At 52.7% G+C, this 124298-nt stretch overlaps 13 protein-coding genes across 13 annotated transcripts; 7 read left to right on the forward strand and 6 right to left on the reverse strand.

The window, feature by feature from the left end:
* Nucleotides 1–59003: 59003 nt before the first annotated feature.
* Nucleotides 59004–59663, reverse strand: KRP23_1564 (uncharacterized protein; the record flags this gene model as incomplete). The annotated part of the gene is made up of 1 exon (XM_067886224.1): nucleotides 59004–59663. The coding sequence occupies one exon, from the start codon at nucleotides 59661–59663 to the stop codon at nucleotides 59004–59006; it is 660 nt and encodes a 219-aa protein (XP_067752143.1).
* A 1258-nt stretch (nucleotides 59664–60921) lies between these two features.
* Nucleotides 60922–61450, reverse strand: KRP23_1565 (uncharacterized protein; the record flags this gene model as incomplete). Its single annotated transcript, XM_067886225.1, has 4 exons — nucleotides 60922–60949; nucleotides 61020–61148; nucleotides 61241–61335; nucleotides 61412–61450. The coding sequence occupies 4 exons, from the start codon at nucleotides 61448–61450 to the stop codon at nucleotides 60922–60924; spliced, it is 291 nt and encodes a 96-aa protein (XP_067752144.1).
* Nucleotides 61451–64396: 2946 nt separating this feature from the next.
* On the reverse strand, nucleotides 64397–65170 carry KRP23_1566 (putative sterigmatocystin biosynthesis peroxidase stcC; the record flags this gene model as incomplete). The annotated part of the gene is made up of 1 exon (XM_067886226.1): nucleotides 64397–65170. One exon carries the CDS (start codon nucleotides 65168–65170, stop codon nucleotides 64397–64399), a length of 774 nt encoding a protein of 257 aa, XP_067752145.1.
* A 1299-nt stretch (nucleotides 65171–66469) lies between these two features.
* On the reverse strand, nucleotides 66470–68784 carry KRP23_1567 (uncharacterized protein; the record flags this gene model as incomplete). Its single annotated transcript, XM_067886227.1, has 2 exons — nucleotides 66470–66519; nucleotides 66609–68784. 2 exons carry the CDS (start codon nucleotides 68782–68784, stop codon nucleotides 66470–66472), a joined length of 2226 nt encoding a protein of 741 aa, XP_067752146.1.
* Nucleotides 68785–78873: 10089 nt separating this feature from the next.
* On the forward strand, nucleotides 78874–81078 carry KRP23_1568 (uncharacterized protein; the record flags this gene model as incomplete). The annotated part of the gene is made up of 1 exon (XM_067886228.1): nucleotides 78874–81078. The coding sequence occupies one exon, from the start codon at nucleotides 78874–78876 to the stop codon at nucleotides 81076–81078; it is 2205 nt and encodes a 734-aa protein (XP_067752147.1).
* A 550-nt stretch (nucleotides 81079–81628) lies between these two features.
* Nucleotides 81629–82429, forward strand: KRP23_1569 (uncharacterized protein; the record flags this gene model as incomplete). Its single annotated transcript, XM_067886229.1, has 1 exon — nucleotides 81629–82429. One exon carries the CDS (start codon nucleotides 81629–81631, stop codon nucleotides 82427–82429), a length of 801 nt encoding a protein of 266 aa, XP_067752148.1.
* A 222-nt stretch (nucleotides 82430–82651) lies between these two features.
* Nucleotides 82652–83684, forward strand: KRP23_1570 (uncharacterized protein; the record flags this gene model as incomplete). The annotated part of the gene is made up of 3 exons (XM_067886230.1): nucleotides 82652–82938; nucleotides 83012–83203; nucleotides 83285–83684. The coding sequence occupies 3 exons, from the start codon at nucleotides 82652–82654 to the stop codon at nucleotides 83682–83684; spliced, it is 879 nt and encodes a 292-aa protein (XP_067752149.1).
* Nucleotides 83685–83797: 113 nt separating this feature from the next.
* KRP23_1571 (Dynein axonemal heavy chain 6) lies at nucleotides 83798–101631 on the forward strand (the record flags this gene model as incomplete). Its single annotated transcript, XM_067886231.1, has 15 exons — nucleotides 83798–83977; nucleotides 84055–84184; nucleotides 84244–84678; nucleotides 84747–84868; nucleotides 84930–85120; nucleotides 85186–85408; nucleotides 85478–87175; nucleotides 87239–87487; nucleotides 87548–87775; nucleotides 87844–88092; nucleotides 88157–89125; nucleotides 89195–89365; nucleotides 89428–89637; nucleotides 89709–94451; nucleotides 94516–101631. 15 exons carry the CDS (start codon nucleotides 83798–83800, stop codon nucleotides 101629–101631), a joined length of 16914 nt encoding a protein of 5637 aa, XP_067752150.1.
* Nucleotides 101632–106082: 4451 nt separating this feature from the next.
* Nucleotides 106083–106627, forward strand: KRP23_1572 (uncharacterized protein; the record flags this gene model as incomplete). Its single annotated transcript, XM_067886232.1, has 2 exons — nucleotides 106083–106121; nucleotides 106178–106627. 2 exons carry the CDS (start codon nucleotides 106083–106085, stop codon nucleotides 106625–106627), a joined length of 489 nt encoding a protein of 162 aa, XP_067752151.1.
* A 3222-nt stretch (nucleotides 106628–109849) lies between these two features.
* KRP23_1573 (Alpha carbonic anhydrase 3) lies at nucleotides 109850–110584 on the forward strand (the record flags this gene model as incomplete). Its single annotated transcript, XM_067886234.1, has 1 exon — nucleotides 109850–110584. One exon carries the CDS (start codon nucleotides 109850–109852, stop codon nucleotides 110582–110584), a length of 735 nt encoding a protein of 244 aa, XP_067752152.1.
* Nucleotides 110585–111490: 906 nt separating this feature from the next.
* On the forward strand, nucleotides 111491–112402 carry KRP23_1574 (uncharacterized protein; the record flags this gene model as incomplete). Its single annotated transcript, XM_067886235.1, has 3 exons — nucleotides 111491–111931; nucleotides 112003–112278; nucleotides 112337–112402. The coding sequence occupies 3 exons, from the start codon at nucleotides 111491–111493 to the stop codon at nucleotides 112400–112402; spliced, it is 783 nt and encodes a 260-aa protein (XP_067752153.1).
* A 192-nt stretch (nucleotides 112403–112594) lies between these two features.
* KRP23_1575 (Protein LSM14-like protein A) lies at nucleotides 112595–113578 on the reverse strand (the record flags this gene model as incomplete). The annotated part of the gene is made up of 1 exon (XM_067886236.1): nucleotides 112595–113578. One exon carries the CDS (start codon nucleotides 113576–113578, stop codon nucleotides 112595–112597), a length of 984 nt encoding a protein of 327 aa, XP_067752154.1.
* A 135-nt stretch (nucleotides 113579–113713) lies between these two features.
* On the reverse strand, nucleotides 113714–116685 carry KRP23_1576 (Cytochrome b5 domain-containing protein 1; the record flags this gene model as incomplete). The annotated part of the gene is made up of 8 exons (XM_067886237.1): nucleotides 113714–114970; nucleotides 115039–115358; nucleotides 115435–115460; nucleotides 115529–115597; nucleotides 115786–116243; nucleotides 116316–116389; nucleotides 116458–116521; nucleotides 116593–116685. 8 exons carry the CDS (start codon nucleotides 116683–116685, stop codon nucleotides 113714–113716), a joined length of 2361 nt encoding a protein of 786 aa, XP_067752155.1.
* Nucleotides 116686–124298: the final 7613 nt, after the last annotated feature.

Here is a 124298-nt window from a genome sequence, read left to right on the forward strand (position 1 = left end):
GTGACGGCTCCATGGGCTGCCCAAGCTTCTGTCGGTGGTGCTTCTGGTCGACCGAGCCAGGAGGGAGAAGATGAAGGCGTCTCAGAGTCTTCTCCAAGTCCTTCCTCGGTCCCAGCACCGGCCGACGAGCCGGCAACTGCTCAAGGGTCGGATCTGGATGTTTTGGCTAACATCGCGTCGACCACTGAGGTCTAGGCTTCGGTCTGGTCTCACTAATTTTCTCCGTTCGTTCCTCAAGCTGCTAGTGTGCCGTCCGAAGCCCGTAGTCATCCGTAGCGGCAGTTCTTGAGCTCCAAGTAATTCCATTTAATCCAATTCCATTCGAAAATCGTTCACGTCACATGTAAATATGCAAATTCGATGCAGTAGCAGTTTTCGTCTGTCACTGCGGGCTGCATCATCCCCGCAGGCAGTTCATTCGTCAACCGACGTCGCCACCAGGCCTCGTCAGAGGCTTGGTAGCAATCAATAGTCGGTCACTCGCAATTTTGATACAGTAGCAAATTTCATCTGTTGCTACGGGCTGTATCACCCCCGTAGACAGTTCAACTCTCGGTAGCTTTCCAGATTAGTTCTCGTCAGCGACTTGAACCATCTGCAATCGTCGTTCGCTGCGCCGAGTCCGCAGATAATCATAAAGTAGCCCGCCACATGATAAATTTGAGGCAGGCTCCCACGTGGGCTCATCATACCCAATCCACTTCACCTTGAACTCTCGGACAGCGCGGCTAGTGCCCGTCGACAGCGGGGATCGGTCATCGAGGATGGTTTCTACCTCATATTCGCCAGCGAGCTGGTCTGGCTCCCAGCTATCTTCAGGCAACAACTCCTCGTCGAAGTCCAGTCTCGTATCCTCGGTCACTTCAGGTGCTAACCGACTCTTCGGTCGGTCTCCAAATTCGTCGACGGCCTTGAGTCGGGACACGTGCACCACCGGGTAGAACCTATACCCACTTCGGTCTGGCAACTCCAACTCGTACGCAAACTCTTCGATCTTTTTCTTGATCCTGAATGGTCCATGCCATCGGTGGGCGAGTTTCTTGGTCAACCCTGGCTTGACTCGTTCCATATACAACCAAACTCTGCTTCCGGGTTGGAACAGAGACCTCGGTCCTTCGACAGTGGGATCCGATGTTGCCCCCGTCTCCACCTGTGACTCGTCAGAAGTCTCGTTTTCGTCGACATTCGGTACTGCAGCTCTCTCACGTCGCTCCAGCGACTCATTGTGTTCTCTCGCCCTCCGAGCTTTCTCGACACTTTGGTACTCCATTGCCATTTTCCACGAGATTTCCTGTTGCCGGTTCACTTCTCGGCGCCATGCCAATGCGTCAGTCTGGCCTCCGAATCCTCGTTTGAGTGACGACGACATCGCTCGCAGCGTGGATTGTGCGTCCCACCCATGAACTAGGTAAAACGGAGTGTCCTTCCGGGTGCCATCTTGAGAGTTGTTGATAGCGAAGATCAATCGCTCCGCGATCTCGTCCCAGTCTTGCTGCAGCGGGTCTTCTGCGTACACCCGCACCGATTGCATGACCGTCTTCACCGACCTCTCTTGCTGTCCGTTCGCCTGCGGCCGATAGCTCAGGGTCGCTCTTGACCGAGACTGCATCATTTCTGCAAAGGCCTGGAACACCTCGCTCATGAAGCGAGGGTCTCGGTCATGTCGGATCAGAGTTGGTGCTCCGAATCTTCGGTACACGCATTCCTCGAAAGCCTGTGCGACCCTCAGAGCGGTAGTGTCTGACATAGCTTTACCCATGACGAATCCTGTGAACGCGCACTGGAACAGTAGTAGGGCTGAGTTGCCCCGACGAGACTTCGGTAACGGTATGACGAAATCCATCGACACCATCTGGAACGGTCGCTCTGCTAAGACATTTCCTGGCGAATAGCCTCGGAACTGTGGTCGGCTTTTGCTCGAACTACAGTCGGGGCAGGACTTGACGTGTCGTTCGGCGTCTGCATATAGTCCAATCCAAAAATAGTCTGATTTGACTCGGTGGTACGTTCGACCGATACCTTGGTGGCCACCTTCCAACGAGTCGTGGCAACTCCGTAGTACTTCCTGAATCATCGTTGTGGGCACCACTAGACGCATCGTTGTCTCCTCTCGGCGTTCGTTGCCCCACCGACGGTTCGTTCCAAGAAAATACAGTACACCATCCTCGCTAAGCACGAACTTGTCGGCCATCTTCCAAGCGTCTCTGGCTGCTCTGTAGCTTAGGTCTGTTTCCTTGCCTCGGAGGACCGCTTTTAGGTTCGACCATCTCAGCTCTTCATCCTGGGCGGCGGAGATTCGTCTCCGGCGCTCTTCCTGTATAACCACAGGGTCAACGTCTTCTGCGTTTGGAGCGCCAGGGTCGCCCTCGTTGCTCGATTGCTCGGCTCTCAGCTCACTCTGAGCTTCGGTGGTCACACCATTCGCTTCGTCTCGCTCAGCCGTACCATTCGGCTCTATCACCGACGTTTCATCTGCAAACTGGACTCGTTTCTTCCTCACTTTTGCTTGGTTTCTGGTTGTTGCAGTTAGGTAGTCGGGTTCGTCCCGCACAAAGTCGAAAAAAGATCTGTCGCGGGAGATCCCACGGGCTACTTGGGCTCGGGCGAAGCTGACTGTCGGTTTCTCTTCGGCCGTGGTCTGTACTGAGGGTTCATAGATGACCTCTCCGATCCGGTTCAACTCGACCAATTCTAATTTCCTAGCCTCGGTCGAAGCTACGCTGGATTCTTTGCTGCTGAGAGCCTCGCTTGCCAACGAGTCTGCTGCAGCGTTGAATTCTCGGACCACGTGCAAGTACTTCACCGACCGCAGCTTGGTCGTGAGCTCCGGTGTCGATTCAGTTGAACCATCAGAGACTCCTTTCGACATGCCATCACCCTAGGGACTGCTGGATTGCGAGTCTCGAGTCTCCCACGATGACTAAATCCTCGGCTCCATGTTCGAGCGCAGCTGAGACGCCGTTGTTCATTCCAGCATACTCAGCGAGGTTTACCGTGGTGGTCTCGAGATAAGCACTCGCAGCCGTCACTACAGTCCATTCTGGTAATTTCCACAAAATCCACGAGCAACTGCCATATCCACCGTTCTTTTCGGTCTTGGCCGAACCATCGAACGACATCACAAATCCGGTATAGGACCTCGGTAGGCAGGCATAAAGCAAGTGGGGGTCCATACGAGCAGTAGGTGACCCTTTCGTCGGCGGTGTAACTGGGGCCAACGAGTCTTCCAACTCCACGAAGCTTGTGAGGCCAGCTTGGAGAAGCTGAGCAAACGTACAATCGCGTTCCTTGACTCGGTTGACCACCAGGTGCCACGGGGACAACATAACCGCAAAGTGGGTCGCTCGACCGAACAGTGTCTTGGATTTGTGCACCCATTCGAGCGTCGAAAAACGCGTATAGACGTGGATGGTCCGACCCACCAACTGGGAGTAGCACACTTTCAACACCAGCAGTAGCGCTAAGACCTCCTTCTCGGCCGGGTGGTAGTTCATCACAGCGTCCTTGAGGACTCGGCCACAAAATCGAACCGGGTGCAGCTTGTCATCATGGTATTGCATCAAAGTGGAGCTCAATGCCCACTCATTCGCGAATAACGTGATATGCACCTCCTTGTCTCGGTCAAAGTGCCGGAGGATCGGTGCCTCTGCAACCTTCTGTTGGAGCGCCGCGAAGCTTCGCTTGGCCGCCGAGAGGCTGCCACTAGGCGTGAAGTCTTCATCCTTCAACTGATACAAAGCTGCTCCATACACTGCGAAGTCCTGGATGAATCGACTGTAATAGTTCAGCGCACCGAGGAAAGACTGCATCCCCTTTTTTGAAGCAGGGAATGGCAGCTCGGTCACTGCTTTCATCTTCTTGGTGTCGGCTCGAATACCTTCTGCAGAGACTTCGTGTGACAGGAAATCCACCTTTGGCTGGACGAAGATACTCTTCGTAAAGCTCACACTAATGCGACATTCGGTGAACCGTTGGAGCAGTCGGTCTAGCGTCTCCAGGCACGCGTCGAAAGTCTCGGACCCAAAACAGATGTCATCGACAAACGACCGCCGGTCGAACACCGGCATCAACAAGGATTCATCCGGTTCTCCGGTTGAGAACATGTCGGCAACAGGGCTGTTCACTAACCCATTCACTGCGTCAAGCGTGACCGAGGATTCGCGGTCGGCCTCGAATTTGGTCACCCGAGTTGTTGACTCCTCGAGTCGTCGCGATGAAGGGTCGGTCACCCCTGTCCGCGCAACCTCGGCGTGGGCTTCGGCCGTTCGCATAAGCTCCGAGAAGTGGAGCCAGCCGCCTTTGGGTTGGACGAAACCCCACAGAGCATTGTCAATCATTCGTTGGTAAATCATCGGTGCATTCTTCAATCCGAACGGCATACGAAGCCATTCGAAATGTCCGAGTGCACAGACGAATGCCGAGACTTTGCGGGCCCGCATCGTCATCATAATAGCCCAGAATCCACTGGCCGCATCAAGCGAGCAGAACCATAGGTAGGCTTCCAGGTCGGTCAACAAGTCGTCGACTAACGGCATGGCGTACTCCATAATCGCCGTCACTGCATTCACCAGCTTGTAGTCGATGCACAACCGAATATCAACTCCATTCTTCTTGAGCACGATCACGATGGGCGACGCCCATGGACTGTCTGAAAACGCCACTAGACGAGCTTTCAGCAAGCCTTTCAGAAGCTCGTACAGCTTCCGAAGGTGTCGGAGCGGTGTCCTCCGAGCTCTCTGTTTGATGGGTGGATGCCCCTGTACGTCAATATCGCACACCACACCGTAGGCCGGTGGTGGCAGAGCATTCCCACTCGCAATCATGATCTTCTCGTGTCGTTTCAGCACCGCAACGAGACTTTCTTGTTGACGGGCTGTCGCGCTCGGGTTCAGAACATTCGGTCCTGAATAATCCAGTACCGTTTCCGAGGCTTCGGTCAGGTCCGGTAAGAACGCCAACTCGTGTGCATAGGCCGTCAACTCGATCTCATTCGCTAAATGTTCGGACGTATTGGTATCGGTGTTCCCACTACCTGAACCGTCCCCCGCGGTAATCTCATGCATCATTGCTACGAAGGCAGAGTCCAATCGGGTCTCCGGGTCATCACCGAGGACTGGGATGGAGATTTCTTCACTCGTATACGTGGTATCCGCGCCATCAGAGGTGTCGGTCGCCACCGAGTCGTCATCTTCGTCGACCCATCTATCTCCAACGGGTTCATCAGAGGGTTGCACCGAAGTCGTCAACGGCATTCGGTCTCGTTCTGTCGGTTCCTCAGTGCCCCTATTCGCGAACGTTATCTGGCCCTCGTCTAGGCCTTCCAAGTCGTCGGATGGTCGAGGTAGGATGCCGCTAGGTGTCGGATAGTCTCGTCGTTCTACAGCTGGTGGCTGATCTGCCAACCATCGTTCGTAGAGTTTGCGTTCCCGCGTGAACAAAGTCTCGTCTCGACACTCCGCGTAAGCCAGGACTTGCCACTCCTCATACTTAGCGGAGTTCAAACGAGTGTATCCATCTCCTTGCGGCAGGTCACCCTTTTTCACCCACAGCAGTACCGATTCGTGTCTCGCGCAGTGAGCAATCTTCGGTGACACGTTCGTTAGTCGCACCATCGTCGGCTGCCCTCGTCGAGACCTCGTTACAGTGGGCACCAGGTTTCCAATCCGGCGTGCCCACACATCATGAGTAGTCAGAGGCGGCCGTCGTCGTGGTAACCTAAATTCTCGCCACTCACGCCCTGGGACCGACAAATCTTCGGTCGGGCGTCCAGTCACTTGCATGCTGTACGGCTCGGCCTCTGCTGGGTTCTGCGACTTCACCAGGGGCACCATTACCTCATCCGGTAGTCTCGCAGTACCGTGGAACAGATCCAACCGGACTCCGGCTGGAATCATGAAGTCTGTTCCCAGGACCACGTCCACTCCTGCACTGTGATCCATAACCCATACTTCAAATTCGTACACACGCTCCCAGCCTAGCGTGATTTTAACGAGTGCTCGTCTGGGTCTCCATCACCCCTGGGTTAATTCCTCGCACTTCCAGACTCCTACCGTGATCTGGAACTTCGCGCAAGCGCAACCGTTTCGCGTATGACGCGGAGATCACACTGACATTCGCTCCAGTGTCCAGCAGAATCCTCGTACGCGAGTCGTTTACAGCCCCATTGACGAGGGCTCGCAATCGCTTCCTCTTGTCATAGCGCTGGGATGACCACCACCCCATTCTCTCGCCAGATAACAGTTTAATTGTCTGGCCGAGGTCTCGGGATGGATGGTCGATTTTGGCCATGCTGAGGATCGAAGCGTCGGTTAGCTCCACTTCGTCTCCGTCCACACGTCGTCCATTCACTTCACTCTCACCGAGGCTTACGCCTCTCTCCTTTACATTTTCCGTCGTTTTCACATATTCCATATTCAAGTCATCAGGCCGTTTGCTCACACCTGCGAATGCGAACATATAGTCCGCATCCAGCGCAGGTTTGGCTAACTGTGGCAGCCCGATTGGGACCAACCCAGTTTCAGTTGGCGGGCTGCCTAGTTTAAATGACTCCCATAGACGAGTTCCTGCAACTCCGGCGAGAGGTCCTTCTTCTCGACCTTAGCTCGGAGGAGATTCGTGAGTTCTTGGAAGGCTTCACACTTCCCGGCATCATGAACCTGTTTGCACATCTTGCATCGCTTAAAGCAGTAGTGAGCCGAATGGGTGAGTCCCCGCAGGCGGCGCATGGACCATATTGGCGTCGACTATCGCGTCCGGTGGAGTTTCGGCGCTGGTCGTCTCGGTCATACGGGCGTTGACCGTTACTTGCCCTCGGCCGACGGTTGTCGGCGCGAGCGAACGCTCCTTCGGCCGCATTGCGTCGTTCAGAGTCGTTTGCAGCAGCCACGTGGCCTCGGTCCTCGGTCGACGCGTATCCGTCGTCCGAGTACCCTTCGGAGTATCGGTCGTCATCGCCAGAGTGAGACTCCGGCCCATACTCCTTGGTGTCATCATATCCGTCGTTGTACGCTTCTGGGTATCCTCCACGCGCGTCCACCGAGCGTCCCGCATTCAGTGCTGTCACTATGTTGGTCAGTGCATCAGTGAGAGTGACCCTCGGTCGATATTGTTGGTCATCCCGGCGACGGTTATCGTCTCGGTAACGGTCTTCTCGACGACGGTCGTCCTCTCGGTGACGTCGGTCTCGGCGATAGCCGTCCCGCGGATCCTCGGAGCGTCCACCATCGCGTCGGCGTGCTACCTCTTGCCCTCGAGGGCGGCGGACCGAGGACTCGCGTCCAGATTTTCGCTCTCTGCGACGAAGGATATCATTGATCATATCCTCGAGGTCGTGAATGTTCTTAACTCGGACATGGCACAGACGCTCTTCTAGACCTCGGTCTTCGCACGAATCCAAGAAATGCTCGACGTGGTCCTTTGCATCACGACCGCCATGCTCGAACTGCACTCCGGCGTTGCGAGCATAGCCGTTAAGTCGGTTGAGGTAGTCGCAGACATGCTCCTTCTCCTCTCGCTTGGCCGAGTAGTACCGAGCCTTCGCAGACTGGTTGAACCTCGAACAGTAGTACTTAATGAACGCATCGCTCAACAATTTCCACGTGCGCCTCGTTTTGCGGGGCAGCTGTCGGTACCAATGCAGAGCACCATCTTGGAGGCTCAATTCAAACGCCATGCACCATTCGTTAGGCGGCGTGTGCGTCCCCTTCATCTCGTATATGAACGCTCGGAGCCACTGCATGGACTTCTCGCTCTTGTCGCGGAGTCCCAAGTACGGCTTGATATTTCCGAGTGGGAGATGCGTAGCGATCTCTAGCCTCGGTGTCGCACTGTCATTCTCCACAGCGCTCAGCTCACGAATTTGGCGTGCCCATTCTCCCGTCAAGTCACCCCCGGTGTCTCCGACGTCGAACGAATCTTCGTCAGATGAGTCATCGCGGAGGTCGTAACGTCGGCTGGGCGTCCGACTTGCACTTCGTCCAGCAGTCGGAGCGGTTCGATATCCCTCGGCCTCTCTCGCCAGTCGTTCTGTGCGACTGACCGACCTCGGCGTCACCATGTGAGAGTCTTGGAAATATGTCGACGTGGCACCTTGGGCTGAAAATATTCCGGCCTCGGTCGACCCTCTGGGGCGTCTCCCAGGGGTCACTGGCAACGGAATCATGGACGGGTCGACCGGATCCGATGCGTGGCGGACGTTCGGTGGACGGCTAACTCCCGCCTCGGCCACCCCGAAGGCCGACCGAAGCTTCTGCTTCCACTTGCGAAGCGCCGTAGCGGCGTCCTCGGGTGCCCATGCTCGGAGGTCTGCTTCCGACGGGAACACTTGGGGTTCGCATCCCATAGCGCGTAGGAGTTGCACCGTGTCCTCGGCCACCTGCCGAGTGTTCCACGCCTCCACGGGCACAGTTAACTCGCCACCGAGCTCCATCCAGATGGCTTGGCGAACAACCTCTGGAGCGAAGGATCGCATCCAATTGCTCTTCACCTTCATGAGTTCTAGGTATCGACCCAGAACTCGGTTGGCGGCCGGGGTGTCTCCGTTAAGAGGAGGCCGGCCGCCATTCGGCCGAGAATTCGCATCCTCGGCCATCGCCGACGATCGGTGATCGTCGGACTCATCTTCGTCGTAACCGTTGGCTGGTTCGGGACCAGCCACTTCGTTCAACTCTTCGGTGAGGTTTCGCGCAAGCGACCTCACCCCTCCGCTGCGTCCTGCAGATACTGCAGCGGCTTCCGAAAGCTCGGGCATAGCTGCCTTCTCTTCCAGGTCATCTTCTTCGTCATCTTCCTTGGCGTCAGAATAGTCCATCGGCTCATCAAAACTGTCCGAACGCTCGTTGATCGACGCCAACGTACTCGGCGTCGCGAACGACGAACCGGAACGCCCCGAACCCTCGGTACGCGTTCCACTTGACCTCGCCGGCGTTGCTGGTACCGCTGACTTCGCTTCTTTCGCCATCTTCTTCTTCTTCTCTTCTTTCTTCTCTCGACTGCTCGTTAAGGTAAGAACCTGTATGCAACCAAGACACACAGAAGGTCACACCAATCCCGGGTCGCGGCACCAGTTGTCGTGTAGGAACACGCAGAAAATCTCACTACCGAACGGTATGAGTCCCACCAACAACACACGCTTCCCTCGCGAAAGGTCAGCGAACGTTGGATCAACACCTGAAGACCAGGAACGATCCCTTACACCGGGTTGGTTGTAAGCGCCTCTGTATACCAAGGTTGAGTTCGGTCAACCTTAAAACCTGCACTACTAGCCACGAGCGAGGGCTAGAATGCAATATTGCGCTTTCGCGCGAACCCCCGCAGTCCCTCAGAAGTAAGGGTACCGGCAGTCACGCCTAATACGGGTTTGCCGAGGGTAACCTCGGCGGGTAGTGAAATACACTTGGGAACACTCGGGTTCCACCAATATAGGGACCGACACTCCTTGTCGCCCCTAACTCTCGGCCACTCCTATCTCTTGGACTGACCAGCAACAAACTCTCGGTTCAATGTACCTCAAGCTCGCTGACAGGCATCCCACGCAGCCGAGCGTATCCAGACCCTAAGACAAGCTAGCTAGACTTACCGAAGACGGACTTGACCCTTGGTGGCTTGTGGGGAAGACTGCTGATTTATTTCTCTTATCCTACAGCTCTGGGAGCCTCTGTAGGTCATCATTGGCTAGTCCTATATCTCTATACAAATATCAAGTGTAAACAGATCTCTGTGGGAAATCGTATAGCCGGCTCTACACAGCCGAGGGTACGACACGAAATGGGTACAAACGAGGCTTTTAACCTCGGCCGGGGTTTTATTAGACCCAGCCGAGACATCGGTCACTATTGTTCCTAGGTCACTATAGCGCGGGAAATGAGACCCGCCAATCAAGACGCTCTGTCGCCGTTCACTGAAAGGTGCAACGTCAGCCAAACCGTGACAGTTCGGCACCAAAACCCAACGCCACAGTTTCTACTGATGGCCAAACAAGCTGTCCGCGACGGCGTTTTCTGTTTTTCGCTGTCTCAGCAGGAAGCTCAACCGCGGATTTACACTGTTGGAAGACGGCCCCAGCCTCGGTTTGTTATCGAGAGATAGAGCGCTATCGCTGCTCGCTCAATTTTAGACATCAGAAATTTGAGATCGCTGAGTCTTTTGCGTAGATTTCCACTACTCAAGTCCATAGGGAGCATCATGCGGAATGGTGGCAGTTTTTGCACTGAATTGCCACAGCACCAGCCTGCTCAGGGGTCCCAGTTGGAAGCCGTACCCCCTCCGGGAAGAGGTGCATAGCGCCACCCCAATTATGAATTGGGTAGGCTGGAGATTGGTCAGCCACGATCTCCTCAACAGCACTATTGTTGGTTTCAGCATCTAGACTTTTATGACCATCAATCCCAGACCCATCGCGTGGGCGAAGGAGCTGTAGCACCCCCTCATCTTCTAGGCGCTTCATAATTGAAGCTGCCATTGAGTCACAAGTTGGAACCCGCTCTTTCCTCCATAATGGCTGTAACACCGGACATTAGTCGATCATACATCACATTTTGCGCCTCCGTAAGCTGTTGCATGTCTGCTCTCCGCAATTCTACTGCTTTCTTTAGCTCACTGCGTACAGATTGAAGCTCACCTAGAATTTTCACATGTGGTGGCACCCCAGTCGGCTGCAGTTCATCGTTGTTACAGTCACTTTGCACACGGGATCGTAGTCGGGCTATCAACTCGGCGTCGGTAAATAGTGGAGACTGGAACAGAGGATGAGCATCCGATAAATTTTGGCGGAGAAATTCAACGTGGTAAATCAGCGAGGCTAAAGCGAATTCAGCCACGAATTCAACGCTTTGAGGCAAACCGGGGAAGGAAATTTCTTTTGCTCTTTGCACTTCTTCATCGCTGGTAGGGAAGCGAGGAGGGAGAACTGCAAATTCAGGTTGTAGAATAGGAAGGCCGCTAACTGTACGATCCACGAACATATCACCAGCTGTATCGTGGCGGAGATAGCGGTCTTGAACGCCTCCCATCGACCACCCAGCGCGAAGATGGACTGCTACGGATGGGGGACAAGCCGTCGACCCCGATGAGCAGTACGTTGACGCTCCTTTGCGCATCGAATGCGCTCCAATGTCATCGGCTGTAATTCCACGACGCTCTAGCTCTGGACCGACTTCGGAACCTTTCAAGATTCTGCTAAGAATTTTTCTAAACCGCTCGTATTCATCATTGCCCGGGAAAAGGTGAACGTCATTGGTATCAAACCCATACGTAGCCCAATAGATTCCTGTTTTCAAAAAAATAAAAAGTTATTGCAAAGAAACAATACCATGAAAGGTGTATCACTTACCAAGAGCTAGAATAGGACAGATTTCAGGAGAAATCGGATTTGCGTACACGTGGCGTGGACCCGCGGTCGTGTTCCACGCTGGTCATTCTTCATATGTGCGAAATATACACACAGCGCATCATCACGTCACTCCAAGTGCCCATAGCAAATCGATACAGTATTCGCCGCCCTAGACATTAAATTCCACGATAGAATCATAAAGGTCCGTGCGAAGATCATATCGCGCGAAGTACTCTGTAGCATCGCCAAGGCAACTTGCTTGTATAGCCCAAACGACATCGGATCTTTGTGACTTCTGCTTCCAGTAGCAGCAAACCGTCGGGTTGGGTAGCCATTGTTGCTTAGGATCGTCGTCCTGTGAATCCTCTTGATTGACCACTGAAGCAGTTACATGTAGAAGATTGTATGGAGCACGAAAACCCACTATTGGGAATTCTCCGGACGCCCGTCCTAATCTAATTATTGTGTAACCACATGCATCCTGTAAATTCCGGACAATTGAGAGTAAATGTGCGGATTGGTGTTTTTTACTTCAGATTTTCGACTGACTATACAGAGAACCCTGGCCAACTTAATATCATCCGTTGAAGCACTGTATATTAAGTATAACAGGGCGATTAGATAATAGAGGGAGCACCACAGCTACCGATCATTTGCGAGCAAGCTGTCATCGACGCTTCATATATTGCATTGTTCCGAGTACTGGGCACGCGAACAATGCCTCGTTTGACACTTACATGCACCAACGACGGCACAGCATTGTTCTCCTGCTAGACAATGCATCCTGTCATATCGTGGGCAACCTGCAGCTTAAAGCCACCACCATCCTTTCCTACCGCCCAATTGCACTTCTCGTTTGCAGCCGCTCGACGCTGGAATCATAGCGGCATTTAAGCGGAGGTATCGGCATCGGCAGCTCGAGCGTGCACCGGACATGGAGGAGGCGGGTACGGCTACTGATATCTACAAGGTAGATCAACGCGCTGGTTGAAATCATGCTAGCGGGATATACCCTCTCGAATGGTTCTCAACTGCTTTCGCCACACAGAGCTCATCCCAGGCAAAACATCCATACGCAGATCTCAGCGAGAAGAAGATGAAATGCTGAGGGGTTCGTTGGCGAAACAAATGCAAAGGTTGCGAATTCGAGATCCCATGGACATCGATGAGTTCGTTTGCCACCCAGGAAAAGCTGTTACGACGATGGACGTGTTGTCAAACGAGGAGCTGCTCGGTGATGTGGTGACGCTGCATTTGTCTCGTCGGCACTCTGTGACAGTGATGACACCAACGAGGATTTAGAAACAGAGGTGCACGAAGACCCGTTGACAGCGCTCACGACAATCGACAAAACGGCTGCAATCCGATCGGTGATCTGCATGTTGACTGAGCACCCCGATGTGGAAATGAAGGTTTTGTCAGGCCTTCAGACGCTGCAGGAACGGCCGCGGAAACAGCAACGTGAAGAGCAGGAAGAGTCGTGGACGCAGACATCCCGATCCGAAGCTATTTCAGTTTGTGATGAACAAGAATGAAAGTGCATATTTGTCATAACAAACGTATTAAAAAGATCCCAATCCAGCATTAAGTTTGGCGTTTGACAGGTATTAATTAAGACCCATAGTTAAGCCTGACTACCGAGTCGGTGGATCGATAAGTGATTAAGTACACCAGGATATTAGACAACAGAGGTATTAAGTTGGCCAGGGTAGTCTGTAGTACTAATACGATCAGTACACTCCGCGACAAGATAAATCACCCACCCTCGTTTGAGGGCACAGCTCTGTCAATATTACGAGTTAGCTATTGCTGTTTAGATATGCTGCTTCTGTCACCAATAGACCAGCGTGGTTTGTGCTAACGATTGCAATTTCGCAGCGTGCGGGGGACCTCCAATACAAAATTCCATTTAAGCATAGCGACACATTAGATCACCCACTCGAAGCATACAAAAATCAAGTATAAAAGAATGACGGTAATTTCAATAGTGCGTCTTATTGCCTTTCTTATCTAAGACTTCGATGCATCTGCGTGGCATGGACTCAATGAGTGACATCAGCAGTGCAAGAGGAATGGATTCCCAAGCCTCAAATAATGCAGCCTTCAATTGAGGCACACTATCAAATTGTCTTCCATTTGCATACACTCGCCTACTCATAGTGGACCACAAATTCAAGAAGATAATGGAGTCCCAGATGACCCCGGTGTCCTTGCACAGCAGCATGGCGCTGGTCCACGCTTTGCGTTTCAGCATGTCCTCGGGCTTGAGGGGGAACGTGTTCACCATCTTGGTGTACACCAACCAGTCCACCCTTGCTAGGGTGCGCTGTAATGGGCCCCTCCCATTTACATATGTAGGTAGATCTATATAGGTAGATCTACAAAGTAGAGACAAAGGCACGCGGCTAGCGTGTGCCTCGTTGTCATCCTGCGATTGGTTGAAAGTGGGGAGCCAGACCCATTTCGACCAATCAGGTGTCAACCTGCATTTGAGTGGTTCACATGGATCCGAGGGCCACCCGCCCCGGTCCCAATAATAAACCAGAGTTGATTTTACCCTAGACTAAACGCTTGGTCTCAGTATACCTGAGCTTATTGGACGCTTCCTCACCGCTACGTGTAAGCTAGTGACGGGCACTCACCTGGCCCGTTACACCTGGTAGCACTTTGTAGTCCTTCCCATGACCAAGTTCGAGATGAGTGAAGACCAGCCCGCCGGACCCCCAGTGATGACCCTGGAACACGCGGCCTTCCCCCATCTCACGTCTATCGAGTGGCAAGCGTTGCACCGCCTCGCGGCGGTGTCCGGAGAAACCGTCGTCACGTCGCTGCTGAGCTCAGCGACCCCCGACCAACAGCGCCAAGCCATCCAAGAGTTCATGGACCGCGAGCTCGTCGAAGCAAAACGGCGAGTATCAACTCCCTCGCATGCGTCCAGGAACAATGCCGTCAAGATGGAGACATCCTCCTATTCTGGCGAGGGTCCTGATCGCCTACCTCTGAATCGCTGGTTCAGAGAGATCGACATCGCGATCGCCTCGAGGCTAATCGAGGCGCCATCAGCCAAGGTGAACTTCCTGCTATCCCGTTTATCCGGAAAGGCCAAAGAATGGGCTCTCGGCAAACTTGTCGTCGACCAGTACGCGTTCCCGACTCTGGAGGCACTCCAGAGCGACCTGCGTCTCGCCTTCGAACCACCGCAAGATGAGTCGCGCGTTCGAGCTACATTCTTCGCCCTAAAGCAAGGCAAGATGGCCATGCGCGACTACGTCCAGAGAACGCGACACCTTGCATCGTGTATCGTCACGAAGCCGATCGACATGGCTTCCCAAGTCCATGTCTTTGTGTTTGGTATGTGTGAAGGTATGACGCGGTACTGTCTCACGCGCGCCGAGCCTGCCACGTTGGAAGAAGCCTTCGCCCTCGCGCTACGCGAGGACTACCTGGTGACGTCGTCATACGCCAAGACGATGCCTGCGCAAACTCGGGTGTCGGTACCCGAGCCAATGGAGATCGATGCGATCGAGGCTTCGCAGAATCGACGGTGGTCGTCCTCTGGGAGAGGCCGCGGTGGTCAGAACGACCTCTCGCTGAATTGTTTCCGCTGCGGAAAGCCTGGTCATCGCGCGGCGGTGTGCCGCGCGCCAGCTCCGATCCTCGCCCACATGAAGCACGTCACGCCCGACGAGAGGATTCCGGCCGCACAGCCAAAAAACGGCCGGGGCCAGTAGGTGCGGGGCGACCTACTGGCTGGAACGGAGGTCCGGGTCCCCCGGCGGCAGCCCGACCTCCTAGCCCCCCTGTGCTCTATGCACACTTTAATGCCACCACTGCTAGTGGCGACTCGAGGCTGATTATTGTCAGCCTTTATGTCGCCGGTGCCCGACGACCACTCCGCGCGCTCCTGGATTCAGGAGCGACGAACAATTTCTTCCGCGCTTCATGCCTGTCGATCCTACCCGCGGGTGTTCCCGTGCGTGATGTGCCTGGTGATGTCGTTATCAAGCTTGCGGATGGAAAGCCGTTCCGTGTCGCGCGACGAGAAGTCTCGTTGCCGTATACGTTCGACGGCTTCCGCAGCAATGACAACTTCATTGTGCTTGAGATGAACTACGCGTTTGACTGTATCCTGGGTATACCATGGCTGTCCCGGTATCAGCCCCAGATCGACTGGTTAGCCCGGTCAGTCAAACGGCGACGCGACTTCGATGTGAGCGAAGTCTTCACGCACCTCTTGGTGGCACCAAGAGACTGGCCCCATGTCACAGTCGTGGACGGGACGTCCACGACGCACGTTGTGCGCAGAGCGAGCGATGGCCCTCTCTGCACGACTTGCGCAGTACTGCTGACTGATGACGACAGCGTCGAACACCCGTCCGGTTACGGGCGCGCGAGGCGAGCGGTTGAGCATCCGCCGCTCCCGCGGACGAGGAACAAGGCGGCGGAGCGCATGGCGCTCCCAGCGACAAGCCCGACGGTCGAGCAGGGGCTCCTGCGTGTTTACGAGACGGTCGAGCAGGGGCTCCCGTATGATGATGAAGCGGTCGAGCAGGGGCTCCCGCATGCCACCAAGACGGTCGAGCAGGGGCTCCCGCATGATGATGAAGCGGTCGAGCAGGGGCTCCCGCATGCCACCAAGACGGTCGAGCAGGGGCTCCCGCATGCCATCAAGACGGTCGAGCAGGGGCTCCCGCATGCCACCAAGACGGTCGAGCAGGGGCTCCCGCATGCCATCAAGACGGTCGAGCAGGGGCTCCCGCATGCCACCAAGACGGTCGAGCAGGGGCTCCCGTATGACTTTGAGGCGGTCGAGCAGGGGCTCCCGTATGACTTTGAGGCGGTCGAGCAGGGGCTCCCGTATGACTTTGAGGCGGTCGAGCAGGGGCTCCCGCATGACTTCGAGGCGGTCGAGCAGGGGCTCCCGTATGACGATACCGCGGTCGAGCAGGAGCTGCTCCCGCGTATGAGCGGCGCGGTCGAGCATGGCCTCTCGCGCCTAGAGGAGGGTGAAGTATCGTCCGGCGACAGCGAAACATCGGTCTTGAGCAGGGGCTCGAGACGCACGAAGACATCCCGACGGTCGCGGAGACGTTTGAAGCCGCGCCGCAGTCCAGTGGAACTCACGACGCCACCAATCGAGTCGGTCTGTGCAGTCGAATATGTGGGAGGTGTTCCCAACCACGCTCGAATGATCAAGGTCGCGAGTCCACCTCGCGACGCCAAGTCCATCACGGACCTGCCAGGTCTCTCCTGGAAGAGCTTCCTCCGGGATCTCAAGGCTGGTGACATCGAGCAAGTGTCGATGCCAACCCAGTGTCTGACGAGACGAACGCAATTGCCCATGATGACACGTCGTCGCGCCCGAAAAGCGCTGAACCAAAGTCAGCGCGCGAGGAGCGCTTCGCTGCGCAGTCGTGGGAATCGCTGAAGGCGTCCGGCAATCCGGTCTACGAGACAGCTCGCGAGTTCGCCGACGTCTTCCCAGACAAGATCCCTGCGGAGCTGCCAGCGGATCGCGGAGTGCGCCACGAGATTGACCTCGTGCCTGGATCGAAGTACTGCGTGACGCGGCAGTGGCCACTGCCGCGCGATCAAGTCAAGGCCATCGACGACTTCTTCGAAGGCCGCCGCCAAGCCGGTCACGTCCGTGAGAGCATCTCGCCTCACTCGAGCCCGACCTTCTGTGTGAAGAAGGCTACTGGCGGGTGGCGCATCGTACACGCCTTTAACAAGTTGAACGATGCCACCATCCCGGCGCAGACACCGATCCCGCGGAAGGACATGGTACTGGACTCCATGTCGGGCAGCGTCATTTACAGTGCCATCGACTTGACCGATGGCTTCTATCAGATCCTCATGAGAGAGAGCGATGTACCTCTCACGGCAGTCAGTACGCCCAGCGGTATGCTCTGGGAGTGGCTCGTGATGCCCCAAGGTCTGAAGAACGCACCAGCCACATTTAATCGCATGGTGTCCCATGTGCTACGCCCGCTTCGTGACTTCGCTCCGAGTTACTTCGATGACATTTTTGTGCACAGTCACGCTGAAGAGGGTCTCAGCGCGATCGACGTGCATCTGCGGCACTTGAGGCAGGTCTTTCAAGTGATGAGAGAGAACAAGCTCTACGCGAATCTCAAGAAGTGTGTCTTCTGCGCGCCGGAAATTCCGGTGCTTGGGTGCTACGTAAGCAAAAACGGAGTCCGTGCTGACCCGGAAAAAGTGTCGTCTATTTGCTCGTGGCCACCACCATCAAACCCCACTGAGCTGCGTCAGTGGTTGGGCCTCGCTAATGAGGCGAGGCGGGTGAACGCCTTTATCGTCCAGGGTGTATAGCGCACGCGCGCCAGAAGACTCGGCCGATCAGGAAGCTTAAACTTCGCCTTTCGGAAAGCCCAATGGGGTCAGACTACCTCCAAAAGTACGGGACCTCCGGAAGTAGCTTGGCGTGTGACCTTGTGTAATCCCTATAGGTGTCGTTTGTCTTCGGAAGACCGGACTCCACCTGATGAGTTGTTCCTACACAATCAAAATGAATACAAGAATACAGAGTGCGTACGTTCACTTCTCGACGCAATTAGTACAGCTGGGGTTAGACCACTAGCAAAGCCTTCCCAGATGACCAAATAATACAGAGAGTTATACACAATATACAGCTGCTACTTATTCTTTTGGACCTTGAGCAGTGGGTCCGTACACCAGTCTACTTGTGTTTCACCTGGAAGACTGGTCACTTCCAGATGCACCCTTGTTGCGCACCACTTCCGTAAGGAGGATTTATAACTCCTTCCAGAAGATAACTTTCAGATATATCCAAAAGGAAAACCACTTCCGGATCACTCAATATACAGTCCTATCACACAGCAGTCTATTCGATCAAATTCCGGGGGGTGACTACTAACAACCTCCTGAAACGGCAATTACTATGAAATGGGGGGTCTAGAGGACACACTCCCAACTGAAATATGAAATAGGACAGATCACGTACGAATGCGCGTCACTCGGTCACCGCCTAATTTGGTCTTGAGCCTTTCGGAGAGTTCCACGGCGGTCTTCGCGATCACGACGCGTCCAAACGCAGGCTGGGTGAACCCGGGTCCCCGGAAATACACGGCGGCTTGTCCGGCGTTATCCCAGCGTGCTTCCAGGCCAACTGATAAGGGCCCTGGAAAACACTTGCGCCCTTGGTGGCAAAACGAACTCTCTGTTATTTTTAGTCTCTGCTAGAAGTCTTCTGTAAAGGTCTCTGCTGGAAGTCTTCCACATGCACATTTGTCTTGGTTTCACTATAGGGTTCCTTTGGCGTAATCAGCATCCGGGAGGCTGACACATCCTGGTCGCAAGCCGGCTCTTCGTGCATAACATATCCGGCTGGTCGTCTTGGTCGGTCGCTAATATCTTGGGCTTTGTATACTGGAAAATTGGAAAGGTCTTGGTGGGTACAAATCAGGGGCGTCTGGTCAGCCTCCGCACCCACAACGTCTGGGTCATCTGCGAGTCACATCAGGAAGGAACTTTCGGAAGGCACACGTGACTTCCGGAAGTAACTCGACATTGGGAGGACTTCTGGAAGTCACTTGGTCTCAGTATGCTGTGGGAACTTGTACCAGTTCTCCGTTCGTCCTCGTTCTTCCCTGTCGCGCGCACTTCTGGACCAATCATCACCGCGAGTGCTTCCATGGGAAATGGAAACGACGCTCGGACATTTTACGTCCAGTCGCCACGTGTCAACCGTCCCTCTCGTCATAAGCTTTCATAGAGGAATTTGCTTTCCCCCCGAGCTGACAGGTTGTGATGAGATCACACGTGCCCAAATTGACCAGGGTATCCGGTCGGAAATCACATCCGGACGGCGGATTGGTCCTTCAACTGGCGGAGGTCGCTTCCTTCGCCCTGTCCCGGATCGTCCAATCACATCACTTCTTGGCGGTCGGAAATCAACGACGTCGAAGCGCGATCAAATCGCAATCTCCCGCCTGGTGAGCAACAGCATGGCTCCCACTGGCACTTCAGGTCCTCCTGCAAGCTCCGCGCGGACGCCTTCGGCGTCTCCTGGCGACGGCAGCCCCAGTGGGGGTGATGTCGCTGGCGAGTCTCCAAGCGTCCCTTCCCCAACTCCGCCGCCCGTCGATGACGAGGAGGAAGAGGTGGAAGAGGAACTTCCGGAAGAAGAGGAAGCTCCCGATGACGCGGCGGATGAGTCGGTGGATGCACCTTCGGGACGATCGTCGGCTCAGACCCCCTCTCGGTTACTGCTTTTGGATCGAGCACTTGCTCTCCAAGGCGAGAGCGCACTTCCTTCCGGACGCGACATCCCGCACGATCGTCAGTTGCCAGCTCCGGCGCGTTATGAAGTCCCTCCGGAGCACACTTCCGGTAGACAGGTCCGCCTCGTTGGGGTTCCAGCGACTGAAAGCCACAACGATGGGAAAACGTTCACCCAGAACGGCTACGGCGGTCTGGAGGCGCTAATGCAGATGAATGAGTTGACCATCGGTTCTCTGGCGCAGTTGTATGATTTCTTCGACGAAAATGTGGACATTCACGATTACGTCTTGACACCCCGCAAGAAACCACTTTCGGAAGATGACATGGAGCATCAGTTGGGTCACGTTGGTCTGAAGCGCGAGATCGCGAGCATTCTGACCGAATTTGGTCCGGAAAATTTGGCTCAGCGGGTCTTTGGGACAGTGGACGTCCTTCAGAAGGTGATGGCTCGTTATCGTCGGGTGCGAGAGCAGGTGGACGATTCCAGTTCGGCTGTCCACGACGCCGTCGAAGCTCGTGATGAACTTCTGGTGGTAAAGCAGGACTACCAGTTCCAGACGGACTATTGGAGTCGGAAGGTGGCCGAGGTTCTGGCGGAAAAGGACGAGGTCGTCCGAAGTTCCCGTGAAGACATCATCCAGCTCCTGAAAGAGCATGCTGATGACAAGCGTCACCTCAAGGAACAAGTGGCCACTCACCCGACGTCTGGACGACTCGGAAGCGCATCGCAAGATGCTGAGCGACCGTCTTCGACAGACGCGTCTGGAAGTGGCCGATGTGATGAACTTCTTGAGTGACCACTCGCAGCTCTACTTGAACTGGCCTCGCCTCCGAGATCTCTTGGTTCACTTCCGGAACGGCACGCGTGTTCCATCTGGGTGGAACACCATGATCACGGTCGTCGCAAATGACGACCCGAACTTCGCACCGACGCCTTACACTCGGATGAACCGTCCTCACGGCGACGATGACGGAGAGTTCAAGGACAGTGGCCCCCTTCAGACGCTCTGACCGTCGACCTGACGCAAGACTCGTCTTCAGGTGTGCCTGGTGGCAGTTCACCCAAGCGCAAGCGGTCTTCTGGAGGCAAGTCACGTGGTTCGTCCCGCAAGGTTCCAGACGCCATCCAAGATTTCCCGTCCGAATGGGACCGGACCTCCGATGAGCAGTGTCTTCAGGACACCAGCAACATCTCGTCGGAGCAAGATGCCCACAAGATGTTGGCTGATTTCCGGTGGTCTGGGACCAACTTCGTTGGACGTCCAGATGTTAATGCGGTCTGGCGTCGGTACTCGGGAGCGGTTGAGTTGCTCGACCAAGATCAGGTCCTCCACACCAAGTTCCCGCTCGACCCGCTTCTGGAAATGCTTGTCCGGATGATGTTCTGGAACAAGCTGGACGAGACACCGTGGACCAAGCACGTCCCGAGACGCTACTTCCGGGCGGCTCGTGCAAAGCTGGACGACCTTCTGGAAGATGATGTTCGGCCTCCCGTCTGGGACGCTCTGATGTCGCTGGACCAGAAGAGGATGACCTCATCCCGGAGGTCTTCGAGCCGGAGGTCGATGACAAGACCAAGGATGGTGACTTCGTCCCGGGTGAGGAATTTGAGCTTCCTGAAGATGAAGTCATCCCGGTCGACGAGTCTCCTCCCAAGCGTACCCGTCAGAAGTCCAAGCGTCGTCGCACAAGTTCGTCGACATCTGGATCTACTCCTTCAAGAAGCCAAGCGTTCCAAGCGCCGGAATGACCTGTCCGCTACTGACTTGGCCCGGAAGGATTTCGATCTCTGACGTCTTGGAAAGACAATCATCGAGACGCCTGGTCCAAGCATCACTTCTGGATGCACTTGGGCATCCGGGTGAAGAGGGGTGATCCGACCACGCTCTCTGCCCTCCAGACACCGGGCTTTCCAGACTACGCTCCAAATCGATTCGACTTGGACCTCCTGAAAGAGCGTTGACGGGCAAGAACTGGGTGCCTTTCTGAACACCATGCCTTGGCGCAAGATGTTCGATGAACGTCCGCGTGAATTGTACTTCCACAAGCGCGAAGATCTGGATGACGAAGTGCTGAATGCTCTTGACGACTGGATGGACTTCGTGTGTGGAAACTTCCGGGCGATCTGGGACATCCTGCATTGGCTCACGCTGGATCGCTCTTCAGATGCACCGCCGGGTATTCTCAAGATTCAGACCAAGCGCGCTCGTCGTCATGAAGGTTCCGAAAGAAGGCCTTGGCACTCCAGAAGAAGTTGTCCACCAAGTTGCCGTCTAGCATCTGGAACGAGCCTGGTGTTTGGAAGTTCCCGAACAAGATTTGCCACTGGATCCTGATGGACAAGCAGCATTTCAAACCAGGGACTTCCGATGTTACTCGTTGCAGGAGCAGATGGAACTTCTGGACCGCCGTGAGCCTGCTCGCGCGCAATGGAGCTTCTGTTCCACGGATGCAGAGCGCATCGCCCACCTCCCGGAAAACGTTCGTCGCGGTCTGATTCCTGCTGATGAGCGGGATCCAGTCACTGACATCTTCTCTTAGTCTTCCATTGGCAATCCATCCGGACGTCGTCACAATCTGCACGTTTTTCTCTTCCAGTAGTCTCAAAGTTAATCGTCCGAAATATACTCACTTGACTTTCCAAATGTTCCCAATCACAACTTCCCATAGTATCCACTTCTCGAAATTCGCCACTTACAATACACACTCGATACTCACTCCAATTTCACAGCAATATAATCACACATTTCCAAAAGTCCGTTCGTCTGATCCATCCAAAAGGATGATATCTCGAAGGCCTAAACTCTTGGATGGTCATCACCTGCTTGCATAGTTTGGAAGCGAGCTCTCGCACGTGCACCTTGGTTGAATTCATAGAGTAAGGCACCACAGCTCAGTTGTGTCACTGGTAACCACTCGGGTTCATCATAGCCTTTCCACTTGATGAGGTACTCTCGGCGCCGCCTGGAAGTACGAGTACGTTTGGACCAACGTAAGTCCAAAATCTTTTCAACTTCGTACTCGTCCCTTCCAGCATCCGGTTCCCAACTGTCTTCTGGAAGTAGTGCAGCATCAAAGTCGTCATCTTCGTTCACGTTCAACTCCATATTCGGGCGTTTTGGAAATAGAGCCCGGGGCTTCAAACGACTGATGTGCACCCAAGGGTTGACACGATATCCGGTGTCCTCGATCTTGAGCTTCACCCTGAAGTCATCATGCACTTCCTCAATTCGGAAGGGGCCATGCCACATGTGGGCCAACTTTCTGCTCAGTCCAGGTTGGACCTTCGGGATGTACAACCACACCAGGTCACCCACTTCGAACCCGGACTTCAGTCTGTCGGAAAGTTCTTTCCACTTCTGCGTTTGCGCATCCGAACGGTGACGCTTAGCTTTCTTCTGTAGGTCTTCTGCACATGCTTTCGCATAGCTGTAGTCCCGTTGAAGCTTTCGTCGCCACTCATAAGCGGTCCTCTCCTGAAGACTTGATGGCTTCGGACCCAACATTGCAGATAACGTCCCTTGGGCATCCCATCCGTGAACCAGATAAAATGGCGTGTCCAGGCGAGTTGCGTCGAATGACGTATTCAGAGCGAACATGAGTCTTTCTGAATGATCGTCCCAATCGCTCTGATCCGCTTCCGAAATGTACGCTCGGATGCTCCTGACCACCGTCTGGACGGATCGCTCCTGTTGGCCATTTGCCTGGGGACGATATGCCAGTGTGGCGCGCTGTCGACTTCCTAAAAGTTCTCGGAAACGGTGAACACCTCGCTCATAAACCTTGGGTCTTGATCGTGACGCAACATCGAACTTGCTCCAAACCTTCGGAAGACGCACTCTTCGTAAGCTTCCGCTACGTCCTGAGCTGTCGTCGAACTCATGGGTTTGCACATGACGAATCCGGAAAACGTATCTTGGAACAAAAGTAAAAAGGTGTTCCCACGCTCGGACTTCGGCATGTGCGTCACAAAGTCCATCGATACAACTTCGAAAGGTCTTCTAGGTTCGATGTTTCCAGGCGACGGACCAGCATTCGGAGGTCGTCCCTTGCCGCTGGCACAATCAACACATTCCTTCACATAGCGTTCCACATCCGCATACACCAGGCCAATAGAATTCCGAACGCAATTTTCGTGCGTCCGGTGATGCCTTGATGGCCGCCCTGATAATCTTCGTGCGCATAGTGCAGCATATCTGGACGGAGTGACTTCGGGACGACCAGCCTTGGCTCATCCACAAAGTCCCTCGGGCGTCTCGGGTAGATCGTGCAAGTCGGTACACAATCGCGAGTGTCGAGCGCAAACAAGTCAGCAACTTGGCAATCTTCGGATGAGAATCTGTCAACTTCACCCTTCAGGAAATCTTTGATCTCTGACAAGTACTCGTCTTCTTCCTGATGACTTGATGCGACGCCATCTTTCCGCTTGGAATTCCAGAGGTCCCATTGGTGGTCCATCCAGAGATTCGGTGGTTTGGAGGCCTGACCTCGTCATGACTGCCATCACTCTGGCGGCTGCCGACAACGGGGCAGAATCAGCATCAGGAAGCACTGTTCCTTCCTGAGCGTCCCTCGCATCAGAGCTTCCGGGTCCCACTGGACTGGAACTGTCATCGCCTCTGGAGTGTCAGTCTTCGTGACCTTTTCGGGTATTTTAGACACTACTTCCAGGTGTCGGAGCTCATTCTCATCTTGGACTTCCCATGACTCACCCAGTAGCAACGTCTTGGAAGTCAAGTAATCGGCGGCTTGGTTGTACTCCCTGAGGTGTGCCAGCCTTACTGTCCGGAACTTGGCCTTCAGAACATTAGCCTCCGCGAGATGCTTTTGCAGGTGAGGCTGTTGCAATTGATTAACCTTGCACTTGCTGAATAACAATCCGGGAGTCACCGACCACGAATAGATCTTCGACTTGACGTTCGGAAGCCATCGTCATACCTTTCAGAGTCCATAGTACTCAGCGTCATTCACAGTAACATCTTTCAGAATATAACCATGTGCTTCTAGAACGGTCCAACCGGGCACCTTCCAAAGGATGCACCCGCAGCTTCCTTGACGAGTCGATGTCTTGGCAGCTCCATCGAAGCTAAGGACGATCCCATCGTAATCTGCATCCAACATCTCAACACTCACCACAGGCGGCTGCCGGATCTCACCTTTCGCTGGAATCAATGATTCAGCAACTTTGTCTAAGTGTTCACGCGGAGTGATCCCAGCGCCCATGATAGCAGCCAGACCGTCCTCGTCCCGTTGAACCTTCCGGATTTCCATGTTCCACCCGGATAACGCAAGTCCCCATGGGACGCATCTTCCGTCGGCGGATTTGGAAGTGATGACCCACTTCAGAACGGAGTATCTCGTATAGACGATCAGTGGACAATGTTCAACAATCGTCCGGAACACCTGAAGCACCCTCATGATAGCGATCACCTCTTTCTCGGCGACATGATACCTCACTTCGGAGTCGTTCAGGACGCGGCCGGTATACCTGACCGGGTGTATCTTCCCATCATATTCCTGCCGAGGACTGCATGCGGCCCACTGATTGGCATGCGGGATGATGACGAACGGTCGGGAGCGATCCGGATGGCGTAGCAACGGAGTTGAGACAATCTTCCGCTTCAGGATTCCAAAGGCCTCCTTAGCTCTTGACAGATTACGTCCTGAGCGCACTTGGTCATCCGAGAGTTCATACAGCACCGCAGCTACCACTGGAAAGTCCTCAATAAACTTGTGATAATAATTGAGACTTCCGAGGAACGATTGTACCCCTTTCAGTGTGCGGGAACGGCAAGTCCTGAACGCCTTTCGCAATCTTAGGTGTCGCTCGGATGCCTTCAGCACTGATCGTGCGACAGATACGGGATCGACTTCTTTCCGAACTCACTTTTAGGGAGGCTCACGGAAATATTCCAGTACCTCAACCTGAAAAGGAGTGCGTTCAGATCATCACAAAGTTGGTCCCAGGTTTCAGCTCCATGTGCAATGTCGTCGATATAGGAACTACGTCCCAAGACAGGGCCCATCTGAGATGGCGCAGGGATATTCCTTTTGAACACCGTCATGTACTCAGTCAGCGTCGGGACTTCAGGATTAGTGTCCACATCCAGAAGATTGGCTGCCGGAGGGGGCAACTTCAGGAAATCCAAGACGTCTTGGTCGACTTCAGCTTCTTCCTCTGGAGGCAGCCGGACGAATCCCCACAGGCAGTTATTAATTACTGCCTGATACACCAAAGGCGCGTTTTTGAGTCCAAACGGCATTCGCACCCATTGGAAGTGTCCAAACGGACACACAAAAGCCGAAATCAACTTGGCACGCTCTGACATTCGAACCGCCCAGAATCCACTAGCCATATCCAAGCTCATGAACCACATTGCGTTCTCAAATCCGATCAGTAAGTCGTCAATCAGTGGTAACGGGTAGTTCGAAAGTTCGAAAACCATTGACGATCCGGTAATCAATACACATCCGGATGTCTACACCGTTTTTCTTCAGGACAATCACGATCGGAGAGGACCATGGTGATTCGGAAGGTTCGATCAATCCAGTTTCCAAGAGTTTCTTGAGTAACTCATAGACCTTGATAGCCAAATGAGGGCGATGGATCGGGCGCGTTGTGCGACCGGCTTGGCCGTCCCAACGTCCAAATCACAAATCACTCCTTTGGAGCAGGAGCGGCATTTCCATCACCCAGAAAAATAGAGCGGTGGTACTTCAGGATGGACCGAAGCTTCTGCTCTTCCAGAGGTGATGTCGTTTCCGAATCCCCACATCAGCCGCATCAATATCACATGTCGGGCTCACTCTTGGAGTTCCGGAAGCATCGCCAGCTGATCACGCAATTGGGCTAACAAGTCACTTCCTTCATGGATGTACACAGCGGGTTCCAAATCCAGCTCTTCTGCGTTCAGACGCATGCACCTCTCATACTCGACTTCCAACTTTTGGATTGGGGTAGAGAGCATGGCTTGGGTTTGCTGATCCGGAGTTCGTCCAATCCTGACAAGTCATCCAGACAATCGTTCACATCATCAGCACCTTCATCCGGAAACTCTTCATTCAGACTAATCGAATCAAAGAATTCATCTCCGTCCGAATCCACGTCGTCCGTCAGAAGTTCTGCGCCTTCCAAACGTTCTTCAACCCTTGGTATGACCTCCGACTCCCTTGATGACATCCGTCGCCAGTATCTTCCGGACGTGGCACTTCCTCAACCTCAGGGTCCTTTTTCAGCTTACCGTGTCTTCTGCGATGACTTCATCTGGAAGAGTCTCCTCCACTTTCGGACGTAAGACACGAGCTCCTGAAGTTGCACCATGTGAACTTGGTCGCTTCCAGGAAGCGGTCGAACCAATAGCTTAGCCGGCCATGAGTATTCGGACTTCTGGACGCAAGGAGGTTCGCGTCCCTCATCATCTGCTCAAATCGTTCAGACGTAAACGCATCTGATTGGATTCGGTATTCTCATAGATGAGAGTCTGCCACTCCTGATACCTTCGGAGACCCGGGCGGACAAAACGTCCTGCCCTCGGGAAGAAGCCAAACTCGATGATCCGAGCAACCGGCGTCCGAGTGTCAATGCTAAGACACCTTCCGGAAATGTTCACCACTTTGATGGCCACAGCCCACGATCTAGCAGCATAGATGATCTGGGTTACCCATCGGTCTCCCCGACCAGCCCATACCACATCACGTTGTGGATTGCTCTGTCCGTAATGTATCCGGACGATAGCATGTTCACCTGGACGCAGGAAAAGCTCTTCACGCGGTCTCACCGGAAGGTAAACCTCTGTGGTAATGATCCGCACCACGTCCTGATAGCAACACAGTTTCTTCATCCGGAAGTTGCACCAATCCTTCTCGTGCGCACAGTCGCACTCCAGCGGAATACATGAAATTCATTCCAAGCAACACGTCGACACCTTCCAATGTTCGCGACCCAAAGTTCCAAGACATACACAATTCTGGACCAAAGTGATTTCACTTCAGCACTCGCGGTGATGATGGTCGGAATGCCACCCAGTCCAGATACCCGGAGCTGTTTGCAGAAGCTTAACTTGAGTTTGAGTCTACGCGCAAGATCCAAACTCACCATGCTTACTGACGCTCCAGAATCCAAAAGGATGTCTGTCCGACAATTGTTCACCGCTCCGTGAACCATCGCAATCCGTTTCGTGTCATCCGAACAGTGATCTTCCCACCAGCCATTCGTTCGCCTGGTCCCAGTCGGAATTCAACAGGTACATCCGGATCTTGTACTTCCGGCCGTACACCTTCCGACAGAACTCGTTCAGGACGAAGTTCATCTGAAAGAGGGTCACCACTTTCCGGAGTCACGGTCATGCATTGATGTTTATCCTGTTTTTGGCGTCTCAACTCCGGACCAACATACACTAGAAGACACATATCGGGGGGTTTCTTCAGCCCGTCGCGTTCTGGATCCCCATCCAGCGGGCTTACTAGTTTAACGGCTGTTCCCCTGGATCCACTTTCCCTTCCAGAAGTTGCTTCCGGATAGGAGACGGCAGATCTTTCAGTGCTCCTTGACGTGCAAGATTCTTGATCGCTTGAAAAGCCTTCCATTCTTCACACTTGCCTTCGTGAAACTGGTTACAAATCGCACACGGACGAGTCCTGCAGAGGTGTGTCGGATGTCCCATCCGATGGCATCGATCACATTCGATGTCCGACCAACAATTCTCCGTCAGATGTCCAAACCTTGCACTTGTCACAGAACTTGGACGCGTTCGGACTTCCAAAACGTTGCTGCCGGCGATCCGAACGGAAATCAGAAGTCGGTGGCCGCCATCCAGGATTCTCCATCGCACGAAATACTGCTTCGGAAAGGTTATCCATGCTCGAACCGGACACGTTCGTGGCATCCGCAGTTGGAGTAGCACACACGGAACATGTTCTCGACTTGGCACTTCTTCCACATCTTCCAAAAAATGGACTTGTCTGCCGTGTTCGCCATCCCGGTTATCGTCATCGTGAAGGACATAGGCCCTTCCAGAACGTTTCGGTCGGAATCGATCACGAGGGACATTGTCCGCTCGGAAGTCTCTCTTCGGAGGTGGAGTATCGTAGTCGTCGTCTTGATTCATTTCTTCATGCTGTTTCAGGACATACTCCAGGTCCTTCAGACGACGCAGACGTTGTCCTTGCAAAGTCGTTCGGAGGCGGGAGTCCAGAAGCTTTTTCGTGAACACTTTCAGATGACGCTCACGTTGCTTACTCGATGCGTGAACTCGATCCCCGCTTTGTCGGCCACCTTGTTCAGGCGGTAGTAAAATTCCAGCGGAGTTTCTGCCTTCTTTTGGATCATCGTGTAATAACGTTCTGAATCCGAGGTCTTGGCCTTGCAATACATATCTCGGAACTCCTTCAGGAACTTCTTCCATTTCCGGCGCACGTTGGGATTCAAGTTCGAACGCCAGTTCCGAACGGCAGCAGGTAACTTCAGCTTCATCTCATAGATCTTGACCTTATCCGACCAACCGCCTTGAACAGCAAAACTCTGGAATCGTTCCAACCACCGGATACGGGTAGCTAGTGACGCTTTCTCATTGAAGTCTTCCAACGTGCTGGCATTCACATACGGTCTGAACGTGAACAGAGATCCGCCTGGACCGGTGTCGTATGGACATTCGGAACGACATCTTCGAAAGAGCTGCTATTTGAACTGTCCGAGTCGAGTCACTCTTACTGGAGTCAGAACTTGGGTCAGAATCCGAAGGATCACTTGACTTTCCAGATGACTTCTTCGTCCTCTTTCCTTTTCCAGATGTCGAACTTTTCTTGGACGAACCAGATTTTTCGGACATGTGCCGTTTGACGGACTTTCCAGGTGCAGTTGACTTGGTTCCAGAGGACGACTCGGCCTTTCCAGTTGCAGACGTTCTACTTCCAGACATGGGTTCCGCTTTCACGTTCACAACAGGCTCAGAAATCTTCACGGTTTTCCCATCGGGTTCTTCGAAACTCTGTCAGCACAAATGCCTGCAACGTAGCTTGCAATTGTGCCGCGAAGATCTCGTCAGAGCTTCTCACATCCGGCTTCTGACGTCGCATCGGCAGCATTTCCGGAAGCACTACTGCGATCTGAACGGTGGCTGTACGACCGGAATCCGGGCGTACCATCGGAGCCGAACCAACTTCTTGAGCCGAAACACTTCCAGAAGGCTGCTGGGCAGATGCCGTTCGGAGTTCCCGCACTTGGCCTGCTAGAAACTTCTGCAGGTTCTTCGCAGTTTCTCGCTCTTGCTCCCGGTCAACCCGTAGAGCTTGGAGTTCCTGCTGGAGCGTGGCAACCATGGCTGCAGTCCTCTGTGCTTCATCCGTCTGATATGCTTCCGCTTGAGTCTGATATTGCGTAAACCGTGCTTCCGCACGTTCGCGTTCCAGACGTACTGCTTCCAAATGTGCGCATCAGGATCATCTTCGGCGTCGTGACTTCGACGAACTTCCACCGGAGGTTGAACCGGTTCCTGTTTCGGAATGACGTCCCTGAACTTCTGTTCGACAATGTGATCCAACTTGGCTTCCAGACCGGCAGACATCTTCTCGTAGAGAGACCCCTGCTGAAGTTCCATTCGCGCCATCGCTTCCTGAACTTGGTTCATTGTGTTAAGCGCGACTTGTGTAGATCCGGAGGTTACCGACTGACGTGATCTTCCGGAATGACTCGAACGAGAGGATCTTTCCGAGGGTGACCGACGTTTGGATCGTGTCGAATGTCTGCTGTGGAACGTCCACGCCGACGACGGCATCTGCATCAGAGTCTTCTGACGACGACTCGTCTCGGTATCGGGAGGTCCTTCGGGAGGAAACCTTGGACTTCTGTCTTCGAGAACCCTTTGCTTTGTCTTCTGACATGACGATGTCTTCCTGAATCACTGGTACTGGGTTCCGTGGAATCACTTCGTGAGTGACGTACATACCTACACCAGTCTCGCCGCAACGGCTCCTCCCAGACTCTGAGCTGTCATTGCCCGTGGTTCAAACACTGAGAACGGCATATGTACTCCTGCACCTTGGCCAACACTCCATCCAGAAGATCCAGACGAACTATCTCTGGAAGTCCGTGAACTGGATGTAGCACTAGCCATCGACTCGCTTGACCCTCCGGAAGTTTCAAACATACTCGGCGTAGAATCTGAGCCAATTCGTTCGGATACATTCTGGGCAGAGGACAAACTGCTTCTGGAGGACAACACTTCCAGGTTCTGGACAACCGAAGATGGCACCGACTGGAGCGATGACGGCGACGGGATCGATGAAGGAGGCGGTCGGGCAGCCACACGTTGAACACGTTTAGACGCAGCTTCTTCGTCCGCAACCCCTCGTGGACTTCGCACCTTCCGGAAACCGGCAGCTTTCAAATGCCACACATACTCCGATCCCAACAGATTGATCTCGTGATCCGTCGCGACTACTATTCCAGGCGGAAAATGAGCGGCAACTTCAAGACGCAGTCGATCAGCATCTCCAGGGGCAGCTTGACTCAGCACTTTTAGAAACTCTTGAGCCTGATTCACCACCTGTCTCCACTCAATCAACTCCACCACAAGTAGTTGCAGCATTTCGCCCACCACGTCGGACAAGATCCGGATGCACTTTGTAGACTCGCGTCCGGAACCATCCAGGCACCAAATTGACAAACTCGAAACCAGCCTCGAAAAGGATGGTCTGCAAGACAGCAACGCAATCCCGGGGTGTGAACATTCCGGAGGAATCAGAGCGGCGGTCAGATCTCGGGCCATTCCAAACGTGCGACGTCGTAACTGCATCTCCGCAATCCAGGCGTCCGCTTGAGTCGGCATCGACATCCGTCGTCTCAGGTAATCCGAAGTAGTCAGACTAGCAACCATAAACGATTCGGAATCCAAACGCACTTGCGGCCAATCATACTTGACATCCGGAGGGACATTCTTTTCAGAAACATCACGTTCCCAACGTCGAACTTGATCTGCCACATCTGGGCCTCCGTCATTTGAACGTCGGCCGTCCCAGTCTCCACTTCTTGAACTTCAGGATGGTAATCCTTCTGCATAGCGGTTGGAGGGGGCTGCATCGACACGACATCTGGAAGCTCCATCTGCAATGGGACATCCGATCGCACAGGCAAAGACATCTCCACATCTTCTAGCACAGCATCTTCTTGAACGGTCGATAATGGCCGCTCTCTTTGATCGTTTGCGCTCGTTCGGATGTCTTGATGTCATCCAGAATTTCAACTTCTTCTTCCGGCTGAAGAGAGTCCGAAACTCGATCTTCTGCCGGGGGCTCAACCTTCACGACGTCTCCCTCAGACGCCTCATCAGACTCTTGCGAGCTGGAATCATTTTCGTCATCCGAACCAGATTCCGATCCAGACCACTCGGAGTCTTCTTCCCCATCCGAAAGCACCTCCACATCACCGTCCTGATTCGCTTGGTGCGCCTCCTGAACGGCGGATCCAGAAGTGTCTTCTTCTTGGGCCGTCGACTCCTTCGCTTCTTGGGCAGCCTTGCGCTTCGCAGCGTTCGCCTTCCGAGCATTCCTGACGACCTCATCCAAAGTCGCCTGCTCCTCCGGAGGCAGCCCTTGTACTCGACGTGATGACCGGGACGCATCGCCGCGTTCGGATCCCTCACGTCCACCTTCGCATGTGCTTTCAATTCCAGCCATAATAACCACGGTTAGAAGATTAGTTAGCACCCAGTCCCCTAGAACTCAATCAATAATATAAGAACAACTCGGTGAAATCACTAGACGTCCAAATCCGGGCACGCGCACCAGCTGAGGCGAGGCGGGTGAACGCCTTTATCGTCCAGGGTGTATAGCGCACGCGCGCCAGAAGACTCGGCCGATCAGGAAGCTTAAACTTCGCCTTTCGGAAAGCCCAATGGGGTCAGACTACCTCCAAAAGTACGGGACCTCCGGAAGTAGCTTGGCGTGTGACCTTGTGTAATCCCTATAGGTGTCGTTTGTCTTCGGAAGACCGGACTCCACCTGATGAGTTGTTCCTACACAATCAAAATGAATACAAGAATACAGAGTGCGTACGTTCACTTCTCGACGCAATTAGTACAGGGGTTAGACCACTAGCAAAGCCTTCCCAGATGACCAAATAATACAGAGAGTTATACACAATATACAGCTGCTACTTATTCTTTTGGACCCTTGAGCAGTGGGTCCGTACACCAGTCTACTTGTGTTTCACCTGGAAGACTGGTCACTTCCAGATGCACCCTTGTTGCGCACCACTTCCAGTAAGGAGGATTTATAACTCCTTCCAGAAGATAACTTTCAGATATATCCAAAAGGAAAACCACTTCCGGATCACTCAATATACAGTCCTATCACACAGCAGTCTATTCGATCAAATTCCGGGGGGTGACTACTAACAACCTCCTGAAACGGCAATTACTATGAAATGGGGGGTCTAGAGGACACACTCCCAACTGAAATATGAAATAGGACAGATCACGTACGAATGCGCGTCACTCGGTCACCGCCTAATTTGGTCTTGAGCCTTTCGGAGAGTTCCACGGCGGTCTTCGCGATCACGACGCGTCCAAACGCAGGCTGGGTGAACCCGGGTCCCCGGAAATACACGGCGGCTTGTCCGGCGTTATCCCAGCGTGCTTCCAGGCCAACTGATAAGGGCCCTGGAAAACACTTGCGCCCTTGGTGGCAAAACGAACTCTCTGTTATTTTTAGTCTCTGCTAGAAGTCTTCTGTAAAGGTCTCTGCTGGAAGTCTTCCACATGCACATTTGTCTTGGTTTCACTATAGGGTTCCTTTGGCGTAATCAGCATCCGGGAGGCTGACACATCCTGGTCGCAAGCCGGCTCTTCGTGCATAACATATCCGGCTGGTCGTCTTGGTCGGTCGCTAATATCTTGGGCTTTGTATACTGGAAAATTGGAAAGGTCTTGGTGGGTACAAATCAGGGCGTCTGGTCAGCCTCCGCACCCACAACGTCTGGGTCATCTGCGAGTCACATCAGGAAGGAACTTTCGGAAGGCACACGTGACTTCCGGAAGTAACTCGACATTGGGAGGACTTCTGGAAGTCACTTGGTCTCAGTATGCTGTGGGAACTTGTACCAGTTCTCCGTTCGTCCTCGTTCTTCCCTGTCGCGCGCACTTCTGGACCAATCATCACCGCGAGTGCTTCCATGGGAAATGGAAACGACGCTCGGACATTTTACGTCCAGTCGCCACGTGTCACTAACTACTTGCACAAGTATACGAAGGGATATGCCGGCTTGATACAGCCACTGTCGTCGCTGTTGAAGAAAGACGCCACGTGGTCGTGGCGCCCCGAGCATCAAGTAGCCTTCGTCTCGGTGAAGAAGAGCTTGGCCTCGGCGCCAATACTGATGCTCCCAGATGACGCGAAACCGTTTCACATCGTCTGCGACGCTAGCGACTGCTATTGCGCGCTCATGCAGTTTGACAACGAAGGCCGCGAACGAGTCGTGAGCTATCAATCACGACAGATGAAGCCGGCCGAACGCAACTATCCCGTCCACGACAAGGAACTTCTTGCGATGCGATACGCTCTGATCAAATTCAGAGTGTACCTGCTCGGAGAACAGACGTTCGCGGTGTACACGGATCACGCATCGCTGCGCACAGCGATGAAGTCTCCACATCTGTCTCAACGCATGGCACGATGGCTGTCGTTCTTCGCTGAGTACAACTTCGTCGTGCACTACAAGCCCGGCAAGAACAATATCCTCGCCGATGCTCTGTCTCGGCGTCCAGACTATGATCCACGAGCGACGCGGGGTCGTCAAGTGATTGACGAAGACGAGGATGACGAAGATCACTGCGCGATGTGCTTGACATCAGGTGTCAACCTGATGAACGTGACCCCAGAAATATCGCTACGCGAAGAAATCGCCGTTGCGTACAACGACGACGCGGTATATGCCGCCATCCTCGCACATCTTCTTTCCCCCAGTGATAAAACACTCCGCGCGCTGCCGAATAACACGCGCAATCAGATTAACCGATATCAACTCGACGGCGATCTGCTGACGTACAGCATCGATCGATTCGATGCTCCCCGCATCGCCATCCCGAACGACGATGATCTGCGCGCGGATCATCCACGAGTTCCACGACAGCCCTGTCGGTGGTCACTTGGGCCGCGAAAAGACGTTCGCGGCAGTATCCCGCGACTTCTACTGGCCCCACATGTACAAATGGGTGCGCAAGTGGGTCCGTACTTGTGAGATTTGCCAGCGCGTGAAGCCGTCAAAGTCGTCGCAGGCTCCCCTGCGACCCCTGCCGATTGCAACTGAGGCGTGGCGCTCAGTGTCGATGGACTTCATCTTCGGGCTTCCACCCGATGCCGACGGTCGGACTGGCGTCTTGGTGTTTGTGGATAGGTTCAGCAAGATGGTGCATCTCATTCCGGTGTCCGACACGATCACCGCGGCTGAGTCCGCGGTGCATTTCGTTGACGCGGTCTTTCGACACCACGGCTTACCTGAATCGATCGTCTCTGACCGCGATCCGCGGTTCACGTCGGCATTCTGGTCGAGTCTCTTCCAACTTCTGGGAACGAAGCTGCTCATGTCAACGGCGGCGCATCCGGAGACGGATGGTCAAACGGAGCGGGTCAACCGAGTCCTCGAAGATGTCCTTCGAAGTTACGCGACTTCGTTCACTAGTTGGAGCTCCTTTTTGCCGCTTGCCGAGTTTGCGCTAAACAACGCGGAACACGCATCGACGGTCTGACCCCCTTTTTTGTAAATAACGCGCGGCACCCGCGCGTTCCCGCTCTGCTCGCCGTGGGCCACCCCACGATGCCTCGTGGCTCCACTCTGGGTGGGGAAGGAAATGATGGTGCTGGTAGTACGAACCACACACCGATACCGATACCGGTATTACCAGTGGTGAGCACGGATGGCCACACCAGCTCCCTTGTCGAGTGCAGCCCACCAGTCCGTGACGCTGAATACAGTCACCCGCGCGAAGTCGAGACGGACCCTTGCGACGCCGAACAACGCGGTGTCTTCACTGACAGATTGGACTGCGCGCACGTTAATCAACCCTGGCCCGGCTACCGATCCCGTCGCAGCTAACTACGCGCCGAAGCCTCCGGCGCGTCCAGTCGATGATGCGGCCGTCTCTGAGTTCGTGCTGCAGCGACAATCGGTCACCCGATTTGTACGAGATGCACTGCAAGAAGCAGATAAGCAGAAGGAGAACGCCGACAAGCGTGGGCGCAAGAACGTGGCTACATTTACGACAGGAGATCGCGTGCTCCTGTCGACAGACGGCATACGCTCTTCGGCCGTAACGAATCTTGGCGCGAGCAAACTCGCGCCGCGCTTTATTGGTCCCTTCAGGGTTACGAAGGTAATCGGTGATGCCTACACACTGGACATACCATCTTCCCTACGACTACACCCGACGTTCTACGTCGGGCGACTCAAGAAATACCACGCAGCTACAATCCCGTCGGCCCCGGAGCATCCGCCGGCGCAGCATGAACAGGACGTCCCTCCCGACGTGCGCGCCTTGCCATCCGAGCCATCCGTCCGCTCGCGCGGACGTGCTGCCGTCTGCGGCGCCCGAACACGCGCCTTTCCAGCTCCCGCGTCCGTTGCAGCAGTTCCGCACTCGTTTGACGAGCAGCCGCTGCTGCACCCTCCGCCCGACGAGCCCGCTCCTCCGCCGCCTCAGCATCAAGCTGAGCGTCCCGCGCCCAATTCACTGCCTCGTCCACGTCATCCTGGGCGACCAGGACGCGAGCTCTATCGTCGCGAAGGTCCCCCGCGATTGTAGACTCGGCTGGTGATATCCGCTGGATCGTGGACCGTATTGTGGAGCACGAAGATCCACCTCGTACGTATGCCCATACCCGTACGAGTACGCGCTCCAAGCACGCGGTTCCGACCGCGCGACGTTACCGAGTACGCTGGCTCGGGTTCGCTCCGGACGAAGATACGTGGGAGCCTCGCGCCGCACTCCTCCGGGATGTCCCGGATGTTGTCCGCGAATACGAGAATACGATCGTGAACGAGAACGACGCCGCAGACGGTCCTGCGGCGAACGAGAACGCGAACGCTGGCGTGCACGTCCCCGTGGCGGCGGAGGACTCCGCTGAGTATCCCCGCGGCGTCCGACGCCGCGATTAGTAGACTGGGCCACCTCGGAGAGCGTGCGGCGATATTTGGCGATCCACGACTGTTCACTTTCGCTGAGCGGATGCTCAGTGACGCGACGCAGCCATTCTTCCTCGGACAAACGCTCGGAACTCTCGCACGACGTGCAGCCTTCGCGCACGTGGACGTAACAATCATGATCGGACTCCCAGGCGTTCTTGCAGACGCGTGCTCTCAGCTCGCTGAGAGAGTGTTCACCGACGACCTCCTCGCGACTGGTGAGCCAGGCGACGAAGTTGCTCCCCTCCTGATGCATCCGGTTCCACCGGACGATCATTGCACACCACGACCGCTGCAGCGCATCGTGCGAGACACCCGTCAGCGACTTCCCCCCAGCGCACGAAATCGGCGGAAGTAGCCCGTCATCTCCTCCAGGGATCCTGGAGACTTCGCTCCCGACAAATCGTACAACGCCCAAGGCTTGAGCTCCCGGTCCATAGCGCGTGTCCGCTGGGTGAGTTCCAGCGCGGGTCCTCCACGATCGCCGCCATAGGTGTTGCCCGCGCTATCTCCGCTGCCGAGTTGCTCGCGCGTGTTCCATCCGCAGGAGTCCCTGCGCTCGTGTCCGTCTGTCGCTCCATCTTGTCTCCGATCGCGCAATTCTGATTGTGCCTCTGCGGTTCGCAGAGGTTGCTGCTCGTCGCCGTTGAGACATCCCGTTGACGCCGCGTTCTCGCCGTTTCCCAGTTTTCTTTTCTTTCCGTTTTCTTTGCTCGCACTCACGGAAGCGTGAGTGCAACCTTAAGAGGGGGGTGATGTAATGGGCCCCTCCCATTTACATATGTAGGTAGATCTATATAGGTAGGTCTACAAAGTAGAGACAAAGGCACGCGGCTAGCGTGTGCCTCGTTGTCATCCTGCGATTGGTTGAAAGTGGGGAGCCAGACCCATTTCGACCAATCAGGTGTCAACCTGCATTTGAGTGGTTCACATGGATCCGAGGGCCACCCGCCCCGGTCCCAATAATAAACCAGAGTTGATTTACCCTAGACTAAACACTTGGTCTCAGTATACCTGAGCTTATTGGACGCTTCCTCACCGCTACGTGTAAGCTAGTGACGGGCACTCACCTGGCCCGTTACAGCCCGTCCGAACGCGCTGTAAAATGTTGGGGACCCAGACCAGCCAAACGGAGCAGCGAGATCAATTACCAGGGCATCTTCGTTCGGGAAAGTAGCACCAATCCATCGAACGGCTCGGCGTGTAGCATGAGATGACGAAAGGCAGACTTGACGTCGTCTTTTAGTATCTTGATCACGATCCCTGGATAGGTCTTTGCTAGCCACTCGATTCGCCTGGCGATGGCGACAACGTACATGAAAATACGCCGAAGAGGAATTTGGTCGAGAATCGCCCTTGCCGACCCAAGAAGCTCGCCCGTGTTGGTTGCATTATGGAGCTCGTGCTGAAGCCTGCTTCGCTGATGGCGGCTTGCTTGGTCGCTCATGTAACGGCCTTGAGGTCGAAGGTGGAGGACGCAGGCCTGGCGGAATCCATTTCAATCTGACATGGTCAGACGGGCGGTCTAAAGGCGAATGCATATTTTCCGCGAACACGTAGTGCACAAATGAGTGGATCAGAAAGTCCATTTTATGTTGGATTTAATTATACTGGAAGGCAAAGCTGTATTTTAAGGCGGCAGCTGTTATAAGCATAACATAATGTCTACTCCTGGCCAACGATATACTGGATATTATGCTCGGTGCTGTTATACTGACGCGTTGTCGACTGTATATTTCTGGTCAAAACAAAAACGTTTTTTAAAGACGATGTTGTCATTCTTGACTATTGTATTCTGTATATTGCAAGCCTATTTGTTCATTCCAATACAAAACACTCCGTTAAGACTCCACTGCAGTACAAAACTATTTGTAAACGATACATTCTTGGCATATCGACTCTCTCTAGTGCAAAATGTTATATTAAGAGCACTGCTGTTTTACTTGGGTTTTCTATACTGCGTATTCTTGGCTTATTAGTTCGCTCCAAAGCTATTTGTTCAGTACTGCGTCGATACGCACAAACGTTTGTTCATATTCAAACTGCACAGTACGAGTGCGAATCAACCTAGAAATGAGAGAGCACCAAGCACTCTGGAATTTTGCAGAGGGCAGCGGAATTGCCTTCGCTCAGCTGCACGCTCGGAAACGCCTGTCCCTGGTCAGACGACCTAGTCGTTAGCGACACTAAGTGGCTAAGCAGTCGAGGCGGCATGGCGCTGCGAAGATTGTGGCTTTCGATTCCAGAGCCCACTCGTAACAATTTGATGAAAGAAACCTGACACGTGGCGACTGGACGTAAAATGTCCGAGCGTCGTTTCCCATTTCCCATGGAAGCACTCGCGTGATGATTGGTCCAGAAGTGCGCGCGACAGGGAAGAACGAGGGAACGGAGAACTGTACAAGTTCCCACAGCATACTGAGACCAAGTGACTTCCAGAAGTCCTCCCAATGTCGAGTTACTTCCGGAAGTCACGTGTGCCTTCCGAAAGTTCCTTCCTGATGTGACTCGCAGATGACCCAGACGTTGTGGGTGCGGAGGCTGACCAGACGCCCTGATTTGTACCCACCAAGACCTTTCCAATTTTCCAGTATACAAAGCCCAAGATATTAGCGACCGACCAAGACGACCAGCCGGATATGTTATGCACGAAGAGCCGGCTTGCGACCAGGATGTGTCAGCCTCCCGGATGCTGATTACGCCAAAGAACCCTATAGTGAAACCAAGACAAATGTGCATGTGGAAGACTTCCAGCAGAGACCTTTACAGAAGACTTCTAGCAGAGACTAAAAAACAGAGAGTTCGTTTTGCCACCAAGGGCGCAAGTGTTTTCCAGGGCCCTTATCAGTTGGCCTGGAAGCACGCTGGGATAACGCCGGACAAGCCGCCGTGTATTTCCGGGGACCCGGGTTCACCCAGCCTGCGTTTGGACGCGTCGTGATCGCGAAGACCGCCGTGGAACTCTCCGAAAGGCTCAAGACCAAATTAGGCGGTGACCGAGTGACGCGCATTCGTACGTGATCTGTCCTATTTCATATTTCAGTTGGGAGTGTGTCCTCTAGACCCCCCATTTCATAGTAATTGCCGTTTCAGGAGGTTGTTAGTAGTCACCCCCCGGAATTTGATCGAATAGACTGCTGTGTGATAGGACTGTATATTGAGTGATCCGGAAGTGGTTTTCCTTTTGGATATATTGAAAGTTATCTTCTGGAAGGAGTTATAAATCCTCCTTACTGGAAGTGGTGCGCAACAAGGGTGCATCTGGAAGTGACCAGTCTTCCAGGTGAAACACAAGTAGACTGGTGTACGGACCCACTGCTCAAGGGTCCAAAAGAATAAGTAGCAGCTGTATATTGTGTATAACTCTCTGTATTATTTGGTCATCTGGGAAGGCTTTGCTAGTGGTCTAACCCCAGCTGTACTAATTGCGTCGGGAAGTGAACGTACGCACTCTGTATTCTTGTATTCATTTTGATTGTGTAGGAACAACTCATCAGGTGGAGTCCGGTCTTCCGAAGACAAACGACACCTATAGGGATTACACAAGGTCACACGCCAAGCTACTTCCGGTCCCGTACTTTTGGAGGTAGTCTGACCCCATTGGGCTTTCCGAAAGGCGAAGTTTAATCTTCCTGATCGGCCGAGTCTTCTGGCGCGCGTGCGCTATACACCCTGGACGATAAAGGCGTTCACCCGCCTCGCCTCAGCTGGTGCGCGTGCCCGGATTTGGACGTCTAGTGATTTCACCGAGTTGTTCTTATATTATTGATTGAGTTCTAGGGGACTGGGTGCTAACTAATCTTCTAACCGTGGTTATTATGGCTGGAATTGAAAGCACATGCGAAGGTGGACGTGAGGGATCCGAACGCGGCGATGCGTCCCGGTCATCACGTCGAGTACAAGGGCTGCCTCCGGAGGAGCAGGCGACTTTGGATGAGGTCGTCAGGAATGCTCGGAAGGCAACGCTGCGAAGCGCAAGGCTGCCCAGAAGCGAAGGAGTCGACGGCCCAAGAAAAGACACTTCTGGATCCGCCGTTCAGGAGGCGCACCAAGCGAATCAGGACGGTGATGTGGAGGTGCTTTCGGATGGGAAGAAGACTCCGAGTGGTCCGGATCGGAATCCGGTTCGGATGACGAAAATGATTCCAGCTCGCAAGAGTCTGATGAGGCGTCTGAGGGAGACGTCGTGAAGGTTGAGCCCCCGGCAGAAGATCGAGTTTCGGACTCTCTTCAGCCGGAAGAAGAAGTTGAAATTCTGGATGACATCAAGACATCCGAACGAGCGCAAACGATCAAAGATGAGCGGCCATTATCGACCGTTCAAGAAGATGCTGTGCTAGAAGATGTGGAGATGTCTTTGCCTGTGCGATCGGATGTCCCATTGCAGATGGAGCTTCCAGATGTCGTCCCCCTCCAACCGCTATGCAGAAGGATTACCATCCTGAAGTTCAAGAAGTGGAGACTGGGACGGCCGACGTTCAAATGACGGAGGCCCAGGCAAAAGCGTATGTGGCAGATCAAGTTCGACGTTGGGAACGTGATGTTTCTGAAAAGAATGTCCCTCCGGATGTCAAGTATGATTGGCCGCAAGTGCGTTTGGATTCCGAATCGTTTATGGTTGCTAGTCTGACTACTTCGGATTACCTGAGACGACGGATGTCGATGCCGACTCAAGCGGACGCCTGGATTGCGGAGATGCAGTTACGACGTCGCACGTTTGGAATGGCCCGAGATCTGACCGCCGCTCTGATTCCTCCCGGAATGTTCACACCCCGGGATTGTGTTGCTGTCTTGCAGACTATCCTTTTCGAGGCTGGTTTCGAGTTTGTCAATTTGGTGCCTGGATGGTTCCGGACGCGAGTCTACAAAGTGCATCCGGATCTTGTCCGACGAGTGGTAGGCGAAATGCTGCAACTACTTGTGGTGGAGTTGATTGAGTGGAGACAGGTGGTGAATCAGGCTCAAGAGTTTCTAAAAGTGCTGAGTCAAGCTGCCCCTGGAGATGCTGATCGACTGCGTCTGAAGTTGCCGCTCATTTTCCGCCTGGAATAGTAGTCGCGACGGATCACGAGATCAATCTGTTGGGATCGGAGTATGTGTGGCATTTGAAAGCTGCCGGTTTCCGGAAGGTGCGAAGTCCACGAGGGGTTGCGGATGAGAAGCTGCGTCTAAACGTGTTCAACGTGTGGCTGCCCGACCGCCTCCTTCATCGATCCCGTCGCCGTCATCGCTCCAGTCGGTGCCATCTTCGGTTGTCCAGAACCTGGAAGTGTTGTCCTCCAGAAGCAGTTTGTCCTCTGCCCAGAATGTATCCGAACGAATTGGCTCAGATTCTACGCCGAGTATGTTTGAAACTTCCGGAGGGTCAAGCGAGTCGATGGCTAGCTACATCCAGTTCACGGACTTCCAGAGATAGTTCGTCTGGATCTTCCGGATGGAGTGTTGGCCAAGGTGCAGGAGTGCATATGCCGTTCTCAGTGTTTGAACCACGGGCAATGACAGCTCAGAGTCTGGGAGGAGCCGTTCGGCGGAGACTGGTGTAGGTATGTACGTCACTCACGAAGTGATTCCACGGAACCCAGTACCAGTGATTCAGGAAGACATCGTCATGTGAGAAGACAAAGCAAAGGGTTCTCGAAGACATAAGCCCGAAGTTTCCTCCCGAAGGACCTCCAGATACCGAGACGAGTCGTCGTCAGAAGATTCTGATGCAGATGTCCGTCGTCGGCGTGGACGTTCCAACAGCAGACATTCGACACGACCCAAACGTCGGTCACCCTCCGAAAGATCCTCTCGTTCGAGTCATTCCGGAAGATCGCGTCAGTCAGTAACTTCCGGATCTAAACAAATCGCGCTTAACACAATGAACCAAGTTCAGGAAGCGATGGCGCGAATGGAACTTCAGCAGGGGTCTCTCTACGGGAAGATGTCTGCCGGTCTGGAAGCCAAGTTGGATCACATTGTCGAACAGAAGTTCAGGGACGTCATTCCGAAACAGGAACCGGTCCAACCTCCGGTGGAAGCTTGTCGAAGTCACGAAGTCGAACGTGATCCTGATGCAGCACATTTGGAAGCAGTACATCTGGAACGCGAACGTGCAGAAGCACTGTTTACGCAATATCAGACTCAAGCGGAAGCATGTCAGACGGATGAAGCACAGAGGACTGCAGCCATGGTTGCCACGCTCCAGCAGGAACTTCAAGCTCTGCGGGTTGACCGGGAGCCAGAGCGAGAAACTGCGAAGAACCTACAGAAGTTTCTAGCAGGCCAAGTGCGGGAACTCCGAACGGCATCTGCCTAGCAGCCTTATGGAAGTGTTTCGGCTCAAGAAGTTGGTTCGGCTCCGATGGTACTCCCGGATTCCGGTCGTACAGCCACTCGTTCCGATCGCAGTAGTGCTTCCAGAAATACTGCCGATGCGACACATCAGAAGCCGGATGTGAGAAGCTCTGACGAGATCTTCGCGGTAAAATTGCAAGCTACTTTGCAGGCATTTGCTGCTGACAGAGTTTCGAAGAACCCGATGGAAAAAACCGTGAAGATTTCTGAGCCTGTTGTGAACGTGAAAGCAGAACCCCTATCTGGAAGTAGAACGTCTGCAATTGGAAAGGCTAAGCCGTCCTCTGGAACCAAGTCAGCTGCACCCGGAAAGTCAGCCAAGCGGCACATGTCCGAAAAATCTGGTTCGTCCAAGAAAAGTTCGACATCTGGAAAAGGAAAGAGGACGAAGAAGTCATCTGGAAAGTCAAGTGATCCTTCGGATTCTGACCCAAGTTCTGACTCCAGTAAGAGTGACTCGGACTCGGACAGTTCAAATAGCAGTTCTTTCGAAGATGTCGTTCCGAATGTCCATACGGCACCAGGTCCAGGCGGATCTCTGTTCACGTTCAGACCGTACGTGAATGCCAGCACGTTGGAAGACTTCAATGAGAAAGCGTCACTAGCTACCCGTATCCGGTGGTTGGAACGATTCCAGAGTTTTGCTGTTCAAGGCGGTTGGTCGGATAAGGTCAAGATCTATGAGATGAAGCTGAAGTTACCTGCTGCCGTTCGGAACTGGCGTTCGAACTTGAATCCCAACATGCGCCGGAAATGGAAGAAGTTCCTGAAGGAGTTCCGAGATATGTATTGCAAGGCCAAGACCTCGGATTCAGAACGTTATTACACGATGATCCAAAAGAAGGCAGAAACTCCGCTGGAATTTTACTACCGCCTGAACAAGGTGGCCGACAAAGCTGGGATCGAGTTCGACGCATCGAGTAAGCAACGTTAGCGCCATCTGAAAGTGTTCACGAAGAAGCTTCTGGACTCCCGCCTCCGAACGACTTTGCAAGGACAACGTCTGCGTCGTCTGAAGGACTTGGAATATGTCCTGAAACAGCATGAAGAAATGAATCAAGACGACGACTACGATACTCCACCTCCGAAGAGAGACTTCCGAGCGGACAATGTCCCTCGTGATCGATTCCGACCGAAACGTTCTGGAAGGGCCTATGTCCTTCACGATGACGATAACCGGGATGGCGAACATGACAGACAAGTCCATTTTTTGGAAGATGTGGAAGAAGTGACAAGTCGAGAACATGCTCCTAGTGTGCTACCTACTTCAACTGCGGATGCCACGAACGTGTCCGGTTCGAGCATGGATAACCTTTCCGAAGCAGTATTTCGTGCGATAGAGAATCCTGGATGGCGGCCACCGACTTCTGATTTCCGTTCGGATCGCCGGCAGCAACGTTTTGGAAGTCCGAACGCGTCCAAGTTCTGTGACAAGTGCAAAGAGTTTGGACATCTGACGGAGAATTGTTGGTCGGACATTGAATGTGATCGATGCCGTCGGATGGGACATCCGACACACCTCAGCAGGACTCGTCCGTGTGTGATTTGTAACCAGTTTCACGAAGGCAAGTGTGAAGAATGGAAGGCTTTTCAAGCGATCAAGAATCTTGCACGTCAAGGAGCACTGAAAGATCTGCCGTCTCCTATCCGGAAGCAACTTCTGGAAGGGAACGTGGATCCAGGGGAACAGCCGTTAAACTAGTAAGCCCGCTGGATGGGGATCCAGAACGCGACGGGCTGAAGAACCCCCCCCCCCAATATGTGTCTTCTAGTGTATGTTGGTCCGGAGTTGAGACGCCAAAAACAGGATAAACATCAAGGCATGACCGTGATTCCGGAAAGTGGTGACCCTCTTTCTGATGAACTTCGTCCTGAACGAGTTCTGTCGGAAGGTGTACGGCCGGAAGTACAAGATCCGGATGTACCTGTTGAATTCCGACTGGGACCAGGTGAACGATATGGCTGGTGGGAAGATCACTGTTCGGATGACACGAAACGGATTGCGATGGTTCATGGAACGGTAAACAATTGCCGGACAGACATCCTTTTGGATTCCGGAGCGTCGGTAAGCATGGTGAGTTTGGATCTTGCGCGTAGACTCAAATTTAACTAAGCTTCTGCAAACAGCTCCGGGTATCTGGACTGGGTGGCGTTCCGACCATCATCACCGCGAGTGCTGAAGTGAAAATCACTTTGGGTCCGAGAATTGTGTATGTCTTGGAACTTTGGGTCGCGAACATTGGTGAAGGTGTCGACGTGTTGCTTGGAATGAATTTCATGTATTTCGCTGGAGTGCGACTGTGCGCACGAGAAGGATTGGTGCAACTTCCGGGTGAAGAAACCGTGTTGCTATCAGGACGTGGTACGGATCATTACCACAGAGGTTTGGACCTTCCGGTGAGACCGCGTGAAGAGATTTTCCTGCGCCCAGGTGAACATGCTATCGTCCGGATACATTACGGACAGAGCAATCCACAACGTGATGTGGTATGGGCTGGTCGGGGAGACCGATGGGTAACCCAGATCATCTATGCTGCTAGATCGTGGGCTGTGGCCATCAAAGTGGTGAACATTTCTGGAAGGTGTCTTAGCATTGACACTCGGACGCCGGTCGCTCGGATCATCGCGTTTGGCTTCTTCCCGAGGGCAGGACGTTTTGTCCGCCCGGGTCTCCGAAGGTATCAGAAGTGGCAGACTCTCATCTATGAGAATACCGAATCCAATCAGATGCGTTTACGGTCTGAAAGATTTGAGCAGATGATGAGGGACGCCGAACCTCCTTGCGTCCAGAAGTCCGAATACTCATGGCCGGCTAAGCTATTGGTTCGACCGCTTCCTGGAAGCGACCAAGTTCACATGGTGCAACTTCAGGAGCTGCCCCGAGTCTTACGTCCGAAAGTGGAGGAAACTCTTCCGGATGAAGTCATCGCAGAAGACACGGTAAAGCTGAAAAGGACCCGGAGGTTGAGGAAGTGCCACGTCCGGAAGATACTGGCGACGGATGTCATCCAATGGAGTCGGAAGTCATACCAAGGGTTGAAGAACGTTTGGAAGACGTAGAACTTCTGACAGACGACGTGGATTCGGACGGAGATGAATTCTTTGATTCGATTAGTCTGAATGAAGAGTTTCCGGATGAAGGTGCTGACGATGTGAACGATTGTCTGGATGACTTGTCAGGATTGGACGAACTCCGGGATCAGCAAACCCAAGCCATGCTCTCTACCCCAATCCAAAAGTTGGAAGTCGAGTATGAGAGGTGCATGCGTCTGAACGCAGAAGAGCTGGATTTGGAACCCGCTGTGTACATCCATGAAGGAAGTGACTTGTTAGCCCAATTGCGTGATCAGCTGGCGATGCTTCCGGAACTCCAAGAGTTGAGCCCGACATGTGATATTGATGTGGCTGATGTGGGAGATTCGGAAACGACATCACCTCTGGAAGAGCAGAAGCTTCGGTCCATCCTGAAGTACCACCGCTCTATTTTTCTGGGTGATGGAAATGCCGCTCCTGCTCCAGCAAGAGGAGTGATTTGTAATTTGGATGTTGGGAAGGCCAAGCCGGTCGCACAACGCGCCCGATCCATTGCACCTCATTTGGCTATCAAGGTCTATGAGTTACTCACGAAACTCTTAGAAACTGGATTGATCGAACCTTCCGAATCACCATGGTCCTCTCCGATCGTGATTGTCCTGAAGAAAAACGGTGTGGACATCCGGATGTGTATTGATTACCGGATCGTCAATGGTTTTATCGAACTTTCAAACTACCCGTTACCGCTGATTGACGACTTACTGATCGGATTTGAGAACACAATGTGGTTCATGAGCTTGGATATGGCTAGTGCATTCTGGGCGGTTCGGATGTCAGAGCGTGCCAAGTTGATTTCGGCTTTTGTGTGTCCGTTTGGACACTTCCAATGGGTGCGAATGCCGTTTGGACTCAAAAACGCGCCTTTGGTGTATCAGGCAGTAATTAATAACTGCCTGTGGGATTCGTTCGGCTGCCTCCAGAGGAAGAATCTGAAGTCGACCAAGACGTCTTGGATTTCCTGAAGTTGCCCCCTCCGGAAGCCAATCTTCTGGATGAGGACACTAATCCTGAAGTCCCGACGCTGACTGAGTACATGACTGTGTTCAAAAGGAATATCCCTGCACCATCTCAGATGGGCCCTGTCTTGGGACGTAGTTCCTATATCGACGACATTGCACATGGAGCTGAAACCTGGGACCAACTTTGTGATGATCTGAACGCACTCCTTTTCAGGTTGAGGTACTGGAATATTTCTGTGAGCCTCCCTAAAAGTGAGTTCGGAAAGAAGTCGATCCCGTATCTGTCACACGAGATTAGTGCTGAAGGCATCCGGGCGACACCTAAAATCGCGAAAGGCGTTCAGGACGTGCCGTTCCCAAGCACACTGAAAGGAGTACAATCGTTCCTCGGAAGTATCAATTACTATCACAAGTTTAGTGAGGACTTTCCAGTGGTAGCTGCGGTGCTGTATGAACTCTCGGATGACCAAGTGCGCTCAGGACGTAATCTATCAAGAGCTAAGGAAGCCTTTGGAATCCTGAAGCGGAAGATTGTCTCGACTCCGTTGCTACGCCATCCAGATCGCTCCTGACCGTTTGTCATCATCCCGCATGTCAATCAGTGGGCTGCATGCGCAGTCCTCGGGCAGGAATATGATGGGAAGATACACCCGGTCAGGTATACCGGCCGCGTCCTGAACGACTCCGAAGTGAGGTATCATGTCGCCGAGAAAGAGGTGATCGCTATCATGAGGGTACTTCAGGTGTTCCGGACGATCGTTGAACATTGTCCACTGATCGTCTATACGAGATACTCCGTTCTGAAGTGGGTCATCACTTCCAAATCCGCCGACGGAAGATGCGTCCCATGGGGACTTGCGTTATCCGGGTGGAACATGGAAATCCGGAAGGTTCAACGGGACGAGGACGGTCTGGCTGCTATCATGGGCGCTGGGATCACTCCGCGTGAACACTTAGACAAAGTTGCTGAATCATTGATTCCAGCGAAGGGGGAGATCCGGCAGCCGCCTGTGGTGAGTGTTGAGATGTTGGATGCAGATTACGATGGGATCGTCCTTAGCTTCGACGGAGCTGCCAAGACGTCGACTCGTCAAGGAAGCTGCGGGCGCATCCTTTTGAAGGTGCCCGGTTGGACCGTTCTAGAAGCACATGGTTATATTCTGAAAGATGTTACCGTGAATGATGCTGAGTCCTGTGGACTTCTGAAAGGTATGGCGATGGCTTCCGAACGTCAAGTCGAAGATCTATTCGTGGTCGGTGTCTCCCGGATTGTTATCCAGCAGGTGCAAGGACTGATCAATTGCAATCAGCCCCACCTGCAAAAGCATCTCGCAGAGGCTAATGTTCTGAAGGCCAAGTTCCGGACGGTAAGGCTGGCACACCTCAAGAGGGAGTACAATCAAGCCGCCGATTACTTGACTTCCAAGACGTTGCTGCTGGGTGAGTCATGGGAAGTCCAAGATGAGAATGAGCTCCGACACCTGGAAGTCGTGTCTAAAATACCTGAAAAGGTCACGAAGACTGACACTCCAGATGGCGATGACAGTTCCAGTACAGTGGAACCCGGAAGTTCTGATGTGAGGGACGCTCAAGAAGGAACAGTGCCTCCTGATGCTGATTCTGCCCCGTTGTCGGCAGCCGCTAGAGTGATGGCAGTCATGACGAGGTCAGGCCTTCAAACCACCGAATCTCTGGATGGACCACCAATGGGACTTCTGGAATTCCAAGCGGAAAGATGGCGTCGCATCAAAGTTCATCAGGAAGAAGACGAGTACTTGTCTGAAATCAAAGACTTCCTGAAGGGCGACGTTGGCCGATTCTCACCCAGACGCCTCCGCAAGATTGCTAAGGTTGCTGACTTGTTTGCGCTCGACACTCGCGATGTGTTGTACCGACGTGCACGATCTACCCGAGATCGCCCGAGGGACTTCGTGGATGAACCAAGACTGGTCGTCCCGAAGTCACTCCGCCCGGATATGTTGCACTATGCGCACGAAGATTATCAGGGCGGACATCAAGGCATCACCAGGACGCACGAAAAATTGCGTTCGGAATTCTATTGGCCTGGTATGTATGCGGACGCGGAACGCTATGTGAAGGAATGTGTTGATTGTGCCAGCGGCAAGGGACGACCTCCGAATGCCGGTCCGTCACCTGGAAACATCGAACCCAGAAGACCTTTCGAAGTTGTATCGATGGACTTTGTGACGCACATGCCGAAGTCCGAGCGTGGGAACACCTTTTTACTTTTGTTCCAAGATACGTTTTCCGGATTCGTCATGTGCAAACCCATGAGTTCGACGACAGCTCAGGACGTAGCGGAAGCTTACGAAGAGTGCGTTTTCCGAAGGTTTGGAGCGAGTTCGATGTTACGTCACGATCAAGACCCAAGGTTTATGAGCGAGATGTTCACTCGTTTCCGAGAACTTTTAGGAAGTCGACAGCGCGCCACACTGGCATATCGTCCCCAGGCAAATGGCCAACAGGAGCGATCCGTCCAAACGGTGGTCAGGAGCATCCGAGCGTATATTTCGGAAGCGGATCAGAGCGATTGGGACGATCATTCAGAAAGACTCATGTTAGCTCTAAATACGTCATTCGACGCAACCCGCCTGGACACGCCATTTTATCTGGTTCACGGATGGGACGCCCAAGGGACGTTATCCGCAATGTTGGGTCCGAAGCCATCAAGCCTTCAGGAGATAACCGCTTATGAGTGGCGACGAAAACTTCAACGGGACTACAGCTATGCGAAAGCATGTGCAGAAGATCTTCAGAAGAAAGCTAAGCGTCACCGTTCGGATGCGCAAACGCAGAAGTGGAAAGAACTTTCCGACAGACTGAAGTCCGGATTCGAAGTGGGTGACCTGGTGTGGTTGTACATTCCGAAGGTCCAACCTGGACTGAGCAGAAAGTTGGCCCACATGTGGCATGGCCCCTTCCGAATTGAGGAAGTGCATGATGACTTCAGGGTGAAGCTCAAGATCGAGGACACCGGATATCGTGTCAACCCTTGGGTGCACATCAGTCGTTTGAAGCCCCGGGCTCTATTTCCAAAACGCCCGAATATGGAGTTGAACGTGAATGAAGATGACGACTTTGATGCTGCACTACTTCCAGAAGACAGTTGGGAACCGGATGCTGTAAGGGACGAGTACGAAGTTGAAAAGATTTTGGACTTACGTTGGTCCAAACGTACTCGTACTTCCAGACGGCGCCGAGAGTACCTCATCAAGTGGAAAGGCTGTGATGAACCCGAGTGGTTACCAGTGACACAACTGAGCTGTGGTGCATTACTCTATGAATTCAACCAAGGTGCACGTGCGAGAGCTCGTTTCCAAGCAATGCAAGCAGGTGATGACCATCCAAGAGTTTAGGCCTTCGAGATATCATCCTTTTGGATGGATCAGACGAACGGACTTTTGGAAATGTGTGATTATATTGCTGTGAAATTAGAGTGAGTATCGAGTGTGTATTGTAAGTGGCGAATTTCGAGAAGTGGATACTATGGGAAGTTGTGATTGGGAGCATTTGGAAAGTCAAGTGAGTATATTTCGGACGATTAACTTTGAGACTACTGGAAGAGAAAAACGTGCAGATGTGTGACGACGTCCGGATGGATTGCCAATCGAAGACTAAGAGAAGATGTCAGTGACTTGATCCCGCTCATCAGCAGGAATCTGACCGCGACGAACGTTCTCCGGAAGGTGGGCGATGCGCTCTGCATCCGTCGAACAGAAGCTCCATTGAGCGCGAGCAGGATCACGGCGGTCCAGAAGTTCCATCTGCTCCTGCAGCGAGTAACATTCGGAAGTCCCTGGTTTGAAATGCTGCTTGTCCATCAGGATCCAGTGGCAAATCTTGTTCGGGAATTTCCAAACACCAGGCTCGTTCCAGATGGTAGACGGCAACTTGGTGGACAACTTCTTCTGGAGTGCCAAAGCCTTCTTTCGGAAACCTTCATGACGACGAGCACGCTTGGTCTGAATCTTGAAAATACCCAGCGGTGCATCTGAAGAGCGATCCAGCGTGAGCCAATGCAGGATGTCCCAGATCGCCCGGAAGTTTCCACACACGAAGTCCATCCAGTCGTCAAGAGCATTTAGCGCTTCGTCATCCAGGTTTTCACGCTTGTGGAAGTACAATTCACGCGGACGTTCATCGAACATCTTGCGCCAAGGCATGGTGTTCAGAAAGGCACCCAGTTCTTGCCCGTCACAACGCTCTTTCAGGAGGTCCAAGTCGAACCGGTTTGGAGCGTAGTCTGGAAAGCCCGGTGTCTGGAGGGCAGAGAGCGTGGTCGGATCACCCCTTTTTTACCCGGATGCCCAAGTGCATCCAAGAAGTGATGCTCGGACCAGGCGTCTCGATGATCGTCTTCTCCAAGGACGTCAGAGACTCGAAATCCTTCCGGGCCAAGACAGTGGCTAACAGGTCATTCCGACGCTTGGAACGCTTGGGCTTCTTGGAAGGAGTAGATCCAGATGTCGACGAACTTGTGCGACGACGCTTGGACTTCTGACGGGTACGCTTGGGAGGAGACTCGTCGACCGGGATGACCTCATCTTCCGGAAGTTCAAACTCCTCACCCGGGACGAAGTCACCATCCTTGGTCTTGTCATCAACTTCAGGTTCGAAGACCTCCGGGATGAGGTCCTCTTCTTCCTGGTCCAGCGCCATCAAAGCGTCCCAGACGGGAGGCCGAACATCATCTTCCAGAAGGTCGTCCAGCTTTGCACGAGCCGCCCGGAAGTAGCGTCTCGGGACGTGCTTGGTCCACGGTGTCTCGTCCAGCTTGTTCCAGAACATCATCCGGACCAGCATTTCCAGAAGCGGGTCGAGAGGAAACTTGGTGTGGAGGACCTGATCTTGGTCGAGCAACTCAACCGCTCCCGAGTACCCGACGCCAGATCGCATCAACATCTGGACGTCCAAACGAAGTTGGTCCCAGACCACCGGAAAAGCAGCCAACATCTTGTGGGCATCTTGCTCCGACGAGATGTTGCTGGTGTCCTGAAGACACTGCTCATCGGAGGTCCGGTCCCATTCGGACGGGAAATCTTGGATGGCGTCTGGAACCTTGCGGGATAAACCACATGACTTGCCTCCAGAAGACCGCTTGCGCTTAGGTGAACTGCCACCAGGCACACCTGAAGACGAGTCTTGAGTCAGGTCGACGGTCAGAGCGTCTGAAGGGGGACCACTGTCCTTGAACTCTCCGTCATCGTCGCCGTGAGGACGGTTCATCCGAGTGTAAGGCGTCGGTGCGAAGTTCGGGTCGTCATTTGCGACGACCGTGATCATGGTGTTCCACCCAGATGGAACACGCGTGCCGTTCCGGAAGTGAACCAAGAGATCTCGGAGACGAGGCCAGTTCAAGTAGAGTTGCGAGTGGTCACTCAAGAAGTTCATCACATCGGCCACTTCCAGACGCGTCTGTCGAAGACGGTCGCTCAGCATCTTGCGATGCTCTTCCGAGTCGTCCAGACGTCGGGTGAGCGTGGCCACTTGTTCCTTGAGGTGACGCTTGTCATCAGCATGCTCTTTCAGGAGCTGGATGATGTCTTCACGGGAACTCCGGACGACCTCGTCCTTTTCCGCCAGAACCTCGGCCACCTTCCGACTCCAATAGTCCGTCTGGAACTGGTAGTCCTGCTTTACCACCAGAAGTTCATCACGAGCGTCGACGGCGTCGTGGACAGCCGAACTGGAATCGTCCACTTGCTCTCGCATCCGATGATAACGAGCCATCACCTTCTGAAGGACATCCACTGTCCCAAAGACCCGCTGAGCCAAATTTTCCGGACCAAATTCGGTCAGAATGCTCGCGATCTCGCGCTTCAGACCAACGTGACTCAACTGGTGCTCCATGTCATCTTCCGAAAGTGGTTTCTTGCGGGGCGTCAAGACGTAATCGTGAATGTCCACATTTTCGTCGAAGAAATCATACAACTGCGCCAGAGAACCGATGATCAACTCATTCATCTGCATCAGCGTCTCCAGACCACCATAGCCGTTCTGGGTGAACGTTTTCCCATCGTTGTGGCTTTCGGTCGCTGGAACCCCAACGAGACGGACCTGTCTGCCAGAAGTGTGCTCCGGAGGGACTTCGTAACGCGCCGGTGCCGGCAACTGACGGTCGTGCGGGATGTCACGTCCGGAAGGAAATGTGCTCTCGCCTTGGAGAGCAAGTGCTCGATCCAAAAGCAGTAACCGAGAGGGGGTCTGAGCCGACGATCGTCCCGAAGGTGCATCCATCGACTCATCCGCCGCGTCATCGGGAGCTTCCTCTTCTTCCGGAAGTTCCTCTTCCACCTCTTCCTCCTCGTCATCGACGGGCGGCGGAGTTGGGGAAGGGACGCTTGGAGACTCGCCAGCGACATCACCCCCACTGGGGCTGCCGTCGCCAGGGGACGCCGAAGGCGTCTGCGCGGAGCTTGCAGGAGGACCTGAAGTGCCAGTGGGAGCCATGCTGTTGCTCACCAGGCGGGAGATTGCGATTTGATCGCGCTTCGACGACGTTGATTTCCGACCGCCAAGAAGTGATGTGATTGGACGATCCAGGACAGGGCGAAGAAAGGAAGCGACCTCCGCCAGTTGAAGGACCAATCCGCCGTCCGGATGTGATTTCCGACCGGATACCCTGGTCAATTTGGGCACGTGTGATCTCATCACAACCTGTCAGCTCGGGGGGAAAGCAAATTCCTCTATGAAAGCTTATGACGAGAGGGACGGTTGATACGTGGCGACTGGACGTAAAATGTCCGAGCGTCGTTTCCCATTTCCCATGGAAGCACTCGCAGTGATGATTGGTCCAGAAGTGCGCGCGACAGGGAAGAACGAGGGTGAACGGAGAACTAGTACAAGTTCCCACAGCATACTGAGACCAAGTGACTTCCAGAAGTCCCTCCAATGTCGAGTTACTTCCGGAAGTCACGTGTGCCTTCCGAAAGTTCCTTCCTGATGTGACTCGCAGATGACCCAGACGTTGTGGGTGCGGAGGCTGACCAGACGCTCCTGATTTGTACCCACCAAGACCTTTCCAATTTTCCAGTATACAAATCCCAAGATATTAGCGACCGACCAAAACGACCAGCCGGATATGTTATGCACGAAGAGCCGGCTTGCGACCAGGATGTGTCAGCCTCCCGGATGCTGATTACGCCAAAGAACCCTATAGTGAAATCAAGACAAATGTGCATGTGGAAGACTTCCAGCAGAGAACTTGACAGAAGACTTCTAGCAGAGACTAAAAATAACAGAGAGTTCGTTTTGCCACCAAGGGCGCAAGTGTTTTCCAGGGCCCTTATCAGTTGGCCTGGAAGCACGCTAGGATAACGCCGGACAAGCCGCCGTGTATTTCCGGGGACCCGGGTTCACCCAGCCTGCGTTTGGACGCGTCGTGATCGCGAAGACCGCCGTGGAACTCTCCGAAAGGCTCAAGACCAAATTAGGCGGTGACCGAGTGACGCGTATTCGTACGTGATCTGTCCTATTTCATATTTCAGTTGGGAGTGTGTCCTTTAGGCCCCCCATTTCATAGTAATTGCCGTTTCAGGAGGTTGTTAGTAGTCACCCCCCCCCCCCCCCCCCCCGGAATTTGATCGAATAGACTGCTGTGTGATAGGACTGTATATTGAGTGATCCGGAAGTGGTTTTCCTTTTGGATATATTTGAAAGTTATCTTCTGGAAGGAGTTATAAATCCTCCTTACTGGAAGTGGTGCGCAACAAGGGTGCATCTGGAAGTGACCAGTCTTCCAGGTGAAACACAAGTAGACTGGTGTACGGACCCACTGGTCAAGGGTCCAAAAGAATAAGTAGCAGCTGTATATTGTGTATAACTCTCTGTATTATTTGGTCATCTGGGAAGGCTTGCTAGTGGTCTAACCCCAGCTGTACTAATTGCGTCGGGAAGTGAACGTACGCACTCTGTATTCTTGTATTCATTTTGATTGTGTAGGAACAACTCATCAGGTGGAGTCCGGTCTTCCGAAGACAAACGACACCTATAGGGATTACACAAGGTCACACGCCAAGCTACTTCCGGAGGTCCCGTACTTTTGGAGGTAGTCTGACCCCATTGGGCTTTCCGAAAGGCGAAGTTTAATCTTCCTGATCGGCCGAGTCTTCTGGCGCGCGTGCGCTATACACCCTGGACGATAAAAGCGTTCACCCACCTCGCCTCAAACCCCTGACTCTACTTTTCCCTTAACGACTTCAGGGATTATCGATGAGAGGCGCCTGAACAGACATACATCCTTACGATCCATGAAGAATGTGAAAAGGAAGCCGAAGGCCAAGTTGAGCACAGAATCCTGTTCTGTAACTTCAAACTCCGTTCAGGTGCCTTCATCTGCAACGGTTGGAGATAATCTGAAGCATCAGTTTCGAACTGCGCGCACTCGCTACTACGAAATAGTAGCGAGTGAAGAGCTCGTGCGCATGCAGATCTCATACAACAACGAACGTTTCGCGGGAGTTATTAAGGCTCTACTCAGAAGCATCGAAGGAGCTGTTCATGTTGCAAAGTATAAAGATCGATCGACCAATTCTGATGAGGCGTTTAACACAATAGCTTCGAGATTATGTGATGTATTTGCCATCATCAGAGCGACAACGATGGTGGGACCAGATCCGATAAGCGATGGCCCGAGCGAGAAATTTCCGCTAGCCAGACTCAGCCAGGCTTACGCGCGTTGCCGAGAATCAGTAGCAGGAATGAATGCTTCAGTAGACTACAACGCGGATCGTGATGCTCCACTACTATAATATGGCTACCCGTGGTTTGGCCAAGATCAACCTGCGGGCAAAACCCCCCAATAGATAGTACAACGTAATAAGCGCGAAGACACACTAAAACTAAACACTTTGTATTGCTTTCCAATACATTCTTAGTAAATGGAGTCGGATTCGCTTCGGATTGCATCATCTTCGTTTTCGGAGCTATCGTACGGAATTCCAGCCTGCAATACCCAATAAAGGCTTTCAGGCGCTGATGAGTCCCGGCTCCGAACAACCAGTCTTCTAGAGTCACTTCGAATCGAATTCAGCTCATCATCATCACTGGAATCATCAACAACGCCGTCTTGAAGATTATTGGTTGCCATATCAGGGGCGATGTCAGGAAGCTCAACAGGCTGAGGGAGTCTGCTCGGCGGTCGTTGAGGTTGTCTAGCTCTTCCATACTCAATATCAGATTAAAGATTTGCGTATCGACGGGCTAATTTCTCGATGCTAGCAGCGAAATCGGGCAGGTTAGTATGTGACCCCGGAATGGCTGTGTTCAATTCGCGATTGAAACGCTCTAGCGGGTTGTTGGTCCTACTCACGATATTGCGCGTGTAAGGCTCCACATTCCAATTTTCGGCGGAAATTTGACAATCCACGTTCGCTGGAAATACCCCCAGAACTCGTTCCACTTGTCCATTGAATAGACTAAGCCTGCTGCGGTACACTTGTCTGCAATCTTGGACTTCACCAAGGTCACGCCTTGCTTCTCCACTTTCATCTGAGGTACAACGGTTAACATGTCCAATACCCCGCTCCTCATTGCAATTCTAGATTCAGCTTTAGGAATTCTGTACTTCTTCATTTTCCTCTAGCACGCCTGTTTAAAATGGAACAGACACCCAATTGGTGCTGCATTCGGATAGTGTTCTCGAACAGCCTTGATCAATCCTGCCTCAAAATCACAGCAAACGAACTCGGGATCCATTCATTAGTCGGTGAAACCGAATATGAATCGCATTGCGTGGAAATACACAGCATATGTTTTAGAAGTACAGAGAACGAAAGCACAAGGATAGTATATCTTGGTCGCTGGATCGTACGTGGTGAACGTACAAGGCACTGCTTGAACCGTGACGGAACACAACGGAAAGTACCATCAATGAATACGGACGTCTTCTTTTGCTTCAACATATTGAGAAGAACCGGGTGACCCCAGCCGAGTAGACGCTCGCGAGTCTTGCTGGCTTTACCGTAGTAGGAAAAGTGAAAGAGGTGGAAATATGTGTCTGTAGCCGTCCCGTCTTGTGCAAGGACCTGAGACCATGGTGAAAGTTCAATCTGACCAAAACATACGCCCACCAAATTCTTCAGCGCGCACACAGTTAACACGACGGAGCACGTACTCACGTGTCAAGTCTACAGTCACTGTAGTTTGATCGCCCGTGCCATAAAATTTCGCTCTTACTATCTTCCAACAATTGGATCTAGTAGCCGTTACAGTGACAGCCATCCTATCCATTTCCCGCTTCATTGCCTGAGTGACGTCTCGCACAATGCTAGGCTGATCATCCTCGGCATCCGCCTCTCCAGCAAAACGTCCACAAGTATGGGCGACAAAGTTTGTGTACCTTTGTAGACGAAAAACAAAATCGCATTTCCCCTTACATTGTAATCGATAGTGACTGCATCTGTACGACAACTCTGCCATGGATTTGTTTGCGCGTGTATACTTGTACCCACCGATCCATCGAGTGATTCGATCAGTTCTGCGGTTAGACTCTGTATCCATATTCCGATCGCCGTCGTCATCACGCGTGGGGGCCAGCCGTAAAACCCACTTTGTCAAAATCACCGAACCCAAATTGAAAATCAGCGTCAAAATTACGCGAGTTATCGTCACGCGGTTCACTTAGCGAGTCTTCAGAATTTGATGCAGGGTTCAATAAGAAATTCATAATTAATTGTGTAGAAAAGAGGGTTGCATTTTCCGTCGTAAGCACAGCGACTTGTCGGGCTGTATTGGCTTGTGTTTGAGGTAGCATCGGTGTGTCTGACCAAGTGCACAATGTTAGCCTCCTATGTAACCCATAAGTGTTCCAGCAACATATTTTACCGATAGGAGAATTGTTCGACTCTGGAGACTGCCGTTAAGATGATGGCCTTAAAGTTGTCGCAGGGGGTGCGCGGGGCTAAGCCTGACCGATCGACGCAAGCGAGGCGTCATCATCTCCACCAAAGACGTGGCGCAAAACCCTGCTAGGTGAGGGATATCCAGAAAAGAGGGAATGAGGGAATCGTTTAAGAGGCGTCCGTAATATACTGTTCTTATATAATAATATATGTTCTCAGCGTGGCGCGGTTCATGAGGTGTCGCTTAGCCGATGGGCAGATTACAGTATTACATGATTACTCAGAAATGTTCTGTATGCACACTTCCTAAAGTTACTTCTGCGCTCCGCAGATACCGGTTTACAAGTTTGCTGTTATGTATTTGTTCACCAAAGGAATGCTGTACGCCAACACTTTGCCCGTTTTGTAAAGTGCTAGCTGCATGGCGTGACCTAACTTGACCTGATCTACCAATGACCTGTTTTGCGCTCTTCCTACAGCAGCCATACGCACAGGTGCACCAACAAATATGATATAGCTTCGTAACTTGTCGCTTAAGTCGGTGGTGCTTGCGCAGATCACCCGCTTGTTCTCCTTGCTCTCGTGTGTTGGGAGGGAATGATTGTTGGTTCTCGTCCTTTTCATTGCCATTCTTGCTTGTCCTTCCGCGCAAGCTGCTGGTGCGTCACTGCAGTAGCCCGGTGCATACATGGGTCCTTGAGATGCAATCTTCTTCAGGCTCTCGTCTGTCATCGCGTTGGACAAAACGGCCTTCCACGGGCGCGTCCGATTATTTTCCTCCAACTCTCAACGATGACGCAAGTCACCTTCTACGAGCCCCATAGGATTCCACACGGATTCTACGAGACTTGCCAATCTGGGAGCCACTTCCTCATCTAGGAGCAGGTATACTTCACAACGCAGCGAACGATAGCACAGTGTGAACCTGAGCTTCGACGAAGCCATGCTCGCTTCGCCCGAATCGCTCAATTTCTTGGCATACACTAGTCGATAGTTCGAGTTGTCTTCTTCTTGTAAATGCGAATGACGTCGCGGAAAGGTTCCTTGCTTAGCGGGCTCGCAGGAAGGGTTTCTTTCGGCGGGTTCACAACAGGTATGTTTCCATCCTCTGGATCCTCCTTCTTCTCCCTCTTCTTCTTTTTTCCAAACACGAACGAAGGACACAACTGGTTCGCTGCCGACTTGGAAAACTCATTGTCCGAAGGGTATCTGTTTTTCACTTGCACCAAAATCACCGACGCCTCAGTCTTCCACTCCACCGTCAAACCCACGAGTACCTTTTCCTTCCGAAAGATCGGGATCAACAGACCCGCTCCTTTCTGGTTGCGCGGAAACAACCCTGCAGCCCGATGCCCTAGCAAATACCACACCGTATCCTCATTTGGTGGAAGTTTCAGCTGGACGCAGTGAGTGAACCCTATTTGCCAGCCATCCCACCGCAAGTACCAGTCGTACAACGCAGTCGTTGTCGCTCGGTCTGACTTAGCCATTCCTTTCTTCTTTAATGTCTTCTTTTCAACACCTAGCTCGTTCAAGAATTCCTGCACCGATATAAGTTGGCCGGTAATCTTGCACTCAGAAATCCCCTTTTCCCCCATCGCATACTTGTCCATCGCTAGAAGCAGCACAACGCGAGCAACCATCTCGCCATCTCCGCCAGTATCTAGCGTATCAACTTCTTGAGCTGAGGCAGAATATAATTTGACAGTGCGCCATCTTGTCCATACCACACTTTCATCGCGCCAAGGTGAGCATTGGGTCTAATCCATAGCTACTCAAGTACCCCTCTTTCTCATAATTCACATATGCGAGAATCGCGATGAAGCCTACGATGACCCGTGACGTCAACGCCGACGTCGAGTACGGACGCACATCCAGTCGACAGACCATTGACGCAACATATCCTCGTTGTAGCTGCCTTTCTCTTCTAGGTCGCATCTCAGTAGCAGTTTGCTCGCTGCGAGACTAGGCTTTAGTTATTCCCCTGGCTCCATGTTCTACAGCTAGATCGGTGACCGTCATCTATGGCCCATTCATATCAGCGCGGTCCAAGCCTCATTCATTCTCACTTCCGGTCAAGGTAGCCTTGTACGCGACGATATCTGCACTCCAATATTTGCAATCCTGGATTGTATTACCCACCCCGACCTTATCGTCTGCCTTCGTCTCAGTTTCCAACAATTTCTCCATCCACCATCACTTCATCCAGCACTTCACTCATCGCTTCGTCACTATCTGCCGTGTTTGTGCCATGTGTGCAATGCGTTCACCAAAGCACATCCATCGTGTGAGTAAGCACGAAAGGTGGGAATGCTGGTAGCTCCTTCCCTTCGTACTTCCGAGATAATTGGTCCAACGATAGCGGCGGTACCAGGTCCGAAATCTTGGAGGGCGTATCCACCAGTATGCCAAAAATGCCACCTCCAGTGTTAATTTTATTGTTCGCAAGAACGAGGGCCTGTTGCAGCAGATGAAAGTAGTTGCTGCTGTTGTGTTCGAGAGCAAGAAGGGACCTGGCTCTGTCTACGGCCAAGATCACCAGTGGCGCACTCGGGCTCGCTGCGTCGTTTGGTTTCCCCTTCAACGTTTTTTCGGACGCCTTGAAATGTTCTGCTGCGGATTCGTTGGCTCTGGTGTCTGTGGATAGATTCGTCCACTCGCTCAATGAATGCTCGTGCGCTTGACGATATATCGCCAGCAGACGATCTCCGATTGCAATATGAATAGATCCTTTTGCAAGCAACCAACTACGCAGCTCTTCTGTAGCCTCAGGATATCCCGTCGACTTGTGCAAGCGCGTCCATATGTACACAACTTTCAGCTTTGAGTCAGGATGTTGAACCTCTCGTGCAATCTCAAGAAGCATCCGAGTCTTCCCGAAGCTGGAGCTTTGTACGACCGCTACGTAAGGCGCCTTGAACGATTCTCTCTGCTTGCAGTACAGATCCCAGCACGTCCACAAGTATTTCTCGCATTCAACCCTGACATCGCCAACGTACTCGGTAGTCGTGAACGCAAACTCGATCCACTTCATCTCATCTTCGCATGGGTGGCTGCTGCCACCAACTTGGCCACTTCCATTGCATCGGCATGGGCGACTGAATATTGAAACACCATGGACGAGACAACTGATGCGTGGAGTATGTCATAAGTCTTGTCCACACAATGCTCCCCTGCCCACTCGTCAGTCAAGACCGCCTACTTCTCTTTAAGGTCGTACTTTGAAGCGAAAGGTTCCGACTGCAAGCGCCTGGAAACCTCATTGTTCATGAACTTGGCCAGCGCCTTCGCTGTGGCCTCCTGGTTCAGCGTATCCTGCGACCACACAGCACAGCACAGCACAGACCATACTACTACCGCCACTACATGGAATCATCTGGGCTTGACGTACCTGTGCTGAGCTGCTAGGAGCGCTCTCAGTGTTCTCCATCGCCAGGGTTGTAAAACCTGGGTTCTCTCTCCAACGCGAGGGATTGGACTGCGCAACACGGGCAAAAGGAGCTGGATAGTTATCGCTGGGGTACCACAGTGAAGGAGATATTTATCGGTAGACTACCACAACGAGCGTTTGCCTCTACTATGAAGTCTAGTAGGGCCTTAGACTAATTCGGACTTTCAGAGCTCTATCAAGACTGGTCTGCTGGTATTTAAGAGCTGGGCAGGTCAAAACAGACTTTAAAACCGATTTAGCCTCTTTTGCCAGAACGGATTCATGTAATTGTATTGTACTTTGCACCTAGTTTGGCAAATGGGTTGCGTATTCAGGCCTAATTTGATCCATAAAAAGGTGATCTACCTCTATTTTAGAGTTAATTATGCCTACGAGCTCTTCCCCTAGCTCCCTCGATCAGCAAGGGGAACTATAATACACAAGGCAGATAGCCAATCGGCCCTGTTTCTCTCGCTTTCTCCGCCTTTAGTCAGCCTCCCATCGTGAGCTTAAAATTGTCCCAGGGCAGCCTATCCATAATTAAGCATATAATTAGCTATGAGAAGGCAGCAATAAGGCTTATATGGGACTAGGATTACGATCGAATTGAAAGGCACAATATAAAAAGCGGCTGTCGAACCAATGCTTCGCGAGCATTGATGACCAACATAGGAACGACGGATTTCTATTCCATAGTACAGATGTCGCCGGCAAATTTGCAAAGGTCGGACCAATAAAGACTGCGAGGTTGCAAGATTCGCTCAGGTATCATATAGTCTGCATAAGTACTAAGTTACTCTGAATTTGTTGCTCGCATGTGCAGGAAGCTTCCCGTAGCGCGACATTCTCCCACCAAGTTGCATCTACCTCAGTACTTCCCCAGACGACCAGTTTCAAATCCCATGGACTTGTGCGAGGAAATTGTTGCTTGCAGTTGCAAATTTGCCATCTGTACTGGAATGCCGATCCTTAGTCATTTTTTAGCAAATGCAAAGCGTCCTTCGTTGTGTATCTGTCTGGGTATGCTACAGCAGCGCTATGTGCGTTTTCCCCTCACAGCCAACGGATCGGTCCAGCAACTGCAGTGTCAGCAACTGCAGCGTCAGCATGTAACTCCCAAACAATAACTTGTACGAGCACTACACGGTCGATATGCACAAGAATGGGCTTGCACATACCGAAGGCTACCGCAAGTTTGTGGGAGGTACTACATATATTGTACATGTATTGAAATGGAACGCTCAATCGTGAATCACAGACCGTGACTTGGGTGATGTAATAGCATGTTATGCCTCTAACCTTGCGACGCGCAACAACTGACTCTTTGTGTTTGCTTCCTGGGTTTGCCAGTCACCGGTTTCCTCCGCGTGGCATCAAGCAACCGCTTCATCACAACTGCTTCGCATTCCCCATCAGCACAACACATTTATCACCCGACAGAAGAAGTCACGTGATACCATGGCCAATAGCACTTTGTATCCGCCTAACCACCAGCAGCTCAGCGATCGTGTCGTTCGTGACATTATAGTCCGAGACAGACGCCAATCGCTACGGGCGTCAAATGAGCTTGCCCAGTCGACACCGGCTCAATCCGGTAGCAAGCGTTCGTCGTCGTCACTGACTTCTATTGACACGAAAGACACGGAAATGACGACTCCTGTTCCGCCGAGCAAACACACCAAGAAGGGAGGAGCGAGGGACAAATTGGCACGCCGCAGAGAGCGCAACAAGCTGCATCAACGACGTTACAAGAAGAATCAGCGCAATCAAATACAGAGCCTCGAAGACAGCATTGAGCAGTTGAAAGAAGAAACCCAAGAACTCGAATTGCAGCGCCAGCTCGTGGTCTTGGATGGCCAGCGAAACAAGTCGATGTGGAATGTGGTGACCGAGTACTTTAGTCTATTTCGCTTTGGTGTCCAGGTACATATGCCGGTGGCACTCGATAGGCAATGTCCGTATGATACAGAAGTACAGAGAAACTTCCTGCGCTCAACAATGGCGCAGGACGTGACCTACGGCCAAGTGTGTGGCCCTGACGCAGTGCTGGAAAATTGGAGGGAAATGTCGCTTTACCACTCTAGGATGAACATTGAGCTCGTGTATTTGGAGAATGGCCCCGCGGACTCGTTGATCGCGACGATAAAGGAAATGGTTACTGTGAACGAGAACATGATACGCCTTGCGTTCCCACACTTGATCAGTGATGAAGGTAGCGAGCACTCCCAACTGGCTCACAGACTTCTTGGGCAACAGTTTGTGGTTCATAGTTCAGTGCGTTTCGAGTGGAATGAGGAGCTGAATCTCGTGAAGAGCCTCCAATTCAAGGCAGACATACTGACCCCGTTGCTGCGCGTGCTGGGCAGTTTGGAAGATGTGTCTCGTGTGTTTGACAACGCACTGCTTACACCTGAGAGCGAATTAGTTGCTGGGCTGTGACTGCTGTCTGGGGCTTTGCTGTTTTGGCACGTAGTCGTTTTTCTTCTAGCACCCAATGTTAGCGAGAGGTCGTAGTTTGTCGGCCATCCACTACGTAGTAGCTACTAGTATTTGTACTGGCGAGATGAACTAATACACCAACGTTTTCTCTCTCTCTCGATAACATCGCTAATACTTCGAAGTAATAGTTAACTGCTCAAACCTCGTAAGATCGCGGAAATAAAGGGCAACGCTTGTAGCATGCTGCTATGCCGATTTCAACTGCAGCAACAAAACAATTTCGTGCTTACGTGTTTCTCCCCCATTATATCTTTGACGCGAATGCACGAGTATGAAAAGCTCAGCGCGACAATAAAGTGGAGCACTTGTTACCCCATTTAAGCTCGTCCTCAGCTTACTTTGCTTTTATCGAGGATTGGCGCTTCCGAGCATGTAAGCACTCATCAAAGAATTGAAAGGATCATATTGAAATTTGTTCATTCTCTCTCATCCCCCAAATGTGTGACCTCACACTTCAACGGCATTCAGGTACGATATCGTAGCGAGGGCGTCATCGTACGTAATGGACGTGTCGGGCTTGGTCCAGCCCTCAGGGAACATTTCCTGCAGGAAGAACGTGGCAGTGAACGTCGTGGCCGTCGAGTTGCCATTCTCGCCACCAAATCCACGCAGGAGCAGGGCCGCCTCAGCCCCTGCGATGAAAGCGGGGGTGGTGCCAAAGTCGAACTCTGGGTTGTGCTCCTCCCCCCACGCCATACGCGCGGCGCGGATCGTAGCAACGTCCGTGACGTCCACCGATCCGTCGAGTCCGTAATTCAAGACGTCGTTGATGAGACCGGGGGTGACGAGGTACGGGTCCACTCCGAAGTACGAGTCGATGCGCGCCAAGGACGCGTCGTGCTCCACCTGGTCGTTGTGCTTGGACAAGTCGTTCATGTCGAACAGGTCCGGCGACAGACCTCCCATGACGGCGGCCAAATCCTCAGCGATGTTGAACTTGTCCATGACGACGGCCAGCGCCTGGTCCACCGTGATGTTCTTGCCGTCGCGAGGGAGGTATCCGTGGTTGGCGAGGGTGTTCATGGCGGGGCAGGGCGAGCGACGGAATGGGGCCGTCGAGTTGACCGCACCCGAGGTCAGATACGTTGGCGGGCGGTAGTACTCGCCCTTGGACAGGGCGGCAGCCTCAGCGAGAGCTGCTTCGGCCTCGGCCTCAGTGTAGCCGTACGCCACACCAATGGCAGCAACAACGAAAGCGAACGACGCCGAGATGGAAACCATGGTGGAGGTGGGGGTAGATTGAGAGGCGAGGCTGGTAATTTGTTCTTGCGAGCAAATTGGGGAATGAGATCGTCGGCACCGGGACGGTTGGCAGCGGTGGTCAAGGCAATGGCCTGGTCGGTCACGGCGCGCGACACCAACATGGCTGACCAAGAGGGAGCGAGTCCATTGGCCCAATGCCCTCGACAAGTCGGTAAGTGATCTTGAGGCACATAGTGGCTCTGCTCAGGCATTGCACACGAAAGCGGCCTTTACTGTCTGACGCATCGATGCAGCACGGGCTGTAGGCATCTTCATTCAGCGTTGAGTAGACCTTTAAGGCGAAGGAGTTTTCTGGTGTAAAGACTTCGGGGTCAGACGTCTGACAGAGAACTCCACGTCAACGAAGTAGGAAGGAATTTTGCCTCGATCCACTGCACCATCAGAACGAGCTGGTGCCGTCCCAGCGGTGTTGCTGCCAACATACTCGAATTCTAACTGACATGGTTGCACCGATTGTCCGGTTGCCTGGATTCTGTTACTCACCGCAGTGGCGTCCATCCATCAGGTGCTACCTGCAACTGCACAACGAAGGAGACCACAGAACCAGCAAGTACACCGGTGCAATGCCAAATTGACAAGCCAAGTATCCGATACTCATTCATTCCTCTTGGTCCTGCAAAAGGGAAATGCTATTATAGTTCGGGTTGGAACGGATAGTAGCGTTTGATGATGGTGCAGGCCCGACACGTCTACGATAACATTTGCGTGAGTATGCTCTCACCATCTTGGTCGAACCGTTTTGCCCACTTCTCTAGTCGCGCACGTGCACGATGAAGATTGTTGGCCTGAACCACCAGATTCCGATGAGCTGTACCTGAAAGCTTAGAGACCGGATCGACAATGCAACTTTACACCTCACAATGCCGTGACAGAACCTCAAGTGGGATGCCGTGTCGCCTTCATGCACCAGTCGCGCACAGCTGGAGGGATCGCGCAGTTCGACAGACTACGAGCTCTGCTGTCGGCATTGCCGATACCTAAAGGTGCGTGTCAGACAATGCAAGCAATAAATCCGACCGTCGTGGCAACGCAAGGGATCTGCATTACCTGACTCCGTCCGACGCGTGATACATGTAGCATTTGCTGGCCGTCGAGGAATTGCTGGGGCCCACCACCGTCCGCCAAAGAAACGAAGGCCTGAAGTCGTCGGTTGCTGGTGATGCAAGAGCGCGGCGGAGAAATCAACGCCCACCTCGCTCGCCTCTGTGTTTGGATCACCACCTTCAGCGGACAGAGAAGCAAAACTAGCTTGAACCTTCACTTTTCCTGCTTCCCGAACTCGCCGGAGATGCTCTTCACGTCACCTCCTGCAACACCATGCGATCACCAAATGTCAATATCCAACCCCGCCTCGTAAACCCCAACGCACCTGCTCAATTTAAACACATCTGTGCACCTGGCGCCTGATGCTGCTGCTGCACGTGCAAGTCGCCGGCCTCGATTTCGAACTCGCTCAGATTCGTTTCGTTCGTCATGTACGCGTCCCGGAACTTTCGCCAGCCAAACGGACGTCGCCGCTTGCGTGATCGGTTTGGGTCTCTCAAACTGTCCACGATGATCTCGTACAGCTTCAGCGCGCGGGATGACCACGTTAGCACCTGCATCATGTCGTCCAGCGGGACGAAGCACCAGCGCACGCATCGGTAGAGTTTCGTTACGTCGTCGATGCGGCCGCTGGATGGTCGAGGCAGCTGAGCGTCTGCCTCGAGGTGGTAAACGTCCAGCCCAAACACCATCTTGTTCAGACAGCGCAGAAGCGTTTTCTCGCCCTCTGGGACCCGCAGACGATCGCTGCAGAGTACCAGGGCCAGCGTCTCCACAGGCAGCTTCTGCATCTCCGACACGATGAGGATGTCGGCCACTTCCGAGCCCACGTTGATCGGAGCGCTGTAGAACAAAGTCGTCTGAAGCAACTGATGGTATAGACTGCAGATTGGGTCGCCCCACAAAAACAGTTTGCCGCTGACGGTGCACACAGTCCGGCGGTAGTAGCTATGCACCGGGTCCTCGTAGTACACCCAGCCTTCGTCACTCGGACTGGTGGTCCGAACTGACGTTGCTGGCGTTGAAGAAACAAGTGTCTTCCACATGCAATACTGATGGCGCGAATGCTGGTACTCGATTTGCGTTTCTTCAGTCACGACACCACCGCCTCGATTGGCAGGTTGGTACTTGACGATGAGTTGGCCTCGGATCCAGAATTCGGGGTCGTTAGCTAGATCTGCCGAATCCACCGCCACCTCAGGGTCTTCAGAGAAGAAGTTGGGCGAAGAACGACGAATGACACGCCACAAGAGCGGTGACGAGCCTGCTGCATTGATGCACGCCTGCAGCACGAAGTCGCCGAACTCATACAGCGTCACGTGGAGCGGCACGGCATTGGCGCTGGGAGTGTTTGTGAAGCACTCGACGCGAGACAACTCCACGAACGGCTCCCAGTCTGTAACAAAATGCTGGTGCATAGCGCGAAGTGATGGTACCTGCGGTGACTCGAACTTCAGCTTAAGCCAATTGACCATTGCGTCCAGCAAGTCTCTCCAGAACCCGACAAGGCGCACGTTGTTGATCAAAGCGACAACCACACGGACCAGCATATCGTGGTCGTCGATAACCTGAATCCACACCGGCTTAATCTTCTCCATCGCTTCTTGATATTGCACTGGCTGCAATTCATACAAAAAGTCCACTAACCGGTCGCAGACTCTCCTCCTCATGTCTTCTTTCGTCAACGCCGCAGACGCCACAAGCAGCTCCATCCACGAATCCAACGTCACCTGTCTAACAGCAACCCGCAGACACGAGTATCGTATGCGGTCCCCCATGCCGACCCACTCGGCCAATTTCAGTGTTTGTCTCGCGCTCGACTCGTGCAGTAGTCGCACCTTGAACGTGTACACGTACTCGATCACGGGCACCACGGCTATGGCCGCTGCTCCGAGAAGCTCCACATGAATCACCCCCCGTGGCTTCTCAACCATAACCACATCTGCCATCTCGGCACCAAACACCTTTCTCGCTCGCTTCTTCCCCAGTCGTCGATTCTCATTCTCCTTGTGTCCCAGGGCCCTGAAACTTCCTCGTCGCCTCTTCCTACCTCCCATTTCACTATCAATACTTCCACCTTCTTCATCGCTGCAACTGCTGGAGTCTTCGTCCTCGATCTCCTGACGTTGGTGATCTGCAGCCAAGCACGTGGTGTACAGCAGCGGCTTGAGCAACGTGATGGTTTGCAGTGGACACGCTGCGGTGCCTGCTTTGTGGTTCTTATCCAGGTCTTTAAGCTTTACTACGTGAAGTTTGAAGTCTGTACCATTTGTAGTAAACTGTCCCTTATCAGGTGCTTGGAGTTGTTGCATTTGCAGCTGCAAATGCAGCCAGGGCCAGCGTAGACGCAGTACCTCCTCGTGCAAGGCGAAGACGCAGCCGTCCACGTGCAACATGACGTCGGGCGGGAACTGCGAGGCCTCAGGGAGCACCGGACGCACCCAGGACGCGGCAGAGAATGTGCTAACGGCGGTGGACACGGATAGGATACCGTGCGGGTCCTGGAGGCCGTCGCGCAGCAGCTCCATCGCTGGTGCAACTGCAACTTTTTACTCTGACAATTATTGCGTCGAAAGTCTTCCATATTTGTTATTGGTAGTCATGTATTGCCTAATTACGAATCAAACATTTAAACGTTTTAAACAATTACAGGACAAATGACCAGAGCTGCAGATATCTCAAGCGACTGCCTGCCAGTAGAGCTGCAGCCCGGAAGAGGCGCTCAAGTGACTGCTTGCAGTATTAGCACTTTTCGTTGTTCACTGGCTGTATGAGGGAGGCTGCGTTGGAGAATCTACTGAATCACTCAGTAGATACTACTTTACATTTTAAATGACTGCAATATAATATTCTATTACTGTACTAGTACGATAGTTATAATGATGGCACGGCTGCAGCAGTGTCAACTTTCACCGCAGTAAGCCATGAAAACATATCTATAGTTGATGAGACTGAGTCAGTCGAGACAGAACTGATATCGCTATCCTTATATCACATGTGTCAAATGTACAGTCGTTTTAGCTTGCTGGTCGACAGTACTCACAGAACTAACCAGTAGTTGTTTAGGGTTTTGTGGCCCGTTGGAATGATTAAGTCATGCTACTTTGTGAAAGGTACAACTATCCACTGTGTACTTTGATGGTGATGAACCAGTTTTAGCATAGTGGTGCAGCACAGGCAAACGACGGTTGGCACATGGACAGAGCAATCGAACACTTCAAAAGAGCAATCAGCAACCAGGAAAAGATGTTTCGAGTTATTTTTGTAGAGAAAGATCTGAATGAGATCCAAGTCTTATAAAGCTACGTCCCGACGGTTGTATCGTGATTTTTTATTTCCATGCGATTAAATATTTAAAAGAAAAACGCGTGAAACCCGGGTTCGGCAACATATCATCCAAAGATCCCACTTCCATTGATGCTGCCGTTCACAAAAAAGGGGTATGTTTCAAGTCAAAGAGAGTACGACCGGCCCTTCAAGTCCCTACTTAAATTGAGTGTTCGCATAGGTCACGATGGTTTCTTTCAATATTTCGAGCGCAACTGGGATAGTTGCCAAGACATCGGGGTCATGCAGCGCCGCGCGCAGCTTCTTCACTTCAAAACCACACTAACAATCCGTTTTTGGGGATATAAAATATGGTGTAGGTAGGTCCATGGATATACCAATAGCATTTGAGTTTAATATACGAATATGTAGTTGCATTGCACTTGTTCTGTTAGTACTAATATTGAATATCATATTTTCCGAAATTTTTCCGAAACGGACATTGGCCTGGAAAGTTCAGGACGTTCAATGAGGACAGCACCTGGACTCCATTGCGGGCTCATTAGCCGGATGTACGGTCAATATGAAGCTGAATTTTGGTCTGTGCCGTAAGAAATGGAGATTTTGATCCGTTATTACAATCAGGTGTTAGTACTGCTCTACTAATCACGCAACAATGTCTTACTACTAAAACTATATATCGGTTGCTAACATCAACATTACCATCGTCTCACGGTTTGCTCGATCAACTACACCACAATTATGGCACAGTACGAGGCAGCGTTGCTGGAAACGCCAATGATATCGCGTTTGTAATATTCCGTTAGACGACGTTAGTGTTTAGTTCTACTAAAGCAGAGGCTCGGGGCATAATACAAATTTGCTTCATACTAATATTGTAGTACTATCATTAGTCCTAACCATAACAATCCTATCAATCCCTCATATGCAGTCACTGGCGAAGACTTCACGAGAAGATATTAATTATGAACAATGGATCGTGAGAATTCAACTTACCACTTTAGTCGTAAACCAACCCCCTTAAACTACGAACGACAGCATTGTTCGCACACCACGGGTGGCAAAATTGAACTGAAGGCCTTGACTTCCTTTATTCGTAACCTATGATAGTGCTGCAAATAGAAACGATACCAGCAATCTGCATTGGTCAGGCGGAGAACTGTGTAAGCAGCAAGTATTTTGTAGAACTTCGTGTTGGGTCGTACAATCGGACCATACAAGAAACCACCGCACTTGTTAACGACACTGACCTGAGGGTGCACTCTGGTTTCTCTCTGCGTTGCGTATCAGAAACTAGCACGGTTGAAAATGCCGTTATCATACGACTGGCGGCAAGTCGATCATGTACAAGAGAAATGCGCTTCCACGGAGAAGTTAGACTTGGTGCACTCTATCAATTCCTATGCCACCATGAAAAGCGTTGTTCAGTATGCCAGACAACCAACGACAGTCATCAGATGCGGTGCATCCCTGTGTAGTGATAAGAATACTCGCCGCATTCGCCGGACATAATACTGCTGTCGTACAGTCTGGTAAACTAAAGGAAGACATTGGGCCATATGCCTTTTACGAGAATGGTCGTCACGCTACACAAGTTGGGTCGCCATACCCGAGGTCCTTCGCGCGTATGATGAAGTACGATGTGTGAGAGATGACTGTAGCTTCTATGACCCCGAGCCGAAATTTGAACGCTCTGATTGATAAATTTTCGCTTACCCAGAACACTGTGCCCAAGATTCAAACAATCCAGCATTTTGTGAGCAGCATTAAGAAAACGAGTGTGAATCACGCTGCTTTCCTAGACGACGTGCTGTATCTTGCGAGTGAGTCAAAATACAGCGAACGTTTTGACGATTCTACTGCGTTTACGTTTGGACACAACTTCAACGATCATGAAGATCCAATTCTAGGCGAAGGTACAGATGAGAAACCGTTTGTCCTAGCATTTTCAACGAAGTCCATGCTTCGTCAAATGGATACCCAAAACATTCGTTTTCACATTAATGCTATTTTGTGTGTGTGTGTGTGTGTGTGGTATTTCGGACGTCTCGAGGGGTTTCTTTCCAGTGGCACCATTCCTCGTCACAGAACGAACTCAAATTCAGTACGCAGCAGCTATGATGACGATAGCATCTCAATATTTCCGGGTGGTTTCAATCAAGAATTTTATGGCAGACGCTGGAGCCGCCCAGTATAATGGATTTGCACGCGAGTTTTCACTGAACGTGAACGCGACCTATTTGGTGTGTTGGTTCCACGTAGTGAAGAACGTCGGGGGGATGGATGAATATCCTGTCCGCTTGGTCTGCAAACATCTCTATGCACTACACTCGAAATCCGACTGAATACCAGGTTTTGAAAGCCAATGCTTTTTTGAAGTGGGGGGACCTCAGAGCTCTGGATACTTTCACTAGCTACTTCAATGAAAAATGTTGTATCACGATATCACAACTGGTGATGTTTCCACTTTCCGTCCGGGTTGCGAAAACCAACAATCCTGCTGAAACGTTCAACAAACTTATTAAACGTGACTACGGCCTTCAGATACGCTTGAAAACGGGTGACTTGGATAGGGAGTGTTGTATCCGCTATTGAATGGTGTCTACTTGTGCACGGCATTTGATTCTCTCAGAGTGACGCACTGCTTTTGCACCAAAGTGATGTGTGGTTTATGATATCAAACATATCAACACTGACCTGGGCAAATGGAATGAAGGCGTAGGATTTACTGTGTCAGATGGACGAGCACCTGTGAGGATGGAAGAGTACGACTTACAATGGATTGTGAGTATTAAGTTCCTGAAGCCTGTAAAAGTTGGTCGGCTGGAGCTGTGAAACACATGCCTCGGTCACATTTTCCACTGCTAGTGTTTCCTCCAAACGTTGGTCACCCTGTGGTTGCAGTAGCACTCATTACCACATAATACATTCAGTATTTGTAAAACATGAATTATGCACCAGTGCATATTTACCAACCTATCCATACCCATACATTGCTCTTTGATTATTCAGAATTTGTATAATGCTGAGTTATGTACTAGTACATTTATAATATGGGATATGCACTAGTGCATTTGTGCCGCATTCGACAGGTAAAAAAAGAAAGAAACAAAAATCGATATCATACGTCCTCAGACATGGAAGCCACACCGCTGACTATGTAGTTCTTGTTCGCACAAGCAATGACGTGGAGCACATATTCAGATTTGCGTTTGCACGGGGCTGTCTGGAAATGCATGAGTCTGTGTATGCACGTGGGTATATCCGCAAGTGTTCAAGGCTTACAGACCATCAGCTTCTCAAGTCCGACAGTAAATGGCTGCTTCGTCGAGGAGGGATACAACTTAGAACAGCGTCGCTATTGCTGGATGGAAGAAGAAAAAACGTCAAGAACTAATGGCTAGCACACCAGACGCATCATTCCCCCGTCAGTCCACAGGCATCTTAGATGGGCGATCTGTTCGGAAGACAGTGTCCGGTCGAGGGTCTCTCTCTGACAATGAAAACAAGGAGTGTTAGACACAGTTCAAGAGGTGAAACAAGTGGAACATTATCGAATGCTTCAGCGAGTACATTTATGACTCTGATTAATGATACCATCCCGAAGAACCAGCGTACAAATTCGTCGTCTGGCACCACTTTGAATTCGACGTGGACACCAGTGATGGTGAAGCTCCATCGTGCCCGATGCGGACATTTCGATTTATGCAAGAAAGAAGAGTTACTCCGTGTCCAGACTGCATACCATCCGGGCAGCTTGGTCGGACTGATAAATGCAGCAACCAACAGCATCAAAAGTGCTGTTCAACAGGCATGGTCTGAAACTGGTGCTCCTTCGGGACCAACTGCATACGCATCCGTCACCAAAGAATCAGCCTGTGTATTTGCTCAATTGCGGGGGATCGCTGCGTCCCTCCCTGAACCTTGTGTCACAACCGACGAGCCATGTCCATATTTCGCTGAATCTCAGATAATGAAGGCACACGGCAAATATAATGAAGCTGTAGTTAGTGCTTATCGAAAAAAAGGTGCAGAAATCAAAGAGAGAATTGATCTCGATGAACCACTCCTGCCAGCACGTTTCCGAAGCTTCGGAAAAATCGACGGGATATGTGATTTTGAAAGCGAGAAGATATAGCAATGCGCTCCACACGAAAGGCAATGATAAATACCGCTTATATTGATGAAGATATTCTCCTGGTTCTATATCTACTCTCACGATAGTGCATGCCCGACTCTACGCGGGCGGCCACATTTGCTTCTTGCACCGCTGCTGCAGCCTCGCACTCCACCAACAGACATATTGCTCATTTGCCGAACACTGCCGCGCCAGCTCCCAGACCTCCTCCATTGATGATCTCCTCCATATTGGAAGTATTCCATGTCTGAGCAGTTCGTTTCAAGCGCTTCACTTTCCATGTCGTATAAGCGTGATCAGTCTTCAGTAATGTGCGCGTGACGCTGGATATTGTTTTGGCTGCCTTGACCATGGCCGTCCTAATCCCCCTCTGCGGCTCGCATCGGTCAGGCTGAAGAGTCCATAACCACAACGCCGAAAAGAAAGGCTGTCGTTTCTGTGACTGCATCGGCTCGTGGCGGTGGGAATTTTTATTCGAAAGAGCTGTAAGGCTGCTGTAAAATGGGCTCTGTGCGGATTGGCGACAAAGTGAAAATGAGGTCCTTGAATTGAAGCTCCACCAACGTGTGGATCCGACAGTTAAGGCGAAGCTTCTCATAGTTCTCATTCTCCACTCGTTCCCGCTTTGTGCATGCAGTTCTACCCTTTGTCTGAAAAATGGACGTCTTGCACATGGAAGAGATTGGTATCGTTCACAAGGTTGTACCCGCAGGCTCTGTCGAATGAACTGAGCAATATCAATTCAGCGGCGCCTTCGAGACGGCGGTTCTTCATGTGGCGATCGAGATCTTCTAATGTGCTAAAGGTTTTGTCGCATCCGAGCCTCACAACGATATCATCCCAACACTACCTGCGCAAATAAAGCTTGCTGTTGCTCCGGATCATGCAGATGCAGCCTTGCAGGGCGCGCGCATCTACTCACGGAGCAGTACATGCTTGCTATAATTACGTGTATCTACACCTGTTTTTCACAAACGGAACATGTGGTGCATTGCACTGTCTTTGATTTTGAACCACTGTTCGCGATGTCAACTGCAACCCCCATGGCCTTAGCCAGGTGCCGTGGGCATAGTTTAAAATCAAGGTTGGCTGTTTTAATTATAAGGTTTCCTCAGATTGCACGGCTGTCGCTGAGATAGACCTCGGAGAACAAATGCGTCAATTCCCACAACCAACTGTCCTCCCAGTCCAAAGCATTTCCTCTAGTTGGTTCGAATCCGATGATTATAAAAGCCTAGCAAACAGAGGGCATCGATGCCTGCCGTTGACTCGCGAGATAGTGTTGTAGCGGGGCTACACAGTCGATTCACCTCCTACCTTAGTGCAACATGCACTAATGGATACATTCAGGTTGACCATGGTCCACATGGTGGTCCACATTCATAGCAAAAGCATATGACTGGTAGAAAACAACATATATCTACCAATGAGAGTCATTCATTAGATAGGGGTTCTGCCATCCATCCAATGGCAGAACCTCTCATTAGAATATCAGTTTTAGGAGGAAACCCCATTTACAAACAATACAGTTCTCATTTGGCACCAAAGCTATCATTCGGTTTCTTTGTCTAGGTTTAAGTATACTTGCGGATACAAGTATACTGAACTTAAGCTAAATACACCTACGCTTCCTCATACATGTGCGCACACGTGTAAGCTTAAGTAGTGGGTCTAAGCAGACCCATTACAAGTGTAGTGGGTTACTCACTTTGGCTACCCTTTACCAGTATGTCCGCTGCAAGATGTAACTGGCGAGAAACTTACGATCTATCGAAAACGTCAAAGGAAACCACTACATGTAGATTTCTTAGGCAGCACAGGGATACAAAGACTCGATAACACGCATGAGGAGTCTAGCGACAGACCAACAAATACACATCTGAATTTGCAACATGAAGACCAAGGCGACTATCAGGAATGACCACAGTCGACTACAAGGCCACATTCAGCGTGCCATTGCACAAGACACTACAGGTGGACACGGTTTTCTCAGTCAGCAACCTAGTAAACTTACTTGTTGACATTTACGGGACCAAACACTTTGTTGTTCGTTGCGGAGAACTGTGGTGAAGTGCCTTCCAGAAAATGTGATCGGAAATGAAATGCAGAGGTCACAGCCCCGAGACAATGACAGTTGGACGGATCCGGACTAAGATGGCGATGCCGCCAAGAAAAGGACCAGAAAGTACGAGGCGAGTGATGGGCCCCGCCATCGGTGCCGGATCCGGCGGATGACCCAGGCGCACAGCTGTACCAAGGTCGGGATCAAGATTTAAGTATACTCGAGGTACACCGCGGTTCGTGGAAGAATCGTTAAGGAAAGCGATGCCAAGTCAAAGAGGGCGATGTGCAGATTGAGGAAGTGACGGCGCACCCAGATCAAGCATCGCCGAGATGGGGAAGCCTTGGGGACCGAAGCTGGCTAGATCGGGATCTGGCCCCACAGTAAAGTTCGCCCGGATCACGATCTGGCTCGACACTAAGGCAGAGGCGGATCCCGGATCTTGATCTCAGGTTCCACCTAGATCACGATCTGGCCCGGTACTAAGGCCGAGGCAGATCCCGGATCTTGATCTCGGATCCCGCCCAATAGTGGAGCATGGGATGGTGAGGTGTCGCAATCAGGTGATTACATCAAGGTACCCCGTACAGAGGACGACGGAAAGAATGGGTAGATGATAGAAAAGACGCAAAGTCGGTCGTACACCGTGGATGAGTGGATGCAGGATAGGATCAAGGATGTGATAGGACTTAACTATAAATCAGAATCGAATTTGCCCTGAACTACAAGAGTGCTTCGCCTCCGCCAAGAAACGGGAACTACATTGGCCCTACAAGGTGTTGGCAAGACAAGGAGTAGCTGATCTAGTGGTTGTGTAAGTCTGGATAATATATTGGCCAGATCTTACCTACTCTAGTGATCTATTATCAAGTGCAGATCCCAGATCCGACGGAGTTATTACTTGGCCCGAAGATCTCTCGATTTCTCAAACCCCCAGAGCCCCCGCTATAGGAAGCGGCAAGTAACGCAAAGGAAAGAGATATCCACACACCCAAAGGCACCCCCGGCCCCGGATCAAGTCCAGGCCGCCAGATCAGAGCTTGATTGAATCGCTCCGGATCTGGATCCATAACCGGCAGCAGAGCGAAGACTTCCGCGCTGCTCCACCCCATCCCCGCGTCCCGCCAGGACGGTCAAGAAACACAAAGCCACATCTCTTCGGAGCGCCGAGAGAGCAGATCCAGCCCACCAACGGGTACACAAGGTGAGAAGTTCAGCAGATCACGGATCATCGGGGGACCCCCTCCGTTAGTTGGTGTCTGGGCGCTGTTGGGAAGCCGGATCCAGTCTTAGCCAGATTTTGACGGATCCCGCTACACCACAGAACTACCTGATCAATACCTGAAGTTTTGACTGGGCGTGAATGATTGCCTTAAAAAACAATTTCTCCACAGGATTTCAGCGGGTCATTTAGTCGGAGGTGGAGGTGGCATTGGCGCTAACTATGTACATATTTTTTTGTCTCGGCAGGCATGGCATAAGTTTTGGCGACAGCTTCATTATTTCCAAATATTTCTAGGCGCTAAAGCAAATGTTACAAAGCTAATCTGAAGCCGTGTCGATTCCACGAATCAATGCATGTCAAGATAGGACACAGAAGGGAAAAAAGTTTTCCTTCTATTTTTGCAGGCAATCCTTCATGACCGGAGGAAGTACCTTCAGTACAGAAGCCGTTGTAACCGTAGTAACAGAGGGTTTTCATCTTTCATTTACCGGTATTAACGAATCGTAAGTGGCGGTGGGCACGCCATTGCGATCGCTCGGGTGGCGATTTGCCATTGGCGTCGGGTTGCGATCGTTTTTAGTGCAACCTGTCGAAGTGCTTGTAGAGAGAAATGGATTGGACCCAGCACTTCCAAATGCTTCAGGGTGCAGCTTTCAAAGTCATTGCATAAATCCATGGGCAAGTCGCCTGAATATCTGGTTTTCCCAGATGTGGAATAGGCAACCTTCGGGCAACATCCATATGCAGAAAGACCCCTTGCACTTGAAGTGTGGTGATGGACAGCGTTGTAAAACCCCTCGATTTAACGAAAGTTGGGGGGGGGGGGGGGGGGGGGGTTACCAGTCTAGGGGCGGATGGGTAAAAATGGAGGTATAATCCAAAATCACGAAACAAACAGTCTATCTGGGATTTCCGGACAACGCGAAGCCTGCGCTGCACTCTGAAACGTGATCGTCCGACGCGGACTAGCACAGATCCTCTGATAGCTACTGCACGGTCAGATAAACGAAAATATGCGAGTGATACATCATTCATTAGATGTTTGACAGGGCATACACATATTCTACAGACCACTCGGATCCGATATGTCCGATCGAATGACTTACAGAACTAACCTCACGCTACGCTTAGTTTTGGTCAAAATTCCGTCTTAAGTTGACGAGAAAACTTCACATAATGATATGATACGGGGTTCTGATATTATACACATCGTTAGTGTTGTCCGATAGTTTACCATATTCATCCATATCACCGTGAAGGTGCGAACAGTGAGAGAATGAGGATGGGTGGGGCGGAAGTTGCATATTCGATCTTGCAAGTTCCAGATATCAGTGGCCAAAAGAGGCGACTGAAGCTTTGTCACTCTCTTCCTCTGTGAGTAGAACGCTCTCTCCGTTGGAGTGTTGATGACAGGAGCAGAGCTTGCCAGCTCTTTAAAATGAGTAATATCGGAATAGTAATACAGTACTATAATATAACTAAGTATTCAGTACATTGAAAATACCCTTAATTTGAATTACTAAGTAGTATACTAAGTGTCCTAGTATTAAAACATTACTTAACGTACTAGCACAGTAATAGAATATTATATTGCAGTCATTTAAAATGTAAAGTAGTATCTACTGAGTGATTCAGTAGATTCTCGAACGCAGCCTCCCTTATACAGCCAGTGAACAACGAAAAGTGCTAATACTGCAAGCAGTCACTTGAGCGCCTCTTCCGGGCTGCAGCTCTACTGGCAGGCAGTCGCTTGAGATATCTGCAGCTCTGGTCATTTGTCCTGTAATTGTTTAAAACGTTTAAATGTTTGATTCGTAATTAGGCAATACATGACTACCAATAACAAATATGGAAGACTTTCGACGCAATAATTGTCAGAGTAAAAAGTTGCAGTTGCACCAGCGATGGAGCTGCTGCGCGACGGCCTCCAGGACCCGCACGGTATCCTATCCGTGTCCACCGCCGTTAGCACATTCTCTGCCGCGTCCTGGGTGCGTCCGGTGCTCCCTGAGGCCTCGCAGTTCCCGCCCGACGTCATGTTGCACGTGGACGGCTGCGTCTTCGCCTTGCACGAGGAGGTACTGCGTCTACGCTGGCCCTGGCTGCATTTGCAGCTGCAAATGCAACAACTCCAAGCACCTGATAAGGGACAGTTTACTACAAATGGTACAGACTTCAAACTTCACGTAGTAAAGCTTAAAGACCTGGATAAGAACCACAAAGCAGGCACCGCAGCGTGTCCACTGCAAACCATCACGTTGCTCAAGCCGCTGCTGTACACCACGTGCTTGGCTGCAGATCACCAACGTCAGGAGATCGAGGACGAAGACTCCAGCAGTTGCAGCGATGAAGAAGGTGGAAGTATTGATAGTGAAATGGGAGGTAGGAAGAGGCGACGAGGAAGTTTCAGGGCCCTGGGACACAAGGAGAATGAGAATCGACGACTGGGGAAGAAGCGAGCGAGAAAGGTGTTTGGTGCCGAGATGGCAGATGTGGTTATGGTTGAGAAGCCACGGGGGGTGATTCATGTGGAGCTTCTCGGAGCAGCGGCCATAGCCGTGGTGCCCGTGATCGAGTACGTGTACACGTTCAAGGTGCGACTACTGCACGAGTCGAGCGCGAGACAAACACTGAAATTGGCCGAGTGGGTCGGCATGGGGGACCGCATACGATACTCGTGTCTGCGGGTTGCTGTTAGACAGGTGACGTTGGATTCGTGGATGGAGCTGCTTGTGGCGTCTGCGGCGTTGACGAAAGAAGACATGAGGAGGAGAGTCTGCGACCGGTTAGTGGACTTTTTGTATGAATTGCAGCCAGTGCAATATCAAGAAGCGATGGAGAAGATTAAGCCGGTGTGGATTCAGGTTATCGACGACCACGATATGCTGGTCCGTGTGGTTGTCGCTTTGATCAACAACGTGCGCCTTGTCGGGTTCTGGAGAGACTTGCTGGACGCAATGGTCAATTGGCTTAAGCTGAAGTTCGAGTCACCGCAGGTACCATCACTTCGCGCTATGCACCAGCATTTTGTTACAGACTGGGAGCCGTTCGTGGAGTTGTCTCGCGTCGAGTGCTTCACAAACACTCCCAGCGCCAATGCCGTGCCGCTCCACGTGACGCTGTATGAGTTCGGCGACTTCGTGCTGCAGGCGTGCATCAATGCAGCAGGCTCGTCACCGCTCTTGTGGCGTGTCATTCGTCGTTCTTCGCCCAACTTCTTCTCTGAAGACCCTGAGGTGGCGGTGGATTCGGCAGATCTAGCTAACGACCCCGAATTCTGGATCCGAGGCCAACTCATCGTCAAGTACCAACCTGCCAATCGAGGCGGTGGTGTCGTGACTGAAGAAACGCAAATCGAGTACCAGCATTCGCGCCATCAGTATTGCATGTGGAAGACACTTGTTTCTTCAACGCCAGCAACGTCAGTTCAGACCACCAGTCCGAGTGACGAAGGCTGGGTGTACTACGAGGACCCGGTGCACAGCTACTACCGCCGGACTGTGTGCACCGTCAGCGGCAAACTGTTTTTGTGGGGCGACCCAATCTGTAGTCTATACCATCAGTTGCTTCAGACGACTTTGTTCTACAGCGCTCCGATCAACGTGGGCTCGGAAGTGGCCGACATCCTCATCGTGTCGGAGATGCAGAAGCTGCCTGTGGAGACGCTGGCCCTGGTACTCTGCAGCGATCGTCTGCGGGTCCCAGAGGGCGAGAAAACGCTTCTGCGCTGTCTGAACAAGATGGTGTTTGGGCTGGACGTTTACCACCTCGAGGCAGACGCTCAGCTGCCTCGACCATCCAGCGGCCGCATCGACGACGTAACGAAACTCTACCGATGCGTGCGCTGGTGCTTCGTCCCGCTGGACGACATGATGCAGGTGCTAACGTGGTCATCCCGCGCGCTGAAGCTGTACGAGATCATCGTGGACAGTTTGAGAGACCCAAACCGATCACGTAAGCGGCGACGTCCGTTTGGCTGGCGAAAGTTCCGGGACGCGTACATGACGAACGAAACGAATCTGAGCGAGTTCGAAATCGAGGCCGGCGACCTGCACCTCGCACCCAGCGGAGCCGCCGCGCTCACCGCACGCAGTCCTTCCTTTCGGTAGGCTCGCATTGGACACTGAAGCAAGAGTCAGCCAAGACGTTCAGAGCAAGTATGTATCGAGTTGAAGCCATCGTAATCAGAAAGAGTGGTCAACAGGCGGAGAGTGTGGTCAGCCGAAAATCAACCTTGTCCACAAGCGGCAGAGCACCACAGACAACGTGGAGCTGCCATGCTGCTGGCATGAAGTGAACCCACGCGGCTTCTACAGCTGTGACTACCAGCAGCAGCTCTTGGGTGCGCGGTACTAGACAGCAGCATTGGCTACAGCACGACTGGAAAGGCGACTTTACCCAAAGGTTTGGGCCAGAGCTACCACGCCGCGTTGGGTTCTGGTGCAAAATCAACCTCTGAGACGCGCGAGTCAAACGCAGGTCCATGCACGAGCACCGTGCGGGATCCCTGGATAGTCAACTGCTGCGCCATAACCAAGGCAGTTACCGGTATTTGCTCCAACACTGTACCCAAAACCTGATCGAGGAGGATAGGCACCGCCTAGTGTTCGCTCATTTCCCGATTTGTGGCCTCGCACTCAAGCGCCTCAATCGATCAAGATGACGTCCGCCAAGCTGCAGCCTCTGCTGCTGCTGCCTCTGTTGGCGCTGTACGCGTCCATGGCCTTCGCCCAGAGTGCGTCCGCCTCGGACTCTGCGTCTCTCCGCGGCTCGTCGTCGTCCTCCTCTGACGGCATCGTCGAGAACATCTCGGACACGATTCAGGTCGGGCCCAGCATCGCCGCCATCATCGCCATCGTTGGCGGTGCCGCCATGGCTTCGTGTGGCTACAAGCTGCTGCGTCCCGCCATGTTCGCCTGCGGGTTCCTCGTGGGTGGCTACATCGTGTCGGCCGTCGTGCTGTACATCGTGGACGGCCACTCGTACGAGCGCACGGCCTTCTGGGTGGCCTTCCTCATCGGCGGCCTCATCGTTGGCTCGCTCGTGGTCTCCATCTACAACGCAGGCATCTTCCTCATTGGCGCAGCAGGCGGCGTCTTCCTCGCCACCATTGTCAACGCCTCGTTCGGCTACAGGATCTACCCGAACGACCCCACCACGGGGCTGCTCATCCTGGCCATTGTGTTGGGTCTGATCTGCGGCCTCTTGGCCTTCAAGATCGAGAGATTGGCTCTTATTGTCGCCACGGCGCTGGTCGGCTCGGTCGTGCTGGTCAACGGTGCTGGTTACTTTATCGGAGACTTCCCCCGACTCACGGACATCAAGGACTACCGCTACAAGGACGAGGACGGAGACTACGTGTACGACATCCCCAAGGAGTGGTGGGGCTACCTCGTGGGCATCCTCGTGGTCTTTGTGCTGGGACTCGCCATCCAGATCAAGAAGACTGGCAAGAAGTAACCAGATAGGCACTCTACTCTATTAGCCACGAGGTCCTAGTAACGCACAAGGAATCGCGCACTTTTTGACTGTTCAGCACGTGCTTAGCGCTTCTACCGTGTGCCAGCATGGCAATCTGTACAGATGGACGCACGTGCAGCAGACTTTACGAGAGCCTTCACAGATGGAGAACCCACGTCCGTTTGGCCAGGGTCTCTTCGTGAAGAGACTTTTGGCCTTGACATGGCGTTGACTACACTGCAAGAAGAGGAGGTCGTTGAAGGGGGAACCACAGACGCTAAAGCAGATGGCCAGACAGCTACCAACTCGGAGTCCCAGCAAGATGGGGCCGGTGCAGTAAAGATGCCACGCGTCCTGAGCGCGTACGTCGCCGTCCTGCGTGAGCGAGAGGAAGGAGACTCGAGGGAGCAGATCGCGCTGCTGATGGGGAGTCGCAGCGTCTTGCCGCAGCGCGTGCTCTGTCTGGTGGACTATATATCGCAGACCAACACGCCGCTGGTTCGGCTTTGGTGCGCTTGCTTCAATGCTGTCGTGGTGATGTAGCAGATCGCATGCTTATCCTGGCGCTCTGTCTACGTGTAGCTTGTCCAAGAACCCGCTCGGACCGGAAGGCGCTCGACTCTTAGGCAGCGCACTCGTGACCAACAACACGCTGCAGTTCCTGGAGCTGGACGCCTGCGATCTCGTCGGCAGCGCGTACCGGCCGCAACATGAAGGGATCCTCGCGCTGTCCAAGGGGATCCAGAGCGTTCGGTCACGCCTGTGCTACATCAAGTAAGTGAACTTGTCCTTATGTCGTCATGCTACACGTTCGTCACGTTTGTATGCCTTGCGTGTACGCTGCACGCTGCTCAGCATCGCGAGCAACGACTTGCAGCCCGAGGGCTGTCGGATCATGCTAGGCGCCTTGTCCTTCCACAAGACATTGACAGCGCTCGACATCTCGGATAATATGCTGAGCCTCTTCAACGACAAGCAGGGCTTCCTCGCGCTCTCGTACGTGCTGCAGTACAGCAAGCAGCTCTGCTGGCTCAACATGGCAGACAACCCGCTCACTTTGACAGCAGCTTCAGCAGTGAAGAAGAGTTTGGCCTCCAACCACTCGCTCACGAGTCTGTATGCGACGAACTGCGATCTCTCACGAGATCAATGGCTAAGCTTTCAAGGTAGTAGCACTGAAGCCGCATCGCCAAGCAGAGCCAGCAAGAAACCGCAGCAGCGACCAAAGCAGCTCTTGCACACGTTGAAGTGCTAACATGGCTACATTTATTATCATTGCAATGATATATATATCGCTCAATCATTATATTTAGTGCAATAATTGTATCCGTACGACCGGTCGTATATCCATCTTCCTGCGCACTCAATATGCAGGACCACGTGCTCTTTGGCGCTCCGCCGAAGCTGCGACCTCGCACGGCAGGGGTCTCTCGCAGCTCGCTGCCTCCAAATGGGATTGACTACGGTACTTCATCAACTTCAATTCCATCCGCTCCAGAGCGATTGGCCTCCACTGTGAACGCTCTCACGGGATCGCCCTCGTTGCTGGTACGTTTTGCTAGGCTCCTCATGCAAGCAATAAGTTGCATCGTTTAATGTGCTTTTTGGTTGATTGGTTTTACAAGCTTCGGCAACGATTGCAAAGTCCCCGACCAGGGTCAGCCGCTCCACTGCAAACGCCACGAGCAGCAGCGTCTAGAGACGACAAGGGCGTATTCATGAAGCCTCCTATGCGTCCAAAATCTGCAACAGCAGGTAGGTGCAGTGTTGGTGGAATGTTGGAGAAATTTGAGTTTTTGACACTGGTGGTACAGCTAGTCGAGTGAGTCGACATCGGATGCAGCTCGTACAAGAAGCCGCGGTTGCAGTAGGCAGCAATCAGAGCGAGGAGCTAGAGCAAAGATCAGAATCTGAGGTGGAGAAGGAGGATGCACTGAGACCAGGGATGGCGTCAATGGCTGGAAGACAATTCGGAGTGTTTGGCAAGCGTCCGTTTTCAGCGTCGCCTGCACCTTCTTCTCGGCCATTGACCCCGTCGAATCAAATGATGGAGGCGTCGAGTAGGTTTACTTCAGGAAAAAGTGCGAGTGGAGCCAAGAGACCTCATTCGGCTGCTGCGAGCACGCGCTACCAGCCGTTCCGTGCTCGAGAAAAGAGCACATCGTCGCTTACGAGCTTGTCGGTCGTATCTCACACGGCCAAGGCGCCACGAAGTATGTCCACATCAAGCTCTCGAGGGTATTCTAGAGGTAAGTTACCGTGGTTGATTGCTGCAAGTTAAGATTTGGACTGAAAGTGTTTCTTTCTCTCTATCAAGGTGACCGGTTACTCGCATCAACCCGAGAAAGTTCCGACAACACCTTTGTTTATGCTGTACCTCGCCATCACTTTGAGTCTGGGCTGCCATACGACCCCTACGATATTATCCCCGTCACCCACGTACGTTTATGCAAGCTTTTGTGTCTAATTTGTTCTGACAAAGCTTGAATTTTGCCATTAGGAGGCGCTGTTTGGCGGAGGTAGTTTCAATCAGCTGCAGGATGCGCATTCGGACTACTACACAATTAGTCGCTCCGGCTACACTTTCCACCTCAAGAGCGATAATTTCCAATCCACGTTCCTCTCTTTGGGCGACTGGGAGGCCCAGAAGGCGCAGTTCACCCAGCTTCGTAGTTTGTCAACCTTTTCAGCGTAAGACCCCGCGATATTCTCGCAGCTGTCAAGTGCTAACTACACGATGTATGTGCAATTCACAGATTCCGATATCGCAAAGTGTTTCAGGGCTGGAGGCAATTGGTTCGATCAAACAAGCGTGAGGCAGCACGTGAAACCCTGATTTCAGATTGTTACTTCTCGTACCCCGTACTGCTCAAGGGAATGCTGGAAGTCCGCACAGAACTGGCAAACATCTCCAAACAACAGTTGATGTGGAATTTTGATGGCGAGACGATATCCTTGGAGAATTTCGCCGCTGCACATGTAGGTGGTGTGCTTTCAGGTTAAAAATGGTTGAATTCGTACTGATTATTGGCGGTGTGTGTGTTACAGACGAAGTTTGTGAAGGCACGGACCAAAGAATTTCGACAAGTTACCGCTCGTATCCAGAAAGTTTTGTCTGAGGTGTGTCAGGTATATCTAGACGACATGGCCCCACTGCATGCTGGCTTCCCAGGTCACGAGTTCGCCCTTTCCGTTCGCAAAAGCAGCAACTTCCACATTTTGGGAAGTTACGTCCAATGTGAGCAAGGTCTGGCCTCGGCACATCAGCAGCTGATGCAACACAAGCACTTTCGGTCGGCCAGAGTGACAACTTCGGATGCCGCTGAGGCTAGAGCAGCTTTGCTCATGTCTAGCATTGCGGAGCACGGCACGCGAGCGGAGAAAGTGAACGCCTTCTCTGTAAATCAAGCAGATGAACTGGAGGATATTCGCTGGACGATGGCGTCGATCAAGCGTCGAAAATGCCGACAACTCACGAAGTTTGTCATGCTAATAGACTTTCTACTGCTCGACACGTTCGCGCGTGTGGTGAAGCAAAGTCTCGAGCTTCTCAGCAGTTTCTTGCTGCGAGGAGCAAATGCAGGCACTGTACGGAGCCTGACGGACCGTGATGATCTAACCCGAGCAATGCACCACACCGTTAGCACTGCCCGGAAGCATTCGCTCCAACCCGCAGGCGAGGGCAATCTTGATGTCTCAAGCCAAGCTAGACAATCCCAACGCACACCGTTGACGAAACAGCAGATCAAATCGTTCCTGCATGCGGCCTGGGAGGGCAAATTCCGTACGCTGCCATCAACCACGGGAGATCCAGCGGAACAGGAGAATTCTGCAGCAGTCGCAGGACTGTCAGTCATGGCTATGGAAAACAGGCTAGAAGCGCTACTGCTCTTCGTCCTGAGCAAACATGCCGGCGCCACTGCAGAGGCTTTTACTGTGGACGACCTGTTTTCCGTCGCTGAGAGCACTTTACCGCAGCTACTCGTATTACCTCATTTCACCACAGCGAATATGTCGATCTACACGGTTTCCGGTACGGAAAACCTTGTTTCAACCGCTACGGCCAACATGAAGGGTGAAAATGAAGGTCTGTTGCCTTCTCTTGAGCAAGAAGTGCTGGCTATTTCGTGTCTTAGCCGTCGACCGCTTTTCACATTAGACGTGGGTACGAGCATTAAGGCAGAGAAGCGAGGTCGACGCAGTTACCAAGTCTGCTTCAAACCAGAGCTCGACGCGCTAGTGCGTACGCTACAGTCAATCATCATTGGATTCATGGAAGCTTTCCGCGATGTGCCGCCTTTGCTGTCCAGCCCGGAGCTGCGTTCCGTCCTCAACTTTGCAGACGACATTCGTGCTCTGAACTTGCATCCCTCGTTCAGAGGGAAGGGGCTGCGTGCAGCAACCAATACAACTCGGAGGCGGGTGAGCATTGCATCTGAAATGGACGGCACCGAAGACAATACTGAGGGTGGTGAAGATTGCGAGGAACACTTTCGATGTCCGGCTGACCGCCTTGTGGAGCGCATGGAAGAAGACAGGAATTACCTCTCAGTCCGTGATGAAATTCAGGACCTCACACGCAGTGCGCTGAACGGGGCCCAAGATCTTGCGTCTTGTTATGCCAAGGTGCTCGAGCTTCGTCAACAAAATGAGAGCGTGAACTTTGACGTCAAAGCGCGTCAGTTCCGTCGGAACGAGTACACGCTTGATCAGATGAAAGAGGACGCCACCAACTTCACGGATCAGGTACGTTCAATAACGTCTTGTCTGGCACCTAACGCGACTCACATCCTGCTTTGATTTGTGCAGCTGGCAGCGCTGGAAACCCTGAAGTTGTGTGCGGATGTCGAATTTCTCCACTTTGATATGCGTCAGCTTCAGGCGGACCTTGTACCATCGCCAGCGCGGTGTTTGGATGTCATGCGAGAGCTACTCCCAAAGCTCGCGCGTGAGAGGTGCGACCAGTTTCTCCACTACATCAGCCTCTCCAGCGCCAAGATCGAGAAGCCTGTGGTGCAGGACCTCGACGCCTTCACCACGTACCTCTTAAATCTTCGGGTTCGTGTTCAGTTGTTTTGCTCGGTTAACCTCACTGTTCTCACGTCTGACTTCATGTAGGACGTGTACGATGAAATTCTGGACAAGGGGCTAGACTTGACCTTCCTGCGCGAGTTTTTTCATGTGCTGGACACGCTCAAGTTTAATGCTCCAGTCGAGACAGCGAAGGTTTTTGAGTTGTGTGATCCCGAGTTCCAGGCGCTGAAATCGCACGTTCAAGAAGCGTATACGAGCCGCGACACCGATCTGCAACATTACGGGCCCTTGTTGGCGGAGAGTCTGAACAAGGTACGCAAAAAGAGAGCTGCTGGCACCACTATGGAACGGGCATTGACTGGTGTGTTGCTGCGTACCAGCTTGAGCGAAGAACGAGTTGGCTGCAGTCTACAACAAGTGGCCAAGAAGTAGCAGCTCAAAGCAGCACTTGTCAGGACGCCCGTGATAGCGCCGCCAAGTTGTATCACGAAGCCACAGAAATGCAGCAGGAAGCGAGTAGACTGACCCGTATCCAGCGGGTTTTCGAGGAAGCGTCTAACGACCTTCGCCCTCCGAGTACAACATTCGAGGGCTTGAACGCGTTGGCTGTCGAGTTGAAATTGAAGAGCGTACGTTCTTGCTACGAATTGGTCACCTCTTCATCGCTGATGATTTCGTTTTTGAACGATTCAGGAACTGTGGGAAGCGGTGTGCGAGGCGGATGAACACTTGGAAGCGTGTAGCACGGATACTATTCGGTCAGTCGATCTGGACACGATGGGAGTCGTTGCAAGTCGCGTTGATCGAGTTGTCGAAAACATCCGACAATGCTCCGCGCAGGTAGTTGGGGCCTTTGAACTTGACCGTCTGGAGAAGTTACAAGCCACGCTGCACGGGCTAGCACCCGTCATTCGAGACCTACGAAATCCACACTTGGCGGAGCGTCACTGGAGCAAGCTAGAGCACAAGATGCAGTGCTCGCTCGTGTCTATCGTTGTTGAGACTGCTGCAAACTCCGAAGTCCCTGCAACGCTCGACTCTACGGATAGCACTGAGACTCTTGTCAGCAACCGACTTGATTTGCAAGTGCAGCAGCTGCTTGATGCTAACGCTGTTGCGTACGGCACAACCATTCGGCACGTATCCGAAGAAGCTTCAGCTGAGGCGGCAATGGCCGGCAGCTTTCTGAGCGTTGTGCGTACGTGGGAGGCGCAAGAAATTCCGGTGGAGTCCAAGAAAGATCGAGACGGCCGCGACGTGTTCTGCATCGGCGACTGCATTGAGCTCACGTCACTCATCGAGGAAAGCCAAGTGCTGCTTCGTGTCATGGACTTGTCGACGTATTCCCTCGTGGTTCAAGAACGACTGCCGAAAATGCTGCATGATCTGGAGCACACGAAGGAGTCCTTGGAGTTGCTCCAAATGTGTCAGCGGAAATGGGACTACACGCAGCGCTTGGTGTCCATCGACTTTGCACGGACGTTCCCTGAGCAAGCGAAGCAGCTGCAAAAGTATGACGGCGCGTGGCGCTCGTTGACGCTCGGTTTGTATAACCGCTCGTTGTGCCTCCCGTTTGGTGTGAGTCCCGAACATCGTCAAGCGCTGAAAGGAATTTTGGAGGGCTTTGAAGCTGCAGCGAAAACGTTAGCGGACCATCTCCTGGTAAGTTGTTTGGGTACGGTTACCAGTGTACGGCTAACGTTGCCGTCCTCTCCGACTCTTTTGGCACAGATCAAGCGTCAAGTCTTTCCAGCGTTCTTCAAACTCTCAGATTTGGAGCTCGCAACTTTGTTGTCAAAGTGCCGCGACGTGGGCTACATCCCGTCATTTCTCTTCCAGTGCTTTGATAATGTTGGGCAGATTGTCTTTGGCACTCGGGATGCCTTCCAGGACATCCTCCAAGTAAGTCCTGTGCGTTTCTACCTGTTGCTGGACCAGGTATTCACCATCTTCGTCTTCTCTAGGTAACATCCCGGGTTTATGGCGACTCGGAAGCGATTCCGATGGGGAAAAATCTGAAGGCTCGAGGCCCCGTAGAGCAGTGGCTTGCAGCGGTGGAGAAGCGTCTTGCCGAGCAACTTCGCCGATCTACCAAACAAGCGATCGACATCTTGTCCCGTCATGACAATTCTGGTTCGAGTCTGAAACTCGACACCAGTCACTTTCCGATTCAGGTCCGTGTCCAGTTGTACTTCTTTGCAGCTAATCACCTGCTAACGTTGGCTTGCTCGACGGTGTTTTGAAGACCATCTTGCTCGCAGATCGTGTCGTTCGCTGCCTGATAATCGAGAATGGACTGCAAAGTATCACCCCCAACAAGTTTGACCGGATTGTGAGCCAACTAGCAGTCTACAGCACTGACGTGAAGAGTCAAATCCAACCTCAAGACGCGACCGGCTCACCAACGGAGGTACCAGTCCTCACCCCACGTGAGATAGCACTGCGGACGTGTCTGTGCCTTCAGGAAATCCAATTTCGCGATGCATTCGCCAGCCACGTAGCCTCACAGCAGACAGGCTCAGCGTCCTCTCTAGCGGCTGGAGGATTGGCAATTGACTGGGAGTTCCAGCTCAAGTACCGAATGGATGATGCCACAACCGTCGGCCACGAATGCCACGTCCAGATCAACACGCTGAGCATCCCGTACGGGTTTAACTACCTGACTCCAAACGAGGACACCGTGGTGACGCCTGGAAGTCTGCGGTCTCTCTTCTCGCTGTATGCATGCGTCCGACACGCTCAAGGCTGCTTCCTCACAGGCCCGTCCGAAAGCGGTAAACGCACATTGAGTATGCAGGTTAGCTCCATGTTGGGCAGACGATCGTTCTCGGCAGCAGTAACATCATATGCACACGCAACTCGACTGCTCATCGGAGCGCTACATGCCGGAGGAACTTTCTGCGCGAATTTGCAGCTTGCAGCTAGTGTGGCGGCCAGCGCTCGACTCATCAAGACGTTGGCGACGACGCTAGCGTCGATCGAACACGCAGTGCTGACAAAGAACCCGATCGTAGGACTGCATCGATCTCCGATCACGTTTGTTCCAGGTACTGCCATGCTGGTGATACTGCCTTCGACTAAGCCATTGACGATGGCAGACGCGGAGGACATCAAAATCTGGACGGCGCCGCTGTGTCGCTTTGCTGTCGTTCAATGGGATTGGACGTACATTGTCGAGGCTCTATTGTCCAGTAAAGGGTTTGCTGCACCACGTGAGCTTGCCAAGCAGCTTCTAGCTCTGTGGCAGCTTGTCCGTTCAAGTGTTGAACTTGCTCAGGGAAAGCTACCAGCGTCTCACGAAACTCCATTCAGCTTGTCATCCTTCAAAAGTATCGTTCTTAATGCTGCCGCCCAGTTGGAAGCACACGCATCAACCCAGAGTGTTCAGGATTTCCAACAAATGTTGATTCAAAACAGCGTGCGGCAATATTTCCAAGCCCGCGTCAGCGCTGAGCAGCTCAAAGTACTGGAAACGGCACTTGAAAACGTTTTCTCGCGAGCTCACATCGCCTCCGACGTCTTCGATCAATGGAAGAGTTTTCAGGCTCTCGAGCAGCAGAAACGAACAGCAACATCTCCAGAATTGCAGGAGAGCATAGCGCTAGCACTGCGTGAGCTGCACTTTGTACCTCGCAAGAAGCTTCTCGATGCGGTGGCATCCCTTGCTGACGCGCTAACCTTCGGTGCAAGTGCAGTCCTGGTTGGGGCCCCAGGAGTGGGAAAGACAGCAGCGTATCAGGTACTGGCCAAAGCGCTTGAACTGTGTCTGCAACGGGGAGAACAAGGTGGGGCATCAACCACCCAAGAGGTCAAGCAAGGCCCCGTTCGAGCCAGCCCTGCGGTATTATCCAAGCGATCCAATTCGTTTTTGACCAGCAAGGCGGAAAAGAAGCTGCAAGCGAGTGTTGCAGTCAGCATTGTGCTGCCCATGGCACTAACAGTCTCTCAACTGTACGGAGGCGTGTCACTAGACGGCCAAGGTCGCATCCCAAGTATTCTAGGTCAGCTCATTCGCGAAGCTCAAGAGATCTACACCCCAACTGCGAGATGTGGTACCAATGACAATCCTAGTGAAGCCCAGCCGATGAAGTCTCTACTCGACTTTCCCAATCAAATTTGGGTGGTCTTCGACGATGCGCTGGACTTGCGTTGGCTTGAAGCGCTGCTAGCAGTACTCTCGAATTCATCACCATTACTGGCGTTTGAGGACGGTGAGTACATGACGTTGCCGCCAAACCTTCGGATTGTGTTCGAAGTCTCAAACCTTCGAGACGCGACTCCGACGTTTCTCCACTCGAACGCGATTCTTCCACTGAGTACCGACGATCCACAACAAATGTTAGCGACATCCAAGTCCCGACGCATGCGCAACGTGGACCCCTTCTCGCGAATGAACGTCGCGACGGCGTATCTGCACCGCTACCTCGAACTCCAGCGTGAAGTAGCTGCGTTGCACAAGTCTGAAGCCGCCAATTCGTCAACTTGGTCTCCCGTTGACACCTTCAATGTGGTCGAGCGTTGGCTGCTCAAGACCTCGCTTCTGTCGGAGCTTACTGCAGTTTTTGACGGAAGTGACGGAGCTGTCTACCTCTCGCAGCTTCAGCGCGTGACGAACCTGACTTCCATGCTGCAATCGCTGCTTAGCACCGCGAGTTCGCTACCGGAACCTACTCGCATCACTTCTTCGGACAAGGCTGGCGCTGACCCGACGAAGTTTGCTCAGGATATTCCTCACGGTCAGATCCGAGTGGAAATGGCACTGGTGTACAGCTTACTCTGGGGGTTCGCAGCGTCTACGGGGGGTCAGAGAGCCATTCAACGGCAGCTTAGCGATATGGTTCGACGCGAGTTTGACCACCTCACTCCTGCTTGGGTAACTTGCGGCTCGGACGTGAACTTGATGGAGACGCTGTTAGATCTCCAAGAGCTGCGCTTTGTTCCCGTCGTGAGTGCGTCAGGACAACCAACAATTCCTCCCCAAGTGGCGACTAGCAGTGGTCACAGCAGCATCAGCACTTTGTTCGTTCCTACCGTGTCAAGTCTCGTGGTTCACGCCGCAATCAAAGAAGCGCTTCGCTCGGGGAGAGGCGTATTGCTTCTCGGTGGTGATAGCACACGACGGACGACTCTCGCACGATATTTCCTCGGCCAGCTTGATATTCTCCGCGCTGTTGAATCGGCAGGTGGCGTCTCCAACATGCTGCGAGCTCAAAACGGGGACGACGATGGCGACAAAGCTCGAAAGCCTGACGTAAAGTCGAATGAGGCTGCAACACTCGCGTCTGTGAAGCGCATCCGCCTGCGTCAAATCACACTGGTAACGCGGATGGCTCTGCGACTTCAGAAGGACTCGAACAGGGCGGAAGTTAGTCTCCAACCGTCTAGAGATGCTTCCGTCGCCAGTATCGCCACTGCCAGCGACAATGAATCCATGGCATCCGTTGTCGAGGCTGAGGAGGGGGCCCCTTTGGCCATAACTCCATCCACAGACACCTCCAAGACAGCCATGGTACGTCAATTTGACCGTGGCGACGTCATCCCCTTCTTCTTTGCGATGCCACAGACTGGGGCCGGAGATGTGGCCACAGAGCTCGCAAACTGCTTGGAACGGATGCTCCAACGTGAACGTACTGGTGTTTTCGAGCCACCTCCTGGCAAGACGGCTCTGCTCATCTTGGACGACTTGCACCTTGCAGTTCCACAAGAAGATGCTGCAAACCCAAGCTCGCAACTTCCGCTGTCCCCGTCCGTCTACGCGTATCTCCGCTACGTGCACGAACGCGGGGTAGTCTATCGCGGTACGAGTTGCTTGCCTACCTCGGTTGAGAACCTGATGCTTTTCACTACGATGCGCAGTGAGCATTTCCCAACTACTTCGCGTGAAGCAGCTTGTTCCGTCCGAGAAGAACCCCAACGTAAGCTTACGTCCAAGTTCTTCCCCGTTTTGACCCCGTCTTGTGGGCTTGAAGAGCTGCAGCACGTTTTCGGACAAGCGTTGGCGACGCACTGGGGTGTGAGCAACTCCAAATCTGCTACAGCAGTGACGCTCGCAACAGCGGTTCGACTCGTTTTGCCTGTGGTGTTCGCAGCCTCCACTGTGCTTTGGGATCGCCTTCGCGCGACGTACAAGTTCTGCCTTCACGACTTGGCGCGTGTGTACGAGGGTCTCGCCGGAGTTGGGACCTCGCTGCTTCCAGACGTGGAAACATTTCTACGCCTGTGGACGCACGAGTGCAATCGCACATTGCGAGAGCCTTCGCTTGGTCTCTGTTCCCTTCGCCAGGATCATGAAGTCGCTACCGAGATAGCAAATATGCGCAGTCTGATGTCGCAGGTTGCACAGCGTCGTGCTAGCGCTCGAGCGAGTCGCTTATCACTGAACCCGGAAGCAGGTGTGAGCTTCATTGTGGCCTCGAAACGCCAGTCGATGCAAGCTGGCCAACCTGCCAAGGACGAGAACGCCAGTCCAGCAAGTCTCTTAGCGCTGTTCATCGCTCGAAGCTCTGCGCCGACGGGGAAATCCAGTAGAAACTACAGTCGCCTCAGCCAGCAGTATAGCTCTTTCCAGGAGCAGCAGCATCACGCATCAATGGCAGGAGGACTCTGGGCGCATGTACCGGCCAGCATTTACTACAGTGGAGGTTCCATCTCGACGAACACGCAAGGTGAAGGTGACGGCATTGCTGGGTCTGATGCTTTAGGGTTATTCAAACGCGTAGCCCGACGAAGCAGTGCGAGCTTCATGCGTCAAATGAGCCTCCAAGCCAGTGTAGCTGACGGCGACGCACATCATCGCACGCTTGGAAGGAATGGCCGATGGATTTACGCTGAGATCAGCTTCGAAGACGATAGTGAGGCGGTGTCTACTGCAGCGGTGCAGGAGTATTTCAGAGACCTGCAAACCTTCAGCTCGACGGCCATGACCTCAAGAAGGTCAAAAACTGCAGTAGCTTTGCCTCGGGACGTCTCTCCGGTTCCTTTTACGCTGGTGCGTAGTTGTTGATTCAGTATCATCCGTTGAAGTGTCTAACGATTGCGTTTGATGTCGACAGGCTCGAGTGACCGCACAGGTTGACCGCGTCTTCGCACGACCAGCAGCGCGCTTGATTTTGCTAGAGAACAGCAATGGAGCTGCGGATACGTTGCTCCGCTTCACCAACTTGTCGAGATTGCCTCAATTCCAGGGAGCCATGCAAACCACCGGTGCAATCCTCACCATGTCAGGCCTACAGGACGATTCCAACGTGGTCGCCCGTGTTCATACTTGCTTGGCCGTGCGGTGGAAGCGTCTTCTGCTGGAACTCTACGAACGCGTGGGAGTTGCTGGTCAAGAGGCTACACTGGTAGTCAAGCGTCTCGACTTACTTCCTCCTGCTATCATGAATCAACTGCAAGCTCTCATGACGACAGGAGAAGTTCCAGGCTTGTTCTCTCTGGAAGAGCAGGTTCACCTCGCAACACGCGTCTGTGATGAGCGCTTACTGGAGTTGAAAACGAAGCACGCAGCTCAAGCCGCCCAAATTCGCTCAGAAGCAGAGTCTACGAGAGACCAGGCGCTGGCCATCCTGCATCAAAAGCAGCGCGACGCACCAGCTACTCCATTGCTGGAAGCCTTCCAGCTTGTGGAAACGCGCTACCAACGCGAACTGCGCTCGAAACTCGCTCGCGTTGATCTTCGATGGCAGCAGGATAGTGACGACCTCCGACGTGAACGCGAAGTCGAGAGCGAGAGCGTAGCAGCTACGGTCATGGCGCTCACGAGACCTCTCGGCGTCACTAGCGGGAAGTGGGCAAGCGCAGTGGCTCGCATGTGCTCGAAACTGCGCGTTGTCCTGCTAATTGACAAGAAGCACGAAAGGCGCGTGCGCTCTTCGAGCTCAAATGTCTTCGCAACGTGCGATGTCGTGTCAGTGCCGCAGCTCGGTCGCGATTCTCTTCGTACGCTGGTGTTTGGTCATTTCCACGCTCAGGTCCAGCAGCTACTGGGCGGAAACAGCCCAGCAGAAACAGGTTTGGTCGACTTCTTACATCAAACGCTGCGGAGTCTCTGGACTCTGGCGTGCATGGCTACCGACATGCACCTCGCTGTGGTCGACGCGTTCTCAGCAGAAGCAACTGCCGATGAACAGAGCCGCCCTCCTCTTGTGAGAGCGTTTGCCATGGCCTCGATCTTCGCCAAACTCGTAGTGGACGGCTACAAGCGTGAAGAAGAAGCTCGAGCCAAAGCTTCGTGGTTTCTTGATCTTTCTAACCGCTTGGATCGAGACTTGGGCGCTTTGCGGTCGAGTGATGCCGTCCTCAGTGAGCAGCTCACGACGATCGCCCAACAGCTCACCACGCACGCAGCAAAGCTGGTCGAGCAAAAGGAAGACGCGGAACGAATACGCACTATCATGCAGCGCTTCCAGGTAGCGGCCGATGAGCAGATTCTAGTCACCAACGAAGCTCAAGAAGTGGCGCAGCGCGAATTACAGGAACCCATGGCATGTCTGGAGGAAGCCAACCGTGCGCTGCTGCTCGTGGACAGGCGACATATCGTGGAGATCAAGTCGTTTGTCAGCCCGCCGCCACTAGTTCACTTGGTGCTGGGCGCAGTGTGTGTGCTGTTCCAGCTTGAGCCGTCTTGGGAGAGCGCTCGACGCTTGCTGCTGGGAGATGCCAACGTAGTGCAGACTCTGCTTCAGTTCAACAAAGACGCAGTGTCCGCTGCAACGCTGGCAAAGCTGGAAGCCGAGTTTCTTCGCGACGAGCGGTTCTGTCGTGAAGAAGTCGAGCGACAGAGCGTAGCTGCTGCCTCCATGGTCGGCTGGGTGCGTGCAATTTATCAGTACGCGTCGGCGCGACACCAAGTGCAGCCCACGCTCGATAAGCTCGAGAAGGCCCAGAGTCGCCTGAACCTCATCATGCAGGAGTTCCAGGTAAGCAAGCAGCGCGTCGTCGAGGCGGACGAAGCCTGGCAAGTGACTCAAGCTGCCATCGATGCTGCAACAACTCGGAAAGAGGCCTTGACGGGTGAGATCGCTTCGCTCGGTGCTCGGTGTGATAGTGGGGGGCTTGCAATGCAGGCACTGCAGGAAGACCGACAGCGTCAACAGGGAGCAGCAAGTGCCAGCTCCATGCGACGAGGTTTCTCGCTCACGTCCTGGAACGCTCTCCTTTCAGCTGGAGCGTTGGCGTACGCGTGTGAGCTCAGTCTTTCTCCACGTCGAGACCAAGTTTTCCAAGCGTGGGAATCTGCCTACTGCAGCTACGGAGGGTTGGCACCTGGCTGTCCACCGACTTCAACGTGCTGTACATTTGTGCCTTCCATTGCTGTGGTCCTGAAGGATTCGGCGCTGTCTGGTGAACAGACGAGAGACGTACAGGTTAACCGTGAGCGCGAGACGCCGTTGACTGCCTTGTTCACTGGAGACTATCCTGAAGATGGCAATCCAGAAGCAGAGAACACCATGAAGTTAGTCACCGCGATGGCGGGTGTGTGCTTCTCGCGACGCAGCCTTTGGGACGCTTTTCTGCTGTCTCTACTAGCAGCAACACCGACCTTACCTGTGGTGATGATCACTCGCTACTCTCCAGAACTCGAAGAATTGCTGGTGACTTGTGCTCGTCGTGTATGGCACTGGAACCAGCTGCGCATGGTACACGCTCGATCTCCTGACTTTGACGACGAGTTCCGCTTGGCTGCACGCTTGGGTCACCAACTGCTGGTGCTCGACGTCGAGCCCCTGGATTCAGAGCCGCAATCCGATTCGGAGCACGGTATCTGCTTGCATTCAGCGCTTGCCTGGACAACTGCCCGCGTCAATGGCGCTGAGAACCTGTTAGTGCCTCGCAGAACTCGAGAAGTTGATGGAGATGACACTCCGAACGCTGGGTCCGCCACAGATTTCATTCCACTGCACTCGAACTTCCGTTTGATCCTGACGTCTCACGCATCGCGGACATCGTTTGGCGAAGCGTTGGATATGATCCCCACGCTGGATGCACAGCTACACTCGAGCGACGTGGGGGACGTGATGCTTGACAAGATGTGGAGCAGCTCAGCTCTGAAAACGTCTGAGAGTGCAGACTCCGTCGCAAACACAGGAGGGGCCAAGTTGAAAAGGGCGCTGCGTGAACATGGCCAACTTGCACAGCAGTTCGAGGCATCACACGCTCAACTGACAAAGCTACTGGAGGCTGCAGCAGTAACCAGCCAGTTCCCACTTACGCAGACTCAAGCTCTGCGAGATCGGATAGCTGCCATTCAAGAAGCACGACACGTTCTTCGAGATAAACGTCGCGAGATCCAGGAGCAGCTTGACCTCGTGAAGTGTCAGTGCTCACCGTTCGCACGCACCGGCACTGCGGTTTTCAACGCGTTCAACCTCACTGTCTGCAGTTTCGGAGCAAACGCATCGCCACTATTGACGCTGCAGGTCTTCCTCCCAATGTTGCTCGATGCTGTGGTTCCATCGTCCACTCCACTCACTCCCGCCCCTAGTGGATCTCCAACACCAACTGCGCCGCTTTTGAAGGACAGCAAGCGGCATTCATCGATCCATCGCACAAGTCTGTTCGCTCGTACTGCTACCAGCTTGGTGTTGAGTGCATCAACGCGTGGACAACTCAGCTCGGTTGGCGTACAGCCAGACGTGCTGACAAAATTATTGATTCATATTGCGCCTCTGGTGCCACCGGCGTCACCACACGGAGAATGGTACAGGTTCCTCTTGCAGGTGATTGTTGGCTTGGAAGAGATTCAGCCCACCACGCAGAAAGTGCTTCACAGACCAGTGCAGGAAGACGAAGATCCCCAAGCGCAGGCCATTGATGCGAGAGCGAGTGCTTCACGATCCGTCAAAACGATTCTGCTGCAAACCAAGCTTCGTACTGGAGGCACGCGCGATGCAAGCTTGTCATCGATAACCGCTGAAGCTTGCATGGCACTCGCAGTCGCCAATTCTAGACCCGATTTCCAACGGCGCGTTGTAAGCTTGATTTTCAACGGCTGCAAGGCCCCTATCGATGCTGGGAGCATTGACGACATGGTCCGGTTAGCTCTGCCTGAGATATCTTCGAGGAGTGACCGACTTCGTGTTGGTCTCGTTCTGTTTCCTGAGCTGGTACAGCACGTGTGCGATCGAGTGCTGGCTGGCTATGGCGTTCCTCTCAATTTCCACCATCGATGCTCAGGAGTAGCGAATGTCGGTAACGTTCTTGGTGACAGTGAAGGCACCGGGTTGCAGGAGGGATTCTGGTTGCGTACGATGAGGTCGCTACCTGAGGAGACTGCGGTGCTGGTTCTAACAAAGCACGATTTTCACAGCTTTGCCTTCGCACGACGGGTCTTTTTTCACGGAATTGAGGGGTCAACCGCGATACAAATCCGCGTACTTCAGCTGCTTGGCGAGAGACAATTCCAGGTTACTAACGAAGACGAAGCACCCGTGTCCGTACTGGCGAGGATCGACTCAGAGGTAAGCGTTCCGTTGGCTCAGCTGTACGTGCTTCCACGATGCGTGCATCCACCCGAAGAGAATCATCAGGAAGAAGCTCGACAGCTTTTGCTTATGGCAGATGACTTCAAGCATGTTGCGCAAATGGAGAACACCCAGCTAGAAGCGCTGGAAGCAGTACCGCTCGCAGTTGTCAGCATGAAGGGCGACGTTCCTGAGTATTGGGAAGCTCTGTTCCAGATTCTGAATCGTTCGTGTCAGCGAACTTCTTCCGCTGCTTTCCAGCGCCATGGCAGTGTGAATCTGATCTCAGGTGTGCTTGGCAACAACCTTGTACGGCGATCGAGTGTTGTGCCCAGCGAAACTTCAGCAAATGACTCAGCGTTCAACCCCCCAGTAACTTTAAGTACTGTTGCAACGACTTCTAGTCGAGTGACGACCCAACGCACAAGTGGAGCGCACCGATCGTCGCAGTCTATGGTGCGTCGACTTTCGGCTATTGAGCTAGTTGCACCTGCATACCCGCGACTGGTGGCTGCAGTGGAGGATTTGCGTGCACTTCCAGTTCACCTGCGTGGGAACGTCGTATGCCTACGGGATGAACACGAAGAAGAAGAAGGTGCGTCAAGTGGTGACCAGACACCGCCATCCATCTGCAAGTGCTTGCAGTCGACCATACTCCGGCTCACCTTGCATCCGTGCGTCCAAACGCTGTCTGCGCTTGCGAATCCGGGCGAGGACGATGCAAAAACACCACCAGCAGATCTCTGGCTGATCGTTTCGGGGCTTGTCCTCTTCCACGCGACGCTACTTTTTCGTTCGCAAGTGCTGAGGTCTACGTACGTTGGCTCGCTGCCTCCTGTTGGCACAGGAGCCGCCTTCCATTACAGCGATGACGTGTTCCTCACTGCGATTCATCAGTGCTTGGTCGCGTTCACGGAAAAGCAGCGTCATCATCACAGTACCCAGCAGCGGCGCCAACCTGATAGAGGCTCGACTCTCAGTGAGGTGTTCCAGCGGCGGATATATCAGCAAGTAGTGCTGAGCTCGTATGCTCGCTTAGCTGTGGGTCAGCAGGAGATAGCGTTTCTCAAAAGGCTATTCTCTGAATGTCTTCAGCTCGCCAATTGGGAAGATCCGTCGCTCGGGGAGCTTGGTGTCAGCTCACGATCGTCTAGTATTCGAGGACCTAGTCGGCAAATGTCGGCCCACGACCAGCTTCGAGGCGTGAGTGTAACTGAAGACACGCCTTCATCGACAAGAAGTTCCATCACGCCTTTGATGAGAGGTCCTGGTTCCTTGACTGGGGCAATTCCCTTGACGAGAGCCCCGAGCTCCTTAGCCGGGACCAGAGCACCCAGTTCCGTGAGCGCGACTACCTGCTTGCTGGAGTTTCTTGCTTTTCCGGGTGAAGTCTTGCGGCAGGAAGACTTGACAATGAGTCAATGGCTTGAGCTCATGTGGGGTTATTCTGCAAGTCTCGACCAGCAAACGAGCAGTAAACTCCATGCACTGCTGCTTGGCCACCAGCAAGCCGCTAGCAACCGTCGTGGATCACTCGAAGACACCTCCAGGGACCTCCTGGTCAGCTCCGGTGGCGTTGAATTGACGGCATGTCTTCAACCGCAATGGATGCGGGCTTTCGGGTGGGCGGGAGAGAACCATGCTGTGTCCTTAGGTACTGCTGCTGATCTAGCTGGTACTATTCCGGTCCGAGTCGCCATCGACGCTCTCCAAGCGATTCTCCATGAGGCTCTTCCTTCTCGCTTCGACTGCCAGAGCTGGAATAACATGGAGAGAACCGCGGAAGCTGAAAACAACGACGGAGTTGGAGGTGTTCCACTGGAAAACCTGGAAGCAGATCCTGCACTGACAACCATGGTGGCCGTCTACAATCTGCAGGTCGAAGCTTGCTCTCTTGCTCTCGAGGCGATGCTGGCAAACCTGATGGAGCTCGAGACACGGGTACACACCGTTCACGCAGTCGCCACCACGTTCTGTGAGCAGCTAGAGGAAGAGGAAGAGGTCGATCAAGACCATGAAGAAGACGACGATGAAGAGGACGAAGGAAACGCCTTGCACCTCGTAGATATCGAGGACATCCATGTGCGCCAGCAAGTTGTAGCGATACTGCGCAACGAAGTTCCGCTAGGTTTCTTGGGTCGGTCTTCCTCAGCAGCCACTCCGACTACCTCGTTGCACGATCTGTTCCAGCACTTCCAGGACTGGTACGAATCCCTCACTCAGTCTCATTCCAGCACTGAACCGCGTCACTACTGGCTGCCTGGTATGCTCGCCAGCAATCTCCCAGTCTCCCACCTCCTCGAAGCCGCCAAGACCCAATTCTGCTCCAAAATCTCAACTGAAGCTTCATCGTCAATCTTCACTCTGCGTCTCAACAACAACAACAACAACAACAACAACGGTGCAACCCAAAAAGACTCGAATTTTCTCCCAGAAAACACGTTCGCCATCATCGACGGCGTCGTGCTGCTCGGAGCGTCCTGGAGCGAAGAATCCCAAAGTCTGCACTGGAGCGGAGACCTGCATCAACGAGTACAGCTTATCTGTTCCTTATCCTGTACCACCACCCAACCTCTGCAGCGAGTGCCTCTGCTGGCTTCCCACGACGGGTCGTCGCTGCTCGAATGTCCATTATCTGTCGACTGCAAGACACTCAACCCGCTCTCGACGCCGTTTTTGGTCCCCATAGGCTCGCACCTCCGCTAGAATATGAGTCAAAACAAGAAACCAATTGTTTTTATGTGTTGGTTTCCAAAACTGTGCCCGAGTGTATCGGCCTGATGTTTGTTTTTGGTTATCCTGTCCCGGGCTTAAATAGACATTGGCTTGGGCATGCGCAGCGGCTTCTGCTCGAAGGCGCTGGGGCTCTTGAGCAGGCTGCCGGGAGACTTGGCGGGCGACTTGGGCGCGGCGTTGTGGGCATGCGTCTGCATCTGCGGCTCCGGCGAGAGTGGCGCGGGCTTGGGCTTGGGGGCGTCCTGGGCGTCCATAATGGTGGGGTCTAGGTTGCGGTGTCGTTGATTGAAGCGATTATTTCAATAGGTGTGGCACACGTAGTGCGATGTGGCGTACATAAAGGCAACTTCAACGAACTTTAAAAAGCAGGACCCATCAATCTGGCCAACGCGAGAAACTAACTTACCACGCCACGCCCCCGAGATAGAAACTTGCATCATCGTCGAGATGTGAAGGAAAATAATCGGACGCGCCCGTGGAAGGCCGTTTTGTCCAAAGCAATGACAGACGAGAGCCTGAAGAAGATTGCATATCAAGGACTCATGTATGCACCGGGCTACTGCAGCCATGTACCAGCAGTTTGCGTGAAAGGAAAAGCAAAGATGGCAATGAAAAGGACGAGAACCAACAACCACTCTCCGCCAACAAACCAAAGCAAGGAGAACAAGGGGGTGATCTGCGCAAGCACCAACGCCTTTAGCGACAAGTTACGAAGCTCTAACACTATATGAGACTGCGCCAAACAAAACGATGCTAGTTAACCTTTTAACGTTTTCGAGATAAACGGCTTGGAAGTTGGCGCTTCTCTTTTCGCACTTAAGTGAAATTTTTCAGGAGGGAGGTTTTTCAAAATCTCTAAATTTGACTGGAGTGTATCGGCAACGAAGCATGGAAGAGCTCGCCGCATTTGCCACCACTGGGGGAGACCAGACCGCCAGCAGCTCTAGTGGCTACAGGAGTGACGGTAGTGCAGACAGCAGCTGGGAGCCTGACCCAGACGACGCAAGCTCTGCGGAAAATGAGGACGCGCGCGAAGAGGATCAAGGCGGGGGCGAAGACATGGACACAAGCATAATTTTTATTGACTGCGACTTGACATCCGAGGTTACTCGTCTGATTCGCGAAGACGTTTGCAAGAAGAGATGTCTTGAGGGGAAGGCAGCTAAGCTGGAACAGTTCCTATGCTCGCTGTCCCAGATGACTGGTGGTGAGCGAAAGCAGAGCATTATGACGGCGCTAGCGGTGCTCAAGGAGACGGATACAGTGCAGCGCCATCGTGGCACCGGTGTACGGGATCAGTATCACTACTACCTTCCTCTCGTCGGGCATGTCTGTCGTGCGGCTTGGTGCGCGGCGTACGGGGTATCAACCCCAACAGTAACACGCTTCAGGAACCGCATCAATGACGGCATCTTCTCTGTGAAGGCACACGGCAATCGGCTGAATCAGAACGCCAGTGCTGTTGATCTCCGTTGGTTGATCTCCTGGTTCAAGGACTTCGCGAAGAGCGTGGGGGAGGTGGTGCCCGTCCGGGTGAGAAAGCAATCGACTGTGGACGGTGTGGTGAAGCTGCAGTATTCCTCGGCTGACTACACCCTGCTACCAGCGTACTTCACGTGGGGTCAGCTCTACATGGAGATGCACAACTATGTCGAGGAGATTCGGCTGCGAGTACGCGAGCCAAGACCGAGTACTTTCAGGCAGCTGTTGAAGAAGCATTGTCCGACAATTCGCATCAGGTCCCAGCGCAGCAACGTTTGCGACGTTTGTAGCATCTACTGCGCGCGGATGCGGAGCGGGGTTACTGCTGAGCTGACAGAAGAACTGGGGCGACACACCGAAGCAGCTCGACACATGAGGTTCGTTGTACCTGCGGGATACAAGCATCATTTTGATTTAGACTAATGGAAACTAACATCATTTTGATTTACTCGGGACTTAAGGGAAGCGTACAAACAGGATCTGTCTTCTGCAAGCGAAGACCACGCGGTGCTCATTATAGACTACAGTCAGAACCTCACATTACCAAGTGTGACCAGCACGCCGTCGCAGTGGTACTTCCTGTCGCTGCGGAGTGTCAACATGTTTGGTATTTACTACGCGAACAAGACCATCCAATACAACTACATCTACGACGAGACGGTAGCTGGCAAGGGTACAGACGAGGTGAACTCCTTGCTGCATCACTTCATCCACAAGATCGTGTTACCAGGCGGCCACCGGAAGCTAACGATCTACGCTGATAATTGTGGCGGTCAGAACAAAAACAACTACGTGCTGAAGGCGCTGCTCGCACTGGCACACATGGGTGACTTGGAGACGGTGGAGCTGAAATTCTTCGTTAAGGGGCACACCAAGAACGCAGTCGACCGCGGGTTCGGGCACGTGCGAAAGCACTTGAGTCGGGTGGATATATGGACGATGGATCGCCTCCTAGAAGCGGTCAACGACGCATCGGCTACGTCAGCACTCGTGCACGTGCCGAATAAGAACAATACGTTCAGAGAGTACCGCGAGGTAGTGAAGGAGGCTTACAAGGACCTGAAGGATATCCAGAAGTTTCAGATATTCGTCATGAAGAGCGATTCCCCCGGGGTTGTGGCTTGCCAGAGAGGTCCAAGGCCCTCACCAGTTCTTCAAGATCTGCGGCGCAAATACGATGGAATTGTCGTGGATGCGGATCGCGTGCGTGTACTGTTCACTAGCCACTTGGAGTTGCTGCCCAACCCCCCGCCAAACTCCGAGAAGATCCAGCAACTGTACAACAAAGTGCGTCCGTACGTTCCAGAAGAGTTTGTGAACGATGCACTGTACGCTCCGCCGAACGACGAAGACGAACGGAAAGCAAACGAGATCAAGAGGGCTCGAGCTGCACGCCAAAAGGCATCCGCCAAGAGAAAGAAGCTTGAAAGAGAAGCAGCAACGAAGCGTGATCCACCAAGTGAAGCTGCAGTGAACAGTGCCGGTAATGAAGCCGAGGCAATGCAAACCGAGCAGCAGCCAGCTGAAGGAGATCGCAGTGGTCGAGACGAAGCATCCATGGCGAAGGAGCCGTCACATGTGAAGAAAAGACCACGTAAGGAAACGTCGTGACTGATGCGATTTCCGAGCCCGGGCAGTGTTTTGTTCTCGGTAAATCAAAATGATTCTTGTTTCCATCGCTACCAAAATCCTAAATATACACCTCGATTTTTGATTTTCTGAATTTGGTGCTCATAATACTGCGTCTAAAACAAAGAAGAAGTCGAATTAGGAGCTCGGAATAGGCGCAACGGCTCCGTTGGTTCAGTTTACCCCCAGTCAATCAATAAAAAAAAATCGAGTTCGGCCAGATCTCGAGGCAACACATTTTTTCAGAGACCCTCACTCAGCGAAGACTACGTGGATTTTGGTGCTGGGGAGCTCTACGTGTAGCTGAGACTCTCCTCTTTACGATGGTGTGCCCAGCTCGTAATTTTCTAAATGGTTAACTAGCATTATTTTGTTTCACGCCGTCTCATATGCGTTTCGCAGTTTTGATTTGCTGAGATGTGTTTGTTGTCGTCCACAGAAGTAGAATAAACATAGCGACTCAAGTAAGCACCGTTTGGTAGATCATGCTCTGCAGTTGGTATTAGGGCTAAATACATGTATGGCAAGCAGGTCGGTATACAATTAGCTAAAGCTATGACGGTTAAAATCGATCTGCATGTAGGGCAGGATGTCCGACTTGAAAGCATTGCCATGCATATATACATGTATGACTTGTGGCGAATGCCCCCTTGTAATGCAGACGACTGTATTTTCGATTGGCGTAAGTTTTAAGGATGCCTGGGCTGACAGCTTGAATTGTTGCATCCACGCTGTAGCTGACTGCTCAAGCGGGCCGTTCTCGTATACGATCGGTAAGATCGACTCAATAACAAAAGGATCGTGTCAGCAGTGCTGTAAGAATCCGCGAAGTCCTAATAGTCTGGCAACAATCGACAGAATTAATGGTGCGCATGTCATTTTCTCTTTGCTGCTAGCGGGAAAAGGATCGCAAGCAACCAGGTGAGCCCACATTGCATTGCGCTCTAGGACGCGGCGGCTTCCCCATGATCCATTTCACCGGTTTCTGCTCCCCATTCACAAGATCACTTGCCCGCGAGCGCGTCTCTCTTGTGGGGACACTTGAGCCCTTCGAGTGACTCGAGCGTTGGTCCTGAAGCACCGGAGTCGCTACGTCAGTGGCCGCCGCCACGTGTGGCACGCAGTGCGCCTCCCATTGGTCTAAGTGGCGTCGTCCAGTCGTGTCGCCGATACTTGACCGCTTCAACCAGAATCTTATTCACGGGGCAGCCGAGGCAGTGTCCGACGTCATCGAGCCCAGCCTCATTCTCCTCTCTGGCCTCAGGACGTCAGATCGATCACCAAGCAAGTAAGCGCTCTCGTTTCCAGCCATGTCCACGGCCTTTTCGTACCAAGACTGCATCGCCCAGGTACGCAGCTCCGAAAGTGCCGAGCTGTTTACCCGCCTAACTCACGCGAACTGCAGGTGGACGAGTATCTTTCATCTGCGTCTGTGAGCGACGACGAGCCCGGGCTGGCGCTGCACTGGGACCAGAACGCGCTCTCGCAGTTCGTGGACGCGGCCAACGCCGTGGACGCCGCCGTGGCCATGCCCGAGTGGCTCACGCAGCCCCGCGGCAGCATCACGCGCGACTCGGTCGTGGACGACATGACGGCGTTCCTGTCCACGAAAGCCGGCGGGCGGTTCGGCCGCGTGCTGCTGGCGCCCAACAGCGTCGTGCAATTCGGCCAGCTTTGCGGCATGTTCGCGTACATGGAGAACGACGCGTTCGTGCGCGCCGCGGCCGAGGCGGCGGGCATCGGCGACGGCGCCACGCTGGCCAAGGTGTTTTGTGTCACCAAGGGCAGCGCCGCGGCCGCCGTGCCCATGGAGTTCCCTCCGCGCGAGAACCAGAGCAAGCGCCTCTTTTCATGAGTCGTCCGAGCTGCTACCGAGCTTCTACTAGTATGATAGTGTTTATCTGTGGTCGCCCCCCTCTCTCGGCCGGAGAAGCGATGGAAGAGAGGGGGAGCGACACACGCCTCCTTGTTCCTAGACCCACTAACATGTAAAGATTCGCCTTCTTCGCCATTCGTGCTCGCCGCCGGCACAGCAAATCCCCGTGCGTCCGCGTGGTCCTGATTTCTGCGCGAGGCCACATTGCGCGCACGACTTGGCGACGGCCTTCCGCACGAGTTCCACTGCCGCGCCCCGAACGCCTTCACTCTGCGTGCAAACGCTGCGAGTCCCATGGAGTCCAAATGCGTCCAGCGATGGTTGAAGACGAGAGCAATTCGGAAAGTGCAAGCGAGTGGATGCACCGCCACGTGCCTGGCATCGCTTCGATTCGGAACCATTGCTGCGACCTGTGACCTGCATGGGCGGCCTTGATGAGCTCATGGCTACATGTTGACACGTCAGCGTCACGAACTGAAGCGTTGCTGATGAGTTTGCTGGTCCTTTCGGAGCGAAACTAGGAGATTTCCACTATGTTGCAGACCTGCAGGTGGCGCCGTATTTCCGGCGTAAGCGGGACGTGGAGGATTTCGAGATGATGGTGCTGGAGAGCAAGCGACACGTCGAGGAACGAGCCGAAGCATTTTCCAACGCTACACGCAGCATTGCTTTTTATGCGCCCGAGATGGATGAGGACGCGGCTGAGAGCTTCTGGGTGCAGATGGTGGAGGAGAGATGTCAACGTCGCCGGGCGTGAAGGAGGCGGTGAGAATGCACAGCACTGTCGAGAATGTCGGGCAACGCATGCCCAAAGAGGACTTGTTGTAATTCCTCTCAGCCGCCAAAATACTCCACCAGCACAGCGGCATGGATCTTGGCCAGAGACAGCGTCGTGCATATCCCAATCATTACAGCAACATGAGCTTCATACTTCAAGTAGAATATCTTGCACGACATCAAGCTTGTTGGTATTGCAGCTGAAGGATTGGTACATTGGCAGCTTCCGATATGACAGGGCTGAGGAGGAGAAGTAGGATCGAGGCGCAGTGGGGGCTGCGGCGTCGAGTCTGGCATTGCAGATTACGATTGCGACGATGCAAAAGGTAGATGACGCAGCAGCAGCGGGGATCAATGGCCAAGGCATGGCTATCAACTCCTCTTGGCGTTTTGATACACATGTCACTAATGGTGCCTCGAATGAATGACTACAGAGGTTCCGTTTAATAAGCACACCTCTTTGTTTCAATATCCTGATATTTTTGATCAATGATATAACATAATTCAGTACAAATCCTCTCGCTTATCTTTAGTCCCTCCGAAATCGATTCGGTACAGACCCTGCGCTTATTGAGAGGGACCTCTGTATCGCGAGTTTAGTTGCCCTGGTACAGGTAACATCTGCAGGTGGCAGTTCGCATCTTCGTGTTTGTTGCTCGGTTCATGGCGCAATGGTTAGCTCCATGCTGCTATCAATTGACCTTCGTGTTTGGAAACGAAGGTAACTGGTGCGAGAACGAATGCTATGCTGGTTGTCGACGTCAAAATTCGTATCAACTGATCTTGCAGCAACGAAAGCAGCAGCGTATCCTTGGGCCAAGGACCTTGGTGACGTTAAGGCCCAGCATGGAGTGTGGGGTGTACTAATCTAGAAGACACCTGCTAGTAAAGTTCAATCTGCCAAGTAGAAACTAGGGCATTGAAGTTCATTTCATTTTTAGACTCGATCGACAACATCGACATCAACCGAACAATGCTGATGCTGTTGCTGCTCAATGAGAATAGGCAATGTTCTGAGCATTGCTCATGTAGTGGCCTCAGTGTGCGCCTTGCTTGCTACAGTGTGCTCTAAACCAGCTTGCCCCGATTGGAAGCTTCGTTTCCGAAAACTTGCCAAAGCTGGCACTTTCCTCAGTTGTTGGTGTTCGTGTTTACAGATGAGGCTGGCGTAATTGAGTAATGCATGCTAGTGAAGTAAACTAGCTGCGTGCGTGACAGCTTCGGGAGCTGATCCGGCCCCAACGAGTGCAATCTTCACCAGAATCACATGGAGAGATCATGTACCAGCAGTCGTTGAATGAGGCTCATGTAGCTTACATTGTAAGTGCTTACTTCCTCGCGCTCTGCAAGTCTCTGGGGCTGAGCAACGCTCTGCTTCCTCGCCTGGTTCTACTTGCAGATGTCAAGCCGCCGAACGCCAGCGAAGGTCGTCGACGTTTGCTCTTCCTGCACTTCGAGGTCGGCCGATTATTATCTCGCTAATCGCAGCCGTAAAACAATCATCTGCAGCAGAATGCAGATGGCAGATCTTCGCCAGCATAATAAACAGTTAGGCTCCGTGGAGGACGGAGCTTCGAGGACGGAGCTTCGAGTTGCCTGCACGTCGCCGGTCCTGGTCCTGGCCCTCCGCTCCGCTGTAGCAGCTATTCCCACTCACCCGCTAAAGCCGAGCACTCCATGCACCCGCAATGCACGGACGGGGCGTGTTGAGCGCTGGCTGGAGCAGTCTGTCCACCGGCGTACGCGAAATGTTGCTGCGATCCGTGGCTGTGCTCAACGAAAGCGCGAACACAGCGCTCCCCATGATCTCGCTTTCGACTTGCCGCGAGCTCGTTCCGAGTGGCGTGCGGCTCCACGATTCGCTACAAATCTGCACGCTCCTGCACCTTGCATGGGCTTCCTGTTAGAAAACCAACAGCTTTTGTTGCTTTTCTGGGCGCTGTTGGTTCTCTCTCGCTGTTTAACACCAGCGCCGGCAAAATGCAGCCACTTTGGCTCGCATGCATGGGCCGCTTCGAGTACTCGGCCGACTCGACCGCTTTTTTCCGAGCCCCACGCTTAGGACAGCCCACGACGGCCCCGAAGCAGCCAGCGCCTCTGCAATGAGCCCAGTGAGCCCAGCAATCGCCCGATCGCTGCTGCTGCGCTGGACGTAGGCGGGACCTCGTGGGGAAGAAAATGATACTGCGGCCACCGTCGGGACGGCAACCGGCAACAACCCGAGCGCATCCTGGCCAAAGTCCGTTGAAGGCGGCAGAAAAACACGCGCTACACTCGAAACCGTTATGTGGCTTGAGCTCCCCAAAAAAAGCTGAGGCTGCCGTTAGCTCCCGTTGTCAAACCAGCACTTGGTCGGCATCTTCGAAGCCGCCATTCTGCCTTTTGCCCTGTGGCCGCCACCTCCTCCTTCGACTCTCACCTGCCATGGGCTCCTCCGTCTCCAAAGTGCTGCACCACAAAGCGGCGGCCTACGCGGGCAAGAAAAAAGCTCCGACTTTGACCAAGCAGTCCCCCATCGACATCGTGGAGGACCCGACCACCCAATTGGTGACGCTGAGCGCGGCCGACAACTCGCTGCAGCTCGGACCTGCGTTGGCCGAGATGCAGCTCGTGCACGGGGGCGACAACTTCCAAGTGAACTGGAGCGACCACGAGCGCAACTTCCTCGTGCTCAATGGCAAAAAGTACTTCACGGTGCAGTTTCACTTCCACGCCCCGAGTGAGCACACGGTGGACGGCAACGCGCGCGCCATGGAGCTGCACTTAGTGCACCAGTCCGCGGACGGCGATCTCGCAGTCGTTGGGGTTTTCTTCCGGGAGGGAGACGAGAACGCCTTCCTGGCCCAATTCTGGGACGAGATCAGCACTTTGAAACGCGACAAACATGACCACGTTGCACTGGGCAAGATCGCCGGTGGCGACGAGCTTAACGCTCTGCTGGACGGCAAGATCTTCCGCTACTCGGGCTCATTGACGACGCCCCCGTACACGGAAGGGGTCGAGTGGATCGTCGTGAGTGACATGTTGGAGGCGTCTCCGGAGCAGCTCGAGCTGTACCGGAAGTTCCTCCCGAGGCCCAACGCTCGCGACACGCAGAAGCTCCACGGCCGCAATGTGGCGCTGTGCCAGTGCTCGAACGCGACCCCCATCGGCGCCTAAGAAGCGAGTTTTGTGGACCCCCATTGTATTTCGTTACGACAACGTACCAAGAGTGAGAAAAGTTAAACCATTTTGCAAGTACATGTATACCATTACGATCGTAAACTTGCTGTCCTTTACTGCAGCAGGAGTTTTTGCTGGGGTCGTGGGTCGCCGCTCACAATCGCCCGGAAGAGATGTGCCAGGGCCTGCATTTCGTCCTCGCGACCACGAGCGACTGTCCCAGTTGTGCCGTTGCAGGTGAACGGAGGCCGCATGTGCACTGCCAGGATACGGACTTCGGGTGACGGGCGGCGTGTTGTTGGTCTCCGCATGGACGATGTAGTCGGTTTCGACGCTAGCGACAGCATCGTCCCCATGTCGACAGGGTATCGATCGAGGTGTCGGGAACCCGCACGAAGTAGAAATGACGGAAGGGATCACATGTGCGTGGTGCGAAAGCTTCCAGAGCGGCATAGCGGCGTCCCCTTCGGCGAACGGTGCATGCTGTCGACATGGGTTTTAGTCCCGCGTCGACAGGAAGAGATCCAGTCATTAGTATTGAGCAACGTCCAGCGAGCTGATCCACGGCCCAATGCACAGGCTTTGCCGTTGACGGCGAGCTCCAGACCCTCCGAGACGCCGTAACTTACGACCCGTAAGTTCCTGGCTCCACGCTTTGCCAGATTCGCTGAAGTGCATCCGCGATGCCAATCCCAAGATCGCTTGCCCGCCTCAAGCTGAGCTGCCTGGAAGTCCTGCTCGCTCAAACGTCACCTCATTGAGATGTTCCAGTTTAATCGCTAAGGATCACACTTCAAATGAACGAGCGGCGGAGACTCGACGACCGTCAAGGGTCGGTACAGTGGGGATGTGAACGCTCAGCGACAGCCATTGAGCAGCGAAGATCGTCCTTGCAGCGGTGCAATGGGAGGTGTGAAGTTAGTGTTGTTGTTGGGACTGTTGTCCTTTGCTGCGGTGCAGTCGGTGCCTTGGTGGGGTGACATCGGAGCTGCCCACGGAGCGAGAGCCATTCCGCTTTCGCTGGCTGACGTGTCGAGACAATTCGGACGTCGCGAGTCCGAGCGCAACGAACCGAGCGGGTTCCCGTGGCGCTCGTTGGCGGAGGATGGCGACGACACACTTTATCTGCGCTCAAGCAAACTGCCTCCGTTCGATGTGCTGGACACGGATCAGGACGACGCCGTCAGCCTCGACGAGTGGAAAGGATACGTACACAAGCTACTGGACAAGACGATGAGCATCAGCAGCAGAGGAACCGATACCGTGTCGGTGACGTACTTACTGGACATTGCCAAGTTCCACTACGACAACCTCGACGCCTGCATTGAAGCGAATCTGCTAGAGGTATCCGGATACGGCCGTGTGTTTTTGCTGTAGACACTGAAAGCTAACAAGATTTACTGCGTCTTTGCCAGATGAGCAGCACCAACTTCACCGAGATCGCGACGGAGCTCGAGCGCTGCTGCTACGTCAAGTTCCGTTACTCGCTGTTTGCCGGTCCGCCTCCGTTCGAACTGGTCGCCAACTCTGCCCCGACCATTTCAGCGCACGACATGGAGATGTGGCTCACCATGCAAATTGGCATCGCGCGTCACGATCTCGCCGAGAAGCGAGTGCTCAAACCCACGGAGAATGACGAGCTGCACCTGGAGCAGCTCGTGGCTTGCGCGCACAAGAAGCTCGGTCCTTGGGTACGATCCAAGCTCATAGTAACATGCGAACCAGTCCTAACTCCCGCTCTTTTCACAGGACGAGACGAGGCTGAATCGCGACCAGTTCTACGACGCACTCATGGAAATCGTCGACTGCGTCTAGTGCTACACAACACAAGAATTGCGTACCAGCAGCCAAGTTGACTCGAAACAGACGTACTTGATGTCGACCTACCTGTTGGCAACCCCTTGTCTACAGCAGCAGGAAACAGGGAACAAGAGACGCGTGTGGCTGGTTCATCATCGATGAGTTAGCAGCATTTAATCCTATCCGGTACTTGTCCAGGGTCGCGCTTTACGGACCAGCGGGTTGCGGTCTGGGGAACCCGTCATTGTTGTTGCGTCCACGGCCGCCACCATTGCCGCGGCCTCCGTTCCAGTTGCCATTGCGGTATCCGCCACGTCGTCCTCGTCCGCGTCCGCGGAAGTTGCGGCGGTTGTTGAGCCCCACGGCTCCGAACGTCTCCGTGTTGAGCTTGCGCTCCTCCGCGCCGCTCATCCTCGCGCGCTGTCCTTCCAGACGGTCGAGAGCGTCGCATGAGATGGTGTCAAAGAACGACGACTTCTGGTACGACCCCTTGGACTCCTGGTTGGTGCTCTCCTCCAGTTTGGAGAACTCCTCCTGCTTGTCAAAGTCCCCCAGTCTCTCAGCAAAGTTGAACTCCCCAGAGGCGGCATCCGGTCCGACGCCCGCAACCTCTGCACCTCCAGGGACACGACGCTCCTTGCGCTTAAGCAAGTGGCCGCCCATGCCCGGGATCGTCCTATTACCTCCTCCCTGACGCCTCTGATTCTGATGCTGTATCTGAGGTTGCACCTGGGGCTGCACCTGAGGCTGCACCTGAGGCTGCACCTGAGGCTGCACCTGAGGCTGCACCTGAGTCTGAGACTGATCCTGCTTCTGGGCACTGGACACCGAGCCTGGCGTTAAAAGCGTCGGCTTGGGGGCTGCAGCTGGGGCTGGAGGTGCTCCTGACGGAAGTGGCGGCTGCGGCGGCTGTGGCGGCTGTGGAGCGGCCTCACACACGTGCAGGTCCTTGATCTCAGCGGCCTTGAAGGTTGCGTACTGCAGCACGTGGGGGGACGGCGGCACGTGCTCGGGGCGTCTCCCTTCAGTGCCGAACGACCGGACGCTCTGCAGGGCCACTGTGCTCTGGCGCGTGTCGATGTTGAACAGGAACCCTTCGTAGCGGATGTCCGTCTTGGAGACGAGCGAGATGCGGGAGCCCAGGTACGGGATGCCGTCCTGCGGCTTGTCCTGGCCTGCGGGCTGCTGCATCTTGCTTAGCGAATAGTTGAATGACGGAGGGGAGGTTTTGGATCGCAGGATGTTGCAGGAATGTAGCTGGTGTGGTGGACGTAATGTTGGTGTGGTATACCTGCAACGAAAGTTGTTTGAATGTAGAAGTTGAAGCTACCAGTCGTCTGAGTTGCTGCTGCTGGACTGGTGCGAGTCGCTGTCTGAGTCGTAGGCGATTACGGCGCTGCGCTCGAGGATGCGCGCGATGGAGTCTGCGAACGGGGATTGACGCGTCTGCAGTGGCGGGCGACGGGGCTCCACGGGACGCAAGTGGCGACTCTGTTTCTGCAAGATTTGCTGGAGCAGAGCTGTTTGGTGCTGGACGGGGGCGTCGCGTTGAGGTTCACGCTTCTTAACTCTGCGGAGAGATTTCCCCAGTTGGATTTCCTCCAAGAAATTTGATGGATGAGGGTCGGAGGGTGGAGGCGGGGGCGGAGGCGGAGGCTGGTCGAGCTCTTCCATTGGAGGGGGAGGCGGGGGAATCTCTTCATCCTCCTCTTCGTAGGCATCGTAGTAGGCGTCAGACTTGCTCTGTTCGTCCAGTTCAGGAGGAGGCAGAGGTGGGGGAGGTGGGGGCAGGTTGTGGCTCGCTGATGGGTCGTAGTAGTACGACAACCCATGGTCTGTGAACTCGTCGGGACAGGTTGAGTCTGGTAGTGGGGGTGGAGGGGGTGGGATACCGTTCACGAACTCGTCATCTCGTTGCATCTCCATCGTAATCTCGTCGTCGTCCATTTCCTGCATGAAGGCGCCGCCCAGATTCGCCGGTGGATCAGGGGGAGACAGCACAGTAAGCTGCTCGTTACTGAGAGATTGGTGGCGAGTATGGCCTAACTTGTCCGGACTGTTTGGTAGCGGTGGCGGTGGCGGAGGAGGGGGAAACGCTGTCTGCTGACGTTCCTCAGCACGCGTCGGACTTTGCGTGATTGAAGCGAGACTCTGGTGGGCCTTCTTGCGTAGATCTCGCAGGCTAGGACTCCGGACACTTGACTGCGGTTGTTTCATCAACTCCTTCCCCTCGCCAGTGCCATAGATTTCTCTCCACGACCTGATCTTGAGGAACTTGACCTTCTGCTCGGCATCGTCGGTGCTTGCAGAACTCTTCGAGTCATCAGTGCTCGTCGTTTGCTGCTGCTGGTCAAGTTCCCTGGATTTACGGAGATTTTGCCGTTCGCGACGACGCTCTTCCTTGATCTCCAACGTTCGCTGATGTCTACCTTCCTCTTTCTTCAGCCATTCTTCCATGAAAAAGCCTGGATTGCTGTACTTCTTCCTCGAGATCGATGAGGTATGCGAACGTGAGCCTTGTTCAGAGCTGTCAACCTGATTCCCTGCAGTATCGCGCTGCTCAGTGTCGTAAAAGCTGTCCAGCTATCAAAACCGTCAGATTCGAGAGCCTACGACTAGCGTCACAGCGTTTGAAAGCATTAAGCTCGTACCAGTTCCAATGGCGGGATGCCTTCGCATCGCTCATAAACTTCGACGACCGTGGGAGGTCGATTCAAGTTGTTATTTGTGCCAATAGATGAGGACACGCTGGTAGTCTGGATGCAAAGCACGCGATCGCTCTCTTCTTGGGATGGCAGCAAGAGCAACAGGTCGGCTGCCGATTTTTTGCCGTTTTGCTGTCGAATTTGACTATCGACAACGTCTGCAAGGACGTCCACACGCTGATGAAGCTTCGTCATGCGATCCTGCACTTCAGCAGTCTCATTCTTGAGCTCTTGAAGAATATCTAAAGCGTGAGAAGCGACACTAGCTGGGGAAGTGCACGGGTGAATAAAGTAGTTAGTTCCCAAGCTAGATCCATGCTACGAAAGACTTGAAATACCGACCGATTTGCCCTAGAACTCCCGTGATGCTTGAAACAGCAAGAGCAACGTCAGATAAAGATCACTGTCCATGACGGTACATGCCAACGCTCTTTACCTCGTAGCACGAGCTTGGCGTAGAACATCTTCGGGTGCTCTCACACGCCCTTGTCCAGACGAATCAGTGCTACCACCAGGATCACTCGTTCCTGTCAATGAAGGAACATTCCGTGTGATCATATCTTCATCCAAGATGATCTTTAGGGCTACGAGTATTAGCGACCCTTGGCTTTTTGGATATGAATGGAGGATCGATGCTTGATAGTAGTCAAGTGTATTCGCATTTGTCACCACGAAAAGCTCCTTGTGGCTTACATGATGGTTAGATCATCGTCGAAATAAATGTGCAGTGTTGGCATGAACTGCTGCTCGTCCATGTCGAAGCGTTCAAATATCGGCGACTCGTCTGGGATGCCGTTCTCATCCAGCGTGCGCTGCATATGCAAAGGCACGAACTCGTCGTCTTCCAGGTGCTTCCACGTGTAGCTCCCAGCGTGGGCATTGAGTCGCAGATAACGCGTTTGAATCTCGGCGAGGGTCTCTTCGCAGCACACTTCCAGCGAGTGTCGCTGTTGAGTCAGCACATTGACGACCTCCAGCCAGCGAGCCTTCTTCGTTAGTCGTCCGACAATGTATTGAGAGTCGCGCCACCACGGCAATAGATCCGCTGTTCGCCACTGAGCAGTAGGATCGAGCGGTGGCACGTGAAGAAAGCGTCCATACGGTAGGAATGGCACAGACAGGTTTCTCTCCGGGTCTACGTGATATTTCACCTGGAAAGAATTGAAACAAATCGTTAGTCGGGTTGCCAGCATGAAAACGTCCCTACTCGACTAGGATATTACGTCTTCTGTGTCCGGGTCAAACCAATGAGAGAGATCTTCGCCAGAATGACGGATGAGCGGCTGAACGAGTGCACCTGCCCGTGGCACGTAAGGAAGTTAGAACTGTGACTTCTCAGTTAGTGCACGATTTACACAAACCCACCAGAGTTCTCTTCAATCAGCGGGGAGAGATCCAACACGCGGTGGTTGATTGTCACCCAGCAGTCCTAAAGCCACAGAAAGCACAAGACTTGTCAGTCGTGAAAGGTTCACCACCATTAGCAGAGCTAGAAGACACCTTGGCTAAGTTGTGGGTCGCCACCTCACGCGGCGTGAAGTATCGAAGCCGTCCCTGCTTCGCATCGGAATCGCCAACCTTCGTCTCCGTCATGACTGTGCGTAAAGACTATTTGAAGCCCCGTGTCGAAAGAGTCGCTATCTTTGCGGGTGTAGCCATCTGTTGCGTAACGACACGGCATCGTCGCATGCAGGACAAACTTCTAAAGTACTTGCAAACGATATCTGTAGCTTCTGATGATCAAAAGATCAAAGCAATTTATCATCCTTGGCAATGGATAGTATTCCTGTATACCGAAGAGTGAATTGTCGACACAATCTCAACATCGCTTGGTCGAATCGTTTTAACCGCGCGCGAACGGGGTCAGGTTGCCTAAATAATGGAGCTCATGCCTACAAACACGAAAACAATAGCGCAGGTTTCTCCTCGGACACAGCGTTCTATAATGCACCAGAAAAATATGCAAGATAGAGATCGTCTACAAGAAAAGGTGACCTTGAATAGCAGGAGCATGGGTTTCCAAACAAAAGCCAGTTGGAACGATGGAGAGAAGCCCAAAGTTCTCTGCAAGAGAATGAGGAGGGCTTGTATGCGCTCGATCCCAGCGTAAATCAAGATTTTCGCCACCGAGTTAATTAGTTTGCTTTAGATAGTTGTCATTGACGTCGTGCGCGAGTAGCTGCCGCAGGGAGGTGGAAAAGCACAACAAGGTAAGTTACATGTACAGCGCGTCCAGTATTAGAATCATAAACTCGATATACTCGGCCCGTGCTGTAGAACATGCTCAGAATCAGTGATAGGAAAAATGCTGGTCATATACTCCGGAAAAATATTGCAACTCCATTGCTAGAGTGCACAATGGAGTGACATAATAGGCTTCTTGATGCACAGGACCCAGAATGCTGTGCTCAAATCGGCCTACGGGGTCAACTGCGATTTCGATTGCTTCAATCTCTAAAATCAAACAACCGCTTGATAATAAAAAACGTAATTTAAATTCCTTTCTTTCCGAACAGCAGTTACAGGGTTATATACGGTCATGATTGTAGCGGATCCATGGTACGGACTAATATCAGCATACAGACAACGACGGAGAAATCCGACCGACATAAGAAATCTGGCATTTGACACTGGCACCACGCTCCCTCCATATTAAATCAATCCTGATTTCAACCAATCCGATCGCATTTTAGAATTGTTTTAGCCAATAGGTTACCCAAATAAAATGAATGGCTCGCAGATCAAACGCCCCAGGTGTGACGGGAGTCACACAGCATCTTGTGCTTGAGGAAGTGCTAGGAGTATACCAACTCCAAGTGAACGGCAATTCACTAGTTCCCGGTATTGGGGAACGGTTGGCATAAAAAACAACATAGATTGTAGACTGATATATTCATAGTTAGTTACCTAGAAATCGTCATGCAATACAATTCCTAAGTCAACTATTGTTTCTCCTATATGTTGTATGTATGGGTGGCTGTGGGCGTGTCAGTGGTGTTGGGTACACCATGTACCCAACTCGGAAGAGTGACGGGCACTCTTAATGTAATCCCGTTACACAAGGGCTGTTGCTAATTCTCCGACTCAGTCTACGCTATAAACCGCATCGAACGAAGCCACAGTATCAAGACAATGCGTGAGGCGTTAGCACTGCTGGAGTGCGTTGGTGTCAAGGCTGCCTCGCAGCAACTCAATTTCGTCCGTGGGACGATCTACGATTAGGAGAAGCAGAAAAATGCAATTTTCATCTTCAGGGCACATGCTTCGTTGAGGACGTTGAAAGGTCAGGGGTGCAAGGACATTTTTCCTGGCGTCACTGACCTAGTGGCGTACATGAAGGACGTTCGCCGCGACGAAGCCGTAAGTTACGCTTTTAGTTATGCTGTTGTTTTGTACTGTCACGAAGATTGAGCCAATTCTAATTTTACGGATCCGTGCCTTTTATATTTAAAACGCATAGGTTTTATCTACGGCTGGAATGATCGAGTTCATGTGAGAAATTCGCCCAGGCTAGATGAAATCCTATTTTGACGGTAAGGACGAAGGTGAAGCTGCACTCGAGCGTATGGTTCAGCGCATCACCAATCGGTAATATTTGATGATAATTTATAATGCTATTTTTTTAACTTAAAAACATTTTATTGCTTTTTTCTGCTTGAAATAGCCACGGGTTCTCCTCTCAGAAGCCCCCAGCCGCCAAAACGTCGTACGTCTGACCTAGAGGAAACGCGGGCGATGGTTGCCCTAGATTTTTCTGCCCAACATGAAGCCTTTGATAGAGATGGCGGTTTAATGTTAACGAAGCTGTGATAATGTTCAACATGCCACCGATCAAGGCTTGGCTGCGATAGACCAGAAGGATTCGACGCGCATTTTGGGTGCAAACAAGCACGCCGGTCGCATGACAGCAGAGCTGACTGTACGCGACGATGTTAAGCATTAATATTTGTGATATTATGGATTGTTTTATTAATATGTGTGCTGTTACCGATTTTTTTTATTAATTTTTAATTGGTTCTATGATTATAGGAAAGAAAATGCCGATTCACTTCAGCATATGCGGTGATCTGGGTGGACAAATCGAGCAAAATGAACTCGAGGAGTATTTCGATGGACACTTCTACGCTGTACAAGAGAATGCATGGATGGATAGCTCGGTATGGAAATACTATGTTGAAAACTGATAAAATTTAAAATAGACGCACCAGCTGTCCTTCTTGTTGACAATTTCGAATGTCACGTATCGGAAGAAGGACAGCGGCTTGTGGCCGAAGAAGCCAACGCTACGGTGGTTCCATTACCCCCAAACAGCATCGCTGTTTGTCAACCACTAGATGTGGGGGCAATGGCACCACTTAAAGCTATAATTATAAGCAGCAGGAATCTACGGACGGGAGGAATTGCTAAGGAAAAACGCATCCGTGCTATCCAGTCTACCATTGCTGCTTGGGACACCTTAACAGAAGCGACAATAACCCGTAGCTTCCAAAAGGCTATTCGTAAGTATCCGGAGGTAACAGTTTGAAATTCAGTCTTTTTCTGTTCATTCATCTGTTATTTGGATTTGATTTTACAAATCATTTTTTTTACTAATCAAATGCACTGTCGTATTTTTCTTGTCGGGATTGGTGATTTCTGTGACGGGGGTCACACGCACCTTAGCCTTAGAGGAAGCGTTAACGCGCTAACCACAAACAGACGCCTGGTGTCTCTGTTGTAACCTTGCCTTCCAGTCGTTTCCGGGTACCGAGTACCAAACGACTTGCGAACTTCCAGGTTAGAGTTAAACTGTCTGTATTAATCTCCCTTGTAAGGTCCTAACTACTGTAAACTATCTGCATACTGAACTCCTGTCGAAACTGACGATCTTTCAAATGGGTGGCCCCCATTTGATCCGCTACGGTAAGTCCGACTCCGTATCTAGTGTGATGTACACCATCGTACTTAACGTGCTGCAGGGTGCCACACACCAACTCGTGTGGGGTACGTACTCGTACTTAAGGTGACCAGTGTGGACCACACCGAAGAACAATGGGTCTCCCCCTATTACAAGTTCTTTTGCTCGGCAACGGTGTAGGCCAGCGTGGCTCCATTACAATTTCTATTTTAGTATGGAAGTTGGCTTTCAGTGGTGTCGGATTTCTCCGTCGTTGTCTGTACAGCACGTGAAACCTCGCAAGGTCGTAACTAACGACTAGACGATGCATGAGAGGATGACGACATCTCGAGTATTGTATACTGCATAGTAAGGAAGCATATAGGAAAGACGAAACTAACAAAATCCACTGTAGCTAGCGCAGTAGTGGATGCATTGAATATCAGAGTCCATTTCACCTTCAACCAAGCACCCGGATTCTCAACCTGCAAGCATTTAGGACCGGAAGACAAAACAATGGTTTTGGAACTGTGCAGAAGAAATTTCGTCGGTGAAATGCAGGTGGTATCAAAACTATATCTGCTGACTACACCTTTTCCCACCCAAGTCTCGAAAATTTCAAATCAAGCTGCAAAATGGGATTTTGGGTACTAGCGCAAAAAGTGCATTTTCACGTTATGCAAAATGGATGGGTACACTTTTCAAGCAAACTGCAAAGCTAGACTACGCGCCCAGCTTCATGTCGTCTCCCTTCTCTGCTGCGAAACAATGAAGCAGGCAGTGTCTCTCATAACGCCACACAAGTCGCGCAGTAATCACCGTTTTGCCAAACTCCACTGCCTCCTTCATCAACTGCATGCGGTGCTCCATGAACGTGGCATATTCACCACGCACCAAAAACTCTTGCTTTCTCTCGGCCATGAACCGACGCATCTTGGCTTTAAGCGAGTTCCAGCACCCCTCGATGGGGTTCAGCATCGGACTGTAGGGGCCTAGGCGCAGGACGACGAACTTGTTCAGGTTCACGATGTCATCCGCGGCCAGGTACTCGCGCGCCAGCCTCTCTACCTCGCTGTGCGCAGGCGCGTTGTCAGTCACGATCACTACCTTGGCTGACTGCAGCTCCTTGTACTCCTCCGATCGGAGAGCAGCGACGAAAAGATCCGCCATGAAGCGCGCATTCTCTTGCTTCTTGACAGAGCCCTCATGAGTCTGCAGTAGTACCAGCCCGGACCCGCTTGAGACGCCGCCTTGGATGTGCAGGTTGCTGCCTTTTGACGGCGGCAGCTGGACTACAGCGCGCTCTCTAATGCGCGACCAACCTTCATTTCTAGATAAATATAAATTGAATTTAGTCTCGTCTTGAAACACCACCATGTTACCCTTCTTGATGTGCTTGCTCAACTCTGCGACAAAGACCTTGCGCTTCTCCTTGTTGACGCTTGAGTTCATTGTCTCCTTCTCGATGCGCAGGCGCTTCGTCGAGTAAAGCCTGCCCTGGAGCGCGCGATGCACTGACGCCACGCTGACATCGGCGCCAAGGTTGGAGTGGAGACGGTCGCGCAGCTGCTCCAGTGTCATGCGGCAATCCTTGTCGATCAGCTCCTCGAGCTTGCTCATGACATCCACCGTCATTTGACTGAAGAAGGGCGTAAGCCGCCGTGCTGCTTGAGTTTCGCGCCGGCAGCGAGGACGGCTCGGCGAGAAGTATGGTAGTTGACGTCGTTACCTCTCTCCAGTCATTGTCTTCTTGGAAGGCGCGAGCGACGCGAGCCTTTGCTTGGGCCCGCTCGAAGGAAACGCTGGTCTTGGAGGGTGGCGTGGAGCTCGGCATTTGCGGGACTGAGTGCATTGTGTGGAAAGCGGGAGCTCTCGCGGGGCAATTAGCGCGGCAGGCGCCTTGAGTTCGCGCCAAAGTGACTGGTTGCAGTTTGCCTGAAAAGTGTACCCATCCATTTTGCAAAACATGAAAAATGCACCAATTTTGCTCACTTGAAGTGACCCGGTTTTTATCACTTTGCAGCTTGGTTTGTAAAACTTGCAAGTAGGGTGGGAAATGGTGTACTACAGTACTCGGGTAGGTTTAATGACAAAATAGATAATTTGCGAAACGAGGCCAGACACTTCGAGCAGCTCGCCGAAGGTGACAATCTGGATTTCGACAATAGTGTGCATTTTATAGAGAATAGGCTCACTCTCTTCAGGGCTGAAAGCGCCTTCAACACTATGGGTGCGTGCAGGGCTAACGTTTATGGCATGATTATTTATTGCCAACAGCGGCGAAAGATAAATAATGCAGTGTTGCTAAGTGAAGCCTCTGCATACATAAAGGCATGCTGAAGCAGCAAGAAATAAATCATGACATAATGATTGCCAATTGTATTTTGTGCTTATCTGTGGAAACTGTCTACTGTGCGTACGTTTCAGTAGCTAGCATTTTGGCGCAGGAACAATATTTGTAACAGGGTGATCGGGTGGAGGCTGTTGCGCTCGTGGGCGAACGTCGTTCGGGCAATACTGGAGAATCTCTTCACGATATTTGATGTAGACGGGATGCTGGAGAGCAGGACGTACTGTTGCTCTTCTTGGGTGAAGCGTCAGCGTTTTTGGAGGCGCTCCACAAAGGAACCGTGCTCCTTACTGTCCGAAGTAGGCTCTGGCGTCTCACCAACTACACATGACCGCAGCACTGTTTTTTTTCACACGTATCAATCAAGCGTTTTTTTTGTCGTGAAGAACACGAACGCAGCCTGACTCGAAGTCCGGGCTGTGGACGATGTCGGTGTTTGGCCCTGCATACACACCGATCAGATTATTCTTTGCAAACATGTACAACCAAAGCAAACGTACCAAGATACGCAGTGTACTGCGGTTTGATGACAAGAAGGCCGTCAAACCACTCGCGCACGTCCAGAAGGTCTAACTCGTTTCCCTGGAGAGCCCTCAACTCTGATTCCACTGTGATGTTGGATTTTGGAGCCGAACTGTCAAGGTCCGGCGGACGTTGCACCTTTCAGTGAAAGGCGACAGTGTGTCTTGATAGGCTGGTCTCATTTCCCCCGTTATAGTGACACAGGAGAAATAGTGACCGAGGTCTCGGCTAGGTCTAATAAAACCCCGGTCGAGGTTAAAAGCTTCGTTTTGTACCTATTTAGTGTCGTACCCTCGGCTGTATAGAGCCGGTTATACGATTTCCCACAGAGATATGTTTACACTTGATATTTGTATAGGAATAGCTAAACGATGACCTACAGAGGCTTCCAGAGCCGTAGGATAAGAGAAATAAATCAGCAGTATTCCCCCCAAGCCACCAAGGGTCAAGTCCGTCTTTGGTAAGTTTAGCTAGCTTGTCTTAGCGTCTGGATACGCTCGGCTGCGTGGGATGCCTGTCAGCGAGCTTGAGATACATTGAACCGAGAGTTTGTTGTTGGTCAGTCCAAGAGATAGGAGTGGCCGAGAGTTGGGGACGACAGGGAGTATCGGTCCCATATATTGGAGGAACCCGAGTGTTCCCGAGTTTATTTCACTACCCGCCGAGGTTTACCTCGGCAAACCCGTATTAGGCGTGGATGCCGGTATCCTTCCTTCTGAGGGACTGCGGGGGTTTGCGCGAAAGCGCAATATATCATTCTAGCCCTCGCTTGTGGCTAGTAGTGCAGGTTTTAAGGTTGACCGAACTCAACCTTGGTATACAGAGGTGCTTACATCCGGTGTAAGGGATCGTTCCTAATCTTCAGGTGTTGATCCAACGTTCGTTTACCTTTTGCAAGGGAAGCGCGTGTTGTTGGTTGGACTCATACCATTCGGTAGTGAGATTTTCTGCATGTCCCTACACAACACCACGTCCTTGAGTGTGCGCAGGCAACGATTGCAGGTTGGGGTAGGAAGAAGATCAGCAATATCTTCACCCTCGTTATCGAGGTACTCTAGCAGCTTGAAGTATCGATGCAACATCATGAAAGTTGAGCTCCAGCGGGCATAGTTATGAATTACGGATCGAAGGTTCATTTTAAGAAAATCGGAAATGAAGTAATTAGTAAAAATTGACACAGGGATTGTACAAATAATACCGAAATAGTGTAAAGCGTACCGGAGTGTAGCGGAGTTGGTCAGTGTGTGCAACTTGATCATCAGCGTCTGCACATCTGCCAGGTCCGTTTTGTGTTCTTGCATTTCCCTCTGCACAGCTAAGTTGAGCCTGTGTGAAGCACACCTAACCAACGGAACACCGACAATAATAGCGAGGTGTCTGTTGACGCTGCATTTGTCACCTACAATAAATACACACTGGTCCACTGGTGAGGAAGAGGGTAGCTCCCCGTGCATTTTA

This window comes from Phytophthora ramorum, assembly GCF_020800215.1.
Source record: "Phytophthora ramorum isolate Pr-102 chromosome Unknown Phyram_PR-102_s0001, whole genome shotgun sequence".
In the NCBI taxonomy this organism is placed as follows: domain Eukaryota; phylum Oomycota; class Peronosporomycetes; order Peronosporales; family Peronosporaceae; genus Phytophthora; species Phytophthora ramorum.